Source organism: Lissotriton helveticus, chromosome 10 (assembly GCF_964261635.1).
Source record: "Lissotriton helveticus chromosome 10, aLisHel1.1, whole genome shotgun sequence".
NCBI lineage: Eukaryota > Metazoa > Chordata > Amphibia > Caudata > Salamandridae > Lissotriton > Lissotriton helveticus.
This window is the reverse complement of record NC_136071.1, coordinates 1,204,690,859-1,204,806,574: the sequence shown is the minus strand read 5'-3', so window position 1 is coordinate 1,204,806,574 and position 115,716 is coordinate 1,204,690,859. Positions and strand designations below refer to the sequence as shown.

The 115,716-nt window shown below is 48.2% G+C and overlaps 1 protein-coding gene across 1 annotated transcript; it reads right to left on the bottom strand.

The window, feature by feature from the left end:
- Nucleotides 1–21,181: 21,181 nt before the first annotated feature.
- BRCC3 (BRCA1/BRCA2-containing complex subunit 3) lies at nucleotides 21,182–86,351 on the bottom strand. Its single transcript, XM_078664080.1, has 8 exons — nucleotides 86,124–86,351; nucleotides 77,332–77,451; nucleotides 74,882–74,969; nucleotides 71,443–71,531; nucleotides 67,385–67,440; nucleotides 60,768–60,899; nucleotides 51,667–51,710; nucleotides 21,182–22,507 (listed from the first exon to the last, which is right to left on the bottom strand). The coding sequence occupies exons 1-8, from the start codon at nucleotides 86,226–86,228 to the stop codon at nucleotides 22,356–22,358; spliced, it is 786 nt and encodes a 261-aa protein (XP_078520206.1). The 5' UTR covers nucleotides 86,229–86,351; the 3' UTR covers nucleotides 21,182–22,355.
- Nucleotides 86,352–115,716: the final 29,365 nt, after the last annotated feature.

Below are 115,716 nucleotides of genomic sequence, written 5' to 3'. Positions count from 1 at the left end.
CAAAACCTCGCGGTGCCATCGCAGCGCGATTTTTACATCGCATCTTCGTTCACATCGCATGCAACGACGGCGCGATGTCATTAACATCGCATGCAACTACAACGCATGCGATGTTAGACATGACAGTGCGATGCGATGTCGGAATACATGGTGGAAAACAAGACACATTGCCAACTGTGTCAGAAAATGATGCGATGCAAATGTTGAAATTCATAAATCACAGCGCGATGCAAAACAGGACACATTGCCGATGCGAATGGTGAAAAACATGACAAATTGGCAAATGTGTCAGAAAATGTTTCACAAATCACAGCGCGATGCAAAACATGACACATTGCCAACTGTGTCACAAAATATGTAATAAATGACAGTGCGATGCAAATGTTGAAAAACATGACAAATTGGCAAATGTGTCACAAAACGTTTAATAAATCACAGCGCGATGCGAACGGTGAAAAACATGACATGCTAGGGGATCGGTGGATGGGTGGGTTTATGAGTGGCTGGATGCGTGCATGAAGGATGGATGGATGGAAGGATATTGGTGGATGAATGGATGGATGAATGGAAGGATATTGGTGGATGGATGGATGGGTGGCATTAACATGGGCGGAGCTACAAGGAACATTATTAGGGGTGGTTGCTAGGGGATGGGTGGATGTGTTGCATACTGCATGGATGGGTGATGGTGGATGTTTCAGAATGGATGGGTGATGGTGGCTGAATGTATGGCTGGGTGTGGCTGGATGCGTGCATGAAGGATGGATGGAAGGATATTGGTGGATGAATGGATGGATGAATGGAAGGATATTGGTGGATGAATGGATGGATGAATGGAAGGATATTGGTGGATGAATGGATGGCTGAATGGAAGGATATTGGTGGATGAATGGGTGGCATTAATATGGGCGGAGCTACAAGGAACATTATTAGGGTGGTTGCAAGGGGATGGGTGGATGTGTTGCATACTGCATGGATGGATGAGTGAATGGATGGGTGATGGTGGGTGTTGCAGAATGGATGGGTGATGGTGGCTGAATGTATGGCTGGGTGGTTGCTAGCCGATGGCTGGATGGGTGGGTTTATGAGTGGCTGGATGCGTGCATGAAGGATGGATGGATGATGGGTGGACGCACGCTATAACATCGCATGGACCATTACGTCAAATAAGTAAGTCGCCTGACCCACTAAAATAAAAGAAACTAAAGAAACCTACAAGTGCTTCTTTTTTATGTTGCTGATTTATGATTTATGTTTGTTTATGCATTTTAATCAGAAACATAAAAAAAGCACTTGTAAATTTCTTGTGGATTAGGCGAGCCTCGAACCTTAGTTCCCAGCACCAAAGTCGGCAGCGCTATCTGTGTGGCCAAATCCTCTCCCTTAGTGCAGAGCCTGCAATTTGCATGTATTACACTTATTCCCCTGCTGTACACCCCACCAAGATCCAAATCAGCCTCCAGATGTACTTTTATTTATGACACGACATTAGAGCTTTACGTCCTATGTGAAGAACATTAGAGCTACTGCGTTATGTCAGATTAACATTACGTTTTTTTGTTTCTCGTGAGGTACAGCAACAGATAGCCTCTTTTGCAATAGACGGGCTGAGACAACTTAAAAAAATTATGCCATTACAATGTCACGTACATGCCCCACTTTATAAAAATGCAGAACAGAAACGGTCTGAGATGCTGGCTACAATCTTGTTGGGCGACACAATCGCAACAGAAACGTTGTTATTATCAAGCGTATTAACAGCCTACATATGTTATAATGGCGCAGATGCAAATTTTTAAAAAAAACAGTCGCTATCACAACTGGGTGGGTGGATGCATGAATTAAGGATGGGTGGAAGGATGGCTGATGGCATTTTTATACTGGGCATTTGTTTAAGTCCTGTGTGAAGAACATTAGAGCTACTGCGCTATGTCAGGTTAACATTACGTTTTTATTTCTCGTGAGGTCCAGTAGTCTCGAGAGCACGATGTGTGCAGGGAAACATATAGCCTCTTTTTTTGCATGCTATTCTCTATCGCTCCTCTTCACAGGAGACGTAAAGATACGATGGAGACAGTTCCCTGTAGGTAGCCGTATTGTTTTCAGATACAAGTCCAGTTTGGAGCAAAACCTCAATGGTGGCGGGTGAAAGGTGAACACTCCTCTGGTATTTTTTTTTCATGAGTCACATGTAGAAGAATAACATCTGCCAAACGTAGATGCTAAAAACGAACATCAACTAAATGTGCATGTGTGAGGGAGAAAAGGGAAATAAGAGGAAGAACCATGTCTTGATCTCGGTTTTCCATTCAAAACATTTGACATCCCGCATATTTCAATCAGGTATTTATTTCCTCGTGTGTGTGCTTAATGGTTTGTTAAACTCGGTGTTATTCAAAGGCCCGGGATATAGATTTCCCAGCGGTGCACAGTGTATGTCGTAGAACGGCATTGCTAGAACTAAGATTTCGGATAGAAAAGCACATTCGTGAATTCGGCTCAGGATGAAGGCTGTGGATTGCAAGAGAGGGTCAGGCACTCACTTCTCCCTCAAGTACACATTGACAGTGCAGTCTGTAGAATCATAGCCATTGTCCAGTCTGAAACGTGTGGGCTCAAACATTGCGTTGTCATGTCGGGCGATGTAAAGTCACCGATGTGACACACTAACCAATTACATGCCCGCATTTGCGTCGCAACAACGTGCGATGAGAAAATTGCCGATGTGACTGCAGGTGCAATGTTATGACCGCGATGAAAACTGCCGCGCGGTCTTGGTTTCCGATGGATCGTCATACAACCGTCAAAAACGCTCGTCTTAAGTAGCGGACTCGCCTGCAGGGAAGAGCACTGGAGCACTCACCAAAATGGCGCCAACAGCACGTCCCTACCTGTCGCGTCTCACGACAATCATGCACGGACACTGGGTCAGATATGCTCAACTCTTTATTACACGTCTACTCAGTTCCCCGTCCCTACTCTGACTAACTCTTTCCTGTCCTGTCCCCACCTCTTCCCCTCTGCCCACCTAGCTCCGCCCACCCCAGCTACTGGACTGCTAACTCCTTTACATCTCCCCTTTTCTTAATAAAGCAACAAGTGAAAATAAAGATTAGTCCATCTCTGTGATCAGTCTCTTGGGAGGCTGCACGTGACGGCGGGGTCTCGCTGGTGTGGACACGGCGCCTTCAGTTGAGGGTTCCTTTACTGATGAATGTCCGGTGTCGGGTGCGACAGATTCAGGATTGTCTCGGCCTTCAGATGTGGGGATCACAGTTATATTTTCATGGTCTTCAGGAGAGTACTTCTTGAAATGAGAAGCGTTGCGGGTGACTCGCCGGTTCTCTGATTCCGCGGTCACCATAGTGCCCTTTTGTTGGGTAATTGTTAGAGGCTCATCCTTGAAACGACAATCAGTCTTTTGGCGCTGTTCCTGTCTGACAAGGACTCTGTCACCTTCCCTCAGGGAGGGGGACCGGGCTCTGCGTTTGTGATCCGCATACTCTTTCATTTTGTCTTTGTGGCGTTGATCTGTCGCGGCCATGTCTCTGTGTTGTTGATCCGAAAGAGGCTTCCTCAGTGCTCCGTCCCATGTGGGGATCCGATTTCTCATTGTCCTCCCTAGCATGAGGGTCGCAGGGCATTGGCCCGTTGTGGAGTGGGGAGTGGTTCTGTAGGCACTGAGGACCTCGTTCAGCGCTGACTGTAGATCTTTCTTCTCGGCTGTGGCTTGCTGGAATGTTCTCTTAATGGTGGACATGAATCTTTCCACAGTGCCGTTGGCTTGGGGCCAGAGTGGTGTGACTTTGCGGTGTTGAAAGTCCATGTGTTTCGCAAAGTCGCTGAATTCATAACTATTGAATGGGGGCCCGTTGTCCGTCTTGATGACCTTGGGGACGCCCCATGTCGCGAAAGTTTCTTCAAGTACCTTGAGGGTGCAGGCGGCACTGGTGGATGATATAAACTGGGCCACTGGGAATCTGGAGTATTCGTCCATGATGACGACTACGTACTTCCCTGATTGCAGGGGGCCATAAAAGTCCATGGCAACTTCTTGCCATACCCCATCAGGCAATGGGGTCATCTGTAGAGGTGCGGGTGGATTACTGTGGCTGGTCAGTTGGCAGAGGTGGCAGTCTTTCAATGTGTCTTCAACCATCTGGTCGAGGGCTGGGAACCAGACACGTTCTCTCAGAGCTCTTTTGGTGGACACGACCCCTCGATGGCCTTCGTGGGCCAGGTCGATTACTCCTTGCCTCAGTGCCGCTGGGATGACTAGTCTGTGATCTCTGAGGAGGAGGTCGTCACCGGTTACAGAGAGTTCGTCAGAGACATGTCGGAAGGCTTGGAGTTCTTTCTTGACAGCGGGGTCTTCCTCTTCCTCCTGCGGGTGGTATCTCCATCTGTTGGTTTGTGTACGCTTCATTACTGTTTGTAGGATGGTGTCTTGATTGGTCGCTTCCCGAATAGCGTGCATGGGGATGGCTGGTGGACGAGCATGACTAGTCACAAAGTGAATGTATTCTTCCGCGATGGAGGGTGCAGTCTCTGAGGAGATTCGGGGGTGGCGGGACATATAGTCAGCTGGATTCTCAGCCTTCCCCGGTTTGTGGATGATTGAGAACGTGTACTCTTGCAGCCGTAAGCCCCATCTTTCGATCCTGGGGGGCATCTTGCACTTGGGATTTCCATAGATCGTGATAAGTGCCTGGTGATCGGTTATGAGTGTGAAGTGTTTCCCGTATATGAAAATGTGGAAATGTTCGCACGCCCACACAACAGCCAGGCTCTCTTTCTCTGGTTGGGAGTACCGTTTCTCAGGGTCGGTGAGGCTCCGACTGGCATAGGCGATGATTCTCCTCTGATCTGACTCATTGTCGTACTGTGCCAAGATGGCTCCTAAACCCACGGGGCTTGCGTCCACAGTGATTTCTGTTTTCCTCTTGGGGTTGAAATAGGAAAGGCACTCAGCCGATTCCACAGCGCGTTTGATGGTCTTGAAAGCACGTTCACACTCCGGGGTCCATATGAATTTCGTGCCAGTTTTCGTGAGGAGCCTCAGTGGATGACTTACAGTGGCGTAATCACGAATGTAGCGGGCGCAGTAACTCGCCATTCCGAGGAAGGAACGTAGGTCGTTGACGTCAGCCGGACTCTTGGTGTTATTGAGCGTGGCGATCTTGTCCGGGTCCGGTTTCATGCCATTAGCCGAGAAGATGTGTCCAAAGAATTTCAGGGTCGACTGATGAAATTCACATTTTTCCCTGTTGAGGGTCAGACCGGCTTCCATCAGGGCGTGGCAGACACGATCAAGAGCGGTGTCGTGCTCTCTCGCGTCCGATCCGTAGACCAAGATATCATCACTGTAATTAATGGCGTTTGGTAGGTGGTGGATGACGAGTCGTATGGCCTCCTGGAAGATTTCAGCGGCTGATGAAACGCCAAAGCTGAGCCGTTTGTAACGGAATAGACCAAGGTGTGTGGCAAATGTCGTGATGGAACGAGAACTGTCATCTAGTTCGAGCTGATGGTAGCCCTTGTTCAGGTCCAGTTTAGAAAATACTGTTGCCCCGTTGAGCGCTGTGATCATGTCGCTCAGGAGTGGGCCGGGGTGTCTCTCCCGTTCAATGGCCGTGTTTGGTAGGCGCATGTCCACACAGAGACGGACCTTGTTGTGGGTCCCTTTCTTGGGGACGATAACCACCGGGGACACCCAGGGAGTGGGGCCCTCAGTGCGTTCAATGATGTCAGCGTCCAAAAGTTCCTGCAGTTCACTCTCAACCGCAGATTGCAAGTGAAATGGCACCCGTCGCGGGTGTTGAGCCACCGGTTTGATTTGCTCGTTGATGTGCAGATGGATTTGCCGGCCTTTCAATTTTCCCAATCCTTGGAACAGTGACGGGAATTTCCCAGCGCAGTCCGAGCTGTCATTGACGTTGAAGAGGATGTGCACCAACCGAAGGCGCTCAGCGGTGGGAAGGCTCAACAGACAGTCGGCTTCAGGCCCTTTAATGACGTGGATGACTGCTGGGATGGAGACGTCACCATACGTAAGGGTGGTGTCAAACTTGCCTAAACATTGGAGTGGTTTCTTCGCCATCCAGGTGTAGACACGGACAGGCGCGAAGCGCAAACGTGGTTTAGGGTCCATGCGGTCATGTTCTGCAACTGATATGTAGTTGAGCGACGCTCCACTGTCCATCACAAACTTGGCAGCGTGGTTGCCCACTTTGATGTCGAGACGTGGATAACGTTTAAACTGATCGTTGTTAGCAAAGTTGACGTATTCAACGGTGTATGATGACCGCCTGGACGAGGACGATCTTGATTCCCTTGACGGAGAACGACGGTCCCATCTGGAGCGTCGAGAGTCGTGGCTGGAGTGTGAAGACGCGGGAGATCTAGGGGGCTCTTCCTGAACCGCTCTGATGTGATGACGACTGGCCTCCGATCTTGAGGGTCGCTGCGGCCCATCGCGTCTGTCATTATCGCTGCGTCTTTCTTTGTGGTAGTCCCCACACATGGCTTCAAAGTGGTTGGACCGCCCACATTTTCTGCATCGTTGGCCCATGGCAGGGCAGGAGTCGATGTGAGGGTAGTCGTATCCGCACCTGAAACATCGCCTCGTGCGTTCGGGTCGTCGATCCCTCCTCTCAGAGTCTTTCCTCTTGTAGTCCGGGCGACGCCTGGGCGAGAATCTGGAGCGCCGTGACCTATCTCACGGGTGACGTCATCCGCTGCCACGCCGATCCTGTCGTCCATGCCGTCGTTCAGTAACACGGTTGGCGCGTTCGTGACTGGTGCTGGGTCCGGTTTCGATTTCTGCCGCATTTTCTTCCGCTTGGTCGTATAGCCGGGAGTTCTCTTCGATGTCTGCTAGTTCCTGTGGTTTTCTTAGCAACCGCCGTCTCAGCGATTCCGAGTGACACCCAGTGATTATTTGAGATTTGATGGCTGCATCAGGCGAGAAGTTTGTGAACTCACAATATTGGGACTGCCGTCGTAGTCGATGTATGAAGGAGCTCAGTGGTTCCTCTTTTCCTTGGCGCTGCTGGTGGAATTTGTGTCGCTCGTAGTCAACGTTTCTTTTATGTAGAAAACGGTTATTCAGGACGTCTCTCACTTTGGCATGGGTGTCACCGTCCACAGCTGGGATCTCTCGTACGATCTTGCTTATCTCACGCCCTCCTAGATTGCGAAGGGCTATTATCTTGTCTTTGTCTGGTTCTATTTTGGACCCTTCAATGTAGTCCTCAAAGTCCTCTAGCCATTCTTGCCATTTTAGGCCCATGCTGCTACCTGTTGTGACTGACAGTGGCTCAGGGGCTCGCAGGTGTGTGCCTCCCTTGACTTCCTTTTGCGCGGGAGGGTTAGACATCCTGGCGGCGAGTTTTTAGTGCCTGTGTCCGATTCTTGCTTCAGTGACTGGCGTGCGTTTTCAAGGGTTATTCTCCTGTAGCTATCAATGCTTGTTCGTTTCTTGCTGCCAGTGTAGGCTTCTCTGGATCCGCCGGGTTCCCTGTCACAGCCGGAAAATTTCACTATAAGTACTTGTCTTTGGTTCTTGCCTGATTCAAAGATGGCCGCCACCCATTCACGTAAGGTCTGTCTTCCACGTTGCCTGACCTTAAGATGGCCGCCCCCTCTGCAGTACACGAGGTTCTTTCCCTCGCTCCAGACACACGCACCCAGGGCTGCAGGACTCACAGATGACAACGGTGTCAGGGCTGGCTGGGGCGCTCCGCCGCTCACTTGTGTGGCGCTTCTCTCGCCAGTGCGGTGCCTTGGGAGAGTGAGGGGCAACGTCGGAGTGGGCTCCCGACTTTCACTTACAGTTCTGTCGGGTCTTCGCGCCCATGGATCTCGCGCGTCCAGCGCGACCGGCTCCCTTTCTCTGGCGCTCTCACTCGGCGCTCTTTCTTCTTTCCTCGGCGTTTCTCCGCCTTCGAGGGTCGTCGGGTCACTCCTGGGGGCTTCTCTCTTGGCGCCGCAGGATCACTGTCGCAGCGGAGCTCGGAACGCTCGACGCTGCGGGACGGGGCTCGTTCTGGTGGGTTTGCTGCTGGATCCCATCCTCGTCGCCAGTTGTCGCGTCTCACGACAATCATGCACGGACACTGGGTCAGATATGCTCAACTCTTTATTACACGTCTACTCAGTTCCCCGTCCCTACTCTGACTCTTTCCTGTCCTGTCCCCACCTCTGCCCACCTAGCTCCGCCCACCCCAGCTACTGGACTGCTAACTCCTTTACACTACCTACCCCCAAGATGGCCGCGAGCGAGTAAAGCTGCCTAAAGACCCGCGAAAACAGCGGTGAGCATAACAATTATAGTGCAAGTGTGCGCTACTATTCTAATTTAAAAACAAGGTATAATAACGAAATACAAAATAATAATTAGACACAACAGGGGAATATCTTTAAAAAGACGCGCTTGCTATTGCAAACTGTGCCGCTCAAAGCGTGATGTCGAAATATCCGGCGTTACCAGCGTTAGGCGCACAAACCTTATCCAATATGTGTGTGTCTATATATATATATATATATGTGTGTCTATATATGTATATGTGTGTCTATATATGTATATGTGTCTATATATGTATACGTGTGTATGTAAATATAGATAAATGCAATTAATTAGAGATGCCCCATTAAAACTACCAAAAAACAACAAGTGATGGACTGAATGTGGATCAATGTCACACACTCCCCCAGTCAAAAGATCTGGGCCCAAATCCATCGTTTTTTTGCACTCCACACCACCCTGGGTCAGATAATGGCTTTATGCAAATCAGCTCTGACCCTGTTGCCCCATGGGAACAGTCCAGTCCGAACTACAACAACCATATCTTTCCCAGACCGGAATCAAGCATCCAAGGACCGGACCGGTTTCGAGGTAACACCTCTCTTCAGCCCGGCTAGCTTGACTCCAAGTGGTGTGGAGTGCCTGGGACCCACGTCTGGGCATCCCCAGCGCACTTAGGGCGGCAATTGCAAAAAACAACAAGTGATGGACTGAATGTGGATCAATGTCACACACTCTGGGGTGAATGTGTGACATTGATCCACATTCTGTCCATCATTGTTGTGTTTGCAGTAACCGCTCTAAGTGTACTGGGGATGCTCAGACGTGAGTCCCAGGCACTCCACACCACTGGAAGCAAGCTAGCCGGGCTGATGAGAGGTGTTACCTCGAAACCGGGCCGGTCCTCGGATGCTTGTTTCCGTTCTGGGAAGGACATGGCTTTTGTAGTTCGGACTGGACTGTTCCCATGGGGCATAGGGTCAGCGCTGATTTGCATATCGCCATTGTCTAACCCAGGGTGGTGTGGAGTGGAAAAACGATGGATTTGGGCCCAGATCTTTTGACTGGGGTGAATGTGTGACATTGATCCACATTCTGTCCATCATTGTTGTGTTTGCAGTAACCGCTCTAAGTGTACTGGGGATGCTCAGACGTGAGTCCCAGGCACTCCACACCACTGGAAGCAAGCTAGCCGGGCTGATGAGAGGTGTTACCTCGAAACCGGGCCGGTCCTCGGATGCTTGTTTCCGTTCTGGGAAGGACATGGCTTTTGTAGTTCGGACTGGACTGTTCCCATGGGGCATAGGGTCAGCGCTGATTTGCATATCGCCATTGTCTAACCCAGGGTGGTGTGGAGTGGAAAAACGATGGATTTGGGCCCAGATCTTTTGACTGGGGTGAATGTGTGACATTGATCCACATTCTGTCCATCATTGTTGTGTTTGCAGTAACCGCTCTAAGTGTACTGGGGATGCTCAGACGTGAGTCCCAGGCACTCCACACCACTGGAAGCAAGCTAGCCGGGCTGATGAGAGGTGTTACCTCGAAACCGGGCCGGTCCTCGGATGCTTGTTTCCGTTCTGGGAAGGACATGGCTTTTGTAGTTCGGACTGGACTGTTCCCATGGGGCATAGGGTCAGCGCTGATTTGCATATCGCCATTGTCTAACCCAGGGTGGTGTGGAGTGGAAAAACGATGGATTTGGGCCCAGATCTTTTGACTGGGGTGAATGTGTGACATTGATCCACATTCTGTCCATCATTGTTGTGTTTGCAGTAACCGCTCTAAGTGTACTGGGGATGCTCAGACGTGAGTCCCAGGCACTCCACACCACTGGAAGCAAGCTAGCCGGGCTGATGAGAGGTGTTACCTCGAAACCGGGCCGGTCCTCGGATGCTTGTTTCCGTTCTGGGAAGGACATGGCTTTTGTAGTTCGGACTGGACTGTTCCCATGGGGCATAGGGTCAGCGCTGATTTGCATATCGCCATTGTCTAACCCAGGGTGGTGTGGAGTGGAAAAACGATGGATTTGGGCCCAGATCTTTTGACTGGGGTGAATGTGTGACATTGATCCACATTCTGTCCATCATTGTTGTGTTTGCAGTAACCGCTCTAAGTGTACTGGGGATGCTCAGACGTGAGTCCCAGGCACTCCACACCACTGGAAGCAAGCTAGCCGGGCTGATGAGAGGTGTTACCTCGAAACCGGGCCGGTCCTCGGATGCTTGTTTCCGTTCTGGGAAGGACATGGCTTTTGTAGTTCGGACTGGACTGTTCCCATGGGGCATAGGGTCAGCGCTGATTTGCATATCGCCATTGTCTAACCCAGGGTGGTGTGGAGTGGAAAAACGATGGATTTGGGCCCAGATCTTTTGACTGGGGTGAATGTGTGACATTGATCCACATTCTGTCCATCATTGTTGTGTTTGCAGTAACCGCTCTAAGTGTACTGGGGATGCTCAGACGTGAGTCCCAGGCACTCCACACCACTGGAAGCAAGCTAGCCGGGCTGATGAGAGGTGTTACCTCGAAACCGGGCCGGTCCTCGGATGCTTGTTTCCGTTCTGGGAAGGACATGGCTTTTGTAGTTCGGACTGGACTGTTCCCATGGGGCATAGGGTCAGCGCTGATTTGCATATCGCCATTGTCTAACCCAGGGTGGTGTGGAGTGGAAAAACGATGGATTTGGGCCCAGATCTTTTGACTGGGGTGAATGTGTGACATTGATCCACATTCTGTCCATCAATGTTGTGTTTGCAGTAACCATTAAAACTACCAGCCTCTGGTGGGTTCCCTGACTGGTACACACCAGCCTGCCACCAAAAGACATGTTTCTGGACCCCTGGTGTGGAAGCCATCACTCCCTGAGCCCAGAAACAAAGCCTTTCCTAGGCAACGGTGTTCACACCTCCCCCAGCCCAGGAAGAGCCATCTGTGGCAGGGGAGCTTCCGAGGCCTTGCAGCCTTTGTAATGCGACCCCCAGTCTCTCCTGCTATCAGGAGCAGGCCCCCTTCCTTTCCCCCTCTTTTTTTGGCAGGAAGACAGGTGGGGAAAAATTAGCCAGCCCAGAAGGTATGCCCACCTCTGCCAACCACACCATTCAGGTGGGGGAGGCGAGGTGAAGCCCACTCTTCAGTGCCCACCATCTTGCAGATGACAGGCACACCTCAATTACGATTAGTGATTGTGCTCACTCCCCCACGTGGTGTGAGCACACCAAGGGTGTAGTCATCCTAAGGTCAGTAGCCCATTGGCCACGGACCTCGATACCCCTAAAACGTCCCCTAAATACAGTTTTTAGAGGGCAGCCCTGAACCAAGAAGAGAGATTCCTGTAACCTACGAAGAAGGACAGAGGAAGACGCCCAGCAGAGGAGACTGCAGAGAACAACTGACTTGGTCCCAGCCCTACCGGCCCGTCTGCAGTTTCCAGAGATCCTGCGTCAAAAATCGCTTTGTCCTGCAGCCAGCGACCTCCAGAACCCTGGGAGGACTGACTGCCTTTAACAAAGACTGGATCTCCTGTGAACAGCAGCTCTGTTCAAAAGAAACTCCCAATACAGAGTGAGCCTACAAGGACAAAGAAACCCGATCCCTGGAACCACCACTGCACCCATCGCCTACAGCCCGAGTTAGAGTGGCTCACAGGTCCCAGCGAGGTCCCCCAGCACTCCAGAGTCAGAGTCCACCATGGGTTGACCCCTCCAGGACTCCCCGACGTCACCTGCAGCCTCTGCACGGAGAACTCCCCCCCCCTCCCCTCCCCTCCCCCCCCAACCACAAGTGGCCCGGTAAGGTGAAATCCGACCTCTAAAGGCTGCTAACAAGTGTGTGGTTAACGAAAATGAGCTGGTGGTATATTCAACAAAATGCAATATGGTGTTCAAGTAGACCCTATGCAGCAAGTAGCATTGTGCTGCAGTCTTGTGTCTATTACATAAACAGATAAGTTGCTTACCTTCAGTAACTGGTTGTGACATGATCTAGCCGCCGACTCCTTACTTTCGAAGTTCCAGGTGTCAGGCTGGATCCAGAGATTTTTTAAAGCAGTACCCTGATAGATGGCATTGTGTGATATCGTAGGCATCATTTTAGTCATCATCATTTCTACGTCGCCTATATAGGTGCCACTTCGGCACACTGAAGTCAGTACTTTTCACAACTTTCCACACCAGAAGTATGGAGCCATGTAGTGACCGGCCATCGTGTGTTAAAAAACAACTAGGGCCCTGAAGGAAACCGTCCAGACACTAAAAACTAATCCTCAGTGCAGGAAGCATGGGTGAGTCGGTAAGGAATCTGCAGCTAGATCATGTCTCTACCAGATAAGGCATTACCGAAAGAAACGTGTCCGTCTAATAGAGACATCTAGCCACAGATTCCATACCTTAGAACAGATACCCAAGCAATACCATCCCCGGAGGAAGGACTGCGGGAAAGTGTTAGACAAGAAGGTCCTGTAGGACCTAGCGGAGGACAACTCCTTCCCTATGGACCCGGTTATCCAAGCAATAATGTTTGGCAAACGTGTGCAGGGACGCCCATGTAGCCTATTGGCAAATGTTGATTACTGTAACACCACGCTGGAGAGCTTTGGTGGCCGCCTTGACCCTCGTTAAATGAGCTTTAAGGCCTTCAGGAGAGTGTTTCTTTGCCAAGTTGTAACAGATGTTTATGCCAAAGATAACCCAACGTGACATGGTCCTCTTCTGCACAGAACAACCCTTCTTTGCTCCAATGTACTCTAAAAAGAGTTGGTCATCCACCCCTATCTCTTTACTGTGGTCAAGGTAGAACGATAACGCTCTTTTTTCAGTCCAGATGGGGGATACACTCTTCTTCCTTCTAAGGATGCGGTTGAGCATAGAAGTTGGGAAAGGTAACAGATTGCCCTAGATGGAAAGGTGTCACCACCTTAGGCAAGAAAGAAGCCCTAGTGCGGAGCACTACTATGTCCGGAAAGATGGTCAGGTAAGGAAGCAGAGAGTAAAGAACCTGCAATTCGCTTACCCCCCTAGCAGAAGTTATTGCCACCAGGAAGGCTGTTTTGATAGTAATCAGCCAGAGGGAGCTATTGTGCAGTGTCTCGAAAAGTCCCACTTGGGCATGATAAATGGTGAGGGGAGAAATAAAATTGTAAGCCCCTTCAAGAATCTATGTACACTCCGAGATTTAAAAAAGGGAATTGATCTGGTAACCGTAGAAAAGCAGAAAGGACTGAAAGTTAACCCTTCAGAGTGCCCAGAGCAGAGCCCTGCTGGGCCAAAGAAAGAATGGAAAGAATGTCAGAGAGGGAGGCAGACAAAGAGGGGGAAGGGGGCGGGAAGGGGGGAGGGGTCAACAGACCGTTGTGTACAATATTTACAACATATGTGCATTCAGGAGGCATACGCACACCTGGTGGAAGGACACCTGGCTGCCAGAATAACATTTTAGACTTCAGGGGGAAGGTCTAAAGCTGTCAATTGTCGCCACTCAATCTCCACGCAAGGAGGCAGAGGGTGGATAGGTTTGGGTGGAGAACCCCCCTCATGTTGCAACAGAAGATCCTCGAAAAGGGTCAGCCTGATCGGAAGACGATGCTCATCTGTAGAAGATCGAGATACTAATCTCTCCTTGCCCAGTCCGGAGTCACTAAGATGACTTGGGCCCTGTTACTCTTTATCTTCTTGAGCATTCTGGACAGAAGTGGTATGTGCAGAAAGTCATACTGGAGGCCTGTGATCACTCAAGACGAAAAGCGTCACTGAGCGAGAGCAGACTTGGAAACTCCAACACGCAAAGCTGCCAACAATGCACGTTCTCTTCAGAGGTGAACAGATCTAACCAAGGCTCTCCCACTGCTGAAAAAGACATTGCACCACCTCCAGATAGAGATGCCATTCCTGATCCACCAGGCACCGACGGCTGAGTTCATCCACCCTGGCGTTCAGGGAACCAGCCAGATGTTGAACCACCAGGGTTATGCCCCGTTGTTCCAGCAGAGTCCAGAGACATAGAGCCATAGAGCCACCTGACATAGGGTCCACAACCCCATCCCTCCTTGTTTGTTGCAGTACCACATGGTGCTGGTGTTGTCTGTGAACGCCTGAACTACCCTGCTCTTGAGAGATGTTGAGAAGGATTTCAGTGCTAAACGAATTGCTCGAAGTTCCAGCAAGTTGATGTGGAGCCCGGGTTCTGCCGGAGACCGGAGTCCTCTGATCCCCACCTCTCCCAGGTGATCGCCCTATTCCAGAAGTGAGGCATCCGTCACTACCATGAGATCTGGTTGGGGAAGGGAAAGGGGGTCCACCTCTGATCTAATCACGGTTTGTCACCCACCACTGCTGTTTGTCACCCACCACTGCAGATCGTTCACAGGCCCTCCGAGATCTGGTCTAGGTCTGTGAGATTACCCCGATGCTGCACCCATTGGAACTTCAGGTCCCTCTGCAGAGCCTTCATGTGCCACCTGGCTTGATCTACCAGCAGGATGCATGAGGCCCAGAAGCCTCAGTCAGTCTCACTGAGATCCAGGATAGAGGCTGAAGCATCGGTATAAAAGCCTGAATAGCCTTTACTCGCCGCCCGGGAGGATAGGCCCAAAACTGCACCATGTCCAGAACAGCTCAGATGAAGGTGAGCGTCTGAGAGGCAGTCTGGTGTGACTTTGGCGCGTTGATAGTGAACCCCAGCGAATGCAAGAGGTTCGCCGTAGTCTGGAGGTGAGAGAAGACTGCCTGGGATGAACCCGCCTTTAACAACCAGTTGTAGAGATTGGGGATGAGTGGAACCCCTGATCTCCGCAGGTGGGGTGCGACCACCGGCATCACTTTGATGAACTCCAGAGGGGCATTGTTGAGGCAAAAGGGGAGCACAGTAAACGGATGGTACACGTGGCCCATTGTAGGTAGCGCCGATGAACACGCAGGACAGGGATATGTAAATAGGCTCCATGCAAGTCCTACGGTACCATGCAGTCTCCCGGGTCCTGGGCAAGAGTGAGCACCTTCAACCTTTTTTTTCTGCTGAAGTAGTAGGTGAGGACTTGGAAGTCAAGGATAAGACAAAAGACTTTGTCCTTTTTTGGAACCAGAAAATAGCAGAAATAGCAACCACAGCCTATTTCTAGCCCGGGAACCCGCTCTATAGCTCCCTTGGCCAAGAGAGTTTTAACTTTCTCACGAAGTAAGACAAGGTGATCCTCCATCAGCCGATCGTAAGGTGGAGCCATGGAAAGAAGGGTAGCCCCTTCAGACTATTTGCAGAACCCACCTGTCCGAGGTGATGTCCAGCCGGTGCTTGTGTATCCTGGAACCAACTGGACGCCCATGAACAGGTAGGATTGGACTAAGAAGGTTTGGAGGGGGAGGGGTGTGGCCTGACCTGTCTTCTGGCCTCCTGACCCGCAGGGTCAACCACGCCCACGCAGCGATTGCTGAACTTGTGCGGTCCTCTGGCTTGGGTAGGGCCGGCAAGTTTGAAAGGAGCAAAAGGCGGTCGCCAGCCGGGATGACACTGAGAGGCCTAAGAACTTGGCCGTAGCCTGCGACTCCTTAAAACGATCAAGTGCCGCGATCTCCCGGTCTCCGAAGAGACGGGAACCATCAAAGGCTTGGACATTCCCCTAAAATCAGAGGTTCTCAGCCAGGCGTGGTACCTTATGGCTACTATTGAGAAAATTGCTCTGCCAAGCGAGTCTGTAGTGTTTAGGCCACAGCGTATGGCAAACCTTGCTGTATCTCTACCGTCTGCAACAGCCTGGGAGAGAACAGGCCAGGCCTCCTCCGGGATTTGTGGCAGCACCTGCGCAACCATTTCCCATAGTGAATGAGAATAATGGCCCAAGAGGCATTCGATGATTACCGACCACAATGAAAAACTGGTGGAAGAGAAAATGATCTTACCAAAGTTGTTCAGCCTTTTGGATTCCCTATTCAGGGGTGTGAAAGGGAAAGCTCCACGGAAAGGAGAGGTTTGGGTCACCAAGCTCTCGAGGGTTGGGTGGTTGGAGAGGAAAGCGGAGTCGCCCGGCGATGGCAGCGGGCGATAGATCTGTTCACAGGAGCCCCTGTGCTCGGTTGGACCAGGTGCCCAGAAGAACACCTGTCAAGGCATTACATGGCAGCAAGGGTTCTGAGGTGGAGACACCAGGCTGCAGGACCTCTGTCAAGACATTGGGCAGGGGCGTGTCGGAGACCAACATGGAGCGTGACAGGCACCGCATGATTTGAACGACGGGGTCTTCTAACTGGAAATACCTACACACCAAAAATTTTGACAAAAAGTTGAAAAAGTCTGTCAAAAAATGACAGGGAGTAGCTCTCTTCGACAGATCTGCCCTGTATGACGTGGAAGGAAAAGACTTGATGGAGCAAGCTACAGATACACGTTGGGAAGCAGAGAAAGAAAGGAACTGACTTCAGTTGTCACGGATATGGTGAGCCCAGCATCACATATATGATAGACGGACCAGACACAGAGCTGCACAATACCAACTACCAAAGCGCAAGGGAGTTGCTATGAAAATCTTCAGGATCCAGTCTGGCGCCCAGAGAAATTCTCATGTTGAGGAATGTGTGGTTCCAAGTCCATCAGAACTTTTCTATTTTGAACTTCACATGGATTTTCCCTTAGCAAACTTTGGTGGCACCGGGTTTTCCTATTGCAGAATTTGGTACTGCCAAACTTCAAAAATCACTGGATGAAGTTCACCAAATTTAAATGGCAAGGCAGACTTTATCATTAAATGCCTTTAAGAAAGTAGAATCTTTCATTGTCATGCCTTCTGAACAGGTCAGTGCTCATGTATGCCTAAGCATGTATTGAGTGTTCTGTTGTATATTTATACTTTCTTCAATATGGCTACTTGGTGGCTGTAGTCCTTTCTTAGTGTTCTTATCTTACCAGTCTCCCATACTACTTAAGAGTGTTCTATCTGTGATGTGAAGATTCCAGCCTTGGCAGTTGATGGTCTGGTCAGCTGTGAGGCTTACTGCTCTGCTGTTCTATCTTAATAAATCTATCTTACTAACTTGAAGACGTGTCCTGCTGCCTACCGAAACTACTTACAACATTTTGGCGACGAGGGTCAATATTGCTTTTACATTAAACTGAAGTGCACATTAACCGTAGTAAGTCAGTAAAGTTTTATGTATTTCTGAGGCCTAGATGCCATTTTATTCAGGGTTGTAAACTTGTAAGATCTTCTGCACTGTGTAGTAAGGGTGATCTCGTTTTCAGGAGTGGAATAATAAAGCGTGAATTACATTAAGCACTGAAGTTAGTGCTCGTTTTTAGGTCTCGCGACCTATCAATGCACGCAAGCGCATTGAGCGGAGCGAGAATTCATGTCTCGAAAATCCTCGTCAAACCAAGGGCTTCGTTCCTGCGGTTTTCTTGAAGTTCACGTGAATCACGTGACCAAACAGGCACGCGCATTCCCGGACGCAGAGCACATCAAAGGGCTTCTCCTCCCCTAATTATTCATGGTCGGCCGCAGGCCTGCCGTACTTTGTTTCCCGGCCGCTCTGCATTCCCGGCCGCACAGCACATCAAAGGGCTTCTCCTCCCCTAATTATTCATGGCCGGCCGCAGGCCGGCCGTACTTTAAGTTTCCCGGCCACTCTGCATTATCAGGTACGTGTTGTTTTTCACTTGTGTTGTTTTTCACTTTGTCTCCGTACAATCTCTCTGTGTCTACCTCTTCCCTCCCCTCTTGTTGTAATTTCTGTATCTTTCTTACTGTTACTTGGTGTCTATAATTTGTTTAACAAGTATTGTTGCATTTGTTTTGCTTTGTACGTTTCTTCTAGTCCAACCCAACTAGTTTTATCACTGAGGGCATTTCCAGAACTTTAAAGAAGGAACACTCGCTGCTTCGATCCCGTGCCCCGCAGTGTCTGCTCGGACTTTGGGTCCCACTCCAAACCTCTTCGACATCCTGACATCTGCCCTTTGACCACCGTCTCTTCCAGCCTTTCACACTTTGTATTTGCCCCTTCCAACCACTTACACTCCAGTGTGACTCTCGTGCCTCAGGTCGTTCATTCTCCGGCTCCCCTTTTAAAATCTGCCCCTTCCGTCTCGTTCTCTTTGTTACCTGCCCGTTTGTCACATACCCTCTCGTGTCTGCCCCTCCACGAACCCCGTCTGATACCTGTGCCCCCCGCTCTCTTTACTCACACCTCTAGGGTACCGCTCGGCCTCATTTCTCTCTTGCCCCGGATATAAATACACCCGCCCGCAGCCTTCGGGAATGTCGCGAATTTGCCCCTTCCAACCACTTACACTGCAGTGTGACACTCGCTGCCATCTCGTGCCTCAGGTCGTTCATTCTCCAGCTCCCCTTTTAAAATCTACCCCTTCCGTCTCGTGCTCTTTGTTACCTGACCGTTTGTCACATACCCTCTCGTGTCTGCCCCTCCACAAACCCCGTCTGATACCTGTGCCCCCGCTCTTTCTTTACTCACACCTCTAGGGTACCGCTCAACCTCATTTCTCTCTTGCCCCTGATATAAATACACCCGCCCCGCAGCCTTCGGGAATATCGCGAATTTGCCCCTTCCAACCACTGTGCGCGCGCAGCTGACTTGTTTGCCAAATTTATTTGCATTCCTCTTCACACTCTTTAGCTCACAGAGGCACGCGGTAAAAATTCACAACAATATCGGATGCTATCCCATGATAAATCCCCCCATTCAGGATCCACTAATCATCGTTTTGTCCTCCTCCGGGCATTGGGAATGCTGCTCGGTTCTTCACTTGTGCCAACGACTGCATTTTCATGTACTAATTACTTTCTGTTAAAAAGAGGTCCTTTGTGTATTCGTATTTTTAAATTTGATCGTTTTTGTAGCCTTACAAATGATTTACAAATACCCATTCAGAGGCGTGAGCACAAATCTGCAGAGAGAAAGGAAACAAACAGGACACATTTTTAAGGATAGACTGACTGGTTGCCAGAAGAACAATATGTATGACGCCTTTACGTTCCGACCACAAGAGACAAAGTTAGTGCTGCGCTGTATGTTGAATAAATATTCTGGGTTGGATGCTTGGGGGTTACTGCATATACTTGTTTCTTTTGTTCCAGTTTTAGAAGCAGGTCCATCAATACATAAAGAAGGGCAAGGGAGTGTAAGCCTAAATAGGAGCATAATTGCAGTCTGCTTCTGTGTCAGCCCCACTTTGCTGCATTTTTATTATTTTGAATACTTTGTTGCTCAGCCATATGTTGCGCACAGAATGAAAAACTGGGCCATAACCACAACAAGCACTGGCGTTGCCAATAGGTTTCGCATTTGGAAATATTGGTTTTGTAAATGACATTTTATATTTATATATTGTTATTGACAATGCCAATAACGATATATAAATATAAAATGTCATTTACAAAACCAATAGCTCCAACTTTCCTACTGCGAGACCTATTGGCAACGCCAGTGCTTGTTATTTTAGTTTCTCGTCTTCAAGGACTTCTCACATTGAGAGAACATCATGTGCACTAGTATGTGGTGCCATGCGGTTCCGCACAGGCACCGTTCTACTCTGGAAATAACATGTAAAGCCTGTATAGATGCTACTCAAGCGTGTTGATGTTAGTTGCTTTCGATCCCCCAATAGCAAATTGGTTATGACCAGTGTGCAGATTCCTAGACTTTGGATTCTATCCATTAATAAGATCCCAGTGAGTAGATCAGTGAGTAATCGGTGGCTAGATAGCATCTACCTGAAAGAAAGTTACTGAAGGGAAGTAACTTGTTCTTCTGACCGACTTCTAGCCGCCGAGTTTCACCTTTTGCATAGATACTAAAGCAGTGTCCATTTGGAGGTGGGCTGTGGATTCACTCAAAACAGAAAGTCCTCCAGGACCCAGTGGGGAAAATGCCTCTCAGCGAACCTGACCATGCAGGCATTAGAGCTTCACGAACATATGAAGGGATGCCCATGTCGCCACCTGGCAAATATCTAGGACAGGGGCTCTTTTTGCGGAGCTCTAGTGCCATCTTCAGGGCTCCTCTCTACCCCTCACTGTTTGCACTCTGGTGCCATCACTGGCTACATTTCAGTCCCATCATCAGGGCCTTCCTTTTTTAGATAAAATTAAAGATCATTCAGATCAGAGATCCCCTCCCAGAGTCCAAGTGCTAAGCAGGGTTTAAAAAAGAACTAGAGGAATGACCTGATAAATAATGCTGCAGGGATAGCGATTGGTGTTGGGTGTCCGCTCGTGGAATTGTGAGGCTCAAGCTGTGTAGTAACATACGTGGACTTGGAAATAGAATGTTCTGTGGCAGGACTCAGGGAAAAATCTTATTGCACTCGCCCCTCCTACATTTTAACACGCCTTGTGGTTGAAATATGAAGCGGATAGGGTACTAACCTAGAAACAGGAATGGTTACTTTCAACGCTTCAGTCAGAAATATCTTCATTCTTTTACCAACTACGCTCTGCATACTGAAAGCTGGAAGTCTGACTTCTCTGTCAATTGAAGACTTCTCTAGCAATTGGTGAGCATTTGTTATTGGTCCTTGATCCCTCCATCAGGCGCTTGCTTCGACTAATAAGACTAGGCGGCACCCAAGACATCATTTGCTGAATCAAAGTGAAGCTGCTAAGAGGAGGGAGCTAGGATTGTATATTCCTTGGCCCTCCGGCCTTTAATCACTTGTTTTCTCCATCCAAATGACTGAGATGCTAAGAAAGTTCACCTCTGACTGCTTTTCAGACTGATCCTGTAAATGAAACATTTCAAGGGAAGCGAGGAGAACCTCAACCCCATTTGTGTACAGGGCTGTGCTTCCTACGTTTACCAATGCAGAAACTACAATCAGTTTCTTTTTGGTAATCACCGCTTACCAACTTAACAGGAGAAATATTAAGAATCACAGTTTTCTTTTTAAGTGTCATTTTATTGTAGTAAGTTCTTGATTTAGCATCAACAGGTTTGTTACACCTCAAGAACAAAGTTAGGCAGCTGTGAGTCGCTTCTCTCTCCGAAGCTCCTTCAAGGCACCAGTAATCTACAGTCAATACCTCCAAAGGAGCTCTCGTGCCAATATTCTTACACAAATCTTCATACACTCGGGCTCTGGGCCTCGCCCTGCAGAACACACACACTAGGATTGCCAGTTGTGTTTCTAGAAAGTCAGTACTAGACACAAGATACACAAACAGTGATTTAATGGTGACAAACTGGGCTAATTACTAATATGGCCAATAGCCAGCGTGCCCAGTCACACTCCCAGTTTGACACCGTAGACTGGGTAAATGAGTTTGTTACAAGAGAGGACCCTGATTGGTCTGATGGATGGTTTTACACAATAACAGCAGTATACTGAACTCAAGTCTAATAGTACATACGCGCACTGGCTAGATTGGGGGTCTTACGCAATGGCACAAGAGTGGGACTAGTAAATTAAGGTTGCGGACATGTGAACAGATCTCTCAAGTAAGTAAAGCAATGTGACCACATGGATCCTAGCACTGTTTTAAGGTTACACAGATTTAAACAGAGCCCTGCCTGCTTTATCCGAAGAGCTCCTTCTCCAAAGACCCGGATGAAAGGTTAATAAAGAAGGCGCCCTGGGCGCAAGCGGGGAGCAGCAGCAGGACCCACAGATTTATGCATCTAGAACTCCAGTGCAGACTGCTCACAAGCTTGCAAGCATTTACATGTATTTAGCTGATTTGCAAAAGCAAAAGAAAGAGACTTAACATGTTTTTGAGCTCAGCATGTGTAATGAAGTAAAAGAACAAAGTCCGCACAGATTTCCATTCTCAAATGAAGCTCATGGAAACCAGCAGTCGTTTCTTAAAGCCGCCATGCACAGCGCACGTGAGGGTCTCCTTCGTTCCACCATCTGTCCTTTGTGAGGTACCTTACAAGCACTGGCGTCTTTGGCTCGGGCATTTGGGTAAGCTCTGCAAAATGTTCGAAACACCTCCACTAGCAAAGGGCAAGTGATCCAACTCGGATGCGTCCTGTGCCCCAGTGTGTCTCTGGAACATCTATGGTAATGGCGTTTCATCAGTGACCTCCTGAAAGTGTCATACTCCACTTCTTCAGTCCAGAGCTGCCAGTTCCTGCAGAAGCTGTTCCTTCTCCCTCTGAAGCTCCTGCAAGCGCAGGTTGTTCTGTTCCAGTCTGTCCTCCAGCCACTGCAGGAGCGGGCCGCTGATGGCAGACATCTGACTGCACAAATTCTTGGTGAAGACTGCAAGACAAAGAACAGGTTATACATCACAATGTACAGCACAAGGATACAGGGTAGGTTCCATAACCATAAAACATTCGCATGAAGCTATAAAATCTTATATAAAATTAACATATGCAATGCACTTTCTACTTTCGTGGATCTGACATGTCCACTTGGCTTCCCACATCAGTACCTTGAATGCTTACCGAGCGCTTTCAAGCGCTGTGCATAGTTGCAAGGGGTTATTGTGCTCAGACTGGCTTCATTTATGCCTGGAGTCTCCAATGTAATTCTTCTGATTAAACTGGTCCCAGGTTTTCAGTTTAACCCGAAGGAGACCAATGTATTTCCCAAAGTGTGCTAGGAACCCAGCATCCAAAGTTAAAACAAAATGAGACTGCTTCCTTCCATGTAGGCTTTGCAAAAAGAATGGTTTCAATAAAATGCAATAAGTATCCCCCAGGTCCATTCAGCAACCGAGGAGATGAATGAAAAATTCACTTTCATAACTGCAGAATCTGCATTCATGAGGGGGCATGGTGCCATTGCTCCAGTCTGACCTCTAATCCTGGATGGGTAGAGTCAGGAGTCATGCCTTCAGGACATTACTCCTGCATATCCCAGATAATTATTCTTTGAGCTAGAACTGCATACACAGTGCATCATACCATGTTAATATAGTGATTCAAATTCCACTATATTCTCCAGACTTCATTTCAACTTTCATTGGCAGAGTCACAACTTGTCTCCTAAGAATTGACTTTACTTCAGAGAAAGAGACCGGCCCTTATGGCACTTTAGCATCCAGGTCCAAATACCGGATAGCCGTATCTAAATATGCGGCCCAGTTGTAATCTTGTGCTTTAAAAATCTCTTGTAGGACTGTCTTCAGCGAGCCCCCTTTAGCCTGCATTACCTGGTAATATTTGATTAACGATGACTTACATACCATGTCTTGACCCAATAATCCAAATTCTAGCCCTACCTGAGCACATGAAGTGTATTGAGGTTAATAGGAACATCCGTCTGTATATGGTGCACTGCAATTTATCAAGCATTTCCTCCATACAGGCGCCCATATGAAATTGTGGGAATCAATTTTGCCTATAATCAATCAGGGGTTTGAAAAGCGCACTACTCACCTGTTAGGATTTGACGGCGCGCGGGGGGGCTACTCCGTTGGGGTCAATCGAAAAAGCCAGGGGGTGGGGGGCACACTGTGAAGAGGGTGGGTCTGAATGAGCATCCTTGGGGTACGCCACATCTGATCTTGGTCGGTTCTGAGAGGAAGGGCGGGAGTCGTATGCTCGGTTTATGCCGTGAGTAATGAGCGTATCCAGTCTAGGGCCTTTCCTTGGATGCCGGCGTCGTGGCGTCAGGTGGCTAGTGTGAGGTCTGAGACTGTGTTGAAGGCTGCTGATAGGTCCAGGAGGATGATAGCTGTCATCTGGCCTTGGTCGAGGAGGGCGCAGATGTCATCTGTGGCAGCAATGAGGGCGGTCTAGGTGCTGTGGTTGTTGCGGAATCTGGATTGGGAAGTGTCTAGGATGTTGTTGGCTTCGATGGGGAACGCTAGCTGGGTGTGGACAGCCTTTTTAATGACCTTGGCTGTGAAAGGTAGCAGTGAACTGGGCCTGAAGTTCTTGAGGTCCATCGGGTCTACGGAGGTTTCTTTAGGAGAGTGTTGACTTCGGCGGGCCTCCAGTTGTCGGGAATGTGGCAGTCTCGAGGGAGCAACTGATGGTTCAAAGTAGCTCGGGTGCGATGGCTGTGGCAGCCCTATGGAAAATGTGTGGCGCGCAGGGGTCTGAAGGTGCTCCAGAGAGGATTCTCTTCATGGTCTTTAGGGTGTCTTCTGTCGTGAGCAAGAAGCAAGTAAGTGGGGTCTATTGGGTGGCGTCGCTGGAGGCGGGGGTTGTGGCTATGCAGAGATCTTGGTCATCAAAGTTGTCATACAGCGTCTTCATCTTGAGGTGAAAGAAGGAGCAGAGTCTGCTACAGAGGTCTTGTGAGGGTGGAACGTCTGTTGTTTCACTGCCAGGTTTGGCACATACCTTGATGATGGAAAAGAGTTCCTTGGAGTTGTGGGCGTTGGAGAGGATTCTGTCTTGGAGGAAGTTCTTCATTGTGGCTTTGATGAGTTAGTGGTGTGACATGGTGGCTGTTTTGTAGGTGGTGCGTGTTTCTGGAGTTATGCTGTTTCTCCACGTCTTTTCTAGTCGTCAGCAGGAGCGCTTAGATTCTTGGAGTGCCGTGGTGAACCAGTTTGCTTTCTTGTTGAGTAATCTTGTAGTCTTTTGGGGGAGGAGAGTATGTGGGCGCAGTTGGCGATCCATTGGTGGAGGTTGCTTGCTGCGGTGTTGGCATCGCTCTAAATTGGTGGTGGAGTGGAGGTGAGGGCGGAGGTGAGGTGTTCTTCTGAGACTGTGTGGACAGCGTGCGTGCTTGTGAGCGGTGGGTTTTCTAAAAGAGAAATGGATGCACTGGTGATCAGTCCAGAGCAGTTCTGTTGAGTGGCTGAAGAAGGTGCTGGTTCCTCCTGTGAAGACAGGGTAGAGTGTGTGTGTCCTGCTGTGTGATTGGGGATGGAGACAAGTTACTTCAGTCCTGTGTTGGTTAGGTTCTCTAGAGGACGGTTGTGTTGGGGTCGTCGTGGTTGTCCAGGTGGAAGCTTACGTCTCCGAGTAGTACGTAGTCTGTGGAGGCGAGGGCGTGAGGTGCGATGAGGCCGGCAATGACGTTGGTGAATGGCCTCGGGGACCAGACGGTCTCTAGACTAGGGTTCAGCGTCGTTCTGGGATTGGTCTGGATCTGGAAGTGAATGTGTTCCATAGGGGGCGAGACATTGTCCGAGTTGGTGGTTGTCGTGCGGACGGAGCTTTTGTGGATGATGACGAGGCTTTCTCCTAGGCCAGTGGGGCGGTCTTTTCTCAGGATCTTGTATCCATCGGGGATGGCGGTTGCGATGTCTGGTGCAGAGATGGCTTTGGTCTGGGTCTCTGGGAGGAAGGTGACGTCAGGCGTGAGTGCTGAGGAGGTCCCAGATTTCTATGGTGTGTCTGTGCAGGGAGCGCACGTTGAGGAAGATGCAGTTCAGGGGTTTGTGTACGCTGGAGTCCGATGGGCTGGGTCCTGCTGCTGGGGTCTGGAGGTGGGTGAAGGTACAGCAGCAGTGACGGCAGGAGATTGGGCCTTGGGTGTTGCTCGGCTTCCAGAGATGGCAGTTGTTGCGTCCGGGGTTGAGAGCATGAAGGGTGCTGGGGTCCCTTGCACTGGTCGCAGTCGGGTCGCGGACAGGCACAGACTGGCTTGGCTTTAGCACGCCTTTGGCGTGGGCGCATAGCAGCCGCCATTAAGTAGGGGTCGGAGGTGGCGATCAACCTGGAGGCGAGAGGGGGAGCAAAAAGGGGCAAAAGGGAAAGCGGGGCAAAAGGGAAAGCGGGGCAAAAGGGAAAGCGGGGCAAAAGGGAAAGCGGGGCAAAAGGGAAACTGAGAACAGAGGACACAGAAAAGAGCGGACCAGCAGAAGAGCAGTGTAAGCATCCACTAGACCACCAGGGATGAGGCGCGGGCAGGAGCCTGCGGGTGTAGGAGGGCCTCAAACACCTACCTGGCAAGAGGAGCTCAAGGGCAGATCCTCAAAGGTGGAGATGCGTGGGGGGCAGAGCAGTGACACTGACCAGGACGGTCAGAGGTCTTTTTCTTCTGGTCGCGCAGCTGGCACCATTAAGTAAGGGTCGGGGGCGAGTGATCAGCTGGGAGGTGGGAGAGACATGCTGGAGTGAGGGGGAGGGAGTGGCCGCGGGGGCAGCAGAGAGCGCAGGAAGAGGGAGTGAAAAGGAGCAAAAGAAAGATAAAAAAAGGCAAAAGAGGAAAAAAAAAAAAGTAAAAAGGGCAAAAAAAAAAGAGAACAGAGGACACAGAACAGAGCAGAATAGCAGAAGAGAAGGGTGCTTTTCCACTAAACAACCAGGGATGAGGCACAGACAGGAGCCTGCGGGTGGAGGAGGGCCTCAAACATGTACCTGGCAAGGAGCTTGGGCTCACGGGCAGTCCCTCAACGGTAGAGCTGTGCGGGTGGGCAGCAGTGACACTGACCAGAAAGGTCAGAGGTCTTTCTTGTGATAACTTTATGATGGACACTATAAATTTCCATTTAGGCAGAAATGTGCAAAGGTGAGATTGCTGGATCTCTTCCTAATGGACAGTAAATGGGTTGGTCAGTGACCTGGTCATATTTGCAAGCCAAACCCCTAGGAAGTTAAGGTATAGTTAACTTTTTCCAGACCTAAAGTGATCTTTGATTTATTGTTAAGTTTTCCAGAAACCATCATTTTGGTTTTGATGACCGTGGCCACCATCTTACGGTGCGCTCATTGTATATTTGGACCTCGCTGTAGAACTATTTTGGTTTGATCTAAAATCACCAGGATTAGCAGCATATTGTAGGATGGGGATTTTATGCTGGTCTTTTCTTGGCGAAAATGCTTTTGCTCCCAGGGTTCCTATACACCGTTTGAATAATATGGGGGTGAAGCTGCACACTTGTTGGATGCCCCTAGTAGTATAGATCGTTACAGGGACTTGATCGCTGTCTCCCAATTTGATCCGTACCCCTGTATCCATGTATAATACCAGGATTGCTTTCAATAGTGCTTGTGGGATACCCCAGTTGGTCCGTTTCCTCCATAGTATATGCGAACCATTCCATCAAAACAGGGCTTGAAAATTCCACTCGACCGCTCGCATAGTCGAGCTAAATTTACCTAGGTCGAGCGGTTTTTAGGTCCTACTTGCCTTTTCTGGCGAGTAGGAAAGCAAACCAACTTTTGTCCTCTGTCTGTAAAAGCGGAGCAAATGTGACAAGATAACAAGATTTAAAGGCATTTTTATTGCTCACAAAGTTAACGAGCAATAAAGATGCCTTTAAATCTTGTTATCTTGTCACATTTGCTCCGCTTCAAAGACGGAGGCCAAGTAGGTTGCAGTTAGGTCGAGGACATTTTTTAAGGTACTAGTCCTGCAGGACTAGTACCATTTTTTGGATTTTTCGAGCCCTGATCAAAAGCCACAGAATAGTCCACAGACCAAGCCTATACTGATGGCTGTAGCCAGCAAGGGTGGCCAAATAGGACAGTGCAATTATGTGGTCTATAGTGGCAGACCTCTGTCGGACTCCAGTTTGGGAAAAGGTATTAACATTTCCTTTTCTGCCCATTGCTCTAGTGGTCCTAATATAACTGCGGCATATGCTTTTGCTCCCATATCTAATAGAACTAGCAGCCTATAATTAGCAAAGTCTCCTGTAGTCCTTATGTATAGGATTTAAAATGGGTCCTCGCCATGACTGAGGAACTTGCTCACAAACAGAAAGTGGCCTGATACACCTGTGTTTGATGTTAAGCCCATAAGTTAGGGTCAGCCTTAAATAAACAGCCTGGCAGACCATTTGGCCCAGGAGCACTCTCTTATCTGCTCTGGGGCATTTATTGATGGCAGGGTAGTTGAACATAACCCCATGCTTTATCTCCGGCTTGCAGTTGTTCTTAGTGATATCTCCAATGGCTGGTTCTTCCAATGTATATATCATGTTTAGGTCTCGCCTGAGCCAGCGCATGCACTGCTCGCCGAGACATTTAGTAAACAGGGCTTTTAAAAGTGACTTGGCTGGCATTCTGCGTGCGTTCACTTGCACAAGCAGAGGTGCCATATGGCTTCTGCAGGCACTGGCAACCTTCAGAATAAACTCCTAGAGAGGGAGCAAAGCTGGGTATACCGCTTAAAAACTCATGTAAACGGACTAAATGACGGTATACCTTGGAGCCAACTCGACAAATGAACCCAGTAGATCCAAATGTTTCTGAGGTACCCAATGTCCGTGACTCATGCTACTGTTAGCCCCCACATATACAGCCGTCAAACCAAGCAGACCTCAGACATTATTGCTACTTTGGTCTCTCACCTCTAATTCAAAAGCATATGTGAACCCTATCCTTGTATACTCACACAGTGGAGCTCCATTTGGTGATTGGGTCTAATGCAACCATGACCTGACCATTGGGCACATTAGATCAATCATAAACGCCTCCTATCACTGGGGCATATTATCATCTTTGTCTAATTACATCATTTGCATATTGTTATTCATTTTTCTCTCTGTTGTTTATACGATCGGAGACTGTCTCTTTGGCCCACCACAGCACGTCAGTACCTCTCGCACTGTAGTGAGGCCAAACAATATACTCTTGTCAATAAAGGGGAACACAGTAGGAACTTTTCCACATCATGGGTCACTTCATTTGGCTTCCTCCCGATCGGATTTTAGACCTTGGACTACTATTCTTCAAACAAAACTACAATTCCCATTCGTGCACCTCCAAGTTGGAGGTGTTGACGTATGACGTAATTTCCTGTCAGGACCGGGGGCGGTATCATGGGGCTCCAGCGGCTTTCCGCACTACTATATTTAACTACAACACCGGCTACTCAGGTTACAAGAGCAGAGGACCGGAACGTATTTAGGTTGAAATGCTGGGTGAGACCTTCAATTGAAGTAAGTTACTTATATCGCGTTGACTCGCGATGGCTCCCTTGCCACGAGTACGGCGCCTCCTTCTCTTTATCTCCCAGTTTGATTATCTCTATCTAGATTGATTATTTCCTTGTCTTCTTACATACCCCCAGGACCACCCACATTATCGTACCGGTCCTGTGTGAAAAGGTCAACTTCCCTAATTGGGTAAAGTATTATTTAACAAAGCAATGTGCATGAGGTATACGTATGAATCAGTGTACATATCCGCAATGGTTTTTATCCTTAGAAGAATATCAGAAGGTCTTACGAGAGTTGGTGCAATTGAGACTACTTATCACTTGATGCATGCTATTTTTATGTATATAAAAAAATCGGACTACCACGCAGATTGTGTTAGAATGCGATTAAATTCGCCACTGGGACAATACTTCTGTCACATGATATACAATATGTTACAGTGGAATGAATCTGAGTGGCACAATGAGGGGTTAGACACCTCTATACAGAGGCATGCACTTCATGTTTAGGCATGCTCACTTACGTGGTATTCACTTTAGACCACTTGAGTATGAAGCACAGCAGCAATTCTGTTTGGGAGTTTTTGTTACATGTTGTTTGTCCTTGTTCTTCTTTTCAGATGGAGTCTGGCAGATGACACACACTACATTTTACACTCTACAAGGAGCAGCTACTCTGCCCTCGCTATACTGATAGGATAGGGACCTCCCAGCCTTTTAGTTCCCTTACATAGGGGGTCAGTCTTGCCCTGAAGAAAGTCCTGGCCCTTTATGGCCACTTTGGATTGAAACATGTCGGCACTATGGTCTTAGGACCATAATATTCCAAACAAGCATTTGCAATGCAATAGGTCTCGCATTAGGAAAGTTTGAGCTATTGGTATTGTAAATGACAAATTTTTTATTTACGTTTTTTTTTTAAATAGCGAAATTAATAGCTTAGTTATTTGCAATGCCAATAGTTATAACTTTCGCAAATGTGACACGTATAGCATTTGTAATGCAACATGTGTTGTATTTACGAGACTTACATGTATTGATATTACAAATAACAATGGCTTTTAATTTTTTTTCAATAATTAATACTTAAATAAAAGTTATTGTCATTTATAATGGCAATATCTTAAAGTTTTGTAAATAACTTTTGTGAAGATTATGTTCAGTGTATTTTATTGTGCCGAAAATCCAAGAACAGAAGTGAAATATTGACATATTTTTGTTACATTTGTAATAAAGCTTGAAACATTGAGAGAATATATTTGAACCAGGCGTTGAATGGTTGCACAGATTGATGCTGTGGTGGCGCTGAGTGTTGTTGTGATGGCGAACAAGTGATGCTGTGGCGTTCACTTATGCTGTGGTAGCGCATAGTGATGCTGTGGTGCTCTTGAGTGATGCTGTGGTGGTGCGGAGTGATGCTGTATGCTATGCTATGTTTATTTTTGCTATCCTATGGTTTGTTTTGTTATGCTATGCTGCGTTTTGTTATGCTATGCTATTATATGTTTTGTTTTGCTATACTATGTTTTGTTGTTTGTTAAGCTTTGCTATGTTTTGTTATGCTATGCTGTTTTGTTGTGTTTTATTATGCTATGCTGTTTTGTTATGCTATGCTATGTTTTGTTGTATTTGGTATGCTATGTTTTGCTATGCTATTATATGTTTTGTTTTGCTATACTATGTTTTGTTGTGTTTTGTTAAGCTATGCTATCTTTTGTTGTTGTTTGATATGTTTTGTTATGCTATATTTTGTTATGTTATCCTATGTTTGGTTATGTTATGCTGTTTTGTTTTGCCATCCTATTCTTTGTTTTGTTATGCTATGCTATGTTTAGTTTTGCTATCCTATGCTTTGTTTTGTTATGCTATGCTATGCTTTGTTATGCTATGTTTTGTTATGCTGTTTTGTTATATTATGCTATGTTTTGTTGTATTTGGTATGCTATGTTTTGCTATGCTATTATATGTTTTGTTTTGCTATACTATGTTTTGTTGTGTTTTGTTAAGCTATGCTATCTTTTGTTGTTGTTTGATATGTTTTGTTATGCTATATTTTGTTATGTTATCCTATGTTTGGTTATGTTATGCTGTTTTGTTTTGCCATTCTATTCTTTGTTTTGTTATGCTATGCTATGTTTAGTTTTGCTATCCTATGCTTTGTTTTGTTATGCTATGTTTTGTTATGCTGTTTTGTTATGTTATGCTATGTTTTGTTCCGCTATGTTTTGTTGTGTTTTGTTATGCTATGCTATGTTTTGTTATGCTATGCTATGTTGTATTTTGTTATGCTACGCTATGTTTTGCTATGCTTTGCAATGCTATATTTTGTTATGTATGCTATGTTTTGTTGTGTTTTGTTATGCTATTCTATGTTTTGTTGTGTTTTGCTATGTTTTGTTATGCTATGTTTTGTTATGCTATGCTTTGTTTTATGTTATGTTATGCTATGTTTTGTTATGTTATGCTATGTTTTGTTATGTTATGCTATGTTTTGTTATGTTATGCTATGTTTTGTTATGCTATGGATTGTTATACTATGCTGTGTTTTGTTTTGCTATGCTTTGATATGTTATGCTATGCTTTGTTATGCTTTTTTGTAGTGCTATGCTATTTTTTGTTGTGTTTTGTTATGCTATGCTTTGTTGTGTTTTGCTATGCTATGTTTTGTTATGCTATGTTTTGTTTTGCTATCCTATGCTTTGTTTTGTTATGATATGCTATGTGTTGCTATCCTATGCTTTTTTTGTTATGCTATGCTGTAATTTGTTATGCTATGTTTGTTATTTTATGCTGGTGAGGGTGTGTGAGTGTGTGAGTGTGGGTGAGGGGGTGTGAGGGTGTGTGAGGGTGAGTGGGTGTGAGGGTGAGGGTGTGTGAGGGTGAAGAGGTAAGAGGGTGAGGGCGTGTGAGGGTGCGTGAGGGTGAGTGAGGGTGTGTGAGGGTGTGAGGGGAGTGAGGGTGTGTGAGGGTGTGAGGGTGAGGGGAGTGAGGGTGTGTGAGGGTGAGGGTGAGTGGGTGTGTGAGGGGGTGTGAGGGTGGGTGTGGGGGTTTGAGGGTGTGTGAGGGTGAGGGGGTTTAGGGTGAGGTGGTATGAGGGTGAGGTGGTGTGAGGGGGTGAGGCTGAGGGTGTGTGAGGGTGTGTGAGGGTGAGGGGGTGTGAGGGTGAGGGGTTGTGAGGGTGAGGGGTTGTGAGGGTGAGGGATGTGAGGGTGAGGGGGTGGGTGAGGGTGAAGGGGTGGGTGAGGGTGAGGGGTGCGAGGGTGTGAGGGGGTGTGATGAAGTGTGAGGGGGAGGTTGTGAGAGTGTGAGGGGGAGGGTGTAAGGATGAGGCGGTGTGAGGGTGAGTGAGGGTGTAGGGGTGTGCGAGGTTGAGAGGGTGTTAGGGTGAGAGGATGAGAGAGGGTGAGAGGGGGTGAGGGGGTATGAGAGTGTGTGAGGGTGAGGGTGTGTGTGAGGGTGAGAGGGTGTGTGGGGAAAACCTGCATGTGGTCACACTCCGGAAGGAAAAACAATATTCCAAGAGGAAATGAAGCCACTGGGCTTGATATGGAATCTGTGGCTAAAATGAAGTTAAAAGGCCTCGGGCAGTGAGTCTGGCTCTTAACACTGAGGAAAATCGAGGAACACCTGGGGTCTTGGTTTTTAGGAAAGCTACCCTGCTGGAAGAGAGGGGGTTTTGTTTGTAGGGGTAATTGATGCAGTGTGTGTTCACTACGTTAAGGAACATATTGCTGATTTCTAACATGTTGCAGTTGAAATTGATATAAGCATTAGTGTTCCTTTGCATGTGTTCTAGATATTTTTACGCGCCGGTCGATCCACAAATAGGAGCGGTACTAGAGATTGTGTTTTTCCGTCTTTAATCAGTGAAGCGATCGGATCAATATTTTGCAGAGCACTTCTAACACGTGCTTAATAACAGGCAGACTCCGATTGCATTCAGTGACTGGGCAACGAATGCCCCTTGAAGACGGGCAGTAATGCGCAGTGCATGAGATTACATGTACCCCCCCCTGTTTGGCGGCTTGGTGAGGGCAGCTAAAATGAGACGGCGCCATTATGAGCACAATGCACGTGAGAAGCAGGGGCCGCCCACACTAGAATTACCTCATTAGGAAACGATGAAAATGCCACTTAGGAATCCACTTACTGCAGGCGACTCACTTAGCAAATATGATGAGGTAACAGACCCGGTCTGCTGCGTGTTATCACTGCGCCGAGGCCCGTGCATTGAAATAGAGCAGGTGTTCGTCACCTTTACAAGATGAAAGTAACATGTGCGACAGTGAAATTGACAACGCTAAACAGAGCCTATTTTACACACGTATTTAGATGAGACATTCTAGCTTCCAATAAAAAATAACGTGGAAGGCTCACGGTCGACCCACCCGCACAGCTCATAGCATGGGGAAAAAACTGGTACCTGCCCCAGTTGAAGCCGTGAATACCTTAGACTCGTATCTTGTTCAAGTCGTTAGTAGTATTAACAATAAGCGTAGACAATCTCTGGGTTTGAGCCAATCACCGGTGTTACCCGAATCAAGTCCATCAATAGGCGCTGCTAGCACCTCAATGTCTGACCCATTGCTAGCCAATTCTTCGCTTATTATGGCTGATCCTGATTCTTCAGAGAATGTCATCGAGCCCACCGACGATCTGGAGTCTTCGATGGGTAGAAATGATTTAATAGATCTGTCTGACAATACCCTCATAGACTCAAACAGCCAGATAGCCACCCAGAATGAAGACCAACAATCTCCGCAGCCAGAAACACGCGCGGTCAGAGCGTGTAGAAAGCTACCAACTAAACGAGGGGGTAAACATCTAGGCAAGAAAAAGCCCGCAACACCTCCCCCTAGGAGGGCGGCCAAACACACTGTTGTCGAGGTGGATTCCGAGTCCAAACGAATCAGCGATGATTTTCTTTTCAACCGGATCCAAGATATGATCGACATCAAAATCAGGACTATAATCAAACCTCTGATTGGGAAAGTGGACAAATTGACTGCAGAAGTGAGGAAGTTGAGTGGGGTACAGAATGTTTTGGTTAAAGAGGTAGAGAATCTCTCTTCCCTCGTAACAGACCTTATATCCACGGACGAGGTGGATTCCCCCACCGATAGTAATTTACAGCCCACTCAGATCACTCAACAAGGGCTGGTTCCTTCTCCCTCATTGCTTTCACCACATGTCATGGATCAGAATGCTGAAACCGGAGCCCCGCACATTAGTATTACCGACGCAACAGTGGTTGCGCACCTAGAGGCTCCCGCAGCAGAAGTTGTTGTGGAAGCCTCACCGGTAGTCTTGGTGTTGGCCAATGTTCCAGTTCTTGTTCAAGACAAAATTGAGTCTAAACCGGGTTTAAAAGATAAAGCCCTACACTGGCTCTCCAATAACATGCACATGGCCGAAGGAGGGCTAGATAAACTGGCTGGGGACATAGTTTTGACCAGGAGGGTATCCTGGATTGGCAGTAAGCCCAAAAAGTTTAAAGGCGACTGTGTCATTTTAAATTTTGCAAATGCCGAAGTCCTCCCAGACATTTTAAATAATGTGTTTCCACCACAACGCCGCAGTGGTTCTATAATCCCACTGACTCTCAAGTTCTTTTATGATGAGATTCAGTCTGCCACTGTGCCAAATGCCATCAAGCAACACAAGCCTACTAGTATTGGTAGCTGGGGGAGGGCTACTATTCTACGACATCCAACTGAGTGGTCCCAACCGATGGTACATCGGGACGTAGGAAGATCTAGTTACCCGTACAAGCCAAATCATCAGTTTGAACAGCAGCAAGATCTAAGAACAAACGGGTGGGGGCCAGGGCCTATGGGATATAATCATAACGAGCAGGGCTTCAGGCCCACACTGTGGCAGAGATCGGACCCTTTTTTGAACCACCCAAATAGTTTATACCCAAGTTGGAACGTAGCTTACAACGGCCATATTCAGCCATCCAATCCACCCGTGTGGGGTATTCCCACAGGAAACAGAATTGGCCCCTTAGCTGATCTAAACACCTGCGATTGACTTGCAATAGGAGAAGATCACGCACGCGAGGGGCCCAGCAACCGAAAAACCAGTAGCAACAACATCATAACAGAGAAACACTATAGTTTGCAAACCTGTAAGGCGGTGGCTGAGCCTCACCCATCTATAAATCTCACTCAGCAACTAACTCTATCGGGGCTTGTGGTCAGTGAGAAACTGGGTGTCAACGGAGAAAACACACAGTGTCGTGGTCAAGGGGATACTAGAGAGGCACTTCCATCGCCAGTTACAGTGGAAGGAGACCGTGAGGGCGGCAACAAGCCAGGTGAAATTATTGATTCATGTAAGGTCATAAGCTGGAATGTAGCAGGACTAAACTCTAAAAATCAGGATCCAGTTTGGCGGAGCTTTATTGTTAAACATCATATTATCGCCCTGCAAGAAACTTGGGTCACATCCAGCGATATCTGGTGGGACGGGTTTACTAGCTTTGTACAACCTGCAGTTCCAGGTAGAATGGGCAGGGCTAAGGGGGGCCTGGCGCTCTTTTTTGCTCTGAATTTAAAAGGAAGCTACAGGCAGATCACCACTGATTCCGACAACATCTTAATAGTAGAAAGGGTGATCAGCAAAACCAGCAGGACTGTATACGTTAATTTTTACAATTCTGGGAATAGCGATTACGCCGGTCGCAACATTGCAAGTCTGGACAGTATTTTAAACAGAGTCTTACAGAATATCGTATTCGCTTCTGAGTTTATTTTAGTAGGTGATTTTAACATTCATTTATGTAATTTAGATTGTAAGGGATTAGTAGTTGATGAAATGGATGATGCGGTACCATTTGGTCCCCACTTTGTACATTCTACAGAGGGTCAGGAACTTGAAGACTTACTCGCCACCTACAATCTATTTGAACCCGACTATGGTCTGAGAACTCCAACTTTTGTGGGCGGCAATCATGGAACGGTGATAGATTACATTTTTGTCTCAATGGGTATTCTTAACCGAACTATTGCTTATCGCACCGTAGAAACCCACTATAGCGATCACAACCCAGTATTACTGGCAGTGGCATGGGGAGCCGAGATGGGCGTTTCACCATCAATTGTAAAAGCTTCACACCCCCTGAGGACCACTGACCAAGATAGAAGGTTGAAGTGGGCAAAAGTGATCCCGGACAATTTCTACAAAAAATGTTTCCCTAAGATAAAAGAACAGGTGGAGCTTTGTCAGAATCCGGATGCCCAGGGGAAACAGATTGTAGAGGCTTTTGAGGAGATATGTGTCCAGGTCTCGAGCGATTTGTTAGCTAAACCGTTTCAGGGACCTAAAGGACACAAGCGTTGGTTCGACTCAGCATGCTCGAAGGCCCACAGAGACCTGATGGTGGCATTAAAAATCGTGCCGAGGGCAACAGATAAAATCACGAGGCTAAGGAAAGTTTATAAGTCAGCAATAAAAAATTGTAAAGACTCCATCAAACATGAAACATGGGAAAACCTCCAGTCAGCGGCAGTATTGAAGGATAGTAGGAGGTTCTGGGAGATTATTAAGCAGCCTTTATTCTCCGAAGATAAAAATGAACCCATGGACTGCGTGATTGCTGATGATAAATGGCTGTCTTTCTTTAAAAGTGTATATGAAGCCGACGAGGGGGATGTGGGCAATAAGGGTTTATTGTACAATGGACCCGCTCACCCTATCATCTTTAGCCCACAAGAAGTAGAAAATGCACTTAAGGAAACTACAAAACATAAGGCACCCGGTCCGGATGGAGTCCCGGCTGATTTCTTCATGTACTCACCTAAACTATGGTCGACCGTTCTGTGTAATGTGTTTAATGCGGTTACTGATAACCCAGCACCCGCTTCTTGGGCTATATCTACTATCGTCCCTATTTATAAAAACAAAGGTCAGCGGGACGACCCAGCATTCTACAGACCTATTTCACTTCTGGACTCAACTGTAAAAGTTTTGGGAAGAGTCCTTTTGCATAGACTAAGGGAGAATGTGGAGGACTGTGGTGGGCTCTCAGAACTGCAATATGGCTTCAGAGAAAAAAAAGGCACAATCGAGCAATGCATTAATTTACATTTACTCATTTCAAAGTACACGGTGGCCAAGGAGGGGTCCGTGTATTTAGCTTTCATGGACCTCTCCTCGGCTTTTGACCTTGTCAATAGGTCCAAATTATGGTTGATCCTACTGGAACTAGGCATAGACAAAGCATTGGTCACATTTATGGCCACTTTGCACCAGGATCTTTTTGCAGCTGTCCGAGTGTCTAATAATGGAAGGTGTACCCCTTTATTTAAATCATTAAAGGGGGTTCGGCAAGGCTGCATTTTGGCCCCCACGCTTTTTACGATCTATATTAATGGCCTGGGGGCATACCTGCGAGGTAGGGGCACGGACGTTCCGCGTGCAGGAGTTACCCAAATTCCGGCACTCCTGTATGCGGACGATGCCGTGCTGATCTCCCGCACTGGTATTGGTCTTCAGGTTCTCCTGAATGCCTTTGGTTCCTTCATGGAGAAATTGGACCTTAAGATTAATGTGTCTAAATCGCACACTATGGTCATGGGTCGGGATTGTGCAAAAAAGAGCCATAAATCCTTTTTTTGCAGTGGGGCTCAAGTTTCCAAGGTCACCACATTTCCCTATCTGGGTGTCTTGTTTGACCACAAAGGGACGTGGGGCCCACAGATAAGCGCAAAGCGCTTGGCGGTTACTAGATCGGCCTCAGCTCTTTTAGGTTTTGCAAGTAAGCTGGGAGCAAGACCCATGGAAGCCTTGTTAAAAATCTACAAGTGCAAATCTGTGGCCATTGCTTTATACGGTTCCCCCTTGTGGGGATATGTAAATCTTGACCCCATCCAGAGAGCCGAGAACAGATTCATTAGATCGCTTTTATCTGTACCTCAGTCAACTCCTACCTACTCTATCCATAAGGAGGTTGGTTTAGCATACTTATCAGACCTATTGAGTCTAGCGCCCCTGACTATGTGGATGAAAATGTGGTTTATTTATTTATTTATTTATTCAAAGTTTTATATAGCGCGAACAAGATCCTTACAGATATCAGAGCGCTTCACAAAGACAGGGAAGGGGCAACAGAGTAAACAGAGATAATGGGAACAGTATAATAATCAGTGACAAGGTAATAACATGGATGATAAAAACAAACATAAAACCAATCCATATATGATCAGGTAGGTAACATGGTAACATGGTAATAACATGGTAATAACATGGTAAGTAACATGGTAATAACATGGATGAAAAAAACAAACATAAAACCACTCCATATATGATCAGGTAAGGGAGTAGTATATAGCAGCACAGGTCATTGATCCCACTACCATGGCGTACAGGTGGATCAGTAAACCAACGTGTATCATATCTTGGTCGGTAGTAATAGAGTAGCGTAATAGTGCCCCCAACAAGTCGAGGATAGGCAGAGCAGCGATACAAGCAATGCAGAGTCTCTGACCCAACATCTGTAGCGATCAGGAGATCTTGGCCAGAAGCATTGTTTTCACCTCTTTCTTGAAGAGTGCAGTGGAGGTGATTAGCCTTGTTTCAGGAGGGAGCGCATTCCAGATCCTGGGTGCCATTCCTGAGAAGGAGCGTTTGTAAGTTTTCGCTTTCCGAAATCTACGAGGTTTCAGGAGTAGATTTTTAGTACTCCTATTGGATCTCGACCCTCCTGATATAGACAGCTTTTGAGCGAGGTAGTAGGGTGCCTTGTGGTGCACGGCCGCGTGTGTCATAGTTGCAATTTTTAGCTGTATTCTGGCTTCAAAAGGCAGCCATTTTAGAGACTTTAGGTCTGGGGATATGTGCGAGTGCTTTCTTGAGCCAGTAATGAGTCTCGCGGCAGCGTTCAGGGAGGCTCTTAAGGGTGCTGTTGTGGATAGCGGGAGACCGCTGAGGGTCGCAATTCCGTAGTCTATTCGAGGGATGACTAGAGCTTGTACAGCAGTTTGGAAGTCTTTGGCAGGGAGGAAGGGTTTAATTTTCCTCAGCGTGTTAATTTGGAAATTAGCTGCTTTTGTGGCTTTGCTGACGTGCTGCTGCATGTCGAGCTTGGCGTCGAGTGTGATGCCTAGGGATTTCGCCGAGTCCACGATGGTAGGTTGGACATTGAGTGCTGTTAGGTTGTTGAGCCAGGTTTGGGTGGTGGAGATTTTCGCCGGAGGTGAGATGAGTAGGAACTCAGTTTTTAGAGCATTTAGTTTGAGGTGATTATCGGCCAGCCAGGATTGGGTGTTAATAAGCGTGGAATTCAGCTGTTTGATATCTTCCGGGGACTGTAACTTTAGGTAGAGTTGCGTGTCATCAGCGTACATATGGAATTGAACATTGGATGCTTGAAGCAAGGTGGCGAGGGGTTCCATAACGAGGTTGAACAGTGTAGGAGAGAGGGTGGATCCTTGTGGAACCCCAAGATCTGCAGGCACCGGTGTAGATAGTACATTGTCGATCTTGAACCTCTGAGACCGGTTGTGAAGGAAAGACGAAAACCATTTGAGAACAGTTCCCGATAGCCCCATCCTAGTACTTAGCAGCTCCAACAAGTTCTCATGTTTGACCGTGTCAAATGCTGACGAGAGATCAAGAAGGATGAGGAGGCAGGACTCATTACGATCCAGAATTTGGAGGGCGTCATCAATTATGTGTGTCATAGCTGTTTCCGTGCTATGTTTCGCTCTGAAACCTGATTGATGAGGGTTGAGGAGGTCAAATTTATCAATGTGTTTTGTTAGTTGGAGTTGGACACATTTCTCCAACAGTTTGGCCAGGGTGGGGATATTGGTGATGGGTCGATAATTGTTTAGGTCAGACGGATCAGCTGTAGGTTTTTTGAGTATAGGCGTGACTTGCCCCACCTTAAGGGAGTCTGGAATGTGTCCTTGTCGCAACGAGCTGTTAATGATCTTGGTCCAGAGAGGGAGGAGCAAGGGGGTAAAGTCTTACCGCATTAGCAGGTAGAGGGTCTGTGAGGTGATTAGAGGGCTTCAAAGTGCAGAGCAGTTTGTGTATAGCTTCTTCCGAGTAGGTGTCGAAGTACTGCCAAGATGCCTTGTTTTTAGGTTGAGTGTCAGCCATTCTGGTGTAGTTGGAGTATCGATTTACATCCATTATGAGGTCATTTCTTATGTTGTCAGTCTTATGTTTAAAGAAAGCAGAGAAGGCTTCACAGTGTGGAGTGTCATTTGTTGTGCTATTTGCTTGTGTGGGTTGTGCCTTTGTTTGGGTCTTGATTAACTCGAACAGTTTTCTTGGCCTATTCTTCGCGTGGTCCAGCTGGCGGCTGAAGAAGTCCGACTTTGTGCGCTTTATTTTCCTAAAGTAGGCATTTCTCTTGTTCTTGAGCTTTTTGAGATGCAGTGCTGAAGGGTCCGATCTCCAGGTGCGCTCTGCCATTCGCATATTACGCCTTTCGTCATTGAGACTGCCATCATACCATGGGTTAGAGATTTTGGTGGAGACTCTCTTCAGTTGCAGAGGGGCGACTTCATTGACTATTGTATTCATAGAGTCAAGGTAGTGGTCAGTCAGTGATTGAACATCTGAGGCACCTGAAGGGGGAAGGAGGAGGTTGCCGATGTGGGGAGGTAGGGTGGAGGGGTTAAGATTCTTCAAATCCCTTTTCCATGTTTTGGATTTGATTGGTTGAGTAGGGTTAGGTTTAACTTTTTCGTTGATAAAGAAGGTGATAATGTGGTGATCTGACCAATCGCAGGGTAGAATCGCTTCCAATTGAATAGCGTTCTCTTTGGCAATGATGAGATCGAGTATCGCGCCTTTGTCGTGTGTTGGTTTATCGCATAATTGGGTGAGGTCAAGCGCATTGAGGAAAGTTTTTAGACTATTCACTGCAGTGTCTTTCTGATCGTTCCAGTGGAGATTGAAGTCACCCAGGTAGACTTGAGTGGTCTGCCGACCGGCGTTGGAAGTGATCAGGTCCATGACTTGTTGGGTGAATATGAGATTGTCACCAGGCAGGTGATAAATGAGATGTAAAGTACATACTTGTTTGCCCTCACTGATGATGTCTAGGCAGAGGAGTTCACAGGAGGAAAGGGAGGGGGAGGTGACTTGAGTAACGGAGATGTTGCTCTTAACAATGCATGCAATTCCCCCGCCCGTCTTGCCAGGAGGCCTGTCCAACCTAATGATGTGATAATTGGGGGGGACTAGTATGTCCATAATCGGGGTGGAGGCTTCAGTGAGCCACGTTTCCGTTAGAAAGGCTAGGTCTAGCTCCCTATTTGAGACAAGATCCGCGATGTCGGAGGAATGTCTCTGGGCCGATCTGCAGTTTAGTAGGATGCATTTGAGTTTGGGACAGAGAAGGGTGGACGAGCTTTCTAGTGTGAGGGGAACTTTCCTGAGGTTGTTAGGGACGGAGCCTCTGTTGTTGAGTGTTGGGAGCCTCAGAGCGTTTGTGGGAATTGTGGGTATGGGGATGTGTGAATTGGAAAAACCTTTTACCGGACCTGGGCCATAAGAGTGTAGGAGAGAGCAAAGGTCGAGGTCAGACAAGGGGCTGAGAACACGACGGGGGCGGTGGGAGTTATTGCGAACGGGGATAGTGGACCATTGCTGGAGTCGTCGGGGGCGAGTGTATGTAGGAAGGGTGCGTCGTTTGTAGGGTAATGGGATGGTGGGAGGTAGACTGGGCTGTGAGGAGAGAAGGTCTTTGATTGCGTGGATGTCTTTTTTGATTTGTAAAATTTCCTCCTTGACTTGTTGGAGTGTGGATAAGGTCAAGTCAGGAGGGTTGTTGAGGTGTTCCGCGGTGCTAATGGGTGGGATGGTATTCAAGGTGTGGACGTGTTTGTGGGCGAGGGGTGTGAGTGGTGAAGGTGAGGCAGGCGGTGGGTGGGAAGCATAGATAGTGACTTCAGTGGGAGACGATACAGGTGAGTAGAAGAGTGAGTGAAGGTTGAAGACAGTGGGGGAGACAGGAGGGTAGTGAGGGCTCAGAATAGGAGGTGGGAGAGAGGGGGGTGCTAGGGTAAGGGAGGAGGTATGTTCTGTATCTTGAGTTGGGAGGGGGATAATGTTATGAGTGGGAGTGGGGAGGGAGCGGGGAAGGGAGAGGAGTCTGCCGTGGGGGGGATGGGGTTGTTGGGTGGATAAACTCCGCGTGATGGTGTGTGCAGATGTAGGCGTGTTGTGGGTGGGAGTTGTTGTGTCGGGTGTGAGAGACACGTGGGTGGGAGTGGAGAGAGAGATGGGGAGGGAAAGGTGTCTGTCGAGGGGGGGATGAGAGGGGGTGGATAAACTTTGGGCGATGGCTTGTTCAAATGGTGGAGTGTTGTGGATGGGGGATGATCTGTCCGAGGGGAGATGGATGGAGGGGGTGTAGGTGGGGATAAGAAGTGTCGTGTTGGAGGGGCTACTAGTATGTGCGGCGGGGATATTCGTGACTGTCCTTGGGGAGTGGCGTGCGTTAACAGCAGGTGGGCCATTTACTGGGGTGCTGGGGGTAGAGGTGTAGTAGGTGGTGGCTGCGAGGTCAGGGGGGATAGTGCTGGCGGACTTCTGGGTTCGGGTCCGCAGCTTGGAGAGGTGCTCTTTGAACTTGGGGAACAGGTTGTCTAGTAGTTCCAGGTTCTTGTCCGTGGCTTGGATCAGGACAATCCCGGTATTATAGATTGTAATGGTAGACCTGCCAGGGAAGAGGTGGGAAGGTGTGATGGTGAGAGTTGAGCCATGGGCTGTTTTCTTGGTGATGGAGACTGTGAGTAGAGATAGGAAAGTTTTTCTCCATTGGGCTCTGCGTGAGGTGTGGAAGATGAAATCAGTGTTCAGGGCTCCATTGCCCGATGAGAAGTAGGTGTCGGCAAAGGGTGTTTCCGGGTGCGCCCTCAAGAAGTTGTGTTTGAAACGTTTAGTGGCATTTTTGGAGAGAGGGGTGGAGGGGTATTTAATTCTAAAAGTGTGCTTGCCGTTGAGCTCCATTTTAGAGAGGCTGTGGTGTTAGGTGTCTGAACTAGGGCGATAGTACACGCTGTCAGCCGCTAGTTACAAGGCCAAGGAGGACACTTGTGAGTGAGCATAGATATAGGGGGTGGAGGTCAGTGTGATCCCCGAACAGCCAGTGCGTGGGAGCATCTTATCAGATGTATCCTATATACAAGGTAGCAGTCAGCTTACACCGTGTGACCAGCTATGCGAGGTAAGGCCTATTAGGTGGAGGCTTAGTTACATATCAGAGTGTACATGGTAGCAGCAATGTAGTCTAGGCTTAGAAAGTGGCTGGGCGCAGTTTGCCTACCAGAGAGAGTTGGATGAGGTCGTAATAATCAGTGCAATATCGTGACGTAGCTTACAATGAAAACCCAATAAGAAAATAAGTAAATGTGGAAGCGGACAGTGAATGATGGGGATAGAGGTGAGATATGTGCAGCTTGTCGCATATAAAATACAGGCTAGAATAGAGCTAAACTACTAAATAGTTACTAAGTCCCCTACATGTGCATACATATTGCAGTAATAACAATATGGCACTACAATAAAAATACAATAAAATACAGGCTGGAATAGGGCTAAACTACTAATGAGTTACTAAGTCCCATAAGTGTGCATATATATAGCAGCAATAACAATATGACACTAGAATATACGATGGCAGTGTGAAAGCAATGCATAAAGTGTCGTGATCCAGTAATAAGACAATAAGATAAAATACTTAAAATAAAATTGGAGCCTGCGGTAAAAGGCAATGACTAGTCCGTGATGGCCGCTGAGTAGAGAGAGAGGTCAGTCTTAAATGGCCGCCATGTAGGGGGACTGGAGACGCTATTCCTTTATTTGTTGTTATTGCCTGTGAGCAGAGTGGAGAGGTTCCAGGTTCCGTTTGAAGCAAGCCCAGTTAGTTCCAAGCTGGGTGTGAGGTAGCGTACGTTGTGTCACAGGTGAAGGAAAGGAGGTTACGGGGACAGTGCCAAATACGATTAGAAATAGCCTGAGGAGACCAGATCTTAATACATAAGGTGCAAAAGAATGATTAGCCACGATGGTGGTCCGAGGGGGGAGACTGTGTCAAAATGGCCACCACATATGGGGAGAAGAGACATTAGTCCACTATTTATTTCCATGCTTTGTGAGCAGTGAGATCAGACATTTAGTCCTCTTTCTATTTCCATGCTTGTGAGCAGTGAGATAAGTTTCGTTTCTCCCTCTGTGGGGGAGACTCATCCCGATGGACTCTCGTGGGCACAGTAGGTGATTTATGGCCTTAGGTTCTTGTTTTTTTCGACCCCCGCCATTTTGTAGAAGTAACAGCAAAGTTCAGAGCCAAAGAAAATGTACATAAATACCTTCTCTTGTAGTTAAGGACTGTGTCCGCTGCACGCTAATGTGCTCACCAGTGACTGCAAACTATTTCCATGCCGGCGTCAGCTGCTCCTCTCAGCCCTCCAGTCCGTTGGTGTTCCTTTACTGCGGGGCGGGTGGGAGAGTTCCTTTACTGCGGGGAGGGGGGTGCTGTCCTCATCCCGGTGTGCAATCGGTGGCTTCTGGGGGGGGGGGGGGCGTCCGTTGCTTCGGCGGCTACGGCGGCTTCTGGGTGGGGGGAGGGGGTCCGTTGCAATCGGCGGCTTCTGGGTGGAGGGGGGTCCGTTGTTTCAGCTCATGCGTGGAGGCGGGGTCCGGTGTTCGTCCCGCGGTGCTCCCCTGCTGCGCCTGTTGTCCGTTGTACCCCTGTAGCGGCCAGCATCTGCCAATTTAGAGAAGGGGGGGGGGATGGGTCCGGTGCTCGGTGCTCGGTCCACCTTGGTCCCGGTGCAGCTGGGCTGATCTCCGCCGTGACTCCTGTGGAGCCGCTCCGGTGTTAGCAGGCAAGCCTCTGCGGGCAGGCGCCCTCCCGCAGGCAGCACAGGGCTCACCGATCCAAGAGAGCTCCCTGATGTAGGCGGCTCCTGTGGTGCGCAGCTCTTCAGAGTGGTCCGGTGTAGAACGGGCGCCTTCCTTCGACCTCAGGGCGATCTCGGACTCCAGCACCTCCAGAGACCAGCTTAAGCGCCTCCAATGTCCAGCGCCAACGTCCAGCTTCAGCGTCTCCAAGGTCCAGCGCCAGAGCAGTAGCCGTCCTCTCAGCAGCCGATCTCGAGGCAGCTAGGCAGCTCGTGTGATGTCCAACGCCCGGGCAGCAGCCGTCCCCAGACCAGGTAATATCACTACTTTCATCCAGTTACTTGCTCCAGTTACTCTTTGTTGGGTCCTCGAAGATGCGGGTGCTAACGGGGATTAAGTCCAGAATTGGAACCCCACGCACTCGGAGCTCTGACCAGGAGCTCCCACCCGGTGGCCATCTTGGTATATAAATGAAGATCTGTCATTGAACCACAGTATCTTGAAGGATGTTCTATCTTTAGACAAATACAGGAAAATCCCATGGTTGGAGTATTTGATTAAATCCTTTACGAACTTGGGTCGCTCAGAACTTTTCTTTTGTCCAGAAAAAATCAGGGCCCAAGACATAGGTCAAATTAAAAAGCTATTTTACGAAAGGAAGGAAGCTTGCCGTGAGGTAGCTGAACTGCAGAAGCCAGCAGTCAGAGCTCACTACCTTTTGGTTAGCGAACCCCATCTCGCACCTTACCTCAGCTACGTCACAATCCCTTACCATAGGTTCTTATTAATTAAATTTAGGTTTAATCTTTTACATTTTCACCTCGGTTCTTTTAACGGTTGGCAGAAACCGGAACAAGCTGCCCCTTGCAGCTGCGACAATTTTTCAGTGCAGGACACAATGCATTTTGTCATGTTTTGTAGCCTGTTTCATGAGCAGAGAAAAAAATACTTGCTCCCCATCTTGAAAGAAGCAGGGTTTATACAGGTGCGCCCTGCTCTGCTCTTTTTACAGCTTTTGACAAATCCTTGCACTACTTTTAGTGTTGCAAAATTTTTAGTGGCAGCTGCAAGGGTTAAAGCCAAAGCCATTGGAAATTCTTTGTCTTAAAAATGTCCCCACTTAGGGGAAACCAAAATGCATCTTCTTATATAAAATGAATTCTTAAATTTGTATATAGTATTTAATATGTGTTTGTTTTTAGGTAGATGCTTTTTAGGAATATTGTATTGTATGTTTAAAGTATGTTTCTCATTTAATTATCATATGATTGTTTTGTTTGAATGTGTTTTTCCTTTTGCGTCTCTTTGTATGACTTGGAATAAGTCGAATAAAGATATTCTGACTGACTGACTGACCCACCCGCACCACTAGGCCTGGGAGGCAGAATTCAGAGTGAGCCTCTTGTTTATCCTTGCGCTGAAGGCGAGCGGGGAGCAAGTTGCTGCGACGGGGGCAATTCAGCAGCCAAACTGGTTGAGGGGTAATGAAACTCCCACCGCTGGGTGAGTGGGTCGGGCCTCCAGGAACAGTACCCACTTCACACAGGTTCAGCAGGTTGCCAAACTCAAAGAAGAAGCGCGCGGCCTACGCGGACGGACAGCCGGTGCCCTGACGCCACGGGGTCAGCCGGTCTGGGGAGCGGGAGCACCGGGCCCGGGGCTCCCGCAGCCCCGCCTGTCACTGCGCGAGGACAGGCTCAGCGACGCCGCCTCCAAGAGGAAGCAGAGGGCACTGGGGGATAAGCCGCCAGGCCGCGAGGAGGGGACTGCAGCGGGAGAACGAGGCGGGGGTAGCGCACCAGGCTCGGGGGAACGGAACCTGGGGGTGTCGGGGCTCAAGAACCGCTTCGCAAAGACCGAGGTCTTCATTATTTTACTTTCTCTGAGTCGAACCACCAATATGAAAAAATAAGCCTTGTAGGATTTGTATGACAGGAAAGTTCCTATTATCCCTAATTTCATTGTTTTAATAGAGTAGCAGCCATGATGTGTAAAAATAAAAAAAATAAAAAAAAACGGAAGTCAGGCACTTTTGCCTGAGACGGGGCGGGGCCTGCAATCCAGCAGGAAGTCCCGCCCGCCGCCACAGCCGCCGCCGCCGAGGAAGAAGTGGAGCGATGAGACACTGAACACGCCGAAAGAGCCCGGTAAGTGGTGGGAATGGGGGTCACGCGCGTGTGTATGTGTCTGGAGAGCGTGTGTGTGACTGTGGGGGAGGGGGGTGTGTGTGAGCGAGTGTCTGCCGTGTGCCTGCGTGTGCATGCGCTCGCCTGTGTGTGCGCATGCAGAGGGGTGGGGGGTGGGGGGTGGGGGCTGCCTATATGTGAAGCGCTCTGATACCTGATTCGGTTCGGGGCTGGGAAATAAAAAAAAAAATATATAAAAAAAAAAATTAAAAAAAAATGCTGAGTTACTCTGCGCATGCGCGGGTGAGACGCGCGCTCCCGCGGTGAAATCCGCGAAGGAAACGCTCGTGTCAGATTGGTGTCCACTCTCCCAATAACGGGCAACATTAGGTCTGAAGCAGACTCTCTCAATGCTCACGCATTGAGAGTACGTCTGCTCGACCTAATAACGGGCAACATTAGGTCTGAAGCAGACTCTCTCAATGCTCACGCATTGAGAGTACGTCTGCTCGACCTAATAACGGGCAACATTAGGTCTGAAGCAGACTCTCTCAATGCTCACGCATTGAGAGTACGTCTGCTCGACCTAATAACGGGCAACATTAGGTCTGAAGCAGACTCTCTCAATGCTCACGCATTGAGAGTACGTCTGCTCGACCTAAAAAGACCCATTTTTAGAATTTTTAATTACCCAGACAGACCCAAGAATAAAGGGAAACCGGGGATCTGCCCGAGGTATTTTATCTTAAGAACCCCCTCTCCTCTTGTCTGTCCAAAGAGCTCCCAACACTGTGGTTGAGCCCACCCCGACTTCTAGGGGTCGGGGTGACCCGATGATGAAGCATGACACCACTAGGGTGTGTGAGGGTAATATAAACAAAATAGTTTTTTCCCTACAGTCATGGTTGGGTTAGGTACAACCTTACACTAGAGAGTTTTCTTTACCCCCTCTACCTCTATCCTCTACCTCGGGTCAGGATTACAAGCACGTAAGTTCATTGCTGTAGCTTCACTGATTTTCATGAACATCCACAGCTCCAGCATGAAACACTAAACAAAAGAGGGGAGAGGAGGGGGACAGCCAAAGAGACACAGCTATCAAGCCAAAGAGCTATGTCACAGGTGCTTGACAGATCATCTCTTCTGGATTTTTAGTCCAAGCAGTAATGCTGTACAAATAGGACGACTGATCGCCAGGTTATGCCCGCAGATTTTTATCAAGAACGTTTCTCAAAAGGGTTGCAGTACGGGAAACAATGCAGGATAAAGTCCAGCAGACTGTGGACTATTTACATTTTGTCAACTATTTACTGTCAAGATCATAAATTAAACTTCTGATGGGATTGCCAAATGCAATGTAGTATCAAGAGCACGCACAGTATTTGGTGCTGGGAAGGAAGCATTGTTAAAATAACAAAGAAAGGTTGTGTTGTGAAAAAAGAAAGGTTGAATGATACTCCATGATTCCCCAAAATTGTGAGAAGGTCCTAGGAAGAAATTATTTATGGGCAGTAAAACAAAGTTTGTCTAACGGAAAATTATCGAAGGTTCATTCGATCACGAAGCCTGGATCTCACCAGACATGCAAAGGGATGTCAACTCGGAAGCAAATTGCCTGAGAATTGTACTACAAGCTGAATTTATGAATGGTCTCAAATGCAGGACCCATAGATTCTGATAAGATAATGTTAAACTTACATGGGGCAGCTGTTTTTTTTATTTGAAGACAACCTTCCCTAAGACCCTCCAATACTACTCACTCACTCGTAAAGGAAGTGGTTTGTAGCAGGGCCTGTACAGAGAGAGTGCTAGTGGCCAAACAAACCTTTATGGAACAGAACTGCAGATCAGATTTTGCCAATTGCGTACTGAAGGAGAGCATTGTTTCTTTCTAGGATGTCATAAGGTTGATTGACTTCTACACACAAGATACTACACCTCTCCACAAGAGCGCTTATGCAGACCCTGGCAAAGTGCTTAGGATCCTAACTGTACAGAGCAGAAAAACTAAGAAACTCACCTGTCAAACGAGTGCCACATCGCACTGCAGCATCTGAAGCAGAAGGAAAATTACAGGCTGCTTCCTCAAACCGATGTCTAAAAATATGATTGTCAATCTTAAAAACAGTGCCTTACATTAGCTAGGAAGAAACCAGAAGAGAGACAGTAACAAAGAAGATCTCTTGCGAGGCATTCAAGGATATCGCACATAATAAAGAAAAGATCAGGTTCTAATGGACTTGACCAAGGTCCTCTTAGGCAGTGCTGTAGGAAGTCTGCACCAGGTGTAGGGTTGTACCGAGCAGCCTATTCATCTACTGACTAAAAGGTGCTCTAGCAATAAAGGACAGATTTTTACCAGACCTGATCGAGCTGATGGCGAAAATTGCAGCCAATTCATCATCAAATGAGACTCAGCCGGACTAAATCAAGGGTGTTGTGATTTCCCAAACTACACACTCTTTGGAACCAGCAAAGTAGAGAATAGCACAAACAGCCACCAAAACAGACTTCAACACAAAACACTTCCTACAACGCAAGTGGTATCGGAAGAAGAACGCAGGGCACTGCTGCTTTAATTTAGTGAGATCAGCTTCCAATATCAGTAGTTCGGTTTTATTACTTTAAACTGATGAGTGGAGGAACCAAAAGGCAAACAAAAAGTAGGACAACGAACTACTCACAGCAGGTACATCACAACTAGGGCCCTCTGCAGATCAGCAGTAAAACAGACAAGCAACTCAATAGTCCATCTAATTTTAGAGCATTGGAAAGGGATAGACTGACAGACAAGGTGGGAGGAGGGGGCTATTTACACAAATCACAGAAAAAACAGCTTTCTGCAGAGAGATGTTCAGACAAAACTGAAGCTGAAAAGGGCAGAACCTTTAAAGTGCATATGACAAACACATTTTTATTCAAGAGCTGCACTGAAATATCAGAATTTGAAAGGTTTATGATCTTCCTACATTTCTTGTTACCGCGTTATGATTTTCAGTTTGATTGTGCAACCACATTCAACTGCCTGGCTTGTTTGCACGTCCTGTGGCATTAGGTTCCTAGGTCTTACACATCTGCCCAGTTCTGGATTACGAACATGGTAAACTGTTGAAAGCTTTGGTTTGCAGTTCGGAAAAATATACTATAGCTCAAGTGACACGTTGTTTAGCAGGAACAGATGTGCAGCTAATCTGTATGGTACAAATTCATAGATTTGTTGCTACGGCTAAAATAATGAAATCAGGGAACACAACACTTTTGTGATCCTAATAAGTATTAAAAGCCCGAAACATTGCTCAGATTATAGACATTTAACAAAGGGTTGGACTGAATGGGGCCAGCGTGCTCGACAAATATATATTTTTTAATTTTCTGGTTTGAGTCAGACCTGGTCCCTGTTTTTTGCTAGCATTTTCCTCCAACGCTGTGCATAATTTGCTTTGGCGAATATATGCGAAATGGCAGAAAAATGACACCAAAGTAAAAGGAAAGCGCAGCAAATGAAAAGCGCAGCAAATGAAAAGCGCAGCAAATGAAAAGCGCAGCAAATGAAAAGCGCAGCAAATGAAAAGCGCAGCAAATGAAAAGCGCAGCAAATGGAAAGCCCAGCAAATGGAAAGCCCAGCAAATGGAAAGCCCAGCAAATGGAAAGCCCAGCAAATGGAAAGCCCAGCAAATGGAAAGCCCAGCAAATGGAAAGCCCAGCAAATGGAAAGCCCAGCAAATGGAAAGCCCAGCAAATGGAAAGCCCAGCAAATGGAAAGCCCAGCAAATGGAAAGCCCAGCAAATGGAAAGCCCAGCAAATGGAAAGCCCAGCAAATGGAAAGCCCAGCAAATGGAAAGCCCAGCAAATGGAAAGCCCAGCAAATGGAAAGCCCAGCAAATGGAAAGCCCAGCAAATGGAAAGCCCAGCAAATGGAAAGCCCAGCAAATGGAAAGCCCAGCAAATGGAAAGCCCAGCAAATGGGAAGCCCAGCAAATGGGAAGCCCAGCAAATGGAAAGCCCAGCAAATGGAAAGCCCAGCAAATGGAAAGCGAAGCAAATGGAAAGCGAAGCAAATGGAAAGCGAAGCAAATGGAAAGCGAAGCAAATGGAAAGCGAAGCAAATGGAAAGCGAAGCAAATGGAAAGCGAAGCAAATGGAAAGCGAAGCAAATGGAAAGCGAAGCAAATGGAAAGCGAAGCCGGCATTTAGAGCTACATTTTAATACTAACCAAAAAAACAAACCAGGGAACAAACAGCAGCCACTCATGTTCTATTTGTTTTATGCTGTTCCCGTGCGCTGAATGTTTGCTGGGAATGGCTTGTAATTACATAATAGATCATGAGGAAGACCAGGAATTATATTTTTGGGGGACAAGGTTTTATATGCAATGAGTTGATGGGTTTTATATTACCTGTGTAATCTAATGTTCTTCAAAAGACAAATAGTCAATAACGTGTTGTTAATTAACCTACACTGAGATTTATACGCTACTACTGACATCAGAGCAGTACAAGAAGTCTTGGAATGCGGCGCCACAAACTGTTCCCTCTAAGTGAAGGAACCACCTGGGTGGAACCGACAGGTCAGTATATGCAGAATCTTTCTTCACCAACAACCTTCTTGCCGGGGGTGTATTCTTACCTGAGCCATTGTGAATCTTTGTGACGGAGTCCAAGTGCGTGAGGCTACAAGGCAAAAGAGAAATGAAGTGCACTTAGGTTGTGTGCAGGCCTGTTCAGGAGGATACTTAGCAAACACAGAATAGACTCAGAGCTATCGATCCATCCATACTGTAAACAAGCCATTGATCGGCCCTTCTGCACTCGTGCCGACAAAAATGCATTCTAGAGCATAGGTCCAGCCATATGATGCCATGCCCCCAAGAACTTACTACATTCTCCCTCTCTCATGAAAACACAAGAATTCCAACATCGCATCAGACCTCCAGCCTGGGACAAAGTATTCTTAACTAATCTTCCCAAACAGGCCAGGTATTTAAAATCTGCACCTCTCCTCCCTGAATAGAATATGCATTTCCAGTCTAGGCCCAGACGCATATGGGTAAGGTATTTTGATTAACAGTCACCTGCAATAGAGCCGGCTTTCAAAGACCACAAGAAGACATTTCAAGTTTCCATGGGCAATGCCTGCAGCTGTTCCCATATCTCGTACCACATCACACGGCTATTTCACTCCCGAAACTCAACACAAATTCCCATCTTCTCTTTAATGATCAATACTCATGACCTCAAGACAGATGTCCATGATCACAACTCTCCTTCCGACAGTCTTCTGTAAAAGTCCCCTTCGCCCATACGGCAGACATTGCAATCACAGTTCTGCCACGATTAGAGGCGAATGCAGAGATTTTCTCCTCCCCAATATAAGGTATTCAGAGCACGGTCCATCCTTCCTGGACATTCTGCAGCGCACCAACAGTCCCCGCCCATGACCCTGTCTTGTACCGAAAACCTACAAAACTTAGGACTGGCCATCTCAGTTAAGGCATGTCTCAATAAGTTTCTTCAAGTACTGGTCTCCCAGGCATGATTCTCCCACTCTCTGTAAAACTTTTCCCCCCCCTACCACGCATCCCCTGTTAGAATTGGGGGTCTCTGGTTGGCGCAGGTTTGTACTTGCGACAAGCAGGGACCCTCTCCTCTAAGTCAGGGCAAAGGATTACTCCCAGAAATAACCCCTACTCGCCCTTTAGGTAGTGTGGCGCAAGCAGTCTAGGCTAAACTCTGGAGTACATAGGGTTAAACATTTGCAACATCACACACAACGACCATCAACCCACCACACAATGACACTAGACTGTATTTCTGTAAAAATATCTTCTTTATATATATCTTTAGATCAGGCTTGTAAATACAGTCTTTGCGTAGTTTAAGAAAATGGTTCCAGTTACTCTCTGATTAGGCCACAGGTCTTTGTATCAGCGTTAAAAGAATCGTTCTGGTGCTTAAAAAGGGTTGCGGACTCTTCCCTAGTCCTGGTACGTTCCTCCAGCAAGAATTTCAATCAGCCAGGGCCTCTCTGCGCCAACGATCGGACCCGGTCTGCCCAATCTCACGCCTCTAGCGGGATCGGCGGCCGGGGAGTCACTGTCAGCCTGACGAGCGCGCTGCACGGCTGTCAGGGGAGAGAGCGGGGGCCCGGGGAGTGCTCACTGCGCGGCTCCGGGGACCCGGCTGAGGCAGATGGCGGTGCGAGCGAAGTGGGACAGCGGCTCGCACCGCGGGACGGGAAACAGTACCTTTGTCTTTTTGAAGGGGTCGGGTGCAGGCCGGCTCGGTGGTCCACGTCGCGGTGTCTTCCTCCCGAGGTTGGAGCGAGCGGCGGCTCGGCTCTGGCTCGGAGGTTGGCGTTGCGGCGCGGGTCGGGTAGACGGCGACACACCTCAGGTCCTGGAAAAGGGGGCAGAGCCCCGGGTAGCAGCGTGAGGCGCACACAAGCCTCTCAGGTCACAGCAGATACTTGGCCCAGTCCGTTCTTGCGGTGCTTCGCAGTTAGGCAGGCGGTAGGGACGGTGATTAGGCCAGCGGGGCTGGGCCTTTCGGTGTCACCTGGTGCCGGCCAGTTAGCAGATGCGGTGCTCGGCGGGACGGGGTGCCAAGGGCCTCGTAGGAGGGGCGCAGGGATTCTTTCACGGCGCCCCTCCTCTTTCCTTCAGCAGCTGTGTCGATCAGGTTGCTGGCTCACAGCAGCTCCTTCTTCCAGGGGGACAGGGTAGCGCCCACTGTTCCTGGGGCGCTGGTCAGGGGGCAAGTTCACAGCAAGCCCTTGGAGATCTTGGTAAAAGTTTTAGCACAAGGTGGATAAAAGCAAAGTCTTTCAGTCTTTCTTCTCCTGCTCTCCTTCAGCAGCAAGGCACCCCCTACAGGCCAGTCTCTTGGGGTCAGAGTCAGTACTTCTCCTTGCAGCTTCCAGGGTCCTTCTCTTCAGGCAGAGCTTCTTCTTTGCGCAAACTGGATCTAATTTACAAGGAGCAGGGCTCCTACTTTTATACACAGTTTCTTTTGTTCTCACTGGCCAGGGGGGCCTCTGCATAACTGCTTCAGTCTCTGAGTACTTGTTGTGGGTACTTATGACTTCTGTATTCAGTGTGAGGGCAGGCACATCAGCCGCTCCCCAGGGGGGCGGAGCCGGCATTGTGAGGGCAGGAGTGGCCTGAGCACTTTGTTGACAAGCTTCGGTCCTTCCTGGGCCAGGTGCAGGCTGAGTCATCAGTCGCTCCCCAGGAGGGCGGAGCCAGCATTGTGGTGGCAGGGGCACAGCCTGATGCATCATTCAGGGGAAACTCCCACCACCCATTAAGGGGTCCTCCTGCTAATCACTACCTGTCAACTCCCAGCCCTGTCACTCACACACACCAGACAGTCAGATCCACATCCAAGCAGAGGCGGGCTGAAATGGTTAGGCAAGCAAAGGCTAACTTTCTAAAAGTAGCATTTGCAAACACAGGATATTAAAATAAACTTTACTAAAAGAAGTATTTTATTATTCTGAGTTCAGGCATACTAAACATGAATTTCTACCATGTTCCCTGAGCCTGCTGGGATTATAGAGTGTAATAATTCCAGCAGCCCATCTGGCCTAGAAGGGAACAGGTAGCCTTACAATAGTGAAAAACGACTTTGGCAGTAATTCACTATTAGAACATGCCACACACATCAGGGCATGTTCTACCTTATCCTTACAATGCACCCTGCCCTCAGGCCTACCATAGGGGTGACTAATATGAAGTTTAAGGGAAGGTTCAGGGGCTGGCAAGTGTGTGCACTTGCCCAGCCAGGGTGACCGTACCAGACTGCACGCAGGTTCTGCAATGGCAGACCCTAGACACATTTTAAGGCTGCTTCTGTGGGTGGCGCAACCAGCGCTGCAGGCCCACTAGCAGTGTTGGCATTTACAAGCCCTGGCACTCCTGGTGCACTTTACTGGGGACTAACAGTAAATCCAATGAACCAATCATGGACATCAATCACATGTACACTTTTCAACAGGGAGAGCATATGCACTTTAGCACTGGTCAGCAGTGGTAAAGTGCCCAGAGTCATTAAGCCAACAAAAACAGGTCAGAGAGAGTATTGGAGGAAGGCAAAAAGTTTAGGGATGACCCTGCTAAGAGGCCCAGGTCCAACACAACCCCCTTCCAGCCAAAACGCAGGGTAGACCAATCACCACTGTGATGGGCTTCCCTGCTTTGGGCGATAGAACCTGGACCTGGCCCGCAACAGCAGGGGCACATTCCAGTTCTACGCCAATCTGCACCTCCTTCAAATCCTCTGTTCATACTCTCAGGGTCCACCAAGCCAATCCATGGGAAACCCTTCTCTACACCTGTGGACACCACCTGTGCAGCCTTGAACCTTAATTCGCTCACAGGTGTGTCCCAACAGGCAGACAGAAAAATGTCACAGTGGCCACTGACAGTAGTCAGGAATGAGACCCAAGCCTTACGCCTCTCAGGGCTCTCAAACCTCTGTGGCCTTAAAGAGTGGGGGGCAGTAACCCCAGGTGCTTGGCACCCTTTTTCCACTCTCCCTCCTGTCAGGTCAGGTATGACATCCTGGCACTGACCCACCAGTCCCAGGTCTGTACCTGGCGGCTGTACCAAAGACTGGGGTGGCCTCTCCCACACCCGGTCCTCCTCCTGGGGGCTCTGTACCCTCCCACCTGGAGTGGTACCCCCTTCCAGAATTGTCAGGGCACCTGTGGCAGGTGACCTGCACAATTCGCCCACCAGTTCAGGGGTGCTATCCTGCAACTGGGGCACCAGGTCAGGGGGGACACCCTGCACCTGGCCCTTAAACCTAGGGTCTAAACCCTCAAACTGCACCGGGGTCAGAGGCGAGGACTCCCTCCCTCTGCACCCCCTTCCACAGTACTGCCCACTCCCAACTGGAGTGGTACCCCTAGAAGTGACATGGGCCAGGACACTGATTACAGTGGCCCTGCCCTCCAGGTCAGACAACACCTGACCCTGGCTTCTCAACTCAGGGACCCAACCCTGCAGTTGAACACTTGCCTGGCGCACCAGGACTTTCCGGGGAGCACGCCTGCCCCCCCTGAGGGTGGCACATAGCTCATGTGTCGTGCAACAGCCTGCCCGGCGCGGATCTCCCAACCCCTGTCCCTCTGACAGTGCGGGAAGATCCCCCAGGACAGAAGTGGTGTCCCCCTGGTCATTCACTGGGGACGCAGCCCTGCTGGCTGGCCCCTGACCCACTGGTTCTTCCACTGGGGACTCTTTCCCCCTCTCGCCCCTCTTTCTGGACTTCTGCACCCTCCCAACTGGAGTGGTACTGCCAGTCACCAGAACTACTGGAGCCCTGTTTACAGAGCCTCCACGTTCTCTAGCCACTGGGGGATCCCCCTCAGCGGGTGACTCATCCGGACAGCCTAGGCTCCCCACCTGGTGTTCCCTTAAAGAACCATCCAGGCTCTGAGACTGAGGTTGGGCACTACCGGGACAAAACCCATTCTCACTCCTTCCCCTTAAGGACAGGACGTGAGGCCCTACACCCATCTCACTACTACAGGACCTAGCTGGGCTACTCTGCGCCACTTCCACCACTCTGGGCTGGAAGATACCTGAGACACTCCCCACAGGATCACACCCCAATGCCTCTCCAGACCCTCGGGAATCCACCACAAGGTCTGCCTCCAATGTGAGCTCCCTGGGGCCAGAGAACTCACTCTCAAACAGGTGTTGGCATAGCTCTGGAAAACTGGGACTTAAAGTATGCTCTCCCACAATTGGATTACACAGCCCCCTAGTAGGGTTAACCAAATTATCCTTCACCTCACCATCCAGCGCCTCACACACATACTCCACACCATTCTTCTGAGACTGGCCAGACAGTAGCGAACTGTCTCTGTCACACAACCCACACTCTTCTGGGCGGTCCTTACACTCACCCACCAGGACCTCAACCATGGGGGAATCCCTCCCACCACTAGGACCATGAACTCCTACGCCAGCTACCCTATTCCCTTCAGGGACGCTGCGCACTACTGGAGCTACCTCATGCCCTTGAACCTCCTGGTGTATGTTAACCCCCTCCAAGTCAGGTGCCATATCTCTAGGTGCGCGCGCTATGCTGTCTGCACTAGATACCTGAATGTTGCTGCCACCATCTGAGCTGGACTCCACCTCCAACTCAGCAAAGCTCAATCTCTGAGCTACACACATTTCTTGTTGCTGGGCTGAAGCCCTCCTGGCCTCAAGCGCCTCGAGCTCCAAGTCAAGTTTCCTCATTCTTAAGTCATGCGCAAGCTCCATTTTCATTACTTCCAGGGCTAACCTCCTAGATTCTAGCTCCAGTTGCCCATTTATTTCCAGCTCTGCCAACTTCAATTCATGATCTCGGGTTGCCTGTCTGTCCGCCAGCTCCTCTGGCGACAGACCTCGGCCAGAAACACTGCTACCCAATGGGGAGGTTGCACCCCTACACTCTGGAGTCAGGGGTCCCTCCAGCTGCTGTTCTGCATCCTCAAATTCAAAATCCTTTCCAGGGGCATTCCTTGCCTTGACCCAGGCCCTCAGCGCCTTTTGGAACTGCTCCCTTCTGGAGAGTCCGGTCATGGAAATGTTCAAATTTTTGCAGAAGCTCCTGAGCTGTTTCCCAGTGTAGTTTTCTAGTTTCTCCCAATCACAGTCAATAGAAGAAATGGATGCTGCCTTTTCCATTTTCACTGACACAGGCATGACTTCAAAAACACATGGAGATCTCTTCTCGCAAATCATAAATCCAAAAAAAACAAAGTCTGTGGCTTAGTTACTGGACTGTCATCACTGTGCAATGGTCAATAGTTAAGGCATGAACACTGCAAATGTAAATTCGCTATCCCACCGCTGCCACCAATGTTGGAATTGGGGGTCTCTGGTTGGCGCAGGTTTGTACTTGCGACAAGCAGGGACCCTCTCCTCTAAGTCAGGGCAAAGGATTACTCCCAGAAATAACCCCTACTCGCCCTTTAGGTAGTGTGGCGCAAGCAGTCTAGGCTAAACTCTGGAGTACATAGGGTTAAACATTTGCAACATCACACACAACGACCATCAACCCACCACACAATGACACTAGACTGTATTTCTGTAAAAATATCTTCTTTATATATATCTTTAGATCAGGCTTGTAAATACAGTCTTTGCGTAGTTTAAGAAAATGGTTCCAGTTACTCTCTGATTAGGCCACAGGTCTTTGTATCAGCGTTAAAAGAATTGTTCTGGTGCTTAAAAAGGGTTGCGGACTCTTCCCTAGTCCTGGTACGTTCCTCCAGCAAGAATTTCAATCAGCCAGGGCCTCTCTGCGCCAACGATCGGACCCGGTCTGCCCAATCTCACGCCTCTAGCGGGATCGGCGGCCGGGGAGTCACTGTCAGCCTGACGAGCGCGCTGCACGGCTGTCAGGGGAGAGAGCGGGGGCCCGGGGAGTGCTCACTGCGCGGCTCCGGGGACCCGGCTGAGGCAGATGGCGGTGCGAGCGAAGTGGGACAGCGGCTCGCACCGCGGGACGGGAAACAGTACCTTTGTCTTTTTGAAGGGGTCGGGTGCAGGCCGGCTCGGTGGTCCACGTCGCGGTGTCTTCCTCCCGAGGTTGGAGCGAGCGGCGGCTCGGCTCTGGCTCGGAGGTTGGCGTTGCGGCGCGGGTCGGGTAGACGGCGACACACCTCAGGTCCTGGAAAAGGGGGCAGAGCCCCGGGTAGCAGCGTGAGGCGCACACAAGCCTCTCAGGTCACAGCAGATACTTGGCCCAGTCCGTTCTTGCGGTGCTTCGCAGTTAGGCAGGCGGTAGGGACGGTGATTAGGCCAGCGGGGCTGGGCCTTTCGGTGTCACCTGGTGCCGGCCAGTTAGCAGATGCGGTGCTCGGCGGGACGGGGTGCCAAGGGCCTCGTAGGAGGGGCGCAGGGATTCTTTCACGGCGCGCTCCTCTTTCCTTCAGCAGCTGTGTCGATCAGGTTGCTGGCTCACAGCAGCTCCTTCTTCCAGGGGGACAGGGTAGCGCCCACTGTTCCTGGGGCGCTGGTCAGGGGGCAAGTTCACAGCAAGCCCTTGGAGATCTTGGTAAAAGTTTTAGCACAAGGTGGATAAAAGCAAAGTCTTTCAGTCTTTCTTCTCCTGCTCTCCTTCAGCAGCAAGGCACCCCCTACAGGCCAGTCTCTTGGGGTCAGAGTCAGTACTTCTCCTTGCAGCTTCCAGGGTCCTTCTCTTCAGGCAGAGCTTCTTCTTTGCGCAAACTGGATCTAATTTACAAGGAGCAGGGCTCCTACTTTTATACACAGTTTCTTTTGTTCTCACTGGCCAGGGGGGCCTCTGCATAACTGCTTCAGTCTCTGAGTACTTGTTGTGGGTACTTATGACTTCTGTATTCAGTGTGAGGGCAGGCACATCAGCCGCTCCCCAGGGGGGCGGAGCCGGCATTGTGAGGGCAGGAGTGGCCTGAGCACTTTGTTGACAAGCTTCGGTCCTTCCTGGGCCAGGTGCAGGCTGAGTCATCAGTCGCTCCCCAGGAGGGCGGAGCCAGCATTGTGGTGGCAGGGGCACAGCCTGATGCATCATTCAGGGGAAACTCCCACCACCCATTAAGGGGTCCTCCTGCTAATCACTACCTGTCAACTCCCAGCCCTGTCACTCACACACACCAGACAGTCAGATCCACATCCAAGCAGAGGCGGGCTGAAATGGTTAGGCAAGCAAAGGCTAACTTTCTAAAAGTAGCATTTGCAAACACAGGATATTAAAATAAACTTTACTAAAAGAAGTATTTTATTATTCTGAGTTCAGGCATACTAAACATGAATTTCTACCATGTTCCCTGAGCCTGCTGGGATTATAGAGTGTAATAATTCCAGCAGCCCATCTGGCCTAGAAGGGAACAGGTAGCCTTACAATAGTGAAAAACGACTTTGGCAGTAATTCACTATTAGAACATGCCACACACATCAGGGCATGTTCTACCTTATCCTTACAATGCACCCTGCCCTCAGGCCTACCATAGGGGTGACTAATATGAAGTTTAAGGGAAGGTTCAGGGGCTGGCAAGTGTGTGCACTTGCCCAGCCAGGGTGACCGTACCAGACTGCACGCAGGTTCTGCAATGGCAGACCCTAGACACATTTTAAGGCTGCTTCTGTGGGTGGCGCAACCAGCGCTGCAGGCCCACTAGCAGTGTTGGCATTTACAAGCCCTGGCACTCCTGGTGCACTTTACTGGGGACTAACAGTAAATCCAATGAACCAATCATGGACATCAATCACATGTACACTTTTCAACAGGGAGAGCATATGCACTTTAGCACTGGTCAGCAGTGGTAAAGTGCCCAGAGTCATTAAGCCAACAAAAACAGGTCAGAGAGAGTATTGGAGGAAGGCAAAAAGTTTAGGGATGACCCTGCTAAGAGGCCCAGGTCCAACATCCCCATTATCAGATGATAGAAAATTCTCCTCCAAAAGGCATTCTTAGACCAATGTGGACAGCAAAGGGTGCTCTTTAGGTGCAAAGAGACATGTTTAGGTTTAGATTTACACAAAAAACCATTTTTCGGTCACTTTTGACTATGGAAGCAGTACGATTAAGGGGTGTGCACTATAGGAACCTTTCGCTAAAAACTCATCACTTCAGATCCCATTCCTTTCAACTTGCAACTTTCAGGCACACATTCAACTGCTCCAAAACCCATCTTGTTCCTTAAAATTTCTTTCCCATGCGCGGCACAAGCTTGGCTCTTCCTACCCATGGATCCTCCGGTAGGCGTCCTGCTCTTCCTGGCACAGGATCTTGGGCAGCTCCACAGCAGACTCCAGGCACACCTTCCCGATGGTGTCATGAGGCACGACGTGAATGGGGACTTCAATGCGCTCGTATCTGTGGAAGAAGTCAAAGACGTCCTTATTTGCAGTCAACAAAATCTGCACGTACGGAGCTTTAACACATCCACAATGCCGATTTAGCAGAACCGGCATCTATCTGCCTCACTCTTTACCAACTACAACACTCTCTCGCCATAAGGAAGATTCCAAACTATGTTATTAAAAAACATGCTCACCCTTATAATTATTTCTTTAGAAACATAATTATAATGTAAAAACATAATTAGCACAAAAAGTTTTATAGCTTATGAATTCTATATTGTAGGCAAAGGGTCACCCCAAAGCACCTTGCATCAACCAAATCCTAAACTGACCTTAAGGCATGCCTCCAACACTTCTCAGCACAGAAAGGCAGGTGATTATGACTGATGGGTGACATACCAGAGGGGAGAACTAGTTTTACAGGCAAGTAACTTTTCTCCAGCACATGTTACTCATTTACAGCCATTCAAAGAAGACACGTGAGCAGTGCAAGAAATCAAGGGGGTTATAGAAGAGAACTGCAACTCTATAAGGAGGCATCTGGGGGACCTGGACCTCTAACAAGTTAGATTTTGCGCCTCAAACTAATCAATAATGGCCAGAGAAGTGAATCGTCTAACCTGTAGCGGCGCCACACAGCTGGGCCAACAGTATTTCATTAAGCAGCAGCAGCAATGGTTACAAATACAAATAAAAGTATTATGAGTGAGTACAGCCAGGGGAATGTCTGACTCCAGACAGTATCGCTGCACCCAAGTATGTCTATTCCAAGTTATTCATCCTGGAATGAGGAATAACATGTAGACTTGGTTCTACTGGTAACAAACTGCTTGCATATCCCCATACCAGCAAAATAATGGGCTTTTTGCAATGCCATTTGCCACCTGCTTTAAGGAGATGGCAAATGAGAGGAGGGGGTTCAGTGCAGGTCACGGAGCTGGGTGTAGAGGGTTAAGAAGACGACTGAGAAGAGGGGAGGCAGTGGTCTAGCCGAGGGGAGCGTGCCATGCTCCCATGTGAAACTGCAGGCGTGAGGTGGGTGCCATGCTGTTCAGCAGACGCTGGTCTGCACCCAGTGAAGCTGTGTCAGTGTTACAGCACCTGGGATTAGCTGATGGGGTAAAATAAAGTCCTGTTATTACACAACAGCAAGAACACAGAGCGACTCCAGATCCTCTGGGTGACTTATTACGAGGCGTAAGTGGGAAGAATGATCAGCTACGTGAGAGCGTGGTCATTTTTCAGACAGGGCAGTGTCAAAGCCAAACAGAGGGCTAAGAAGACTGGACTTTAATGTGTGCGCTTCACTAGTGACCACTCTGAAACGGAAGTCTTATAGGTGGTGATTAGATGTTCGTGCAGGAATTTTTTAAATAAAAGATTATACATTTATTTTTGTAAAATAGTGTTGTCCACACCTCTAGTTGACTTAATTCTCTATTCTTCCAGGTTCTGCAAACCTCGATTTCTGCTGTGTCTCTGGGTTTTAGTTATTTTGAAGTCCTGAGTTTAGTGCGACTCCTTCGTGAAACAGGCAATCCAGCAATTCGAAAAGGTTAACTCAGAAACTGGTTTCACGGAACTTTTCCTGCAATATGCTAAAACCAGCTTCTGCTAAAATCAGATCTCTGGTCTTTTAAGGATACTACCACCCTTCCATCTCAGCACAAAGAAGAAGACTAGCAGAAAGAGCGACCAGTTAACTTCTAATTTAGATGTTGTCGCTAGTAAAAACTTTGATATATTCATTTGTTGACCTGAGCTAGTGGAAACCCAACTGGCTACTTTTGTTGCTGGCCAAGGGAAAATACTCCACTGAAGAGCGACTCGCGCTATATGCAGACGACATACTGTTCTACTTGGAAAACCCCAGCTCACGGGGCTACGATGGATGAATGATACGAGGAAGCATCCGGACTCAGAGTAAACAAAGGTAAATCACTGCTGATCCCAATCAAAGGAGACGCCGCAGTCACGCAATGGTCTTTGTTCATACCAATAAGGAGACTGACCTTCAAGTACTTGGGCATACACATTTCCAGCATGCAGAGCGGACATGGAATCAACCTGGTACCCTCCTCAACACTGTGAAATCATGATGGTCTGGCCCGCTGTCTTATATTTTCAAGACTTTTGGTCATGGATCCTTAACAGATAGTTCCGAGAATTGACAACGCGCACACAGATTTCCTATGGGCAAACTGACCACCCCACACAGCATGGATCAAATGTCAGACATCGGTTCATTTTCCTACAATGGAGCGCAGTCTCCCTGGCTGCGGATATTAAGTCCCAGGGCTCTCTCTGGTTACTCTGCTCGTAGAGCAGCTCGGGGTAGGGATAGCACAACAACCAATAATTTGACCATGCAGACTCTCCTTAGAGTGCAGCCTGCATCACAGTGACATTGAAAGTACAATGGTACAAATACTTTTTTGGAGGACGCAGCGCTGCACTTTAAAGACACTTTGCAAGTAATGACAATATTTTTGAGTGGCTTCCACCCAAGACTTGAGGAAAGGAGGCAAAGGGGCCGACCTTGAGGTGCTGTGGTCAGTGGGTGAAGAAGAGGAAGGTGTCCTGCTGTTCTGTTTCAGAGACTCTTAAGTCAAAGGAAGTGCTAATATCTAGCAGCACTGAGATGCACTCTTTGTGTCTCGCTGTGGCCGAGTGCATGATTAGATGCCCTGTAGCTAACTGGCTTTTAAATCACTTTGCTGTTTGTTTTAATACTGTGTCTTCATCGCGCTTACTTTCTTTGCTGTCGAGTGCATGATTAGATGCCTCGTAGCTATTCTGCTTTGTAAAAATCATTGTGCTGCGCATTTTCAATCTGTTCTTCCCACGCTTACCTGCCGCTTGTTCTTCCCGCCAGCGCCCCGGTCCACCACGGGTGGTCCCCGATTGCTGTGGAGGGCGCCGGCGAACAGCTGCTGTCTTTGCCCCCATTGGCCTTAGCGGGTCACGTGGGCCGCGACACCTTAAGCCTTGCACTATTTAGCATCCTATGGCTATCTCCGCACTCAGCGGACGCGCGCCGAAGTCGCGCCAAAGTCCAGCCCGTCTGCGCTGAGTCAGCGCCAGGTCCAGGCAGGCTGGTCCCCGGTTCTTCATTCCCCAGGGAAGTACACTTTACTCTATTGATCTTCTGTTGTCCCTGAAACCACTTAGAAATCCCTGCCAACACACCTGTGGTAGATGTTACGCTGCCCCCTGCAGGACACGGAAGGTCCAGAGGGGGCTCCCCGAGGTTGGGGTGCTGAGATCCACTTCCTCAGTGGACGAACTAGGCTTCCTTATCAACGCAAGGTCCCTGATTAAGAATAACATCGCTTTCAGAGACTTTGTGTCCTCGAGGAAGCCCTCTTGGGTGTTCGTTACCGAGACTTGGATCTCGGATTCTTCCGGTCCGGACCTTGCCGAGGCTATCCCTGGGGGCTATGCCCTGACCAGGATGGACAGATTTGGACGTAGAGGAGGGGGTTGTGTATTCTGCACAAAGGCTCTTCCATATGCCAATTCGAGCACCTTTCCACTCCCGCAGATTCCTTTGAGGCCTTGTATTTTTCCATCAATGCCAATCCCATGGCCTTGTTTTCTGGCATCTTGGTCTACAGACCCCCAGGCCCTAGATCTTCTTTCAGCCAAGACCTGATGAGGCTACTAGAACCCCTTATTGACAGACCTAATCTCACTCTGCTGGGAGATTTCAACTTTCATTTAGAGAATCTAATATCCAGGGACACTCTATCCCTGATTGAATCCCTGCAGGCTTGTGGTCTGATCCAACTGGTGGAGGGTCCCACTCACCTGGCAGGCCACACACTGGATGGGGTTTTCTCTAATGACCATAGACTAAAGATCGGTTCACCAATCCCCTTAGCGTGGTCTGATCATCTGGCGGATCCTTTTGAGCTTAATTGTCACAATAATCTCCCCTCTGCTTCTGACTCAAAGAATTGGCAACTCAGAAGGAGTTTCAGACACATTAACAACGAAGCGCTTGCACCTTTCCTGAATAGTCTCAGCCCCCTTGTCAACAAGGACACTGACTCTGCTGCAGTAGACCTCTTTAACACCATTTCGGGGGCTGTAGACATCTTAGCCCCCGTCAAAACCTTAATATTCTGCCAGGAAGAGTCCTTCGGCACCTTGGTACTCTGACAGACTTAGAGGACTGAGACAGGGATGCAGAAAGCAGGAGAGGCTCTGGCGCTCTAATCTGGACTCCACTGAGAATAAATATCGACATAAATTTCTTCTGAAAGAATATAAAATGGCTATCATTGAGGAAAAAAAGTCCTATTTCCTTAAAATGACCACTCATTTGGGTTCCTCTAGGGAGCTTTTTAAGATCATTGACTCCCTCTCGGCCCCCCAGAAGGTGGACACCATTGTGGAATCCCAGGAGCTCGGCAACAAGATCTCAACCTTTTTCCACATGAAAATTGTGGACATCCACAGCTCCTTGGACCTCCTCAACCAGGGACTCAACCAGGGGTTTGACTCCTCCCTCCTTTCTGCACCGACTAGTGCATCGACTAGTGCAGTGCCGGTCTCTGCTGAACCTAGACCTAGCCTTCTTACTTTTCCTCCCCTCACCCTGGACGAGTCAAATCGCCTTCTCGACAAGATTAAATCGGGTTCTCCTTTGGACCCCTGTCCTTTGAAGGTTCTGAAAAGCTGTAGGGAGGTGAATTTGCCCCCTCTTCTAGAGGTGCTTAACCTTGCCATTACGGAAGGTGTTTTCCCCCTCCCTTGGAAGCTGGCAGTTGTTAAGCCTCTCCTGAAGAAAGCCTCACTGGATCCTGGGGTTTTGAAAAATTTCCGACCTATCTCCTTGCTTCCTGCTCCTGCGAAAATACTGGAAATCCACCTTAATCAACATCTTACCACCTTTCTGGATGACTCGAATCTTTTGGACATCTCAAAGCACGGTTTTCGAAGAGCCCACAGTACAGAATCGGCTTTGACTGTGGTAGTTAACAACATCTGTGCGAAGGTGGACAGGGGCCAGATCACCCTGTTGGTATTACTCGATCTTACGGCGGCCTTCGACACTCTATCTCCCTCTATCCTGGTTTCCAGGCTTGGTGAGATGGGTGTTGGGGGCCTTGCCCTCAGACTCCTAGCCTCCTTTCTCCATCAAAGGGAGCAGAGAGTCAAACTGGGTGATTTCCTGTCGCCTTCCACTCCTGTGCAGTGTGGGGTCCCCCAAGGGTCTTCTCGAAGTCCCACCCTTTTTAATATCTATGTGGCCGTACTTGCCAGGGTGGTGAGATCCTACGGTTTTGAGGTGTTGTCCTACGCTGACGACACCCAAATCATGGTCTCCCTTACCCAGTCGGTGAATGACTCTGCTCTCAACTTTAAAACCTGGATGGAGGCAGTATCCCGCTGGATGGTGCAAAACTTCTTAAAACTTAATGGAGAAAAGACCGAAGTTTTGATCTTTGGGGGTGGCCAAGATATCTGGTCCAAAGATTGGTGGCGGAACTCACTTCGGGATTGTCCGACTCCTTCCATTTCGGCCAGAAATCTGGGGGTCCTGATTGACTCCTCCCTTTCGTTCGATCTTCAGGTTAGCAGGACTGTGTCCACATGTTGTGGGATTATCAGGATCCTCAGAAAGATAGGTTCCTATCTTTCTTTCGAGGCAAGGAAACAGGCGACGGTTGCATTAGTCTTGTCGAGACTGGACTACTGTAACGCGCTGTACGTGGGCATGAACAAGAGCTCTGTACATCGTCTACAGATGGTCCAGAATGCTGTAGCCAGGCTGGTGCTCAATCTTCCCAGGCTTTCCTCAGCTTCCCTGGCCAGGAAAGATATACACTGGCTGCCCATTCAGGCTAGGATTTCATTTAAGCTGCTCTGCCTGGCCCATGTCACAATTCATGGCTCTGGGTCAGAGGGCATTAGGTCCCTTCTCGTCCCCTATCTCCCCAGTAGAGCCCTTCGGTCCTCCACAAAAATTCTACTTCGAGTGCCCAGCTTCTCCAAAGCCAGATGGGGGGGGGGGGGGGGGGGGGGGGAGAGGGCTTTCTCTACTCTGATTCCCAAGCTCTGGAACTCCCTTCCGTCCGATCTGGTTGCACAACTCTCTTTGGTACTTTTCTCTGCAGGGATTTGAAAACTTGGCTTTTCCGAGGAGTTTATTCCTAAGCCATGGACCTGGCAACTTTGAGACCTGTGATGTTAAATTTGGCTTTATCTGGCGCCTTGATGCCCTTGGGCTAAGTTGCGCGTTATAAATTTCTTTTTCATTTCATTTCATTTTTCATTTCTTTGACCTCATCAGCTGCTTCAACGGTGAAGTGCAAGGCGTAAAGTAGAATGGTTTCGTTTCTACACATGATCTGAGGAGCCTGGTCTTTGTGACCTCGATTGTGCTCCAGTGTTCATATGGGAATGATCTGCTTTGTCAAAGAAAAACACAGCAAGGTTCCTCCAACTTCTGTAAATGGAAGCAAATGGGCCTTCGCATGTAGTACTTACTCAGAGCTCTTCTGGGCCTGGACAGACTGGAAGCAGGTGTAAAGAATGCGCCCCGTCTAAAAGAACCAGAGAAATATATGTTAGGCACACAGCAGCAATAAGCAGTTCCACCTTGAGACTGGGGGTAGACATTGAACAAGAAAGTGGCTAACAGTGAGAAACTGAACGTGCAGTAGACAACCGGATAGGGCACAGACATGTTACTCCTAGGTGGGAAACATCTTTAAAAAGAAAACATGCAGCAGAGAGCCTGGGAGAGGGCAAGAGCATGCAACTACTAGGTGAGAAACATTTGGAGAAACTAAACCCTGTAACAAGGAATGGCCATATTACTAGGTAGGAAACATCTTGCAAGAATCGAATAATCCTACGTCGTCAATCCTTTACTCTCCCCCATCTTAACCTCGCAGACAAACCTATCTTACAATACGTTCCACTGACTGCTTAAAGCAGGTATTCGTACAACCCCTAACTTTATGCATATTAACCATTTCCTGTCCTTGCATCACAGAATGCCAAAACCACTGTTGGAAAAAGACGAATACAGGAAAAGTCTGTTCATTAACAATACTAGGATGAAATTGGAGTGGGACTACAGCGTGGCCTTTGTGCTTGGAAGACATGGGCGTGTGGGCCACTGGACTAAAGGGGCTATAGAGAAGCCAGTTCAGGAATAGACACTATTGGTTAATTCACAGCCTTTTGGAAAACCGATCTACAGTCATCCAAGACGGAGGCTAAAGTGTGACTCACTCGAAGTAACATCCTGCGATGGACGAGTTTGGTGCATTAAATCTACACTGCACTACAATAGTGTATGAAGCGGACTTGGTATATGATCCACACTTATGTAAGTGGGCACCTTGCACCAACCCAGACAACCCTGATTTAAGTGGTCTTAGACAACCTTAGAAAGCTCTCCAAGTGGTAGCTGTGAAGAGCAGCCTTCAGGCTTAGTCCAGAAGGAGTGTAAAGCAGCTTGTTTTACCAGAACGTAATCTTATAGGTCCAGATTAAGCGGAAAAAAAACACATGGTGTATTTATAAAAATATGTATTAATTATAAGACACTTAACACATTCAGATGTCCTCTAGCCGGAGAGATAGACAATACTTTTCAATAGAAACAGGTAAGTAGAACACAATACACAGTGGTCGCCAGGGGGAGACCAAACCATATACTAAAATAATGGTATGCAAACCACGACTCAAGTCAAGACTATACCTAGAAGACGAAGAAGTGCAAGGGACCCAAGGAACCACCTGAGGTAAGTAACCAGAAACCCATGGAGCCAGTGTGCAGAGTGGGCACACGACCACGGGCTCAATCCAAATCACTGGGTAAGTCGCGGTTGCAAATTTTTTAAAAAAAAGGGACCCTTCCCAGTGGACCCTGAAAAAACACTGTGAAAGACGGAAGGTTGGAGAGCCACCTCACCCATGGATACCCTAGGAACCAGGATACCTACACCAGGGAAGCCAGGGGCATAGGTGTGAAGTGGAGTCAGAAGCTGCCAAACTCAATGGAGAACATCAGGAAGATGCCGCTGCTGGAGAAGGTGAAAGTGTCCGGTGGAACCCAAAGGAGGATTCAAGATGTGAAGAACCTGCAAGCAGAAGGGATAGAGTCTATGCCACTCAGGAGTGGCCAGGAGGCACGGAAGACGTGTTGCAGGAGAGCGGACAGTGACCTTGGAACTGCAGCTGTGTGGACCAGGTGACGCTGTGGAAGGAAGCCAAGAAGCCTTTGCAACTGCTAGACGACATGGGGCATAGGGGTTCCGTTCCAGTGGCTCTGACAAGGGATACTGGCATCAAACTTGGTGAGAGGACAGGGCAGGCCTCGATGGATGTGAAGAACAACCACAAGTGTTGCTGAGCCTTCCGGAGTCAGTGGGAGCCAAAGATCAGCAGACCGGTCAGCTTAGTTGCTGCCTGCAGATGCAGGGAAGTGACTCCTTCGTGTCAAGGGAGATTCCTTCAGGTGTCTTGGATGCCCACAGGACTTGGAAGGTTGCGGTATGGAGCACAGGCACGGACGTTACAGCAGACAAGCAGGGCAACGAGATCAGGAGCAGCAGAAGTCTTCCTTCTCGCAGCCTTGACACCCAGAGCAAAGTTCAGAGTGCCCAGAAGGTCGAAGAAGTGGTGTCTCAAAATTAATCTTGTCCCACGAAGAATCTGGGGACCCACCCACAGGTAAGCCCTTAAATACCCAAAGGAAAGGTTTGGGATGATTCAGGGTTCCCTTTCTAAGGAGGGGCTTGACAAGGGAGAGGATACTCCCCTGTCCTTTGTACAGTTTCAGAGCTACAGCTAAGCGCTTCCTGAACTGGACTATGCATGGAGGGCACCAAGTGTGCATGCACGCAGACTATGTGGCGCAGGCAAGCGCCCCCACCCTGTCCCAATACACTAAACCCTGTCTGGGAGGTGTGCACACCTCCCTGTGACAGGATACCTATTGTTCTCCATTGCCCGAGCTTGGCTCGGCAGCAGGAGGGCAGAAACGGGTCTCTGGTGGGAAGCAGCCCTAGCTTTCTGTCTGGGTCTGAAAGACTGATACCGGGAGCACCCTGCCAAAGGTATTTTCCGGTGCATGGAAACATACTCGGACACCACTTACAGTGTGGGGGTATGATTCTAACATGTTTGATACCAAACATGACAGGGTTTGTTACAGGTAGGTTAGAGGTAGCCATCACGTAATGACGCATGCCCACTCTATATCTGAATGGCTGAAGCACTTACAACCCGGGAGAATACACTCCGAAGGGTGTAGGGGAACCCTCACACTTAGAACCGAGCACCCTGTCTTCGGGATTGAAAGGCCTGCTTTTAGGAGTGACTTATAGGTTTTAAGTGCAGTGGCCTTCGATGTAGGGAAACCTATATCTTCAGTAAGTGGTGCTAGCACCAGCTTACAAAGGGAGCAATGGCAGGCCTATAGTTACAGTTTGGGTGGTTTCCCTTGGGTCGCATAATACATGCTTAAGCCCATGGAGGAACCCTGGTGTACCTATGCCCTGGGTACGTTAGTACCATATACTAGGGACTGATAAGGTAACACCAGTTAGATGTACCTAAGTACTAACCAAACCAATTCAGGGGAGAAAGCAAAAGACTTGGGTCCTGGTTAGCAGGATCCGAGTCAGACTAGTCAGAAACATCACAGCACCAGTCAAAAAGTGGGGGTAACCATAAAAACAGATCCTACTTTCCTACAAATAGTCTGCCCAACCCTCAATCCCTTTGCAAGAGGCTAGCTTATAACAATTCCACACTAAAACAGTGACATAATCACCCTTCCTGGGACCTCATACTCCTAATTCACACAGGCCTGGACATAAATAGGGCACATTGTATCTTTCTCAAACCCAATACAAGAGGTACTGTAGTTTCCTTTCTGTGGAGGGGTTATACAATATTTCCTGTGCCTAGGGATTTGAAGGGAGGTGTAAGGTATCATCCCCTTTACATTCCCTTAAGAGAGCCTCGAGTGCTGACCCAGAGCATCCCATCCCATCAGTCTGGTCCCCTCCCCATTCCCTGCTTCTACTAATGCAAACTTAACTCTGGGATCCTCTACATTCTCCATCACAGAACAGAGAGAAAAGGCATGGCAGTGCAACGCTGGTGAAAGAGACTGCATGGGGAAAATCAAGAATTCCAATCCATCATTTTGTGTGGCAGAATCATTTGTCGTGTAGCCCATGGGCCCTCAGGGACTCGAGCTGCATTTTACTGATTAGGCCCAACGGGGCTAAGCTATACTTGGGGGTTGCTTGTGTCCACTTTAAAGGTTAATGTGGCATATATGTCTGCATTTGCATTATAGGTCACTGCCCTTTGGACACAAACTAATAGCACTTGATTGGTTCATGTTGGTTATGTCACAGGGAGCAATTTAGAAGTAATTAGGCAAGAGCGGAAGGAAGCAGCAAAGCTCAGTCTCTATCTCAACTGTACCAGGGGTAACCTCACCACAACATTGAGCGTTGCACTCCCGCCCATTCCCTGACAATGTGTTAAACTCCTCGGCTCCACACGCTGCCCACCTTGGTGTTTTTGTCCTCGATGAAGCACGAAAAGATGAGTCCCACGAAGCCCTGGTCCATCATCTGGTACATGGCCTGGGTGCGTACGTCTGTGGATCAAGAGAGAAGCTTTGAAGGACTCAAGTGAGTGGAAATGACACTCAATTCACAAAAGAAAGGGGGACTGAAGTACAGCAGGGTAGACATCAGGCTGACCCGAGGTTTAACACATCAAACACAGCAAGGCGGCTACAAACCACCCCCCCCCCCCACAAACATCTAAGAGCATCATTTACACATAGCAAGAGGGAGGCAATGACACCACCGACAAATCTGAAGACAACATTTATAGAACACATACACACAAGAGAAAGACAATTACTCACCACCGGACACATGAAAGGACAGATGGAGCATTTATACAGAGGGCTGTATTAACTTTCGATGTTATTTTTGTTCCTTGTCATAAGGACGCACACAGAGAAACTGGTACCGCTATCTCAATGTGAGAGAACCTATTTAACCGCTATAATGATATTAGAAACCCTACAACAGCATATTTGGTACTGGAGAAATAGTAGATGCTTCTGGAAAAGTAAATTTGCTTTTATCATTCCTAAGTCATAACTTCTGATTTAACTGTTTGGGCGTGTGCAGCTGGCATCCTTATGACCCTTGTGTTGCCTAAACTACCACTATGGCGTAGTTCTTCAAGCTTTGCTTTGTCACCCATGGTTCACACAAGTGAACTTCGTTCAATGCACCAGCTCTGAATGTGAAAGGCAGGGTACTGTAGTCCCGTAAACCTCTCTCAATACACAGTTGAAGTGAAGTTACTGCTTTTTGGCAGGGCCACTGGAATTATGCGAATGTGCGGCCGCAGCGATTTTAGCACTGTGGTACAGTAAACCTATTTCGCTCTTCACAGTATCGCACACACTGAACTATGAAGAAAAGACACGTACTAGAAGTATGTATTACAACAGGGCGAAACAGTTTCTTAGTACATCTAAAATAATCACACAGGATATCATAAAAACAGCAAGAAGCTATGCTGTGAACAACAAAAATAAAATAAAAATTTCTAACATGGTTAAAATGTCATCTAAAAGTCTGACGACACCCTACACTAGAGCATGTAGTAGAGTAACTTGCAATCTAGAGTTTCTTGAGGGAGAAGGGTGTCATCTGAAAGTCTGACGACACCCTACACTAGAGCATGTAGTAGAGTAACTTGCAATCTTGAGTTTAAGGGAGAAGGGTTCACTGCATACCTCGTTGAAATCTCAAACTGTCATTATTTAAAGAGTCATAAAGGAAGTGTTCCCAGCGAAAGGCAAACACGTGCTGCGGTAGCAGCCTTTCTCGAGTACTCAGCTCTTATTCTTTGCATAATACCCAGGTTAATCAAGAAAGAAAGGTATGCACACTCACCATATTCTACTGAAAAGGTTATTCAAATAAAAATAGTTATTTTATCTTGAAGGGAAGGAAGCTAAGGAACATTAATTATTCTGATGGATACTTCTAACCGCCAGTTCTTCACCTTGTGAACACTCTCTATGTGTCAGAGTGAGATCTGGAAAACTCAAAAGGAGTGCTCCTGTGTGCTGTTAAGTGGTGCCAAGCGGCTCTGCCTCGTCGTTCTGCTCCACAAATGTTGAGCCGGCTGCATAAGAGCACCACCCATGCGCACGGACAGGATTTCCTTTGTATACGTGACTTCAGATGAGGACACTAGCTTTAATTTAAAATGAGATTTTTCTATTTTTCACAAAAGTTGACCTGTGTGCAAGGGAAAATTCCCCTCCTAAAACAGTCTTTATCTGTAGCAAACCGATGTCTATGACAGATCACCAGCAGGTGTGCCTCTGGTGCCTTGGGCTGGAGCAAAACTCCTTGGCCTCAGACGACTGCATCCAGATAACCCATAAGGCCATATAGAACTGTGAAGCGGAGCTCAATGTCACATATCACCGCAAGGCTTCGGGTCGTGACCAAAGCCGAAAGGAAGCTATTGTTCCCAAAGTCTTTCCTGTGGTAGGTCTTCATCATAGTTGGAGTCTTCAAATAAGTCAAAGAAGAAACACAAGAAGTCTAGCATGATCGTCCCTTCCCACCATTTATAATCGCCTAAGAAGATACGATGGCGTGAACGTGCCACCCAGTCTTTCCCATTAACTCCTGGAGAGCCAATTAAAAGTCTGGTATAATGCACCTTGATTTTCGGGGTTCGGTGACGACTCAGAAGTTCAAAGCCTTGAGGGAGGACATGCTGCACATTTTAGCCACACTTTGTGCTCCCTCTTGCATGGCTGGGCGCACAAGGATACCGCAGGGGCCTACATGCAGCATTCGGCCAGCGGGTTCACCCTCGGTGTAGTACGTGTCTCTCCAACCTGCCTCAGGTTGCACAACGGCTGTAGTGCTGCTTTCAGTCCTGGAGCCTCAACATGACTTAGACATCGACACTGAAGGGTCATCCACAATCTATACTGGTCTCCGACTACGAGCTGAACTCATCTCGACCGAAGGTTAAGCCATGCTCCGAAGACACTGGAACACAGCCCATTACCAATCCTTCTCACTTTTGGGTTTACTCTTTGTCCCCATGCAGATGAACCTATTGCTCTGAGAACAGCGTCTCTGCTGTAATAAAAATGTGAACAAGCTGACAAAATATTTTCATGACAAAAAACTAATCCTAATTTCCACTGTTGCAATTACATTTATATAGATTTCTTTTTTTCATTAAGGAGACATAAGCCCTTCCACAGTCTACTAACGGGAATTATTAAACCACTCGCCTCATTAGTATTTCTTAAATACCTGAACAGAGAGATCAACAACTGAAATGTAATCAGTTGACTACTGCCAAGTTTCTGCCACGGTGTTGGACCAAGTGCGCCCCTTTTCTTTTAGTAACCTTTGATCAGTTTGATCTAAAAAACAATATTTTTTGTTTAAATCTGCAAAATTATGCAGAAGATAGTGGAATTTTTGAGAAGTATGACAAATCAGCAATTAGGCGTAAAATTTAGTGGCTGCATAATTCCAATGGCTGTAAGAGTTAAGAAGGCACCTACAATTCATTGCAAGAATGCTCGGTTACCTACTATAGCCACAGCCACCCCACTCTCCATTTTGTTATTTGGATTGTGGAGGTCTAATGAAGTCTGCAACAGATGAGGCGTAGCAATATTGTGATGGAGAGGCAGGAGGACGGGGCATAGCCAACTGGTAACTTAAGTAAAATGAGCAGCCCTAGTACTAGCTACCTATTGAAAGTACATGTATGGGATTGTTACCGGTAAGCTGAGGACGGCCTATGATGGCAAAACCACTTTGATGCATGAAATCCCCAACGATAGCCTTGAGGTTCTGTGACAAACATGTAGCTCACATAGTGACTTACCTATCGAATACTTCGGATTTGAGCAATACTATTACCATTACTTACCAACATGGGACGGCCAAACGGTGATGTGTGGATGAGAGTGATACCATCCCACAACCCTCATGGGACGGCCCGTCATTTCAGCTAATCTGTGAGCCAGTAAAGGGTTTACAACACTTTCCAGAGAGCCTAGCATTTGTTTTAGGCCTAAAGTAATAATACCTATGTGTGTGTGCCGGACAGAAATGCTAAGAAGTATCTGCACTACACCCTGAATTAACATGTCTAATTAACACATGGACACAAATATTACTTTAACTTCAGACAGTGCCCCACCCTGTACCATAATGTGTCAATGAAACTGAAAGCGAAAGGGTTTTTGCTGCAGGGGGTTGGGTCTACTTGTCCCAAAGACAAACAAAACATGAAATGTGTTATCCTTGACACCAAACAATATGTCCTGGGCGTCGGGCTGTAGGAATGCAACACCCCTGAGTGGGGGTGGGGTCTACTTGTCCCAAAGACAAACAAAACATGAAATGTGTTATCCTTGACACCAAACAATATGTCCTGGGCGTCGGGCTGTAGGAATGCAACACCCCTGAGTGAGAATCTAAATAAGAGAAGTCTTACTGAGCCTTAACAGGCAAGGCGAGGCATTAGTGAAGGTCCACCTGCCCAATTCCATCAGCTCTTGTAGAGGGGAAAAAGGAACGAAGGGAGAGTTGCCAAGTCTTCTTATGGTATAAAGTCATGGTAACAGTGATACACAGATAGCTCCACTCAACACTACTCACAGACATCTCCCCATCCACATATACAGGTCCTGCCTGTAGCACTTCACAGCTCACACTGCCCTGTGACAGAAAAACAGAGAATGGCCAGCGTCTTACTATCTTGCATTGCCGCACGTCTCTCATTAAAAACAGACCCCACGTGTAGGTAAACGTGACCAAGTAACCATGCGGAGACCACATTGACTCTGCATCAACTTCAGAAAGTCAAGGTTTCCACAGGCTTGTCTCCATTATGATAGGCAACCCAATACAAAAAGGGTTGCCATTTTCATATTGAAAAGTGCAAGACTTATCTGGGGAACATGGACCTTTCCCTCTTAGAAATGTAAGAAAAATAAGCAATTTAAGGAGATGATTGACATTTCCAGGGCTTTTTTGGGTAAGAGAATTCCCTCGGTTCTAAACTACCCCGCGCCCAAATACTAAAACTACTGGCATCACAGAATTAATGAGTTTCAAAGTGAAACTCTTGAGGTTTCCCTGATCACATTTTTTAGGGTTTCCCTTGCTGCAGGTGATAGGGTTACTGTTTATCAGATGATGCTACAATCTATACTATAAATATCTTTGGAGAACATTGGCTGACTTGAGCGGGGTTTGATAAAAAAGGTTTTCTAGAAAAAAAAGTATTTTCCTTAAGGGTGGTAGATAAATGAAAAGTTGTTTAATGAGCTGAAACAGGATTCATTAAGACTTATCCTTGGGTGTCACCATATAATATGGGTTGGAATTGGTGGAAAAAAATGTTGATGACAAATAGTCTAGTTTTCATGGTGGGGAGAAGGACCAAGAGATGGGTTTGATATGTGTGCTGTGGAAATAGGGCAGAGCCTAACAAGATCGATAATGGGAGACTGCGAAGAAAGGAGATACATGGGCTGATGTCAAGAAGCTTCTAGGGTAGGGCTGTAAGAGGACATATTAGGGGGCTATTGCGTGGATAATAGGTTCTGCCAAAGTACTGACAGACAGACGACTGACAGCTGTGGAAGAAAATGAAGCAGCAGAGAGAGGACTACAGATATAATTGGGAACTGAAAGCATAACCACACAGAAATAAGTTAGTTAATAGTCGCCAGCCATTAACTCACTGCTGTTTACTTTAGACACCAGAGCATAGCAGGTTAACCTTTTTACCACCGAGATTAAACTGCGTTTAGTGTGGACGGTACATTGTATTAAACATTCTTTAATAAAATTGGAAGATAAAATCCAAAGACACTGCTCTTATGACTCACTCCAACTCTCACACCTGTATGATTTGGCCTGTCTAAGCTGCATTATGTAGCGGACTCCTCCTGAACGGCCAAGGTTCTACGTTCTATCTGTAGAAGGTAAGGCACAAGTATACTTGCAGTCTGGCACTATCTCAGTACAACCCTCCAGTAACAAATAGCACAGTATCTGATCTGGAGAGTCCGTATCTCTTCCTATCCCTTTCGGGTCTCAGGAGAATGAGAGCTGATGCTGGCAGAGCAGTACTGATCATTTAATGGAATTTAAAGTAATAAGCCCATTGAAGAAATGGGAAAACAAACTATCTTGTGACAGCGTGTCTGAAGCACTGCATAGTTTTTTAAACTTCCTTGTGAATGGCCAAAACTTTTGCAAAGGAGAAAAGGTCACTTGAACAACAGTTTGAGCACCACTAACTGGTGGAGATGAAACCTAAGCACAGATTATTAAACAGAGCAACATTTTTCAGAGAAAGGATATTTCTGCTTCGGTGGATGCAGCCGACAGCTGCTCCGGAGAGATTTCCACCCGATCCTTCCTCTTATCCGAGCGCCGGAGGATAATGACCGAATGGATATGGACTATTCGACAGGTGTCAACCTGGGGAAAACAACAACATGTCACCAATTATCTCTGTCCACTCTGCTTTTTATTGTGAGAAGCAATTAAAATAATTTCTGTGAAGATTTTTATTGGTATGGGGAGGCGGGGGGAATTCTTGTGGCTCAAAGGATTGATGCTCCCAACTACCAAAGCCCAAAGGATGTCAACACCACATACACCACAATTCCGCCATGGAGGATACGTACACTGTGGCTATCACATACTAAAGTCACTATCTAGTTGGGGGGGGGGTGGATGTCTACACCCCAGATACCACAGGTGGCACTGTCCCTACTCCAGGGATGATGCATACACACCAAACACAGAAGACACCATCGCCTGTAGTGTGGGTGTCTACACACTAGTGAAGCCAAGCATCAAGATGAAGGACTACACCTCAGACTACACACATCTCAGCCCATGTGACAGGGAGGCGGTCTACATCTAGTTGTCCTGCTGCAAAATACCCTCATTTTGGTGCTATGCAGTGATGTGAGCAAATATATCCGCGTTCTCGTTATATATGAGCTCTGAAAAAAGCTTCTCTGGTTATGAAAGGGCTAACAGAGCTCTGATCTGCCACAAAGCAAGGACACACCTGCAGGTGCATTTTTATGACTTTCTTTAAGAACAGGGCCTTTAAGTAATGTGTCCATATTGTTTTAAGCTGAGGCTCCTTTATTAATCTTTTTTCTATTCTTTTTAATATAGGCATGTAACAAACTGTTTTTACTAAATGATGCCTCACAGAAATAGTATCTAAAATTACTCAATAGATTTGCAAACATTGATTTTAAAGTTGCACATGTTCTGTGAACATTTTATTTTGAAGAGCTGGGAGGCCTGCGGTAGCCATGCGCTCTATAAATCTCGAAACCTAAAGCAAGCAATAATCTTCATTTCATGTAAAGTATCTGCATAAGCACTTACTGATTATTTAACTGATAAAGTGCATCTAATCCTCAAAAATGTTTTATGTCTTTAAAAGTCTGTCAGCTTAAAAAAAAAAATTCCTTCCTTTTGGGTGCTAAAACCCTTTCTAGCCCTAGCCCCCAAGTCACTTTCCTCCTCACCGCCCAAACTCCCCTCCCTCCTCGCCTCCGCAGAGTCGCCACCCTCCTCACCTGTTCTATGCAGAACTTGATCATGTCTCCAGAGCCCCCTCACCCCTCCAGAGCCCCCTCCCTCCTCACCTCCCCCAGAGCCCCCTCCCATCTCACCTCCCCAGAGCCCCCTCCATGCCATACAATTGTGTACATCAGGCTGCCTGGAAATGGCAGGTGGTGATCGGAGCAAATACTGTGGAGGACGACACAGGACGACACAGAACGACGCCAGAGAGCCATGTTATTACTGTGCTGTGTCTTTCTCTGTCCGCAGAAACTAATTTTCTGTCGTTTCAGTAAGTGGCTTTTGTAGAGGCGCGCTCTACGTCTGTACGTAGCGCGCGAGGCTGTCATTTTAGGAGCGACTGCGCATGCGCGAATGAGAGGAAGTTATCGGAGAACACCGGACGCACGGCGCTCTCCCGCGATTGATGTATAATTAATAAATAGATAATCAGCCATCTCCGGTCTCCCTGGTGGTCATTATAAGGCACCCACCGCATCTTTACAGTGGCGACGAGGGCGGGATGCCCAAGAAAAACAAAACGATCGCCAGGAAAGACGATTAAGACACGACAAAGGCACAGGCACAAGCCAGAGGCCCACCACGAGGAGCTACAGGAAATGCAAGCAGAGACCAAAGGAGACAGCACAGCGGGGGAGCGTAGCAGAGGCACGAGCAAAGGGGGAGAGCAGCACCAAGACATCAAGGTACCAGAGGCAGTAGCACCATACAGCAAGAAGGTGCAGAAAGGAAACTAACCAGTTGGGAAACCAGAGGGCGAAGGAACAGAGGCTGAGGAAGGGCACCGAGGGTGGTGAACACAGGGAAGTACCCGCACCCCACAGAGGCCCTGGCGTAGCCAGCAAGACACAGAAGGGGGCGCAGAAGGAACCCGACCGAACCAAGCGCAAGGTGAGAGCGCAAACGCGCCAGTCAGCCCGAGAGGTCCAGGGGTGGAACCAGAAAGACGTGCTGAAATGAGTGCGCAGGCGTCTTCACTCACGATGCCAATCCCGTTTTTACCCAAGCCTGGAGAGCCCCAAATGAAGTGGGAGGACTGGAGAGAGTACTTCATGAACTACATAGAAGCCCTAGATGACGAGAACGGGGAGGCCTTCCCCAGTGCAAGTAAGAGGAGGATACTCCTGCACAACCTAGGCCTGGAAGGGATAAGGGTCTTTCAGAATCTTGTGCCCACGCCCAGACCAAATGCACACGACTACGTATTTAGACACGCTATAGAAAATTTGAACAACCACTATCGTCCAGCAGTGTGAACTTCTATCGACCGTTATAATTTCCAGCAGAGGAAACGAGAGCCGGCGCGTTGCCGAGTTGAGGAAGTTGTCAATAACGTGCAAGTTTGGCGCTCTGCACGACAAATTCATAAAAGATCAAATAGTCATGCACACCACCAACAAGACAGTACAAGACAAATTGTGGGTGAATGGAGATGCCCCGCTCAAGGAAGTAATAGCCATGGTGAAAAAAGCAGAACCGTCGAAACGGTGCGCTGACGCAGCAAAGAGAGAATCTGCCCAGAGGCCCATGGTGAACAAGGTAGACGATGCAGAACCACCAGGAAGGAGCAAAGCCACGACGGCAGAAGGTAAAGAGCCAAAAAGGTGAACTGGGAAACCTGGACAGCAGTGGAAGCAGAACAAAGAAAGCAAGACCACGTGCTACAGGTGCGGAAGCCAGTCCCATGCGCCCCAAGACAAACGTTGTCCGGCGTTCAGGGCGAAATGCATGTTCTGTGGCATATTGGGTCACTACGAGAAGGTATGCCGCCGCAAGATGAGAAGACCCACTGTGAAGTATGTGGCGCAGGATCAGCAGGAAGAAGAAGAACAGGACGAAGAAGACAACATACTATTCGTGGAAGGGCAAGTACTGGGCATTGACTGTAAGCGTTCCCGCAAGCCACAGTGCGACATGTTAATTGGAGAAGTGAAGATCAAAATTGTAGAAGACTCGGGATCCCCATATACCATCGTCCAAAGAGCAGTGTGGAATGAAGAATTCAGACCCAGCTTGGGCCCAAGACTTGAACCACCCGACATAAGACCGGTGCCGTACACGGGTGAACCCATTCCGATGATCAGGTACAGAGTGCTAACCTTCGAGTTCAGAGGAAGGAGCGCAGAGTGCAAATTGTACGTAGCAGAGAAGGGCCCATCGGTCCTAGGATGGATGGACCAAGGCGACCTAGGAATTCAATTGGATCCCGGGGGAGACACACAAGTGCTGATGGCAGCCCCAGAGAGCTGGCCGGACTTGGAGAAGATGAAGAGCGAGTTTCCTAAAGTATTCGGCTGGAAGGTCGGCAAGCTGGAAAAATTCACACATCAGATAGAGCTCAAGGAGAACTCAAGGCCTATATCCCACAAAGTAAGGAACGTGCCCCTAGCCGTGAGGGAAGCGGTACAGCAGGAACTGCACAGACTAGAGGAGAATGGAATCATCGAGCCAATAAATAGCTCCGAGCGGCTGGCGCCCCTGGTGGTGGCAATAAAACCGAATGGCAAGGTTTGTCTCTGTGTAGACCTTCGAGAACTGAACAAATGCATAATCGTAGAAAAATTCCCCCTGCCTCGCATAGAAGAGATGTTGGCCAAGACGAAAGGGGTAAAGTGGTTCTCCACCATTGATCTCACCTCCGCCTATCATCAGATAGCTCTACACCCAGCTAGCCTGAAGCTGACATCATTCATAACACCCTTCGGATGCTATCAATTCCGCAGAATGCCCTTTGCCTTGCTTCAGCGGCAGCAGTTTTTCAGAAACTAATGCACTGCCTATTTAAAGACATCGAGGGAATACAGTACTTCCAGGATGACATACTGGTGATGGGGAAAGATCGGAAGGATCATGATAGGAAGCTGGACATGGTACTTTGAGTCCTAGAGAGCAACGGCCTAACAGCGGAATGGGAGAAGTGCCGACTCGGAATGACGTCGGTCACATACTTGGGGCATGAGATCGGAGAACACGGCATCACACCCAAATGAGCAAATGTTAAAGCAATTTGCGATGCCCTGGCCCCACCAACAAAGAAGAAGTAAGATCCTTCCTAGGAATGGCTGAATATTACAGCAAATTTGTACAACACTTCGCCACCAAGACGCACCACCTGAGGCAACTTATAAGGGACAAAACAGTGTTCACGTGGACAGAAGATAGACAAAAAGAATTTGACACCTTGAAAAATAACATTAGCCAAGCTATTCCGCTACAAGGATACGACCCCCTAGGGCCATCAGTATTGACGACGGACACCAGCCAGAAGGTGCTGGGAGCAGTCCTCATGCAGGAGAGGAAAGACGGAGCGATGTAGACCCTCAGCTTCGCATCAAGATCCCTATGGTTCACGGAACAGAAATTTAGCGTAATTGAGACAGAGATGCTTGCGATCGTGTGGGCCATGGGGAAGTTCCGCCAATTCCTATGGGGCACGAGGTTCCCACTCAAGACTGACCACAAGCCGTTGGTCAAAGTACTCACCTCAAGCGGACATGCGAGCGCCACGCCGCGCATCACCAAGATGACCTTTAAAATACTAGAGTACAGGTACGATGTGGAATACATACCAGGAACACGAAACAAGGTGGTAGACTACCTCAGTAGAGCCTCAGCGATGGAAGGAGCTCCCGACAAGACAGTAGAGAACGAGGAGATGGTAGCTGTGATGGAAGACCAAGAACGCGTGATAAGCAACCAGGAGTGGACTAAAGCTTATGCAGAAGACATGGACATCGGAGGTCAAAGAGTGCATAATACATGGATGGCCAGATAAGAAACACTTGCGAGAAACACTTAGGAAGTTCTATGAAGTCCGAGAGGAACTGTCAGTGGGAGACAACGGAATATTCCTGTACAGAGGTGACAAAGTAGTCCCACCGACAACGCTAATTTCCCGCCTGTTGGCGATACTGCATGAAGGACATCTAGGAATTGTAAAGACTAAGATGAGGACGAAGCAAATGTACTGGTGGCCGGGAGTGGACATCCAAGTGGAAAGACACGTGAGGGATTGCGATCAATGTCAAAGAGCAGACAAAACGTTGAAGCCCCTAAGGCCGGCCTTGGGGAAGTTTGCCAACCCGAGTGATACGTGGGAAGAGGTGTCTGTAAACATTCTGGGACCCGTGCTAGATACCCAAGGAACGCCAAAATATCTGTGTGCCCTCGTTGACAGGTACTCGAAATGGCCTGCACATACAGGAAGAGATGGACACAGAAACAGTGCTCGGGTTCCACACATCCGTCTTCCTCACGATAGATATTCCCCGATCCATTCTGAGTGACATTGGTCCCCAATTTACCTCGGAGAAGCGGTATAAGTACGCCAAGAGGAACGGGATCAAAGTCAAGCACACCTCCATATACCATCCTTCGAGTAATGGTCAAGTGGAGCGGTTCAATAGAGTAAAAATGGGATCCATACAAGCCGCCATCACGATGGGCAAAGATTGTGAGAAGGCGCTCCAAAGTATGATGTGGGCTTACCGCATCACCCCCACCAGCACGGGGTATAGCCCTTTCCAAATCTTGAGAGGACGACACCCCTTTACCAAGGACAACTTAGCATGGAGGGAAAAGACAATCACAAACAAGTGGTCTCCAGCAGTGGTGCAGCACAATCTAGAGAAAGCCCAAAGGATATATGCCGAACATTACAACCAGAGAAGAAATGTGAAGGAGACAGCCCTTGAGAGAGGGGAATGGGTGAGAGTCAAATTAGCTGTGCTAAGGAGAAAAGGGGACAGTAAATACAGTTAACCTCTACAGGTAAAAGAAGTGTATGACAGGGAAGCATTGCTTAGCGACGGAAATGTGTGGTCCCAGGACCGCATGTCTAAATGCAACAAGATCCTACAATGGTCCCATGAGGATACTGGGAGGACAGTACAAGACCGAAGACAACGGGAGATTGAGGAAAGTACCCCAGGAGAAGAAGAGAACCCCGGACCAGAGGGAAACCGTGAGGAGTTGGGAGACAATGACGTACCCGAAGAGGAGAAACAACCTGGAGGGGAGAGTGTGACCCCGAGGAGAGAAGGGCCGTGCATCCAAGGAGATAAAGTGGTGAGTCCTGCAGAGAACAGCACTGGGGAAGCCCTATACTCCGGTAAGCAGGCAGAGTGGTGGTAAGGCCCGCCCGCTTTCGAGACTGAACTGGGGGGAAGCTAAACGGCCTTTGGACGTACAAAGACAATTTGTTTTCTTTTGGTAATAAAAAGAGGGAGATATGTAGAGTCGCGCTCTAGTTTACGTGCGCTACGTCTGTACGTAGCGCGCGAGGCCGCCATTTTAGGAGCAATTGCGCATGCGCGAATGAGAGGCAGTTATCGGAGAACACCGGACGCCCGGCGCTCTACCGAGATTGATGTATAATTAATAAATACATAATCAGCTATCTCCTGTCTCCCTGGTGGTCATTATAAGGCACCCACAGCGTTTTAGTTAGGGAGTGAGTGTTCTGGTCGGCACGGATGGCAGCTGGGCGAAGAGCACACAATAATAAAAGTGCCGGTACTGGCCAGTCAGCCAGAGCAAAGCACTTCTGAGCGAAGACAGATGCTGCTTGAGAGTCTCCAACATCTGCTAAGGCACACCCTTTAACTGCTGCTTTTGCAACCCGTGCACCGCCAACCGAAGAGTTCGGCCCCAAGACGCAGGTCGAGAAACCAATCGTTGAAGCGCTCAGACTGGTGCTTACACTCACAAAGCACTTGTTTACTGGCAGCAGTCAGGCGAGTCATTCATGCATTCTCAGTCTACAAGCTCTGCATGGTTAATTTCAGTTGATTTCTGCAGCATTTGCTTAACAATAGTAGACCGCAGTAGTTAGTTCGCACCATTAATTTTAGACTGAGCCCAGGAGATTACTTGTTCATGCACAGGACAAATTGTATTTATGTTTTAAGTGCGATGAATGATGTTTGGCAATTTCCAGCTCTGCGCAGCTGTAAACATCAAGCTGTCAGCGACACATATGCTGCTGGGATGCCCTGCTTTAAAAGTACTCTTAAATAGGTGGTCATATTTGAAACCTCACATGTCATAAGTAGCCTTTACCTTGGGCTGCTCAGTGCATCCAATGCAGCCCCGGACTTACAACAAAACAGAAAGAAACAAATAGCATTCTATAAGCATTTTGTTGGTCTTTAAGCAACACAACAAGTTGATGGACGAAGTGCTGAAGCTTCAACCAATCACCCCCAGTCAAGAGATCTGGCTTTAAGCCATTGTTCCTCTGCTCACTATGCCACCTCAGTTCAGACATGGCCATATGCAAATCAGTCTTGACCCTTGCCTCATGGGAACATGCCAGCCCGAACTGCAAAGCCATGCCTTCCCTGGACCGGAATCAAGCATCCTAGGACCGGTTTCTGGGCATTACCCTTAATCTGCCAGGCTAGCTTGAATCCAGTGACACAGAGAGCAAGGGACCCACGAGTGGGCATACCCATGGCTACTTATGGTAAACATAGGAAACACAAGGAGATGATGGATGGAGTGCTGAAACTTTTCAATCACTCACCCCTAGTCACAGATCTGGGTTGAACTCATCATTCTTTTGCTCACTCCGCCACCATGGTTTGGTTGAGCAAGCACATGCAAATTAATCACACACTTTAAATGAAACGTGATCATGCCTGCAGTCATGCAAAGTAAACAAAAATAACGGGAAATGCAATCTTTCTCGTTAATGTTATGAAATCTCAACAGGTTAATGCAATCGCTGCTATGTTTTGTGGATAACCAGAGATTATCATCAATGTGTCCTTTTTGGCTCATTAGTTTTGTATTGTAGTGCGACGAGGACCCAGCATGCAAATGTAAGCAATGAAGATGCACATTGTTTTAAAATTGTATTACACACAGTATAAGCAAAATGTGCAGCCATTTACAGTTCACTCTAAAGCAAGCGAAACCTTTCATTTCAGGGTTTGCTCCCGTTGCGAGATATTAGAACTGCTCATTGGGTATAATTTCTGATATTATTCTCGTTCCATGCACCTTTTTAAGTTGTTTTTCTCATGATAAAGTGTTACTCTTAGTGTGACACAGGGGGCAGTTCAATGGCATTCACGAGTCCTCTAATAACATGGCCATTTCATACATCAGCAGTCTGAATCAACCTGTTCGGCCTCACTTGCAGAGCCCTCCACCCCTCTCTCCCCATGCCGAGCTACTCCCCCACGCCCCGCTCCGATGCAGAGCCCCCCACCCATGCACCGTCCCCCCCCCCGCGCCCCCCTCACCTCTCCGATGCACAGCCCTCCACCCATGCACAGCACCCTCCCACCCCCCATGACCCCCACCTTCCCGCCCCCTCAGCTCTCCGATGCAGAGCCCCCCACCCATGCACAGCACCCTCCCACCCCCCATGACCCCCACCTTCCCGCCCCCTCAGCTCTCCGATGCAGAGCCCCCCACCCATGCACAGCACCCTCCCACCCCCCATGACCCCCACCTTCCCGCCCCCTCAGCTCTCCGATGCAGAGCCCCCCACCCATGCACCGTGCCCCCCCCCCCCGCGCCCCCCTCACCTCTCCGATGCAGAGCCCCATGACCTCCTCCTTCTCGGTGCTGAGCGCGTGGTTCAGACACACCAGGAAGGCGTCGCTGTCCAGGTGCGCGGCCTGCACCGCCATCGGGCCGGGGGGGGGGGGGGGCCTCTCTGGCACCGACCGCGGGGAGGAAAGTGAAGGAAGCACCGGGAGCGGTGAGCCTCGCTGACCCGGAAGGAGAATTAATGACACCCGCTTGCAGGGGCCCTAACAGGCTGACAACACTCTACACTTCCGGTTCCGAGGGATCGTCATAGACATAGAGAGGGGACATAGTGGAGCCTAGGGAAGGAAGCGCGGGCGGCCATCTTGGATTGGGCTCAGGCCAGCGGCGGTGTGTGAAGCACGCGCACCGCAGCCCACCAGCCGTGAGCACCTTCCGCCTTCCCAAGTGCCACGCATCACGCGTGATCCAAAGCAAGGTGATGATGGAATGACTGAATTCTATGGCAGGACGGAGGCTCCGATTTATGCTTTCTCAATTTCTTTACTGACAGACAGCAGCCAATCAAAACGCAGTAAAGAAAAACAAACTACATTACCCAGAACACAGGGTAACCATAGAGTATGAGAAGGTATAAATAGGGTCATAGAGGTGAACACTTCCTCTTTCTTTGCTGCTGCGCAGCCAGTTAAGTGTTTTACATTATCTCTCTTTGTTATTACGTTAAGCTTACCGCTTTCATTGATTGAATACTTGCTTCTTGCTGGAATTATTGTTGCGCTGTGTGCGTATATTGCACGCTTGGCTTGCCGCTTTGTATATTTCATTTATTGCGCTGTGTGCTTCTTTCAGCCTGCTTTGCGCGCTGTGCGGCGCGTCTTCATTATTGAACCGGCTCCAGTGCCGGTACTTGGGGAGCGTGTGCGGCACCTCCCGACAGGGTTATTTCTTTAACCCGGTCTTTTTGTGGAGCGGGAGTGGAGCTGGAAGGACGCGCGCGTCTCGCGCTTCCCTCCTATGCGGCAGCGGCTGTTCGCGCATGTGCGCCGGTTTGTTTACACGTCTCTTCGAGCGTGTGTTTCATGAACGCCGCCTGTGCCTCAGCCTGACTAGAAGAGAACGCTATTTTCAGCGCGCCCTACCGGCTGCCGTTTGAGCTCCCTGACGCCCTCTGGCGAGTTTAAAGTTAGAGGGTTGTACAAATTTGCATAGGCTTTGCCTAGAGTGGGGAAAATACTTATTTTTTCTTCAAGTGTTCATGCAAGTCTGCTCCCTCCACATTCAATTGTTACCTTGTCACAGGGTTCCTCTGTGTTCTTCAGACTTGCGCTAGGGGTACCACTCCCCCAATTACTTGGCTTTGCCTCTCTAATTGTTTTACCTTCACTGGGCATTTTTATTGGCAGACTTGTCGCCATGGCAGAATACTGCGAAGACGAAGGTTATGACTATTATGATGAGGAGGAATCCTCTACTTCATTTGATGACTTTATGGGCCAAGCGCTTTGTCAGGCAATTGCGCCTCTGAAGAAACATCTAGCAGATTATGCTGCACAGCACGGCTGGGTGCCTCCTTCCTCTGGGCATTCAAAGAAGTCGCCAAAAAATCCTCATTCCAGCCATTTTGCAAAACTTGCAAAAACCCTCTCTGCTCCTTCTGCAAAGAAGCACAAGGTGTCCTCTCGCTCAGATCCTCATACTGATACGGATGACGGTACGTCCTCGTCTTCGCCCTCCGAGCCTTCTAAGCCTCCTCCCTCCAAAATGTCGCGGAAAGAACATTATGTGGATGCTCCTACTTCACCACAATTGTTGACCTTCAACCCCTCTGACATTATCCACCCTCACTCTTCGTCTTGGTTGCCTTCCTCCGAGGTGGCTCAATACATTCAATCCCATATCCGTCATCCCTTTGATAAGGATGTGAGAGCGCGTTTGCGCTCCGAGTGTCCACGTCCTGACTTGGCAAACAAGCTGGCTTCCACTCCTGATGTTGATCCTACAATGATCACTTACATGAGAAAGTGCTCAAAGGACCCTACCAAAGGTTTGGATAGATCGTGGCGTTTATGCCAAGATAAGCTTTTAGATCTCTTAGGCCCCCTTACAAAAATTCTGGACTTGGGATACCAAGCCAAGGCGGCTGGTTCCCTAATTGACCCCGATGAGCTGGTCGGTTGGTCTCAACGAGCTGTCTGTATGCTTGGCAACGCCAACTGTGCCTTGTCCACGGAGCGCCAACGTTCCATCCTAATGAAACTTGACCCAAGACTTACAGATTTGGCCTCCTCGGAGTCGGGCCCTCTAGCCCAAGGTTTGCTTTTCGGTACACCTTTTCTGAAGGAGCTCACAAACTTTGTTTCCACCTTTAGCGGCCTTGACAAAGCCCAGTCTAATTTGAAACGGGCATTCCGTCCGTTTTTTGGCAGGGCCGAACGGAGGGGGCGTTCGTCCGGCCGTGGTTCCGACAATGCTCCCCAGCGAGGGAACAAGTCCCAACGAGGCGGTCAACAGCAATACTCCTCAAACAAGTCTTCTTTCTACCCCTCTAAGAGAAATAGAGGGCAACCTGGCAAAGGTGGATACTCCGGAGGTCATGGAGGACGCCAAGACTCTTCCCCATCAGGTGAGCTTGATTTCAGCTTCAACTGTAATGTTGGGGGGCAGGATTCAATTTTTTCAAGACAATTGGCATTTGATCTCAAACGATGCCTGGATCCTGGAGACGGTGCAAGGGTACAAAATAGAATTTTACTCTCACCCTCACCAAGATCTTCGGCTTCGCCCCCTTGTTTTTTCTCGACAAGATCAGGAGTTCATCTCCGCGGAAGTCTCCTCTCTTTTGACAAAGGGCGCCATCGTTCTCACTACTCCTCATCCCCAGGGTTTCGTCAGCAATGTTTTTCTCGTGGAGAAAAAAGGGGGAGGATCTCGTTTAGTCCTCAATTTGAAGTACTTCAACGGCGGAGTGGTTTATCGCCACTCCAAGATGGAGGGCATTCATCTTCTGCGAGACCTTCTACAAGAAGGAGATTGGATGGTTCGTCTAGACCTAAAAGATGCTTATCTGTCAATCCCGATTTATGCTCCTCATCGCAGATTCCTTCAGTTCCAATGGTTGGGCAGGTGGTACGAGTACAAGGTTCTTCCTTTCGGCCTGTCCTCCGCTCCGTGGTGCTTCACGAAGCTCCTTCGTCCAGTGATGGAGTCTTTGAGGTCACGCGGAGTGCGTCTTATAGTCTATCTAGACGACATTCTCCTTTTGGCTCAATGCCCTGTTCTTCTACAATCTCACTTGCATTGGTCCATAGACCTTTTGCAATCATTGGGTTTTCTTATCAATCCCCTGAAATCCGACTTTTCTCCATCCCGGTCGATGTCTTTCCTAGGTTTTCAAATAGACTCTGTTTCTTGTCAACTCCTTCTTCCAGGTCAGAAGATCAGGTCAATCAAGAGGGACTTGAGATCGTTTCTTGCTCAGCAGACTATCTCGCTGAGGTCAGTAGCCAGGATTGTAGGTCTCTTATCGTCTTCCATCCAAGCGATCTTTCCCGGTCCTCTGCATTATCGGGCTCTTCAACGCCTCAAAATACGTCATTTGCAGAAGGGTCTTCGATATTCCGATCACATTCTCCTCTCGGAGGATGCCAGGACGGAAATGATGTGGTGGTTGGACCATATGGAATCCTGGAACGGCCGGGCTCTGTTTGGGAGGACTCCCGATGTTGTGATAGAGTCAGATGCCAGCCTTTGGGGCTGGGGAGCCCGTTGCGGCTCAGTGTCGACTGGGGGTCGGTGGTCCCCAGAGGAATTAACCCTGCACATAAATTGCCTGGAGCTGCTGGCGGGCTCCTTCGCGATTCGGTGTCTCACCCCTCAGAAAACAAATTGTTGCATTCTTCTTCGAATGGACAATGTTTCGGCGGTTCGTTATGTGAACAAACTGGGGGGTACCAGATCCAAGCTTCTCTCAGAGATTGCGAAGGATTTTTGGCACCTTTGTCTGGAGCGCAGGATCACGATTATTGCGGAATACCTGCCGGGTTCTCGCAATCTGATCGCGGACTGGAACTCTCGTCACCTGAGAGACTTCAGCGATTGGAGGCTCCAACCTTGTGTGTTCCGCAAGCTGTCCCGCTTTTGGGGGACTTGTCATCTGGATCTCTTTGCCTCCCGGCTCAACACCCAGCTTCCCCGATTCTACAGCTGGCGTCCGGATCCGGAGGCTCTGGCCACGGACACATTTCTCCAGACCTGGCCTCGTCATCTGTGCTATGCCTTCCCGCCGTTCCTCATGATTCCCCGGGTTCTGGCCCAAGCACGTCTTTTCTTGTCGGAACTGGTTCTAATCTCCCCTCTTTGGAGTGCTCAAGCGTGGTTTCCAGTTCTTCTGGAGATGAGCTGCTCGACGCCGCTTCTACTTCCTCACATGTGGAACCTGCTGTTGGATCCGCTTTGCGAGCCTCACCCACTGGTGCTGTCCGGTCAACTCCTTCTGGTAGCATGGAGAATTTCGGGAGACGCTGGCAAATCCAGGGCTTATCGGGAGACGCTACCAGATATATTAGTGAGGCTTGGGCACCCAACACACACAAGCGTTATGCATCAAGTTGGAAGCGCTGGTGTGATTGGTGCTCACAGCGGTCGGTGGATCCCGTTTCAGGGGATCTTTCTTTAATCCTTAATTTTCTGGCGTCCCTAGCATCCTCTGGGCTAGTTTACAGAACAGTTAATAACTTTCGTTCTGCAATTTCTGCAGGCCATGTGCCTCTTGATGGTAAACCAGCGGGAGAACATCCCCTGATCTCTAAATTGTTGAGGGGCATCCGGATGGTAAAACCTCGTTGTCCCAAATATGTAGCCCTTTGGGATGTCTCAGTTGTTTTGCGTTTCCTGTCAGCCTGGCCTTCTAACTCTCTTTTGACACGCAAACAACTGTCAGCCAAGCTCACTATGCTTTTGTGCTTGGTCTCTTGCAAAAGGGTTTCTGATGTGTGGGCCTTGGATCTCGCTGGACGGTCTTTTTCTCCTGAAGGTGTTACCTTTATTATCTCAAGGAGGACTAAGTGTAATACGCCCTCAGTCTCTTACCCTTCTTTTCCCCACAATCCTCAATTGTGTGTAGTTCAATGTATTAAAGATTATGAGGTAAGCACTGCACCTTTTCGACACGATTTACAGGGACAATTACTTATTGCATTGCAAAAACCTTTCAAGCCGGTAACTCCGGCCACTTTGGCACGTTGGTTACGTTGGCTCATGCATGAAGCGGGCATTGACATTTCTCTGTTTGGTGCTCATTCTGCTAGAGGAGCCATGGCTTCTAAAGCTTTTTCCATGGGTGCCAGCCTTCAGGACATCATGAAGGCTGCGGATTGGTCATCTGAAACTGTGTTTAAGACTTTTTACTTTAAGCCTATTATTGATGTTGCATCTGTTGTGGTGGCGAAGCTTTAAACAAGCATAATCGGAGCCTCCGTCCTGCCATAGAATGGAAAATTTGCTAACATTCGTGCCAAGAATTTTCAATTCTATTAAGGACAGGAGGCGAGGATTATCCCACCCTTATGTCATGATTGTTTTTATATGATGCATATTGCTTTTATACTGTACAACTCTGGTTCTTCTTTATGACATGTTTCCCCCCCCGTACTGATTACTATGTTCAACTTTTGGGGAACTGTTTTTACGGCCTCTGTCTTATTTCCTCAGGCTCCTACCTTAAATGAGGTGTGCCGGGATTTTCTTCTCCTGATTGGTCTCTTGCTGTTCCTGTGGTTCTTTGAAGTTCCTTCTCCACGTCAGCCGGATGAGGACCTCTCCGGGGCACTCCTTTGATGGATTGTTTACTTTTATGTTGGATTCATAATTATTGACTATGGACAAAGAAAGAGGAAGTGTTCACCTCTATGACCCTATTTATACCTTCTCATACTCTATGGTTACCCTGTGTTCTGGGTAATGTAGTTTGTTTTTCTTTACTGCGTTTTGATTGGCTGCTGTCTGTCAGTAAAGAAATTGAGAAAGCATAATCCTCGCCTCCTGTCCTTAATAGAATTGAAAATTCTTGGCACGAATGTTAGCAAATTTTCCATTGGTCTCAAACACTGGCAATCGCTCTGGCCAAAGTGTCATGGTGGGCCTAAAAACGATGGTCCAAGTCATTACCAGTGGCTGAGGTTAACTCCACATTCCACCCATCACATTTTGGCAAATCCGTCCTCCATTCAGCAGCTCGCTTCATTTCAGGGTCCAAACGAAGTGACCACATCACTCCTATCCTGTCTTCTTTCAGATGGCTTCCCATCGAGGCTAGAGCTATCTACAAAACGGCGTGCATCACCCACAAAGCTTTGCACTCTTCCTCCCCTCGCCATCTGGTGAATAGGCTGAATATCGCTGGAGGCTCGAGACCGTCTCGTAATGCGGAAAAGTTCCTTCTTGAGCCCCCCTCCTTCAAAAGGGAAAACTGATGGCACAATCGTTCTCAGGTAATGCGGTGAGAATCTGGAACTCTCTTCCTCCTTCGCTCCGTGCCATCACCTCCATCCAGATCTTTAAAGCGGACCTCAAATCTCTTTTATTCCAAAGACACTTTCAGAACTAATTCCCTCCTTCTCAGACCTCGCCAGGAAGTTCTTTAGTCATTGTAAATTTGTCATATATACTTATATTTCTTTTTGTACATTCTGTCCTTGCTGTGTTTGACATTGTGTTCCTTTTTGCCTGCGTTGTTTTGATTCTATGGCCTGCTATTTTTCGCCAGGAAGTTCTTTAGTCATTGTAAATTTGTCATATATATTTATATTTTTGTTTGTACATTCAGTGCTTGTTGTGTTTGATATTGTGTTCCTTTTGCCTGCATTGTTTTGATTCTATAGCCTGCTATTTGTGTTTGTTACATTTTTGTAACAGTTCTCTCATGTAACTTGACTGGTTCTGTTGTGAAGCGCTCTGACACCTTCGGGTAAAGTCTGCACTTTATAAAAATGCATTAAATAAATAAAAAAATTAAATAAATGGGTGTGCCCAGACATGGACCCCTGCACACATGTCATGAACCAAGCTGTTACCGACACATGACCCCCACCCTCCCCCCATCCCCCAGTGCCTTGAGACCCTCATGGGTGAGTAGTCACACTCTAAAAAAACACTTGATTGATTGATTAATTAATTAATTGATTGATTGATTACTAAGGCAAAACTCCTCCTGAGATGCCTTGATCCCTTGCTGTTGAAATACAAAATGCTACTGAATAACATTTACTCCATAAAGACTCCAAGACAATTGACTGAAACCATTGCAGAACAGCAAACAATGACCAATATCACCAACTGGACTGAAAAGAAAACCGCTGATGTCTGCAAACTGGTGAGCTGGAAACACCTCAACAATGAACAAAAAGACCCCCAAGTCTGTCTGGTGAAGATCGGTGCTACACTTGATGTGGAGCTGCATGTATCATCATCATCATCCAAATTACTTTATTTGATTAATACAAGTTAATCATAAAAGTATGTATACATCACTGTTAAAAATGTTAAAAGAAGCAATTCATCAGTGTCAGTCAATAAATGATTTCCTGGATTTGAGACACATACATAAAAAAGAGGCAACACTGTAACAGGTTAGCGGATCAGGCAGCATACGTAAAAAATACAGAGCCAAATGACATTGTCTAAAATTGTGCTTAAGTAAAAACGGAATTAAAAACCTTTTCCGTTGGTTACAATAAAATTTACTGAAAAAAAGATGTGCAAATCAGACTGTCGTGAAGTGTCATCACATGGGAGATCGTTCGAAGAAAAGATACCAGCAGGGTGGCCCAACATGCAAGGGATATATTATGTATGCTCAGGGACTGTGGAAGTAAGTGGGCAAGCTGCTGAACAAAATCACAGCCTTAAAGTCCCTAGATCATGAGAACATCTTATATAGGACGGGCTTACCCAATAGAAATAAAGACACAGCATGGAAAATAGTCAATGCGGGTAAAGAAGCCCTATGACTCTCCAGAAATCTTTTTCTCTTCTTTCATAAAACCCTAACTACAAAAGAATGCATAAAGCTCTCTACCAATAAAGTTATGATTTATGTATGGTGTGACATTAAAAAACATGGATTAGAAAACATTTGGTTACGCAAACCACCATAAGAGATCTCCCATTAAAGGATGAGTCTGATCATGTCTCGGCATGATTTTTTTAGTGATATATATTCTCGTAAAAACATATTAAACAATCCAGACGGAAACCCCAAAAAGGCCTACATGCGAGCACTCTTTTGATAAGTTAAAATGTACACCACCTTTTGGGACTGGTTAACATGTATCCTACGCTCTATCCGGCTGAACCTACTACTCTACGGGCACTGCAGGCGATGCTGGCGGGAGAAGAGCGTCAGGGCTTAATAACTAAACTTTACTACGCGTCCTTGTGAGAGCGGTAGCATAATGATCACCCCTCCTGTGCTAGATGGCAAGCAGCTCTGGGGACTACCATCACTCCGGATGTTTGGACGGCATGTTGTGCCCTTTCAAAAGAACAGGGTTTCAGGCGTGAGGGAAATTCTAGGCGCACTACTCGGTTAACGTACAAATGAATGCTTCAAGCAAAAGGTGCGTGCGGATGAGAGGCAACACCCTGTAACCCCTCAAAATGTGTTTTGGGGACACATTAAGTAACAGAAAAACAAAGTTCCGCAGCACACTTATAGAAAAAGTTTTTTAAATGCAGGAAATGTCTCAATGGACATATAGTTCAAAGTTCATACGCGAAGAAGTGGTCCATCATAGTGTTATTCTTTCTTTTATTGTTCATACATGAGCCAGCCGACACGTGTTTCGTCGCAAGAAATCACAATATTTCCGCGACTCCTCAGGGCTGGGGAGGATACAAAAGATCAGATGGGGTATGTAGTAATCAATCAATCACAGACATTTATATAGCGCACTACTCACCCGGAGGGTCTCAAGGCGCTAGGGGGGGGGAGAGCTGCTACTGCTCGAACAGCCAGGTTTTGAGCTTCTTTCTGAAGGAGAGGTGGTCTTGGGTCAGGCGCAGGTCGGTCGGAAGGGAGTTCCAGGTCTTGGCGGCCAGGTGGGAGAAGGACCTTCCTCCCGCTGTCGTTCTCCGGATGCGGGGGACGGCGGCGAGGGCGTGGCTGGCTGATCGGAGATGTCGTTTGGAAACGTGGAAGTTGATGCGGTTGTTGAGGTAGCTGGGGCCTTGATCGTGTAGGGCTTTGTGTGCGTGGGTGAGGAGGCGGAAGGTGATTCTTTTGTTGACGGGGAGCCAGTGCAGGTCTCTCAGATGTCCGGAGATGTGGCTGTGTCGTGGGATGTCGAGGATGAGTCTGGCTGAGGCGTTCTGGATCCGCTGGAGTCTCTTCTGGAGCTTGGCGGTGGTTCCGGCGTAGAGGGCGTTGCCGTAGTCCAGTCGGCTGGTGACGAGTGCCTGGGTGACCGTCTTCCTTGTCTCGGTGGGGATCCACCGGAAGATCTTCCGTAGCATGCGCAGGATGTTGAAGCATGACGAGGAGACGGCGTTGACTTGTCTGGTCATGGTGAGGGAGGAGTCCAGGATGAATCCCAGGTTGCGTGCGTGGTCTGTCGGTTTGGGTGCGCTGCCCAGGGCGGGGGGCCACCAGGAGTCGTCCCAGGCGGAGGGCGAGGAGCCCAGGATGAGGACTTCCGTCTTGTCTGAGTTCAGTTTCAGGCGGCTTCTCGACATCCACTCGGCTACGTCTTTCATCCCTTCGTGAAGGTTGGCTCTGGCGGCGGCGGGGTCGTTGGTCAGGGAGAGGATCAGCTGGGTGTCGTCGGCGTAGGAGATGATGTTGAGGTTGTGTTAGCGTGCGATGGCTGCGAGGGGGCTTATGTAGACGTTGAAGAGGGTGGGGCTCAGCGATGATCCTTGAGGGACGCCGCAGATGACTTCGGTGGCCTCTGACTTGTACGGTGGTAGGCGGACTCTCTGTGTTCTTCCGTCGAGGAAGGAGATGATCCATTCCAGTGCTCTCTCCTGGATTCCGACGTTGCTGAGGCGCTGCACTAGGGTGCGGTGGCAGACAGTGTCGAAAGCCGCGGAGAGGTCTAGGAGGATGAGGGCCGCTGTTTCTCCGTTGTCCATCAGGGTTCGGATGTCATCGGTGGCAGCGATGAGGGCGGTCTCGGTGCTGTGGTTGGCTTGGAAGCCCGACTGTGAAGGGTCCAGGGATCCATTCGTCTCGAGGAAGGTGGCCAGCTGCTTGTTGACGGTCTTCTCGATGACTTTGGCTGGGAACGGGAGGAGCGAGATGGGGCGGTAATTCTTGAGTTCGGTGGGGTCCGCCGTAGGTTTCTTTAGTAGAGCGCTGAGTTTGGCGTGCTTCCAGCTCTCCGGGAAGGTGGCGGTGTCGAAGGAGGTGTTGATGATGTCCCGCAGGTGGGGTGCGATGACTGCGTCGGCCTTGTTGAAGATGTGGTGAGGGCAGGGGTCGGTTTGGAGATCCGGAGTGGATGGAGTTCATCATTTGGATGGTGTCTTTGGTGCTGATTGGAGTCCAGGTGCGGAGGGTGGTGGTGGGGGGCGGTGGTTCGGTCGTGGCGTGCGTCGGTTGAGTGCTGAAGCTGTTGTGTATGTCCGCGATCTTGTTGTGGAAGTAGGAGGCGAGGGAGTTGCAGAGATCTTGCGATGGGGTGATGTCGTTGTTTCCGGCGTTGGGGTTGGAGAGCTCTTTCACGATGTTGAAGAGTTCCTTGCTGTTGTGTGCGTTGTTGTCCAGTCGATCCTTGAATGCAGTTTTCTTAGTGGCGCGGATGAGTTGGTGGTGCATTCGGGTGGCAAGCTTGAGGGCGGTCATGTTGTCCGGTGTTGGTTCCCATCTCCAGGCTTTCTCGAGGGCTCGGCAGTTCTTCTTGGAGCTCTTGAGTTCGTCGGTGAACCAAGGGGCCTTCTTGCTGCCGGGTCTGCTAGGCGGGGTCCTCAGTGGGGCGAGTTCGTCCGCGCAGTTGATGATCCACTTCGTGAGGTTGTCGGCGGCCTGGCTGGGGTTCGCTGAGCTGGCGGGGGGGTGCTGGCTCAGGGAAGCGGCGAGCTGGTCGGCTGTGATCTTGTACTACAACATGACTTACTGTAATAGTGACTTTGAATGGTGTGATGGTGAAGGGTGAACCCAAGCGGTGGGAAATACGAAGAAAACATATTAAGTGGATGCACACAAACACCACCCTTAAACCAAGCAAGAATCAACATGTTAGGTGTGGACAGGGTGGTGGGTCATCAGTGTCTAGTAATGTGATACAATTATATCAACTTGGAGTTTCAAGCAGTGATTGGAAGACACATCCTATTAGTGACGGAAGATGGAGAGAGTAAGTGAAATTGGATGGTTCCTAGGAAGAAGTGAGTGTGAAGATGAGGTCAATCAAGACCTAAGTGGGGAGTATGACGGAGTGCATCCTACCTGTAGGTGGATGGTATATGACTACAGGTCTGTGTTGCCAATAAGGGAGAACGATGAAAAAAGGGGGGAGGGGGAGAGGGGAAGAGATAAAAAACCATATAAGTCACGGGATATTGTGACTTACAATGTAGTAAGGGTTAAAATTTACGTAAGAGCGGTTGACCCGGTTATGGGAAAAAAAGAGTGAAGAAAATCTTACCGCGGTGCCGGTGATAATTCCGACCCGGCTCCGCTCAAGACCAGGTAATGATGTAGATCCAAAAAGGATTGTGCCAGTGTAGATCTTGAATTTCTCCAGAATACTGTAGAAATGGGGGGGGATGGGAAAAATTTATCATAAGTGGTGGAGAGCACATAGTTGACACAGTAGGCAAGTATCTAATGGGAGTTTGTCAAGTGTCAAGAAAGGCTAAGTGTATAGCTCACCGTTGTAGAAAAAAATAGTAACTATAGGTATTCTTCTTCGGATAATGGTGATGGTCACTTGGTAGTTGTGTTTAGATCGTGGTAATATTATAGACTTGCCTGGAGATGAATCCCTGTAGTAAACGATATTGGTTCAGGGTAGACCAACCACATCAAAGCAGCCATAGAGGGAATATGGTCGATGGGGGAACGAGAGAGAGATAAAAAATATATATATAATTTGAGTGCCTTCATAGGACATAAATGGGTAGCATGTTACATCCATAAAAATTATCTAGCTTAGTTCAGAGTTCAAAAGAAAAAGTAACAAGTTGCATGAAGGCAAAAACGAGGGTACGCATTCCTAATGAAAACTCTGAGATGCAGTGGAATACTATTTGCGCATTATCGACCATACAGCCGCTGTGCGGGATCGGTACAATCAATTCGATTTCTTAACGGCTAAGGTGCGTTTCTGCTTCAAAAATACTATAAGTGGGAATGTCTTAGAACTTAAAACGGTCCTGACCACAAAAAATATATCTTAACAGGGGCACCGAATCGAGGATAAAAAACTTACCCGAAGTGCGGGAATAATACGACGTGCACTCTTTCCAGTGCTAGCGTTTCAGTTCCGGGTGCGGTCACGTGTCTCAGCACCCGGAAGTGGGTCAAGAGCTCAATCCGAAAAAAGCCCGGATGGCAAAGGCTAGAGCGCTGAACCAGGGTGTCAACATTCAATCGTGAATGTTGTGCCCTGTGCGCAAAGTGGTTATTAAGTTCGGTAATTGAAATAAGGGACAATATGTAAATAAAAAAAAAAAGTAAAAAATAAGAACGTAAGTGGAAGTAATGTAAAAGCGCCATGAAAGATATATAGTGCACAGGTCAATGCATGCACATTATTCAAAGACACAACTGAAGTATTTTGAATTAAAATTGAGAACAGTCAAGAACCGTATACATATTGAAGCAGAGCCCAAACTTCCAAAATTGTCTAATAGAGTGAAAAAAATGTTTCATAACATAGTATACATTTTTATACATTAAGTGTGTACTTAACCTAATCTTGCCTCTTTGTGGAAGATCTTGTCGTTATTGGATTTTGAAAAGTAAGAGCTAAGGGACATTCTCAAAAGAGCATAGTGTATGCCTTAGTGAATCCTCATGGAAAACTCAAAGAGAGTATTGATCAACCTCTGTTACACTGTGTGGAGGTTACCTATCTGTAACTCACCAAACAAGGGGATAAGTGGTTTGGTCATTTGACTCGAAAAGTACAGCACTTTGTTTGAGGGAATGGGGGACTCATCTTCACACTCACTTCTTCCTAGGAACCATCCAATTTCACTTACTCTCTCCATCTTCCGTCACTAATAGGATGTGTCTTCCAATCACTGCTTGAAACTCCAAGTTGATATAATTGTATCACATTACTAGACACTGACGACCTACCACCCTGTCCACACCTAACATGTTGATTCTTGCTTGGTTTAAGGGTGGTGTTTGTGTGCATCCACTTAATATGTTTTCTTCGTATTTCCCACCGCTTGGGTTCACCCTTCACCATCACACCATTCAAAGTCACTATTACAGTAAGTCATGTTGTAGTACTACATACCCCATCTGATCTTTTGTATCCTCCCCAGCCCTGAGGAGTCGCGGAAATATTGTGATTTCTTGCGACGAAACACGTGTCGGCTGGCTCATGTATGAACAATAAAATAAAGAATAACACTATGATGGACCACTTCTTCGCGTATGAACTTTGAACTATATGTCCATTGAGACATTTCCTGCATTTAAAAAACTTTTTCTATAAGTGTGCTGCGGAACTTTGTTTTTCGGCATGTTGTGCCCTCACCGGTCGACTCACGGCTAATTGCAACCTCAGAATAATTCACTTCAAATTTTTACAACAATTATATTATACCCCTGTACAAGTATGTAGATATGCCCTGCAAGAATCTGCTAATTGTGTGCGGTGAGGAATGGCAGATGCAGACTTCCTACATGTGGCATGGTTGTGTGCGGGTGTGTTTGCCTTTTGGTCTGATGTGGCGAAAATGCTTACTGATATAATATTGGAGACCGCGCACTGCACTCCCGAACTCTGCTAACTAGGATATGTAAAACGCCTCAAGCCCTGTTACAGGCGCAAAGTTGCAGTGTCAACCTTGTTCGCTAAAAGGGCTGTGGCGCAATTTTGGGGTGCGAAAACCACTCCGACGGTGAAAAAATGGCTTTGTGATTTGCTTTACTATAAGACTCTGCTATTGACCTACGAGGAGGAGTTACCTGAGGCTTCTAGCCCCAAAGATTTATGGGCCCCACTCACTGCATATCTGTTGTCCAGACCAGACTTGCTGTAAACCTGTATAAATAATGCACTCTTCCAATATGTTTACCGGCTGTTTTAAGGTTGGGACTCACACACTTTCCCAATCGCTGTTAGCTTTATTGGAGGACCTTGTACATTGCCGTCATTGATATTACTTTGCATGTGTGTGAGACTGTTGAACCACATGTACTTCTTCAATGTACTATACCTCTGTTTGTTCTGCCTAAGGGAAGGGTGGGGGAGGGACAGGGTGGGGTTTGTTTCCTATTGCTCCACTGTAACAGAACTCTAGTTATTTGATGTCATTGTTTTGACTGAAATTAATAAACACATTTTTTTTTAAAAACAACCAAAAAAATGTATCTTATGATCCTATGCAATAACCTTTAATAAATATATTTTTTTTTATTTAAAGAAACTAGTCATGGGATGCTTCTGTTCTGCTTCAGGGAAGACCTTGCCCGACAGTTCAGGCTGGACTGTTCCCATTGGAGCAGGGTCAAAACTGATTTGCATATGCACATCCAATCTTTGTTTATTTCAGTCAGTGGACCATACACGAACATTCTCAGATATATACAATGAATAAAAACAGATAAAACAAGCATTTACAATGCAACGGTTTCGCCTTTGGAAAAGTTTGAGCTATTGGCATTGTAAATGACAAAATTTGTATTTATGTGTTGGTTTTGAAAACAGAGAAATAAATGTCATTGTCATTTACATTGCCAATAGCTCTAAATTTTCCAAAGGTGAAACCGTTGCATTGTAAATGCTTGTTGTTGTATGCCGAAAATGGACTTTGATTTACTGCGCAATCATATGCTGTCCTTTGTATGTTTGGTTTTTCAAATGCCAATAAATTTGATTATAAAAAAATATATATTAATGGAGGTTGGTCAATTTGCGACAACCTAGGAATTGATATATGAAACTCTTGGAGTTTCATACATTGGATTACCTAATTGCAATTCTCAGAAAATCGTAATTAGGTCATCGTAATTTGCAATTTTGATACATGTGGCCTTATGCTCCTTGTAGGATAGGCTTTAACTGTGTCTGTAAAACGTTTTCCTGCTTTAATGTGTCAAAAAGCTATTATTGCCTCTATGCATCCCGATAGTCCCTGTTTTGTGACTGGGAAGCTTTTACGTGATCTAGAGAAGGACAATAAGCTCGTATGATATTTTTGAGCGCTTACTTTTATCAATTCAGAACTTGAGGCATCTCCTGAGGTCTAGCAAATCTAGAGCTCTTTCTGCAGATGTGTTGGATTATGAAGAAATATCTTTAGGATTGCAGGCTAGTTGCAAATGAAATTCAGTTGGGATTTTAGGTATGAATTTGGGATTAGTTTTAGAACGACTGTCACTTTATAACCCCATATAATGAGGAGCGCTCACATTTTTTAGTGTTGTTGATTAAATCATTCCAATCACAACTGTATCTCTACCAGAGGATCTGTTACATCACAATCTTCTCAAAACTCGCACATTTGCTAGCATTTAGTAACTGTCATGTCTCTCGCACTTGTTAAGCCTTATTTTTCACACCACCTATGCGTGCAAGGTAGCAGTGCGGGGCAGCGACGTCACCAGATTTCCTCTTGTGTTATGGCAATGTATACATCTTGTGCTGCTGCTGAGGATTAATACTACTTGATCCTGTGGCAGACCTGGAAGTAAAATGTACTGCTCACACCAAACCGGTGAATTCTTGTCATGATTGACACCTTCAACCAATAGCAGATTCCAATCTGGCATTTTTAACCCTATTCGTATAATGAAAACACAACAGGTCTGAAAATGCACAGCATGTTCGCAGCAAAAAGCCATGGTAAACTACACTTGAACGGAGCAACTTGGCACCAATAAGTTTATGCGATACCAAAGGGGAACCAATAAGTTTCTCTAATATTTGTATCAGCCTGGACCTAAAAATACAAGCTAGTACAAAAAACAGTTGGGAAATGGCTCAGCGAGCAGTGCAAGCGCCCAAAGCTTTTCTTACTTTCACCCCAGGGCTGCCTAGTCTTGAATCCACCTCATCTTTCTTCCACCACCATACACGTCCGGTCTACCTCACACTTGCAGGTTCATATTCACCCCATCTTTCTCTCTTTTTCACAGTTTTCTTGCCTTTCTCTTCCTCTGAGATCAAGTCTGACGAGGATACACAAGTCATGGTCCGGAAAATGGAGGACCACCTGCAAGCACCACCACAAATTAAGCACCGAAGAGCAGCTGAGCAGACAAGCAGCACAGTGTCACAAGTAGCTTAATATTCCAGAATAGCAGGTTAGCGGTACAGCTCTCCAGCGCATGTGCGGATATGTGCTGTGCATGTTGTGTTCTCCACAGACGGAAGAAGGTATTTGTGTAATGGTGAGGTGATGTAAGTGAGCGCGTGCGTGGAGGCTCATACGGAGTAGAATGGATAAATGCCAACAACCCCGATTCAGGCGGGAGACTTCCGATGATTTATTTTGAGTCTCTTCCCTAAAATCTCCTCTTCGATATAAATCAGTGGAGGAATTCAATAGCCCTTAATTTTGTTTTTCGAACTCCCTCATCACATTCAAAATGTTGGCATGTTTCATATATGCTCAGGGCCACTGGAATTATGCGATTCTGCAGCCAAGTATTTGTTCGTATAATTAAGGATTTGCCACGTTTGCCACATAAGCCGTCATTTGTTGCTTAAGCAGCAGTTATAAAAATGCGTGTGTTGATAGAGCCTTTGCAAAGGTTCACTGGTTAACTTTCAGTTGCTTATTTATGCATGTGGTTGTTGAACTGGGGTGAAATATTTGCTCAGACAGTATTGCAGTGTACAAAAATAACGAAGAAATGCTATTAAAAAATGTGCCGCATTAGCTGCATGTTTGGCATTTTCTTTCCGCATAATTAGGTCAGAACAGCTGCGTAATTCTGTGCTGTCTTGCCTCATAATTCCAATGGCCCTATTTTACAAGACTATGGAATGGAAAGTTAGTTACGGTTAAGGGCAGATTGAACAATACAGAGGAGGAACACACTTTTATACAATAAACTCGTCAAGGAATTCAAGCTTGCTGACAGAATTGATCTTATCCAGAGTGCAACAGTGTTCCCCCGCCCCCTCAATTTTCATAAACTCTTGTAAGGTTCTACATTTAATTGGCAATGTGAAACTACAAGTCCCAGCATGCATAGTGCTGTGGGCTCAAAAACTGGGCCTGGCTGAAAGAAGCACTCATGACCTGGTGTCGCTTGACAGCTATGAGGCCTGCAGCCCGCCACACTTTGCCCATAAACAGGTTAACGCGTGCTTAAAAGGACAAGTCCCCGCTTTTATTCGTGAAACGCGGCCTACATGACATGAATCACTGACTGTGGCCGCTCTGTGACGCAGCAGCGTAAACGGCTTTGATAAATCAATAAGCAATAAGTTACCCAGCAAAGCCTGGTGATGCGGGCCACCGGCCTAGACAACAGCCAGACTTAATGATGCTTGCTGCACAGAGAGCCCTCTTACGCGGAGAAAGATGGCATGCTTGCGGGCGCCCGCACACAGGAGGTAACATAGCAACGCCAGCCATGCCCACGCCGCACATAAATCAGCAGGGCTGCTCTTTAACGCGTCCCCCGAGCACAGGAGAAATGCGAAGCACCGAAGGCCGGCCAAGGACTGGAGGAAGCAGAACAAAGATGCGGCACCGGCGAAATCTGTTCCGAAATGCCAGCCCGAGGGAGGCGGATGGCGATTAATATTGCCCAGTCTGTTTGCAGAGTCAAAGGCCTCAAGTTGCACAAACGAGCGTGGCCCAAATCTAGTAGTTCGAAAAAATAAAAAAATACAAATGAAGGCCAAAGTCGGTGCCGGTCTGCCTCATTCAGGCTGGTCAGAAACTGGAAGGCTGCAAACTCTCTGAAGCGGTCACAGTTTTGTGATGTAGTTGCACTTATATACCCCTGACAAGGCAGCAGAATGTACAAGCAGGTGGGTACACGATACACTGCGGGCGAGTGCTCGGTTGATAAAATGTTGAACTGTGGTGTCGCAGCCCTTGATGCCCTGAAATGCAGGTTCCCTTCCAAACCCATACTTGAACATCCCTCAACCTATCACACTGTTCTCCCAAACCTGCCGGCATAGGGCACACACAAGGCAGCAACCAACACTCACTGACCTGCTGCCACCAGCACTGCCTGCACCCCTCTCTCTTACTGACAGCCTGGGATCAGACTAGAAAGGAACACAAAGGTAGCCAATCAGAGGCCGATCTTCACTAGGCAGCTGCTACCGATGACAACCAACAGAAAAGCGGCTCACGTTACGAAATGACAGGCAGACCTGTAGACACTGAAAGCGTCTCAGTATCTTCCGTGTTGAAAACGTGGTGGCCATCTTAGAGAGGGAAGTCTCATCATATTAAGCGTGGGGAGGCAAGAGAACATGCTGTTGAGCTACATTTACCTATGCATGATTTTTCAAGAAAGCTCGTGTTTCACATCGTACTCACTCCCGCCTGAAATTTTTGTTGACAAGCACCTCGAGGTGTTCCGTTGGTAGTAACATAAATGTCACTGTTCCATGCTTGCAAGATTGGTGCACCATGCTGAACTGATAATGCTCAATTTAAATGAAAAAATTTGGCATGAGAATACCAAAGGAGCAAATCCTACAAGATGTACTATGTGGGTCTTAAACCAAATATAATGTTCGAACCCGACGGTATGATCGGGGCGGTGGCGCATCCTTTCATGCGTGTTCCTCGCCATACATTCTGCTGTTATCATGCATTGAACGAGAGGCCGCAGAAACTCTGTACTGAGGCTCGGAGAAGTGAAAACAAGTCAGGTCCCGGGCCGGCCAGCCAATCACAGCGCGGCCCGGGGAATGACGTCACGGGGGTGTCCCGGGCCGGCAGCCAATCGCAGCGCGGCCCGGGACAAAGGGGCGGGGCTTAAAAAAAGCACCAGAAACGCCCCCGAATCGCGTTTTCAAGAGAAAGCGCGATTGACAGCCTCTGTCTCCCAATGGCTAGCCTCCATTTATGGAGCTAGCCAATGATAGACAGAGGCGGGTCATCACCCAACATAGAACTCAAGAGGTTTTGCTAGTGCATGCGTACTTCGTACGCATTGCTAGGCAAAACCTAAAAAGCTAAAATCCGGGTAAAACAAGATTGGGTGGTGTAAAACAGTTAAAAATAATCAGTCAGTATAACCACCATTATAGGTTCAAGAAAAAAGCTTTCACGCCCGCCATATGGAACATAAAAAACGGGATACTGCATAGACAATTGGTAGTTTAGTGTTGTATTTAAGGAGCCTAAATGCTTCTTTACAATGTTGTGTGCCTAGGTTCCTACACAATTAAACCAGCCATCTATGTCTGATCTTTTGGTAACCGGGGCAGAAAAAAAATACATGAAGTTCGGTCTCCACTACTGGAAGCTGGACACCCCAGAGCAGAGCTGCCAGACCATTTATTAGTAAATGCATGCAGGGGAAGGGAACCGTGCCTAAATTGTACCTATAGTTTCCTAGCAAGAGGCAGTTGTATTTCATCTAAGCAAGGCTCTAGACTGTACACATCCTTGTTTGCCGGAAAATGAACAGTGCCAGAGGCAGAGTTTTTGTATAGTTGCGCAAGACCCCCCTCTATAGATGCTGCCTAATTGTTTGCGTGTAATTGCCACATAAGCCGACTCCAGATTATTCCATAAGTGGTCTCTGCCAATGTTACTGAGACCTTCCTTGCTGTGCGCAAACCAGAACAGTTTGCCTATACCGGGGAGACTCAATAGTTCTTGAAGCTCAGACCTATATTCGGCCAGTTCAGGGGTCACCCATAATCACCGCCAAAATAATAGGGGTCTACAGCCAATTACCTCTGAAATGGGTCTCAACCCCAAGATCCAATCGCAGTGGAACTGATGGAGAGCTCACTGGTAGGCCTATCAACTGTCTAAGGAAACTGTTCCCTGTTTTGATGATGGTCTTAGGGAGACACTGTCCCCAGAGTTCAGCCCTGTACAGAGCAGCGCTCCTTAGTTGGGATTTGTAAATCTCTGTGACTGGGCCTGTGGATAGAGCTTCTATAAAACTTGGCCAGGCCGCAAGCAGTTTGGGCCAACCTGAGACTTGACTTGTCAGTTTGGGGCCCCCAGGCCATTTTTTCAGTTAAGGTAAGACGAGGCAATCAAAAACAGATACCCGCTCCAGTTGAATACAATTCATACGCAGGCTGGGGCGAGTTGAGCTGGCGGGTTTGAAGACGATGTATTTTGTCTTTTGAGTATTGATCTCCAGCCCCCTGTGTTTACATTTCAAACATTAAAACAGTAATTCAAACAAAATAAACACACATGCACACAAAAGAAAAACTCGAATTACTAAGGATTTTAGGGGTATATTTGCAAGCCCCTATCCCCATGGGAACGTCACTTTTTGCGATGTTCCTGTGGCGATAGGGGCTTTGCCTTATTTACAAGGCAGCGTTGAGCCACTTACCGTGGCTTAACGCTGCCTTGCAAATAAAACCCCCTTTCATGCAATACTTAGAGTGAAAGAGGTGGGCATTGGGTGTTGCGGTGGGCGTTCCACTGCAACACCCATTGATTTTGACGCTTACTCCTATTTACAAGGGCAGCGTACATAAGAGGCTGCGCCAAAATTAAAGCCAGGATACACCGGTTCTTAACTTGGCGAAACGAGGAGAAATGCTTTATTTCTCTTCGTTTTTACTTTTTCCATGTGTGCTGCCTTATGCAGTACACATGAAAAAGCAAAACACCATGAATTGTTTATGTTCAGGAAGGTGACCCTTCCTGCACATACACAATCTTTAATAAAATTACATTTTGTAACGTCCATGTGTGCTGCATTAAGCAGAACACAGAAGTGACAAAACAGCATTTCACGACTGTTTATGTGCAGAAAGGAGGACCTTCCTGTACATAAACAATCTTCCCCTGCACGCAGACATACTTGCATTATGGTGCAAGGGTGCCTGCATTGGCAAATCCTGCTAAGTGTAGCGCCAGCGCAGGGGGGGAAACGCAGGGCTGCACCATATTCTTGTAAATATGGTGCAGCCCTGCGTTAATTTAATGGCAAGATTGGTGCTGCCTCCCAGTGACTTAACTTTTTAATGGCTGGTTTTATTTTGCAGTATGAGGCTTCTGCCCTTTGCCAGGGCCAGACTGAAAACCAAAAGCAGCCCTAGAAAATGTTTTCAGACAAGTCCCCATACGGTGCATACCAAGTGCAGTGAGTGAGCCTGGCCACTACAGAGTGGGCTTTGGGAGGCTCTCCCCAAAACTTTTTGGGAAACAAAGGTGCAGTCTCCAAACACATTTATCATTACATATTAATTTTTTTTAGCTTATAAAAAATAGTAAATGAAGACCTTACTGTGCATCATGGTAGGATAATCTGGGAGGAAAAATAAGTTGCTGACAAAAGCAGTAACCCACTGACCTATGCACATAAAAGACCGTATATTTTTGAAATGCATGGTACATGTTCTTTGCAGTACGCATATTAACCCTATGTGCTACATTAGATAAGTTAAAGCTGCCACTGGACAAAACTCTCCTCTCTCTCCAGCAGGTACATTAATCGCTGGTGTTATCTTGACAAGTTTATTGTTGCTTGAAAACTGCTAATTACACAAGAAACTTTGCAGTGCTTTTAAAACTGCTGCATGCGGACCCCCTGGGAATGTGTCAAAGACCCCTGGGGGTCCGCGGACCACAGTTTGGGAAACCCTGCCCTAGAATATCCCGAGGCGTCAGACTGGACCCGGAAAGTTTTTCCTCAGCAGTACCCCTGCGCGTCGGAAGGTGGGGTTGTGCGGCGCCACATCCGTCAAAGGCGTCGTATGCATCAAGATGACGTCATGGAGACTACTTTGGCGCCACCCAAGCACGCTGACATCAGTTCTGTACACAACTTTCCGTGCCAGGAACTCACAGCCATGCAAGAAACTGACCACTGGTACCATGAAACTAGGGCCGTGAAAACGATGACCTTAACCCAAGAAATCAGTTCGCAGAACAGGGAGGATGGGTGGAGCAGTAAGGAATCTATCACTAACTAATGTCTCGTACAGATATATCGTTACACAAGTATTAACTTGTGCATCTGAAAGGGACATGTTGGTGTTAAACCACTTGTCCGGATGACCGGAAAGGAGGTTTAGAAGAAAGAGCCTGGAGCTCACTCACTCTTCTGGCAGAGGGGCTCAAAGGGAGCGAACCTCAGAAAGGTCAAGACAAGATTTAAGTCACACTGCTGCATTATGAAAGGCACAGGAGGAAACGTGTGTGTAATGCATTTGAGGAAGCGATAACAGGGGACCTTAAAAGAGAAGGCTGATCTGGAAGCAGTAGCAAGGCGGAGATGGCCAAAAGATAACCTTTGATAGTGCCCAGAACAGATACCTGCTGAGCCAAAGAGAGAAGGAACAGAAGGACCTCGGAAAGAGGGGCAGAAAGGGGATCAACAGCTTTTGCTGTGCACCATGCCACAAATTTGTTCCACCTGCAGGCGTATACCGTTGTAGTGGAAGGACGCCTGGCTGCCAGAATAACATCACAGACTTCGGGAGGAAGATCGAGAGATGTCAACTGTTGCCGCTCAATCTCCACGCACAGCGGTGGAGGCTGGACAGGTTCGGGTGGAGGACCGCCCCCTGCTGCTGTGACAGAAGATCCTCCCGAAGAGGCAGTCGGATCGGGGGATCGATCTCCATGCTTAGTAGCTCAGGATACCAGTATCTTCATGCCCAATCTGGAGCCACAAGAAGGACTTGGCTCGGTCGCGCCAAATCTCTTCTTCGGCACTCTGGGCAGAGGTGGTATAGGCGTACAATAGACCTCAGCTCCACTCGCAACAAGAAGCGTTGCTGAGCGTGTGCAGCCTTGGAAATTCCAAAGTGCAGAACTGATGGCATTGCGCATTCTCTTCGGTGGCGAATAGATCTAACCAAGGCTCTCACCACTGCAGAAAGAGACCTTGCGCCACGTCCGAGTTCAGACGCCATTCGTGATCCATCATGCACCGGCAGGCTGAGTTTGTCCACCCAGGCGTTCAGAGTACCTGCCAGGTGTTGAACCACCAAGGTAATGCCTTGATGTTCCAGCCGTGTCCAGAGGCGCAGAGCCTCCTGACATAGGGTCCACGACCCCACCCTGTTTGTTGCAATGCCACATGGCGGTGGTGTTGTCCGTGAACACCTGCACTACACTCCCCCGGATAGACGGAAGGAATGCTTTCAGTGCAAGTCGGATTGCCCGAAGCTCCAAACGGTTGATATGGAGCCGGGACTCCGCCGGATACCAGAGGCCTCTGATCTCTGCCTCTCCCAAGTGGCTCCCCATCCCAGCAGGGACGCATCCATCACCACTGTGTGCTCCGGTTGGGGAAGGGAGAGGTATCTGCCATGGACCCAATCGAGATTCGAGAGCCACCACTGCAATTGTCATGCAGTGCCCTCCGAGATCGGGGCATGATCGGACAGGTCGCCCTGATGGCCCACTGGAACTTCAGGTCCCACTGCAGAGCCCGCAAATGCAATCTGACCTGTTGCACCAGCAGGATGCAGGAGGACCTCAGGCCCAGGAGCTAGAGGGTCATCCTGACCGAAACCCGGGATAGAGGCTGAAAGATTGGAATCATAGCCTGAATATCCCGGACTTGCTGCTTGGGAGGATAAACCCGAACCCGCGCTGAATCCAGAACCGCTCCGATGAAGGGGAGCTTCTGAGAGGGTCTCAGGTGCAACTTAGACACGTTGATGGAGAGCCTCAGCAAATGCAGGTCTGCCATAGTCTGGAAGTGTGAGACTGCTGGGGCGAGCCCGCCTTCAACAGCCAGTCGGCGAGATAGGGGAAGACTGAAACCCCTGATCTGCGCAGATGAGCTGCAACCACCGCCATCACTTCCGTGAACAACCGAGGGGCACTGGTAAGGCCGAAGGGGAGCTTGACGAACTGAAAATGCTTGTGGCCTACCGTGAACCGCAGGTAACACCGGCAGGCCAGCAGGACGGGGATATGAAAATATGAGTCCTGCAAGTCCACCACTACTATCCAGTCTCCAGGGTCGAGGGCAGCCAAGACTGAGCCAGAGTCAACATCTTGAACTTCTCCTTCCGGAGGAAACGATTGACGTTCCTGAGGTCCAAGAGGGGGCGCACGCTCCCTTTCTCCTTTTTGGTCCAACTTCTGGCACAGGAACACTCTTGATGGCCCCCTTGGCCGATACATCACACTTTCACGGTTACTGGCTAAGCGCCGAGTGGAGTGTAGATGGGGCAGAGGCCGTGCCCCCAAGTTTAAAAAATGGCTAGACGACTTAATATATTTTCAAGAACAAGTTAATATACATGCTGAGACGTTACCTCGTACCTCACGACCCAGACATATAGGGCCCCACTCAAACATTAACTCAAGGCAAGCTTCCGAAAACGCGCCATCCGATGAAGGAGAGTGACATTGATGATATTCCAACCCATACTAAGCATAGGGATTACATTTAATGATACTGCTCTAGGAACAGAAAAGTGAGATGTGGGACACTCCATGTGGTTGATTGTACCCATAATCCTGTGTAGACTCATTATAGAATTACTGAATGTTGTAGGCAATGTGCTGTGACTAATCCCGTTGGCCGAACCAAACCATATCCTTTACTGATCAATCAAAGAATAGCTCTAGTGTGGACTGTACATGTCAAGCCAATTAAATAATATTGATTCTAGTTGCCATGATAACACTAATAGATCGGACATTCAGTGGAAATGAATATACTGTCTAACGATGCAGATTGTGATCATTGCATATTGATAAATGTAATGTATTATGTGTGTTTGGAAAAAACTCAAAATAAAATTTTTTAAAACTGCTCCAGCTTCTTCGATTCCTTATCCAGCGGGGCGGTAGGGAATGCGCTTTGCGAAATGGAGGCTTGGATGACCAGGCTCTCCAGAGTGGGGTGATTCTTTAAAAAAGCAGAATCATCCAGTGCCGGGCGATGTCGCCTGGCCACGTTCTTATCCACAGGAACCCCTGTGGCTGATCTAGACCAGGTGCCCATCAAAACATGCGTTAACGCCTCATTGAACCAAAGGAGAGGCTCCATAGAGTTTGCCGCCGGCTGAAGAACTTGGGTGAGGAGATTGTCACTCTCAAAACCAGTGACAGGTCAAGGGCCTCAGCTGCTCTACGGAGCACCACAGTATATGTGGCGCCCTCATCCATGACCGCAGGAGACAGAAAACCAGGCTGAGAGGTCAAGGCCACCTGCACCCTCTGCCCACTCCTGTTCAGACTTACACTGCCGTGCAAGAGGGTCCTCTGACCCCTCCCAGTCGTCCCCCTCCTCCACTGCCCGTGGTACAGGCTGCTGAGGCGGGGGAGGGACAGGGGAATAAAAAAAATGGTCCAACAGCGCCGATCCGGCTCCATGTCCCAATTAGGGTCGCTACACGGAGCAAAATTATCCTGAAACCCGGGAAAGGGTGGAGGTGGGACGAACGGGACCCATTGCGGCGCTGGGATCGGAGGCACCGGGGCCCATGCGGCGCCAGAGGCTGAGCCAGCGGCAAGGAAGGGCCCTCAGCTGGGACCGCGGGGCTCGAAGGCACACCGGCAGGAGCCCGAGGCCTGAAAAGGCGGTCTATGGCAGCAAGAAAATCTTGCACCTGGGCTGGAGTCCCTGACTGACCCGGATAAGGTGGGTAGGCCGTGGGACTTCGGCTCCAACGAAGCCACAGGGGGGGGGTACCCCTGGCCCCCTTGCCCGGCGACCGACAGGGGGACGTCGGAGAGCGCAAACACTTCTTCGAGGAGCTATGGTGATGGCTCCGCGGTCGGTCCCTCGAGCGACCCCTGGACCTCGAACGGCACGGAGACGACTGCCGGGCCTCCAGCGGCTTTCAGGACCAGAAAGCTTCGGAGCCATGGCCAGACAGTGGGAACATGACCGGGGGCCATGGTCGTGCTCCAGACAGTAGACAGACTCCATGGGGGTCGGCCACCAACATCTTACAGCGACAGACCCCCCAGGATTTAAACCCAGGCATCCCTACGTGGCACCAGGAGTCAAAGACAAAAGAAATAGTCAAAAAGTGACTAGGGTGCGTGCTCTAACCGGATCTGCACTTGCTGGCGCAGAAAAAGAAAGAACTGAAGTCAGCGCGCAGGGGTGGCACCTAAGTAGTCTCCATGACACCATCTCGGTGCAAACGACGACAGCGACAGACAGAGCCGCACGACGCCACCTTCCGACGTGCAGGTGTACTGCTGACAACAAACTTTCCGGATCCAGTCTGATACCTGGGGATATTCTACGGTAAGGAATCTATCACTAACGTGTCTTTCAGATTTCTGTCTATTCTCTTTTTTTCACCTTTCTGGTTTTCTTCTGCTCTTTTCTGAGCTATTTCTGCTTTATTCGCCCTTACTTTTCTCCCTTTTCCTCTATTTCCTTTTCCTGCCCGTTATTCCACCACCGATGCTGCCCCCGTGGGCCCTCCCCCAGCACAACCAATCCAGCTCCCCTCCCCGACCCCTACTTAATGGCGGCCGCGGGGACAGGTGAGCAAGGCCACCGACTCATTGTCAGTGAAATTTCCCTCCCACCCTTGCAGCTCCACCATTAAGGGAGGCCTGCCCCTGCCAGTTTTCCCCTGCTGCTGCTGCCCCCGCGGCCACTCTTCCCCCACCCCCTGCCAACCAATCCAGTTCCCCTCCCCGCCCTCCTCACCACAACAGACGACATCCGCACCCCACTGGATGTTGGATAAACAGTAGCCCTCATCCTCCTCGAACTCTCAGCGACATTTGACAGTGTCCCACCACACCCTAATACTCAGACTTCACGACGCAGGGATCCAGAACAAAGCCCTCGACTGGATCAGCTCCTTCCTCTCTGGCAGAACGCAGCGGGTCAGACTCTCCAGTTTCCTATCGGACCCTACATCAACCACCTGCGGAGTCCCTCAGGGATCCTCCATCAGCCTGACGCTCTTCAACGCCAACATGGTTCCGGTCACCCCCATCGTCAAAACCTACGGACTCAACATTGTGTCATACGCAGACTACACCAAACTCATCCTCTCCCTATACAATGAACCCAACGCCGCCAGAAAACTTTCGAGAATCAATCAATCATAACATTTGTATAGCGCGCTACTCACCCGGAGGGTCTCAAGGCGCTTGGGGTAGGGGGGGGGGGGGGGGGGGGAAGAGTCCGCTACTGCTCGAACAGCCAGGTCTTGAGTTGCTTCCTGAAGAAGAGGTGGTCTGGGGTCAGGCGGAGGTGGATGGGGAGGGAGTTCCAAGTCTTGGCTGCCAGGTAGGGGAAGGATCTTCCTCCCGTGGTGGCTCTTCGGATGCGTGGAACGGAGGCGAGGGCGAGGCTGGTCGATCGTAGCTGGCGAGTGGGAGTGTAGAAGGTCAGGCGGTTGTTGAGGTACCTGGGTCCCAGGTTGTGGAGGGCTTTGTGTGCGTGGGTGAGGAGTCGGAACGTGATTCTTTTGCTGACGGGGAGCCAGTGCAGGTCTCTCAGGTTTCCGGAGATGTGGCTGTGTCGGGGGATGTGCAGGATGAGTTGTTCTGGATGCGTTGGGAGTCTTTTCTGCAGTTTGCCTGTGGTTCCGGCGTAGAGGGTGTTTCCGTAGAAGGCACGGAAACAGGCGCTTACAACTAAACAACAACAAGACGGAAGTACTCATCATGGGTCCAAACCCCGATGCCTGGAACACCACCTGGTGTCCCCTCGTCCACCTCCACGGACCAAGCACGCAACCGGGGAATCATCCTGGACTCAGAGCTCAAAATGGACCGCCAGATCAACTCAAGTCTCGTCCCCCTGCTTCCACATCCTCTGCCTCCTACTTAAGACCTTCAAATGGACCTCCCTTGAACACAAAAAGACTGTCACACACGCACTGGTCACCAGTAGACTCTACTATGGCAACACACTAGGCCAGAATACACAAAAAACGCACACGCAAGCAACAGAACGCCGCCACAAGACCGGTCCTCAACCTGCCAAATCTCCCAGCACCTGCGCACACTCCACTGGCTCCCCATCTAGGCTAAATTTACCTCCAAGTTGCTCACCCACGCATGTAAAGCCCTCCACGACACCGGACCAGCATACCCGAACAGCCGACTCAAATTCCACACCCCCAAAGGACCCTACAATTAGTCCAGCTCTCCTACGCTGTGGTTCAACGCACCAGAAAAACCAGATCGGGAGGCCGCCCCTTCTTCCTAGCGGCCAAGGCCTGAAACGCCATTCCGCTCAACCTCCGACAGACAACACCGCTTCCCATCTTCGTATGAAACCTCAAGACCTGGCTCTTTGACTGACCCCCCTTGATGGGCCGGAACCTGCACCCCCACTCCACCGCTTGAGACCCTTACGGGCGAGTAGTCGCGCTTCAACAAACACCTGATTGATACAAAAAAATTCTCTTGTTGCTCAATAGGCTATCTTGTTGTCCCCCAGGTAGAACTCACCTGAATATATTACTTTCCTTTCTGTATTCACCTCAAAAAAGACTAGGACACAGGGGCCTTCACGAGGTAGTTCGGGAACCCTGGCCCTGAAGAAAGCCCCAGACCAGTCTGGGCTTCTAACAGACAGAAACATGTTGCCCTGGCTACTGAGGTGTGATACGTTATCCTCAACAACGGACCTATTCGTTTTTAATCTTACCTATAGTTCCTATTAATAAAGGTGATCTGCATGAGGAGGTATTTTTAATTCACTGAGCTGGATACCACCGTTATCCAGTATCAAGTCCAACAGGAGGTCGAGTCCGCCCTGGTGGTACTGCTCTCCCAGTGTGGAGAGAGGTTGCATAAGACGGACCTTTCCTTCGCACAGGAATTATGTGAATATCCCATTTGGACTTTTGCATGTCTGGTCTCAGGGTAGTAATATTGTAACTTATATTCTGCCTATAGCTGCTGTACCCAAGTGTGTAGGTTGTGTCTTCATAGGAGGGCACGGGGTGGCTTACCTCTTCCTCTCCCATACGTGTTGTGGAGACGTCACAATACCTCGTGACTCAAAGATGCCTTTGACATCGGTCATGCCATGCCTGCAAGAGCAGGGATCAAAGGGACTAAGCTCATTTGGCTGATCTCATTCTTGACCAAATTGCATCATGACATTGCATCCACTCGCGCCTAAACCCAAAGCTCTCAACTGCACGGTTTCCATGTGGTGGATACTGTTCTCCTTTTGTGTAACCACCACATGCAGCCTCAGGCCCATTTCACGAGTCACAGGGAGCCTGGCTTTTCAGGTATGCGGACATCACCAAACTGATTTTTAAAGAGGTCCCACACCATGCAGACTTCTTCCACTGTGGCAAAAAGCCTACCTACAACACATTGATGATGTCAAAAACCTTCATGAAATTG

Coding starts and splice junctions, on each gene's coding strand:
- BRCC3 (XM_078664080.1), bottom strand. CDS start 86,228: ATGGCGGTGCAGGCCGCGCACCTGGACAGCGACGCCTTCCTGGTGTGT. Junction 67,441..71,442: donor TCGAGGACAAAAACACCAAG/GTGGGCAGCGTG, acceptor TGGTTCTTTTAG/ACGGGGCGCATTCTTTACAC. Junction 51,711..60,767: donor GCCTACCGGAGGATCCATGG/GTAGGAAGAGCC, acceptor TTTGCCTTGTAG/CCTCACGCACTTGGACTCCG.